Here is a 144,179-nt window from a genome sequence, read left to right as displayed (position 1 = left end):
AACTATATAATGAAAACAAATCAGGTGAGAAAAATATAGTGAAGATAAATCAAGAGAGGAGAATCAAATGAGAAAGAAAGAGAACAAATAAACAAGGGAGAGTAATGGAATGAAAAGGGAGGGAAAATGGCTACTGCATTGAGCCGTCAAGCTGGAGTGAAATCCACTACAAACTGTCAGCATTGTTTGAATGGGAAATATCAATGTTATATTATGAGGAATACTGACAGCGTTCCTCATGAATACGACCATCGCCTCTCATTCAAATGGTGACAGTTTGATATGAATCTCTCTCTCTCTCTCAAATAAGCAATTCGCCGGCGCTGTCGTTGGTTGACTGATTAATTGGCGGTTTTTATTTCCGAGCAACAAGAGTGGTCCAACATAAACTCTGTGAAATACCCTCGGATAAATTTAACTGCTTCAAATAGCGCTGCAATAGAAATGGCCGCATTTGATACGATCAAAGTTCAAATAAAAGTTTAACGGCTTCTTAAACTATGTTCCAATTGAGTTAAGAGTCATCAACTCCTTGAATTACACAAACCTAGCTTCATATATCACTTTATTATATTGGTTTACTTTGGAAATGGTTTATTGGTAACCTATAAATTGATCGACACAAACATAGCCTCATAGATCACTTTATACTAGTAATTCTGTGAACAGTAGACCTCACGCAGTATTCTCATCCACAAGTACCTGACTGAAACTATAGACCTTATGGAAATACAGCAATAGACTGACTTCTCCACACATCTGTGTAATCACTTGTCAGCTGATTTATAATGAATAATTCTATAGTCTGATTTTTACTCTAATATTGGCGTATGAAGGAGGCTCCTTTTTTCCTTTTATATTATCCTTGAAATGCAAAATTTCCAAAAACAAAGTATATACGACGACGCGCAATTAAATAAGGAACATACCTGTCAAATTTTATGAAAATCTATTACCGCGTTTCGCCTTAAATGTGCAACATATGAACATATAAACATTTGAACATTAAGAGAAATGCCAAACCGTCGACTTGAATCTTAGACCTCACTTCGCTCAGTCAATTATTGTATCCGGTTTTTTGAGTTATTATTTATAGCTAATGAATAATGATGTTGAACAACTAAGCTATTGGATGGTTTTGTCCTAGTAGCTTTTGACAATGAGTGATGATAAAATTATTATTGTGATGTGAAAAGCCTACAGTCAAATATATACTACTAATAATGAATCAACAATGAATGAAACGAGTGGAAGTTGACGCTAACACTCATATTTCTCAACCAGCAAGAAACTGGTTAAAGTTTTTCACCATTAGCAATCTCTAGTATACAAAGACATAAGACATGGAGAAGCAGAATACATACTAAAAATGGAGCCATTGGTAGTTGGCTGACCAATCAAGGTGAAAGGCTGTCGTTGGTCAAAACAAGACAGGCCCACCGTGAGCGGATCATTCGAGCTACAGGGAGGCATGAATGAAAAATGAATCTACTTCCAAACTGAGAGCAAAATAATCAAACATGGAGAAGCAGAATACATACTAAAAATGGAGCCATGCTATTGGTAGTTGGCTGACCAATCAATGTGAAAGGCTGTCATTGGTCAAAACAAGACACGCCCACCGTGAGCGGAGCATTCGAACTAAAGGGAGGCATGAATGAGAAATGTTTGAAAAATGAATCTACTTCCAGACTGAGAGCAAAATAATACCGTTTATTTTGAGAGAACATTTTTGAAGAACGTTAGTCCACAGAAAAAGCTTTGTCTATTTGATCTCACTTATCTATGGCTCTATTGTAATCAATTGGAGCTTCCAGCTGTCATTTTATTTACAGTTTGCAAATAGCATCCGTATCGATCGAAATAACCAACTATTTCATGATCACAGCCATGAAGCAGCAAACGCATTGATGCAATCTATATTTCAATGAGCAGCTTTGAAGTTGCAGCAAACAGACGAGTCTTTGAATAATTCACGAAATTGTAAATAAATAATCGAATAGCCTCTCTATTATTTGTTGTAATAACCATTATCAAGTAAATGATAAATTGAATAACCTACTTTTGTTTACATCCAGGGTTATATATAAGTCTACCGTTAGCTACAGAAATGCGTGTTATAGAAGAAGAATTGCTATGTTTTTTGTAATAAAAGTTCATTAAAGCAGAAATAACTCATGGTTTGCTTGTTGAGTTAACTCATAATAGACTCATGATAATCTGTAGTATTAGTCCAAGTATATAAGTTATACTTTAGTTTAGACCATATAAGTTAGTTTTTGAACAGTATACTTGTTCGATCAAATTATAGTCAAGTTATTGTGTCATCTACAGAGAACTCGTAGATTATTCAGTCTTTTTACTCATTTTATTAAATCATAGCTAACTTGTTCAATGAACTTAGTAATATCATAGTTAACTTCTTCAGTCAACTTGTAGATAACTAATAGTTAACTTGTCCAGATTTCTTAAAGTAAAACCATAGTAAAAAGGTAAACTGATTTCAGTGTTGTAAATAAATAATCAGCTAATGGTTAACTTGTTCAGTAAACTTACAATCAACTCCAAGTCATGTAACTCTTAGTTATATTTTAGTTTCTTAGTTATGTTAGTTGTTGTTAGTTATGTTTTATTTATTGTTCTGACATCAAAAACATTGTAAAAAGCTACAATGTTAGCTGATTACTATATTGTAACCCAATAGTCAACTCGTTCAATGAACTAGCAGTTAACACATCATAGTAAACTGATTACAACCAATATCCGAGATCAGAATCGACATCAAATGCTATTGAAGTCAATAATAAGACCACATTTATTTGAGAACGTGAAAAGCGGGATGCGTTTGATAAACTCCGCACCGAACGCTCATTAATCATTAGCGTGCAGTCATCCGAGCTGATCCGGATAAATGAAGAATAAATCTTTTCCAAGTGGAATTGATTTCATATCGGAATCTGACATACAGTTCAGCATTATCATAATACCACTGGTATTTTGAACCAATGATGTATTTGCTACTGAGCTTATGATGTACAACTTTTAATCTCCGTTAATTAATTTAATTATTATTGGTTCAATTGATAATTTACTGTTCATACCATATCATCAAAGTTTCAAAAGCTGTTCATGTGATTTATGTGGAGTGGAATGATATTTTATTGATTTTTAAGATATGAATAAGAATCAAGGGTATTACATAACATTCAATACAGGTTTATGAGAAGCATTGTACAGAGTAAATTGATATAATATTATTTTTCTATTTCCTGATTGAGATTGAGGTTTCCACCATTATTGAGCGAAAATCCTCTCGATTAACATGTTCTAAATACTAAATGAATAGCTTGCTTTGCTTATCTTAAAAATAAGTATTTCAACATCAAAAAGTGAATAGTTTTGAACTATTATAATCTGTTTTCGACGAAATTTAGTGAATCAGTTGAATAACTAAATTTATGAGTAATTAAATCATTGCGTTGAATAGAACATAATATGAAATAAAAATTCATTGCTGATGAGATTTCAATAAAGGAAAATAGAACATGATTTGAAGTGGAAATTACCATGCTGATTTTAAAATACAGTAATATGGATTTTTAATTGGTAAAAGCCAGATTAAACGTTATATGTGAACGTTAAACGTTATATGTATGCCTAACAATAAACGATAATATTGAATTCCATTACATTTTTCGGATAACAGAGAATCAAATTCATCTCATAATTCGATTACATTTTTCGGATAACAGAGAATCAAATTCGTCTCATCAATCCAAAAAGTTTCATCCAGACACAAACCTACATTAACTTTATCGAACGTATTTCACTGTCTGATGTCTCTTATCTCACGAATTCCATCAAAATCTGCTAAGCAACGATGAGCAAACAACATTAACCCAATTCTTACTCAAACTACACAAAAATGTTGCCAGATATTGAAAGATATGAATCGCAATCTAATCACGAGCTGCATGTTCAATAGTTATTGATATTCTAGACAATGAAGCTGAAAATCGAAGAAAAGTATGTAACATTTTAAAACAGACTTCAAACTCAAACTCAGTTCAATGGAAATCTCAATTCCTCGTCTTTTGCTGTCGAAGCTTTATCCATTCTTTCAACAACTGAATTGCACCAAGCTGCTTCAAACTGTAACAATGAACTTGTGCCTTCGCTTGTGCTGACAATAAACTTTTGCTGATCCCCTTTCAGGGTCAGCACAATGAAAAGAAGGATACGAATAATCAGAGGTTTCTCAAGTAATCACAAGGCAGTTCAATGCTTGATTCAATGATAATCAAAAGTAGTTGAAGATTTACAAATGAATCATATATGTGGTGAGGAGATCTTGAGTGGAATAAACTAGATGCCAACCAGCTTTAGAAATGTAGCTGTTGAATGTGGTCATCATAACATGAATCTCAAGAGTAGTATTAATTATTCTGAAATTTACATCAATAACAATTTATCAAATACGAACTCAAATTGTCAATCTTTCTATTTAACCATTTCTATGAATGAGGTCCAAGTAGATACTTTTTAAAGGAGGGCAGACTGCATTCATGAACAGATATGGCCCAAGCAACAAGCTAAGCTGAATTCGTGTGGGACTGAATTGATTGAGTATTGAGAGCCTATCCATGTATGAGGCGTTGACATTGTCGGGCATACCCGGTCGTGTGGCTATACTCTCTAGAGGTCTAAGGAGGTCTACGAGGCACGTTCAAGTGCAGTATTGAGAAACTACTTTTGAATAATATAGTTGGATAAGAAAGTACGTAATTAGAGGGACAGTATCAATCATAGGAATGTAAACATGTATCATCGAAACTTAGGACCCTGAACAATGTAAGGTCACTCTTTTCAATGTCTAAAAAACGAATCATTTCAACAAACAATCTAAATCACGTAATTATAACCGAGCTGAACTAATTGAAATAATTGAACAAATATAATTACAAACACATTCTTCCGTGGAAATCAAATAAGTTGATAAAAGAGTGAGAATCTTCAATCAACGTATAGAACCATAAATCCCCTTTTAATACCAATCTACAATCAAGCAATAAACTAGTAAATGCTGAGCTGAAAGTCTTAATGAATGGTGCTGCCTTGAAACATAATAAGTTTCCGAAATATCTTGGTATCACCCTGGACAGGACCCTCTCTGTTAATCAGCACCTAAGGAATGTAGCGGCCAAGTTGAAGACAAGAAACAACATCATTAGGAAACTATGTGGCACAACTTGGGGCAAATCTTCCTCAACTCTGAGGTGCTCTAGTCTGGGCCTGGTGTATGCTACTGCTGAGTACTGTGCATCTTCCTGGATCAACAGTTGTCACACTCACCTTGTAGATGTGCAACTGAATAATTCAATGCGAATAATTACAGGAGCCTTACGATCCACTCCAGTTTCCTGGCTCCCAGTGCTCAGCAGCATACCCCCACCTCCTCTTCTCTTCGCAGAGCACAAGCTCTCCTTAGGCTCTATGAAAGGATTTCGTCCAATCATCTTCGTCCAATCCATCAGGACATTCCGGATTTATATAGAAGGGAGCTGAAGTCCAGAAGGCCAGCGGTCAGGATGGCAGAGCAATTGAGAGATGAGAGGTTCTCTCTGAACAGAAGATGGAGAGAGGAGGTGCCCCCCGGAATACGGGAGAGCTATTTCTCATGCACTAGGCCTCCTGGTTTTGAGCTCCCCCGGCGCATCTGGGTGACACTCAACAGAACTCGAACCCAGCATGGGAGATGCAATGCTTCATTTTCAAATGGGGACTTGGAGACTCCCCAGTATGTGACTGTGGGGCGATGGAGCAGACAGTGCACCACATTATATTTGAGTGTGAGAGACGTGCCTACCTGGGCGAGGCTAACGACTTCACTGTAGCCAGTCCCCAGCCAATACAGTATATTTCATCCCTCAACGTGCACTTATAAAAGTGTGAAATTTTAAAAATTTGACAAAAAAAATGCCATAAGCTAAATAAATAACCAATCTACAACCAGAGAGTGTAGAATGTAAAATATTTAGAATTACATTACTCTATGGCCGAATCACGACTCAGAAGTTCCAAAATCAATGCAGCACAAAAAGTTCAAAGTATTTTTATTGACAAAGCATAAATCATGTGTTCATTCATTTGAAATTAAAGCCTGTAATCCATTCGTAACATCGGCACAGAAAAACGAACTGGTGTTATAAGTATTCCACGAAAGTATCACTTGTAATCCTCTTTATTTGTATTTTCCACAAGAATCATCAAAACAATGTGCTGTTTTCTTGTGAACGATGAAACAAAATTTATTATGCTAATTACTGAAACCATATATGTATTGAATGTGAATCACGAGAACAGGGGGCAATATTTTTATGCGAATTTCCAAAGTAGCATGTCGTTTCAATGTGTACGTATACACCAAACCTTATGTAAGCTTGTAAACCAATGTGAAGATTTAGTTTCATAACTGAATGTCTGAATCACTACTAGATCAATGTGAAGTATCTGTCATGACACTCAAAATAACAAGTCGTTTTCATGCGTACTTCACAACCAATATAACCCAGTTATTTTTTATGAAAATCACTGGTAGCCTACTATCGAAAATTCACCAAAACCACTAAATACCAGCCTTTTTATCTGAATCGAATAACCGAAGTGAAGGGTGCTTTTACATAGATCACCAGAGCAATGTTTGTATTTACAACAAAAACCCCCGCCTCTCAATGTGAATCACTGGGAAGATGTATAGTGTTTTCATATGAATCACCGCACCAATTTTCGGTATTTTTGTGTGAATCACTGGGACAGTGTGTGTGTGTGTGTGTGTGTGTGCAGTATTACGCAAGGGTACCACCCAAACAATGCTTGCAACATCAGATTCACTAAAACCTGCCAGCATTCCTTAAAGGTAACATGACTATTTCCCACTCGAATTATGTTGACAGTTTCAAACTATGAGTGCAACAACATTATATTCACTTCAAACTGTCAGCATTATTATTGAAGCTTATAAGTAAAGCTAAATAGGTAACTTCAATGCTTCCCATCAAACAAAGGATGATAGTTCAAAACAGTGGTTTCAACAAGATAAGATTAACTTCAAACTTTTAGGATTCCTATCCAAAGCTTCCAAACTGTTGACAATTTGAAATGAACATATCCTAACACTATAGTCAGCATTCCTCATAAACAATACCAAAGCTTCACATTGAACTAATCCTGACAGTTTTGAGTGAATTTCACAGTATAAAACCGGGCTAACCTTGTGGAGACGGCGGCTTCTAAAGGAGAATAACTGCGATACCACAGGTGAGAGACTCTGTAGAGCGGCTCTAGCAGTCTAGGTCAGTCCTCCAGTTCTGGAGACGGCACTAGAGCGCTCTAGGAGAGACCGGGACACCGTCAACGCCTCTATGGACCCCTATACAACGACTGAATCGGGGTTCACAGCCGCCGCCGTCCCCCCACCACTGCCTTCTGTATCGATCTGCCGCCCCCGAGGGGTGGGGGAGAACCACCCCCGAATACCTCCACAAACCACCCGCTACTACGCCACTTCGTCCGGGTCAGCGTTGTCTCAGATACAACTTTACTCTTCTGATTTGTTTTACTCACAATAGTGGGAATCACTCAAGACACTGTCAACATCAGTTAAATGTGAACATTGCTAGTATTCATGAGGAATGCTTATTATAGAATCTACTGTATTTATTTAATGTATTATTTTTAAGACTCAGTAATGTAATTTTGTGTGTACAGTTGCTGTAAAACTTAATTTTATCTTTTGTCGTACTGTATTCAATATTTGACTTTGCCTATTGTTCTAAGAATTTAACGGCAATAGAATCATATTTATTTATTTTTATATTGACATCCACTTCAAACTATCAGTGTTAGATTTTCACTTTTACTCTCCATTCTCTTAACTTTTGACATTGAATGAGTAGCATCGGTGTTATCATGGAGAAAAGAGTAAGCTACTTTTAGTAATATATGTAATTTATGATCTCTGGGGTTATTAATAACTAATAAGGAATGCCGAATGCTGAAAGTTTGGAATGAATCTCATATACTGTTGCACGCATTCTTTCGTATCGTCAGCATTATTTGGATGAGAAGCTATCATATTATTATTATTAGAAATGCTGACAGCTTTAAGTGAATCTCACTATAGTTGACAGGAGAAGGCGAGGGTGGGGGTCAAGAAAAGAGTTGTACTGTAGTAAAAATAGGGAGGTGGTGCTGAGATGAAGGTTGCAGTACAAATAGAGGGGTGTTGTGTTAAGATAGGAATGTTGTAAAAAAAGGGGATGTTGTGATGAGGAAATGTTGTGAAAGGGGTACAGTGAAAACAGGGGGGGGGTGTTGAGAAGGAGGTTGTTTAGAAGTGAGTTTTGAGAAAGGGGGGAGGGGAGGTGTTATGGAAGGGGAGACTGTCTTAACGCTTCAGGCATAAGCCACTTCACACAGTGTAACCACCGCTTGATAGTAGTCACATTCATTTCAAACAGTCAGCATTGGTTCAATGGGGAGCATTGACGTTATCTATAAGGAAAGCTGATAGTGAAGGCAGTGGATATCATGTTGTTACAAACTGTCATCATTGTGTCAATGGGGAGCACTGATGCTATCTATGGGGGATGCTGGCCGGTGGAAATGAATTTCCCTAATGTAAGTTTGGTAAGAACGAAAGTGATCGTTTGACGAGGTGATTTTTCGGGTAGTTGATTTTGATAGGATTCAGCTGAATAGAGGTGGCGGGGTCTTCTTTATAAGGTTAAGACGAGGCAGGTCATTGACAATTCTATCACTTTTAGCAACATATTTATATAATGAGACACTCTAAATTTCTACTAGATTCGTATGGCTTTTGTTGATGGGAAGTCCGTGGCGAGAAGATCCCCACCTCGCCTGAATATATATATTATCAGGCTTCTCATCGTCAATGGGCCTTACTACTATCATAAAGGGAGCAGATAGAAAAAGTAGAGTAGAACAGATTATTTATTTAATCTGTGCTACTATCATACTTGAGCCGGGACCAACAGTTCAACGTGCGGAATCGATAACACGGGAGTGATATAGCTAAAACTTTTGGTGATTAGTTTGGACCCGGATCTCTGGGCTGCTACGTAAGCACTCATTCCACTGGACCATGGATCATTCCTACCTGGAGAGTATCTAAATTTACAATTCAACACTTCAATAAATGTCTTATTTTTATAACAACTTATAAAAATTAATGAGAAGTTTTCCATTTTAAGAATCACTTGAAATCGGGAAGCGAGTAAGGGCGGGTAGCCGTCTAGTTGTCACCCCGACTACTTGACACTGGTCATTTTGGCCATAGGCGACTACTTGTACCCTCCTAAAAATATGCCATTGCCGTCAAGTTGTCCCCCCGACTACTTGTCACCTACTGGACCAAAGGTGCCAACTAGTCATGACCGTGAACGACACCTTGACACCTCCAGGGTGTCCCTCCCGACTAGTTGTCATCTTAGAAAGGGGACAAGTAGACGGGGATGGCTCACGTCTACATGACACCTTGCACGCTGGCGTCAAGTTTTCACCCCGACTACTTGTCACCTACAGAGCACCAGTTGGCACAACTTACACCCCTGCGGCGTAGGGAGGAGGGATCAAGCAATTTTTATTACTGTTATGATGTAGAATTGAATTCTTAGCACTTTTGGTTCAGTAACATTTTCCCGACAAACGCACGGTTCGGGAGATATTCATTGTCTTTGCTATTTTTTAGGACAAATTTTTTCAAGTTGATTGAAAACAGAAAAAAATGAATAATGAGCACTTTTGTTGATTGAACCACATGTAGAATACAATTCTAAACACATTTTGTTCAGTTATATTTTCCCGTCAGACGAGTAAATTGAGCCTAATGCTAGGACAGTAAAATTTTCATTCACCAATGATATGGCAGATGAAGCTATCAGTCTGGTTATCAACTGAGGTATTTCATAAAGTCTGGTAATTAATACGAGGATAAATAATTATTTATATACACTTTCACTCAGATTGCAATCAGACCATAAGAAGGCCAATGAAAATCTTGAAGTTGTGTCTGTGTCTTCTACATTCACAGACACTGTTCAAACAAATTTTATGAGTATGATTATTAAGAAGAGTAGCGTGCTGCCATATCTATCACTGCAAATATTGAAGGAAAGAAGTTAAATTCTCGAATTCCTGGACATATTATAGTAAATAAGTGGCAATTAGAGTAAATATGAGATAGAAATTGAGGCTCACTCACAAAGACATGATGTTGAAAATATCTTATTATATCAAAATTAGGAATCCTAATGCCTTTTCATATAAACTTGATAGTTTGGCTTTATTTTCCAACTTTCAAATGAAGAGCCAGCCGGAATGGTGATTTCTTGTGGAGCGGAGTCGAGAGGATAGGTTGTCGTGACCGTAGACGAATACTTGTACCCCCGTAAAAATATAGGATTGCCGTCAAGTTGTCACCCCGACTACTTGACACCTACTGGACCGGAGGTGTCAACTAGTCACGACCGTAAACGACAACTTGACACCTCGCACCCTCACGACAGGGTGTCCCCCCGACTAGTTGTCACCTCCTCAAAAAAGAGACAACTAGACGGGTATGGCTCACGTCTACTTGTCCCCTAAAAACCGGTTTTAAAAGGGGACAAGTAGTCGGGGTGGCATCTAGTCGCGTATCCGTAAAGGCCAGACCATATTAAGCGTTTTCAGACAGCCTTTTTAGTAGACGGCAGGGCAGGAAGCTCTCCGATTGGTTGATTGGGTTGTCGCCTGAAAAACCCTTGAAAGCCCGCTTAATGTGGTCTGGCCGAAGAACAATTTGAAAATATATTTTCCAAATTTCAAACATTAAATACTAACTAAAAAACATATTCCTTTTTTCATCAATCAAATAAATAAAAGAAAATTTTCCCAACAATTACCTGGAAGATGGATGAACATTGAACAACAATCAACTCCCATACAAACCTTAATCGTGACCTTTATCCTGGCCTCATTAATCTTAGGCTAACCTAAATTTAGACCTTAATCTCAGCTCACTTCGCTCCATATTGCAAGCAACAATGAGACGTGTCACGACATTTGAATGGCGATGTCTGAGGGGTTTCATCCCCCCCCCCTCCACCCCACAACACAAACCCCCCACCATCATCAACTAATAACCCCTCAAATGAACAACATCCTCTCGCCACAGAAACCCTTCAATAATCAAAGACAATTAGAGCCCGGTTAGGGTATCACTGAATGGTATCGATTGTCTTGAGGGAGATTAGCGTTCATATGGAGGATTGACATGATTAGCAGCTTGGATTACATGTACTGTGCGGATATGGATTTGATCAGACTTCAAGCTTAAAGTCTAATTCAACATTGAATCAGTTCCTGGTGGTATAAAACCCCACCTACAACAGTACGTTTACAGTGTATAATTATAATAATCATCAACCATAAACGATTTTGCCATAAGTATGTTATCAGGTACAATTTAGTCAGATAGTCTAGTAATCAACATCATCTTAATTATCATTCCTCTCTTTTACTATGTATAGATATAGGACAGTATGTGAACATCACTATAGAAAATCGGGTGAAAATTCACAAATGACAAAGTAAATATAAAATGTGGCATAAAGTTATTCTAAGGATGTGAGTAAATTTGAGATTTTATGATGCACAGAACTTCTTGAAAAGCGAAGGAAATTCGCTCTTGAAACGAGCGTGATTAAGAGAGGAATAATCTGAAATGAAAAAAAAAATGAATCATACAGATAGTTTTTCATTATTCAAGATACTTTTGAATGAATATGAAAAAGAATTAATAAAATCATATTTGAATGTTTACTAACGGCATAAATGAATGATTATTGAATAATTAAAGCATAGACTTTTAGATCGATCTATCATATAGATCAGTCAATCATATACGTTCCATTTTATTTCCGGGTCATATACCACAATTTTATTCCATATTCTATCAACAAATAAAGTGGATATCATTGCCAACGATAAACACCTTATCAATATTATCTGGAATTTTTGGTGTTACTAAAAACAAAAATCCTCAGTTTCATTTTTTCTGAGTTTATACTCACATGCAACCACTAGCTCTCAAGAAGAAAGAACTGCGTCTGTAAACAAAACAAGTTTATTAGAATATAGAAATTTGTACAGTATAATAAAATTCAAAACCATATTAAGTTATATTCCATAAATGAATTGATACCTTCTCAGTAGTGGGTTTTGAGAGAGCGCCTATCCAATAGAAATCGAGAGGTTGGCCTCCCCCCTCCACCCCCCCAGCCCCAGTCGGCCATTTTGGCCCCGCCCCCAGCCAATAGGAATCAAGGGGCGTGGCCACGCCCCCCTCCACCCCCCCTGCCCTAGTCAGCCATTTTGGCCCCGCCCCCCTCCACCCCCCCTGCCCTAGTCAGCCATTTTGCTCCACCCCCCCAGCCCCTCGGCCATTTTGTCCCCGCCCCCAGCCAATAGGAAGCAAGGGCGTGTTCAAAATGGCGTTGTGCCCCACCACCCCAACCAATAGGAAGAGGCCATTGTAGCAGGTGTCCATCTCCCTACCCAGCATGGGGTGTTCAAAATGGCGTCCCCCTTCCCCACCACCCCAACCAATGGAAGCAGGTGTCCCCAACGGTTCCCCAGCGGCGGCGGCGGCCATCTTTGTTGTAGCAGGTGTTAACTGACATCTGCTGCCCCAGTTAACACCTGCTTAATTGCATATTAAAATATCCCCACATTTAAAATCTTTAAAATCTCTCAAACTACACTACTATCTATTTCCCAGTCATATTTTTTTCTTTTTTTCCTGCATCAATGAGACGTGTCACGACATTTGAATGGCGATGTCTGAGGGGTTTCATCCCCCCTCCACCCCACAACACAAACCTTCCCCCTACCATCATCAACTAATAACCCCTCAAATGAACAACATCCTCTCGCCACAGAAACCCTTCAATAATCAAAGACAATTAGAGCCCGGTTAGGGTATCACTGAATGGTATCGATTGTCTTCAGGAAGATTAGTGTTCATTGGAGGATTGACATGATTAGCAGCTTGGATTACATGTACTGTGCAGATATGGATTGGATCAGACTTCAAGCTTAAGTCTAATTCAACATTGAATCAATTCCTGGTGGTATAAAACCCCACCTACAACAGTACGTTTACAGTGTATAATTATAATAATCATCAACCATAAACGATTTTGCCTTAAGTACGTTATCAGGTACAATTTAGTCAGATAGTCTAGTAATCAACATCATCTTCATTATCATTCCTCTCTTTTACTATGCATAAATATAGGACAGTATGTGAGCATCACTATAGAAAATCGGGTGAAAATTCACAATTGACTAAGTAAATATAAAATGGGGCATAAAGTTATTGTAAGGATGTGAGTAAATTTGAGATTTTATGATGCACAGAACTTCTTGAAAAGCGAAGGAAATTCACTCTTGAAACGAGCGTGATTATGAGAGGAATAATCTGAAATGAAAAGAAAAAACATGAATCATACAGATAGTTTTTCATCATTCAAGATACTTTTCAATGAATATAAAAGAATTAATAAAATCAGATTTGAATGTTTACTAACGGCACAAATGAATGATTATTGAATAATTAAAGCATATACTTTTAGATCGATCTATCATATAGATCAGTCAATCATATACGTTCCATTTTATTTCCGGGTCATATACCACAATTTTTTCCCATATTCTATCAACAAAAAAAGTGGATATCATTGCCAACGATAAACACCTTTGAATATTATCTGGAATTTTTGGTGTTACTGAAAACAAAAAAATGCTCAGTTTCATTTTTTCTGAGTTTATACTCACATGCAACCACTAGCTCTCAAGAAGCAAGAACTGCGTCTGTAAAATAAAACAAGTTTATTAGAATATAGAAATTTGTACAGTATCATACAATTCAAAAACATAGTAAGTTATATTCCATAAACGAATGTGATACATTCTCCTGAAGTTTCCATTTTCTAACTACAGTAAGTATATATTTCTTCAAGCAGAATTCCATAATGTCTCAAAATAACTTCAGTAAATAGGTAAGCTGACTACTATACATCCAACTACAACTTCTTCTATTAATAAATATTTGCAAATTACAATTCATTCAGTTTCTTAGAAGCAAGTGGAACCTTTGCTCTTTGACCCAATAATTGAAAAGGTCAGACGGACGAATAAACTTGACCGTCAATCGAAAAGTTCTCCGACTCTCTCCCGCTCTCTCCCTCTCCCTCACACTGTCTCATCTCATTCCTTCATTCCTTCTCTTATTCGCTCTCTCGATCACTCTAATCTCTCTTTCCCTCCTATTACCTTCTCTCCATCAGTTTGCTGCTACTGACACAGTAATTTATCGGTCGACTCTTTCATTCAAGTGTCATCATGACGTCAGTCAGGGGAGTCAAGCCACTTGATTCGTCAGCCATCCACAGCGTCGGGAATAAAAATGATATCAGCCATTATCACACTTGTTATCATCAAGCTAGCCAGTCTCCGGTGGAGTAATGGATTCAAGAGGTCTACCAGCAGGTTTATAATTCTCACATCCTTCCAATTTCTTAAAAACTCATTAGGTTTTTGTTGACGTGAATAATCAAATCAAATCAAGTTTTATTCAATGATATCACTTACATGAGATAATAATAATCATGTAATAATAATCATCATTATCCCGTTGGAATAGTATCTGCTTGGAGACAATTCCGCTTACAATCAGTTATAAATTGAACATCGAAACCATGGTCCTGTACCAAATAAAACTGTGTAGAATTTGACAACATATTATGTGTGTTTTTATTTCATTAATAAATACATGAATAATAAATAAATAAATAGATAATGTATGCTATTAAACATGTGAGCTGAACGAAAAATTAGCAAAGTGAATCAGGCACGAAGAAACTTGAAGGAAAAACAGCAGGATCAAATGAAACAAATCCAGCGTCTTATCTGGCACTCAACTTGTTGAAACGAAATCTTTGCGGTGACTTTTTAAATTGGGCCAATTCTAACCTCAATCAGAGGTCATCCGAAGCGAACCGCGTCGCTTTTGGCCACTAAATTGACTCAATTCACTTCTCTAGCAGAGCTGGAAGCTTCCAATTAACTAATGACAGATGGAGAGATAGAACCAATCTATATCTTCACTTCCTTCAAAGCCTTTATATCTATGTTTAGCAACTACAACTTAAAGCCCTTGTTTATTATACATACCAGTTATATCTGTTTATATTCACTGTACAGCTTGATACATATACATAACAACTACTACTTAATGCCCCTGTATTAGATACATTGCAGTTATAACTATTTATATTCACTGTACAGATTTATATCCAAGCACAGCGACAGCTATTTAAGCCCTCATACATAGTACATAGAAATTATATCTACTTATATATTATTCACTGTAAAGATTTATGTCTATATAGAGCAACTACTATTTAAGCCCTGTTACATAGTGCATTAGCATTTATATCTATTTTAACCGTCTATATAGCTGCTCATCTCATCATTCAAATCACAACCCAAATCTAGTGTGGCTGATTCAATTAACGCGTCAAGTTTATTCAGAGCAGTCCTGATATGAATGCAAAAATAGTGACTTATTAGAGTTGGTTTGAAGAGATTCTTGGTACAGAGTATATTATAATTTTTATGTTTGACAGCGATTCAAACAAGGACAGTTTTGTTTATTTATTGAAAACGTTGGATATCTATTAATCTAATATATATTTATTTTACAGGAATTAGGAAAGATTAATTCATAATCTGTTGAGAAAGCGGATTTGAAGGTTTTCCCAGGTTTCCTCTGGTGATATCTATTTGTAATTTGAAAAACAAATCGCCTTGCACACGATGATGAGCCATACTGAGTAATTCAAGCAGTTTATGCTAGTATACAGAGATTGAGCCTAAATAACCTTACCTAAATAACTCAGGAATTGCATTTATGGTTATATTAATAATATTATACTTTAGACTTCAGACTTAAACCACCAAGATTGGCTTCCAGATCTGGGTAAGCTAGTTACAGGAACGACCTATTAGATCAGCTAGCCTGCCTACTTACATCCTGTAAACTCTACATTGCTCTCACCAAGTAAATCATGCTCACTCACTTTATACAGTTCCTACTCACACAAAAATAGTCCTCCAACAAATTCCCAGTTCTGGATAGGCCGAGAAGCGCAAGTTGACTACGCCTATCAACTAGCATCGTGTAAACCCGACATTACTGCAAGCAAGCAAGCAACTCTGGTACAATTTACTTGTGCTGCAACAAATCTCCAGCTCTCTAATGACTACTTAAATAACTCATAACTCGTCAGACTCCGTTGCACTGTAACAACTCATTTCGGTGTGAGAGTTAAGCATCGTCTACTTAATAAATAATAGATGAGGGTGAAAGTACACACGTATACAGCCCCACACTACGAACCAACACCCTTCCAGCTGCTGTATAATAGTATATCTATGTATATAAGCTACCAGAACAGTGAGGATCGATTCTGGGGCTGCTTTTGGGGTGGTTTTTAGGGGCAGGGGGGGATTTGAAAGGGCACGTCTCGGGGGGCACTGGTGAAGGGGGGAGGGGGCAAGCCCCGACCGAGGCTATCCCGGGTGTGGTGTACTATGGTGAGATTCAATACTAACTGTCAGCATTGGTTGAATGAGGATCATTGATGTTATTCATTGGGAATGCTGACAGTTTTAGGTGAATCTTACAACAGAAGCGAGGTGAAGTCCCTTTTTTCAAGAGCACTGCACCCACTATTCAACATTCTTTTCCTCTTCCAAATCCTTATTTATCTTCAGTTTATCCTCTTTCCCTGCAAACCAGTTTGCATCTTCTTTCTTCTTCTACTTCTTGTTTCTCTTCTCACCATTCTTCTATAAATTCTCAACTTTTTTATTAGTCATCATCTCCTTGTCGATCGAAATTGTCTCCTTTCACTCTCGAGTTTTCACCACATTTTTGAGGAATTCACCTCTCATATTTTCCCTTCCCTATCGTCACACATCTATTACTTTCCCCATCACTAGTACACTTCCTATTTCCCTTTCATATTCTTTCCTTTTCTAAGCCTGTCTGCCTGTCTCTATTCTATCACATCATTTCTTGTTCCTTTTTTACGAGCCTGCGCTTTTACACAAAACAGTTTCCATCCAATATCCTTTTTTACTTCAACTTCATTTCGTTCTACCATAGATAAAGGATAAGCATAAGGCTTACATTTTCAATTATGTACTTCTATCTCCCTCTCTACTATTATATTTTTCAGTCTTTACCCCCCCCCCCTACACCCATTACCTTCGGTATCCTTCTTATCATTTGAATTTTTCATGCATTTATTTCAGTTTCACATTTTTCTCAACATATTTATCCTCCTACCTTACCCCTCTTTGTCCCATGAATTTTACACTTTCTTATTTTCAAAATAGTTCATTCCCTTTCTCTTTTTCTTCAACACATCGTACAGCTCAAATTGGGAATTCTCAAAAGACAATGTTTATCACAACATAATTTTCCAAACCCCCTTTTCCCAAGCTTACTAAAATATTCTCAATAATTATTATTAAACTAAAATCTAAATTAAATTATGTAAATCACCCCTATTTGAAAAGCCCCTCCATATTACAGTTTACCCCGTTGTCAATATTTGCACTTCGGGGTGATTTACAGCATTTAATTAGGACTTTCGTTTAATAATTATTATTAATTCATTAGCATTTGAATAAATGCAATATCTCAATGATTTCCATCTGAAAACTATTCTCTCTCCTTCCCTACCTAACGTTTCATCCACCTTCCACTTTAAACTTCTTACAAATTCATCTTTTTCCTTTCCTTCATCATCCCAAACTTCCTCCACATCCTTTTGTACCAAACCCTATACTTCTCTCTATCCTTTTTCATCGATCTTCACTTTACAAACTCTGTTCCATTCCTCATACTCCATGGTTCTCCTCCTCTAAGCTCTATGAAAATGTCCTCTCCAATCTCTCCCACAATCCGTCATCATAGCCTCCAACACCTTCCCTTCCTCACTGAAGTTATATTCACTCCACAATGTCAGCATTCTTAATGAATAATAACAATGCTTATTATTTATCTGATGTTGCCAGTTTAAAGTGAAACTCACTATAGTCAGCATTCTTTCTTCGGCATTCATCCTCCGCTTCCCATTCGACAAATGCTGACAGATTGGAATGAATATCACTCGACCACCACTACCTTCCCCAACCTGCATTCAAGTTATGACTCTTGCACAATAGAAGAAGATGCAATTCACCGTCTAGTCATTAAGTCTTTTATCCTCTTTCATAACATTTCAAACTCTTCTCTTTCCCATCGTCACTGTCTCTCTCCTTCAGTTTCATCTTTCTGGAGATTCTCTTTTTCACATTTTATATCAACTCAAACCTTGTTTCTTTCATATATTTACTCTCTCTTCTCTACTTCATTTATGTCTCTCTTCTTCATCATCTTCCTCTCTTTCCCTTTCTCTCTCTCCCTTCCCCTTCATGTCATTTAACGCAAATTAGTGTATAAGCAAGTATATATTGTAAGATACAATATTGAATAAACGACTCTAATCTAATCTAATCCAATCTTCAGCATCATTATCTCTCACTCCCTATATCCTTCAACTGTTCTCCTTTTCTCTATTTCTTTTCTACCTCACGTTTCTCGCAATTTTTCTTCCATCATTACTGTTCTCATGGAATTCTTCTTATATCTCTCTCACGTCTCTCCCAAATCTTCTCCTCTCAGTACTCCACCTCTCTCACTTATCTCACTCTTCAGGACACACCTTTTACTCCATTATCTCACAATTTCCCAACAACGTCTCTTAAGAGAGACCTAGCTAAATTTTTGTCATTTTAATTTTTCTACTCTCTTACTTTTTCCCTCACAATTGTGTTTCCCCTACCACTCTCCATCTCTCATTCTTTGTCCACTATTTTTTTCTCAGTCTTCTATTTCCTTTTCTCTTTCTCTTCCACTAGCCTCACTACCCAACGACCTACCGCTCTTCTTCCTCATTCTTCATCCTCAATGATTCTTCTATCTCCCTTTTCCTCCCACAATCCTCCTTGTATCCCTCTCTCACTCACTCTGTCTTCTGTTTCTCTCTTCTCTGTCTATCTATCTCTCTTTAACCTCTCATCACCGCGCCCTTTCCATTACCTAAATTCTCTCTCACTATCTACTGTATGCAGTAACGTCACAGTCGTTTTTAATATTACACATCATTAAAGCATCGTTAAACTCGTCCTTCTTTCTGCATTGTTGAGAAAGAACCATCAAACTGCAGACTGAATCAGATACGAGCTTTTGAATACTAATTGCAGATTCATGTAGCTTACTGATGAAATTTCAAGTTGATAATGATTTGAATGAATCATAATGAATGCACTTATCCGGAGTTCAAAATATTTCTTTTAGTTTCACGAGTGAGGCCAGTAGGCTCGATAGCAGTTTAATTGTAGTCCTAGTTCAAACCATCAAGCTGAACCAATTGAAACACATTACAATAAATGCGACCTTACATCGATTAATTCCTGGATTAATTTGAGCTTAGTTTGAACTGCTATCGAGCATACACGCCTGAACATATTATGTAGTAGATTTCAATTCATTTCCAATTCATGATAATAAAATATGAAATTCATCCTACGAATTGAAATTCAATATAATGATTGACGTTCCACGACTTGACGGACTTCAGAATCTAATTCAATTCCAGTGAATCATTTTGGTTGATTGGATTCAATAGAATTTGATAATATTCATGTATGTGGTGAAGCTGGAATTGAATTGATATCAATTGCATGCACTTTATAAGGTTAATTGAACAAGAGAGTGACTAGTTCTCTCACAGTTTTTACGCTACAAGGTGTAACAAACGAGAATTTCATCAGAGAAAAAACGTTTTCAAATGTTTGGTAATCGGCATCAAGTCATCTCTAGTTGGATACCCCATCCTAAGAATTAGTAGCGCAGTAATAATAGGTCTAGGTTGAGCTGTTAAATTGTTCTTACTAAGTTGCAATGCATTTTTTAAATAATATTCCTAATGAGTTTTCTCCAATCATGCGACTAAACCTGCAATGTAGTCAATCTTCCTAGGTCGGTGCATACAAATATAGTGGTAGAGTCCATACAGAAAATGGTCGTCGACTATCGAACAGAATCGAACTCATCTCATCAACTCATATCAATATCGAATTGATCTTGCAGATGCAACTGGTTGAAAATATACCATACAATTAAATTTGGCCATTTTGAAGCCACATTTATGCATTATTTGAAGTATGAGAAAAGTGTTTCAAATTCAAAACAAATAACGACGCCTAACGACAGTTAAATTGCAGTTCAAACTTGGTAAACTCATTCATAATTCTAGACAACACAACGGGTGGTGAGAGAAGATTGTTTTTCCAGCCCGTGGAAGATTCTACTGGAAATGGGTCAATGGAACATATATTACAAAAAATACAGTCACAACTACAAAGTAGTTTGGCTACTTGTTAAGTGGAAGCCCACAATTGGACTTCAGCCAGACTCCAGAGACTGAGAGGAAACTCAACACAATAAATAAAGACTTTCCCTTCCTTGACCTGGAATCTAGAAAAAGACTATCTTATTCACTCGCTGACTGGAAGAAGCTTCAATAAGCTTTGGACTCTCGTGTAATTCCCAAACATATTCTTCTAAATGGTTCAGATGGTTTCATGGGAAAGATTAACGAATGACAAATCTATATAATAAGAGAGAGTAGGGATGTGCTTGTTCGCATCAAAACATGTCAAATTGTGGATTGCATACCGGAAAAACGGGAATGATTTAGATCTCCAAATTTTTCGCATAGATTCTAAAAATATCAATCTCGTGCACCTCGAAGCCCAAATTTCAATTTTCCTTCTAGATTTTTCAGAATTAATGTATAAATTCCTTTCATGGGACATGAAGTTTCATGTGGCATACATTGTTCATTGTTGTTTTAAAATGTGTTTGTTTATAAGGAGGTTATAACGTTGTTACAAGACATCAGATTTAGAGCTCAGTCATGGTCTAGCGGTAAGTTCTCGACTTTGGAGCGAATGTTCCTCGGTTCGAATCCCGGTTCAATCAAATTTTTTTGTACTTGATTTTTTCCCTTAAAACGTATTATTATAAATTATTCTTTGATGGAAGTTGTTCGTGTCGGATACTTATATCGTGAGGACCTTAAGTGTTCCAAATTTCAAGTCATTCCGTTAATTGGGAGATGAGATATCGTGTACACAGACGCACATACACTCATACACACACACACACACACACACACACCACACACACACACACACACACACCACACACACACACACACCACACACACACACACCAATACCAATACCCAAAAACCACTTTTTTGGACTCAGGGGACCTTGAAACGTATAGAAATTTAGAAATTTGGGTACCTTAATTTTTTCGGAAAGCAATGCTTTCCTTACCTATGGTAATAGGGCAAGGAAAGTAAAAATCGAGCCTCAAATTTTGACATTCAATAACTTTTTGTGTCAACCGAATTTGATGATTTTTTTAGTTGTGTTTGTTATGTTCTTCAAGACCAGGTTTATGGTCTATCAAATTTATAATCCGACTTCAGGACACGTTCCTTCAAAGTTTACATTTATTTAATCCTTATGGGAGAAGATTTGTGAGCTAGCCACACACAGAAATAAAAATCAGCTGTTATAATCATTGCGTCATCCAACAGCCGTCGGTAGATAGTAGACCTTAGACCAGTTATAGAACTATAACACTGGTCTATGTAATAGACAAGAGTATGTGCTGCTCCATAACTGCCCATGTATTTTATTCTAAACGCCCCGACTAAAAACAAAATGACTGTTCTGTGTCTAACCATCCAGCAGTGCGGCCTCAGGTTAAAGACATTGCTTTGTTTTGAAAAATTGTGCTGTCTTCGGTGTTTAGAATTAATTGATTTATAGTAAATTATTTATTTTGCAGTTGGAAAATCATCCATTAAAATTAATAATTTGTATAATATGAATAATAGCATCCAAAGTTACAAACTGTACAATAAGCTGAACTAAGCTAAAACATTAGTGTTTTCATAATGACTGTTCTGTGTGTAACCATCCAGCAGTGCGGCCTCAGGTTAAAGACATTGCTTTGTTTTGAATAATTGTGCTGTCTTCGGTGTTTAGAATTAATTGATTTCTAGTAAATTATTTATTTTGCAGTTAATTATTTATTTCAATTAATTTAATCGAATTTCGGATTGATTATTGTTTTTCGGCTTTATATCAACATTGTGAAATTCAAAATCAATTTTATATCTGTGTTATCTTCCTCGGATGGTGCGGAAACTTTGGCAGAAATCAAAATTTGAACTTAACCTAATTGTTTGGACTATTTTTAATATGTGAAAATCCAGGAACTGAAGAAGTTTTGGGCAATTGCCTGTTTTTCTTTCCTAATTATAGTATGTGTATCACCTTGAATAAATAAATAAATAAATAAATAAATAATAATATTATGCATAATAATACAAAAATAATTGATTGGAGTAAATAAAAGCGTTTGTTTCCTTTTGATAGCATGTTTGAAGTTTAGTAGGCCTAGATAATGGTATGGGAAATATTCTTGGACGGTGCTTCTTGAAAGTTGCCGCATCGCGCCTCCTCAGATGTGCATCCAGCTAATGTTTGTCATGAGATGCATTAACTATTTGGCGGTACGAAGTTCGCCAGGCCAGCTAGTAGTTTAATAAAGTTGTCATATGAAAGTTCCTATTGGACGATTGAGAGTACCCTAAGTGGCCTACGTAGAAAATGACAATAGTTTGAAATAGTACTCCTATACAAATTTATATTGAGACGATTCACACACCAGTTAGTGAAGACAAGACAAGACATGATCAGACACGTTTAGTCACAATACTTCACATTGTTGCTTATGACGCAACTCACACTGGTTAGTCATTGAAATTAGACAAGTCTTCATAAGCAACAATGTGAAGTATTGTGACTAAACGTGTCCGATCATGTCGTCTTATCTTCTGGTGTGTGCCTGCCTAGCCTTAGGGTAAATACGTTAGACACACCTCTCACTGAGATGGATACGGATACGTATCTGTTATGAAGAAGCATGTTTCAACTTATTTGGTTTTCGATTTTTGGAGGTTGATTTTTAGGAGGTAACTATGATTGATGATGTGTAACCCTCTGGAATTTTGTTGACATATGGAGTTTCTATGTATTTTAATGATTACTTGAAAGATTTTGATTCTTTTAAAAGGCGATGAATTTAAAAGGTGATGAAGAAGATAGAGGAGATTTGTTGGACATTTTATAATTATTCTGAAAGGAAATCATTTTGTTCTCGTTATGCCTGGTTATTGGGAAAATTAAACATATCAACCCAACTCGATAAAGCTTGGAGACGAATGAATGAATAAGAGTGAAAATCTCCATAGTAAGAAACAAATTCCTTCTCGATTTTGAATTGTAGAAATGAAGTTCTTGTAGAAGTTCCAAACTAGATAGAACAAGAAATTGAAAAATGCTAGAGATCACAACAATCTTTATACAACAATTGTTTCAAAAAGTTTTAAAGTTAATATAAACAGATGTTTCAAGACCAACAAATGGAAGTCATAGAGTTCTCGATCTAAATTACTTCTTATTTCCCATCAAGAATTCTTTTATGAAATGAACAAGAATGAAAAAAGAAGGCTTGAAAGTAGAGTGCATTTAAGAAGGAATGGGAACAGCAAAAGTTTTCAACTGAATTCGAATGTATTCTCAATGTGAATTCAAATAGAATACATGCCGTACATATTGAAAACCCGTTAAACGAAGTATTTTTCTCTTGAACCAGCCAAAAAAAATGTATATGACATCAATATCTTACTTTTCCATGTTTTGTAGAACAGAGAAATGAAAATCATAAAGGATCTGAATGACTGTAGGAAAAATGTCTTTTTCCCAACTGAACAAAGAACATGTGCACAAAAATAAACTTTTCTATTTCAGGAGACAGAAAAACCGAGAGACATCCCGATATGAATAAGTTGTAAACGAATTAGCTTTCTAAATTGAACGTGAGAACAGGAAGAGGCCACTTTCAATTTTCGTTCAACAAAAACAGCCATGGAGAGCATTGACAGTGCACTGTGAAGGTGAGGGGTGGGGGACGAACCAGTACTATGAATAGCTATTGATTTCCAGTGCAAACTTGCAAACTTTAGTGCCGGGGGAGAATCGGGAGGATGAGAAGGAGAATGGGAGATTCAGGGAAAGAGAGGAGAGAGAAGATGGAGAGAAGAAAATTAGGAGAATTGTGGAAAGCGGAAGTGAATCCGAGAGACACAATGGTAATGGAATGGAAGAGGGAGAAAGAGGAAAATTATTGGAAAGGGAAGTTGATAAGGGGAAGATGAAAATGGTGGAGAAGGAGTGAGAGAAAGGGGAAGTACATGAGGTAAAGAGGAAGATGATTGGAAGAGAGAGAGAGGAAGAGAAAGAGTGCGATCAGGGTTTAGCAGGGTGAAAAGACGACACGCAAATCAGCGCGCTGAAAATTTTACTGGAAACATGAAAAATCATTCGTGCTAAGAAGTTTGATGTCAGTCACCCCTTCTGGATAGATCACGATTTTATTGGTTCATCGATATATGAATCGGAAACTATTGATATGATCAGTTTTTCGGCCAATGAGTAATAAAAACAATAATCAGTGGAAATGTGGAAGATTATTTGAGTTATAGAACACGCGAAGAGATTAGATCAAGGTGTCATTATTGTAGCCTTCACAATATTATATTCACCTGAAGGAAACCTGAACAATTTTGGCATATTCAGGTGGTAATTGTGCACCTCGGTCAATATCTTGATGTGACAATAGGTTTTTCATATATTCTCAGACTACAAAAATGAATTGAAATGGAGAAGAGTCAACTCAGTAGTTTGTAAAGCATGTTTACAATCATTACAAACACAATGAGTACACAATTTTTGTCAATGAGTGCCATCAAAATTTTTACACTAACAATAAGAACATGTACAGTTTTAACAGTTCCTTTACAATGTGTAGGATTTACAACTTGTTCCTTTATAATTTGTATCTTAAAAATTTGTATACCTTTGCAATGTGTAACCTCTACAATTTGTATCATTACAATGTGTAGCCTATCACAATGAATATCTCCTCTATGTGCACAATTACAATAACACCTCTAACTTATGTGTCTACCTTCACACCAATGCAGAGTAACACTTAACAGTGTGATCTTCTTCGGCAATGTCTACCTTAACAATGTTGACGTTAACACCAATGCAGTTTCACAGGTCCTTTATCAAGGCATTGCACAATGCGGTGTAAACAACGCCAACTGATCGAAACGTTTCTGAGCGCCTGACTGACTGTTTGTTGGTTTTGCGGTATTTGGAGCATCACTCTCTGTAATTAATCACTTCTATGGCGAGATTCACCATCAACTGTCAGCATTCCTTTTAGATAGCATTAATGCTTCCCATTCAATCGATGCTGACAGTTTGGAATGGATCTCATTTCTAGTCCTTCTCTGTCTCCTAGTTCCCTGTCTGCTGTCTCTCTCTCACCACTACGTTTTTGCGGGGTTTCATCAACAGAGATCGAATAACTTCAATCAGCTAATCATACGTGATGAGCATTGTTCTGTCCCGGGATTGAGATTCGTCCAACCAAATATAATAGGGATAGATGGTCTGTAGAGATCGATGAAGAGTTTTCATGAATGAAAATGTATTAGATGATAATATATTAGATTGTCCAACTTCATTGTCTTTGGAGCAATGACTACGGTATTGTACTCTGGTCCAATGTGTGAACAATTCGATACCAAGCAATAATAGGCCTATGCTATTTCGGAGTAGCAAAAACTCATCCTGCTTTCCAATGAATTTTTGCTGAGAACAAATAGAAAACCAATGGTCCTTAAGGAGTGTTAATTGGGATAGAATAACATTGATTATTACCACCCAATATTTGGGCCATGTAATGAGAGGTGAAAAGTATGAGCTGTTGAGACTTATATTGCAAGGAAGGATCATGGGAAAGAGGAGTGTGGGGAGAAGAAGGATATCCTGGCTGCTTAATTTAAGAGAATGGTATGGCTGCAACTCAAGGGAACTATTCAAGGCTGCAATCAATAAAGTTAAAATTGCCGTGATGATTTCCAACCTCCGATAAGAGAAGGAACCAGAAGAAGAAGAACATTGATTCTTATGGGAGTGTTTACTCATGGGCCAGAGATAGAATAACATTTAGTCTTATGGGAGTGTTCACTCATGGGCAAGAAATAGAATAAAATTATTGGTTCTTATGGGAGTGTTCACTCAAGGGCCATAGATGAAATAGCATTGGTTCTTATGCGAGTATGCACACATTGGGCGAAAAATAAAATACCAGCATTGGTTTCATTAATGTGACTGATCACAAATCGAGTAGAAATAAAATAGCATCGGTTCATGTTGGAGTGGTCACACATTGAGCAGAAATAGAACGGCTGTGGGAGCAGACTCCCACATATCAGTATCACTGCAAGTGTCCGGTTTAGTGAAAACATTCTTCCCATGAGTCCAAATGAGGCTATTCCCATTCAGCCCGGCCGAGCGAGTATGAAGAATCCCATTAGAATTCATGGGAAGAATATTTCCATTCATGTTGTACCGGACACTTACACTTGGTGCTGTTTTTGTAACAATATATGTTCCGGTACACAATGTTCCCCCCGGACTTTGAACGAATAGGCTTGATTCCAAATAAAATGGGAGAGCAAGATGAAAATTACAATAATTGGGAAAGGTGGAGAGAAAAAGGAGAATCAGGAATGAAATAGTGAGACGTTTGAAGAGAAATAATGGATCGAGTGAAGAGGATAAAGAGGAAGAAAGTTAAGAGAGCAGCACTATGATGATGATTGGGAAAAGGGGAGGAAGGGAGATAGAAGGACGAGTAGCAGAAGAAGGAATGATGAGATGTTTGAAGAGAGATGGGAGATACAATAAGCGCGGGATATAGTAATATACAAGAGGAAGCTTATTGAGGTAGGATGAGAAAGAGAAGCTGGAGTGAGGTGAAAGAGGTGATTAGAATGAGGAGGAAGGAGAGTAGAAGTAGGAGTAGAGGAGTGAGAAGAAGAGAAGTAGGAGTACAAAAGGAGGAATAGGAGATAGAATTATGAGACGCTTGAAGGAAAATGGAGGATTGTAGAAAAGGTACAAGAGGAAGAGGATTGAGGTAGGAGGTGGATGTAGGAAAGTGGTAGGAAGAGGAGGGAGGTTTGGAAGAGCAAAGAGGAAGGTGTGGAGGAGGTAAACGAGAAGGAGGGAGAGAAAGAAGAGGAGGAGGAGGAGGAGGAGGAGGAGAAAAAGAGGTGATGGAGGAAGTAGAAGAGGAGATGGAAAAGGAGGAGGAGGAGGAGGTGAAGGAGGAGGAGGTGGTGGTGGAGGAGGAGGAAGAGTTGGTGGAGGAGGTAGAAGAGGAGATGGAAAAGGAGGAGGAGGAGGAGGAGGAGGTGGTGGAGGAAGTCCAGGAGAAGAAGAGGGTCTGGACGCCTGTGAGCAGACTCTTATCGATCGCGACAGCAGTGCACAGCTCTGTATATCTGGGACACGAACAGAACAGTCCTTCGGTGGTCCCTTGGTGCTGCACACTGTCACAACACATTGGTCAGACAAGAATGGACAGATGATAACGAAGAACAGGAGGGAAATAAGCAGCGGTAACAGTGAGAGAAGAAAAACATTGGTTCTTATGGGAGTGTTCACTCAGGGGCCAGTGATAGAAGAACATTGGTTCTTATGGGAGTGTTCACTCAAGGGCCAGAGATAGAATAACATTGGTTCTTATGGGAGTGTTCACTCATGGGCCAGAGATAGAATAACATTATTGGTTCTTATGGGAGTGTTCACTCAGGGGCCATAGATGAAATAGCATTGGTTCTTATGCGAGGTCGCACACATTGGGCGAAAAATAAAATACCAGCAATGGTTTCATTAATGTGACTGATCACAAATCGAGTAGAAATAGAATACCATCGGTTTATGTTGGAGTGGTCACACATTGAGCAGACTCCCACATATCAGTATCACTGCAAGTGCCCGGTTTAGTGAAAACATTCTTCCCATGAGTCCAAATGAGGCTATTCCCATTCAGCCCGGCCGAGCGAGTATGAAGAATCCCATTAGAATTCATGGGAAGAATATTTCCATTCATGTTGTACCGGACACTTACACTTAGTGCTGTTTTTGTAACAATATATGTTCCGGTACACAATGTTCCCCCGGACTTTGAACGAATAGGCTTGATTCCAAATAAAATGGGAGAGCAACATGAAAAATAACAATAATTGAGAAAGGTGGAGAGAAAAAGGAGAATCAGGAATGAAATAGTGAGACGTTTGAAGAGAAATAATGGATCGAGTGAAGAGGATAAAGAGGAAGAAAGTTAAGAGAGCAGCACTATGATGATGATTGGGAAAAGGGGAGGAAGGGAGATAGAAGGACGAGTAGCAGAAGAAGGAATGATGAGATGTTTGAAGAGAGATGGGAGATACAATAAGCGCGGGATATAGTCTTAATATACAAGAGGAAGCTTATTGAGGTAGGATGAGAAAGAGAAGCTGGAGTGAGGTGAAAGAGGTGATTAGAATGAGGAGGAAGGAGAGTAGAAGTAGAAGTAGAGGAGTGAGAAGAAGAGAAGTGGGAGTACAAAAGGAGGAATAGGAGATAGAATTATGAGACGCTTGAAGGAAAATGGAGGATTGTAGAAAAGGTACAAGAGGAAGAGGATTGAGGTAGGAGGTGGATGTAGGAAAGTGGTAGGAAGAGGAGGGAGGTTTGGAAGAGCAAGGAGGAAGGTGTGGAGGAGGTAAACGAGAAGGAGGGAGAGAAAGAAGAGGAGGAGGAGGAGGAGGAGGAGGAGAAAAAGAGGTGATGGAGGAAGTAGAAGAGGAGATGGAAGAGGAGGAGGAGGTGAAGGAGGAGGAGGTGGTGGTGGAGGAGGAGGAAGAGTTGGTGGAGGAGGTAGAAGAGGAGATGGAAAAGGAGGAGGAGGAGGAGGAGGAGGTGGTGGAGGAAGTCCAGGAGAAGAAGAGGGTCTGGACGCCTGTGAGCAGACTCTTATCGATCGCGACAGCAGTGCACAGCTCTGTATATCTGGGACACGAACAGAACAGTCCTTCGGTGGTCCCTTGGTGCTGCACACACAACGTCACAACACATTGGTCAGACAAGAATGGACAGATGATAACGAAGAACAGGAGGGAAATAAGCAGCGGTAACAGTGAGAGAAGAAAAACAAGGAAGGAAAGGAAAAGCCGAGAAATGGAAATAGAAGAGAAGATTATGATGATAGAGGTGTAGGGGGAGAGGGAGATTGAAGTTGAAGGAGAAGGTGAAAAAAGAATAGAAGAGAAGATTATGATGATAGAGATGTAGGGGGAGAGGGAGATTGACGTACAAGGAGAAGTTGAAAAAAGAGAAGAAGAAATGGAAGAGGAGAAGGGGAGGATGATAATGGGGAAAGATAGAATGAAAAGGAAGAGTAGGAAAATGAAGAGGAGGAGGTGGGAAATAAAGATAAGAGGAGAAGGGGATGAAAAATAAAAAGGAGATGGAGGAGGAGGAGGAGGAGGAGGAGGAGGAGAAGTATGAGAAAAAGGAAGAGAAGTGGTAAGAGGAAATGAAATAAATGAAGACAAGAGAAGAGAGGACAGCGGAAAGAACAAGTTGAGGAATGAATACAGAACAAGAAAATGAAATTAGAGGATCATGCACAAGAAGATAGTAAACAAGAGAATGGAATGATCTTGGGACAATAAAATAAAGACAATAGGGACAAGAGTAGAGAGAAAAATAGAGAAAAAACAGTCCTTTATTCTGTGACAACGAAGCTAGGACACCACACTTTTATATGTTTGGTCTATTGGTTTTTGTAAATTGATGATTGTAATTGTGATTGTATTGGTGATTGTAAATTGAAAATTTTCTATGGATTCCTTGACTGAATTCAACAAGAATTAGGTTTGATAGAGGAATGGTTGAGTCTGAAGTTAGCTTGATAGCTTCATTAGTGATAGCTTAGATCAGATAAGATAAGTTCATGATATTCCTATGTTTGAAAGTTGACTGCTTGAACAAGCTTCACTGACTGAAAGAGAGCTTCAGAAACAAGGTGGTTCGGAACACGCCTAAAACTTTAGGTCATTTCATCTATGTTCATCATCCCTCCTTTCACCATTACAAAAGTCCTGGGCTGAATTATGCATCCCCCTTATATAGAAAAATATGACGACAAAGAAAACTAATGATGATTCAAGGAATATGAGTGTTAGTAGATGGGTGAGGAAAGGAAATGTAGATAACTCTTCAAGGAAAGAGAATTAAGAAGAATGAAATACAATGGATGATGAAAAAAGAGAAGAAATAATGAGAAGCAGGAAAAGATGATAGCCTACATGACATTATAAGCAGCAAAAGATTAAAATATGTACATGAAATCATAAGCAGAAGGGAAAATCATAAAAATATGAAGGAAATTAGAAAATTAGTTACAGAGGAAAGAAAAGTGTTAAGCCACAGAAGAAGGAAAAGTTATTTTCTTTCATTTGTGGTTAAGCCTTCAAATATTGTAGAATGTTAACAATAGAATACATAAGTTAATCAGAAATTTATTACAGTGTAGTGTTTCGAAAAACTAGTATTGAGTGAATTAATGAATTAATTTATTTTAATAAATAGCAGAGTGACATTAATAAAGAGCAAAGTGAAGAGAAACAGTATGTGAATGAATAGATCGACCACTAACAAACAAGGACGGATAAAATTCCAAGTCTAGCAACAAAAAAAGAATTAAATTAATGAAAACTAAAAGGATGAAATTAAATTCAAGTCCAGTCAACTGCCAGCATTTCAACAGCAACTGAGAGCTTGAGCATAGAAGCAATCTAGAAAGCAGTAAAAATTAAAAGCGTCTGTTTTTGTCAGAAAGCCCATCTCCATGAGACGGAAAACTGCACTCAGCGGTCTGGCAAATTGAAAAACAGCAGAGTTTTCACCAAATGGAAATTGTGTTTCAAGTGGAAACAAGGACCATATATACTGAAATAGTAACTATGGATACTGTTCATGTGATTATTTTCTGCATTCGAAGTAGGCTTAACGAGTTGTTTCAAAAAATTTAGATGTCCTATTATGTAGAGGAGAAGCTGTATTGAATTCTCTTCTCTTCAATGGAATAATTTTTCGCCTAAAAATAAATAAATTATCACTCGGCAGACACAAGTTATTATAAATTTGATAATAGTTCTAAATTAGAAGAATAACTTACATTTCACTCACTCAAATTCCCAAACAATTTTTACTGCAAAAGTTTCACAAGTTCCAATAAAATAGAGAATGGTAAACCAGTATTGGCAGAACGATTAATCATTAATTGAGTCAATTGGAGGAGAGGAGAAAGCTTCAATAATTTTGCAGCGGAATTCAATTCCACTCTTCAATGACAACGCCGGATATTGAATGACATTGACAACAACAATAGGCATACCTGCTTGTCAATCAATTGGTAGCCACAGAGGAAGGACTTGCAACTGATCGTCATTTGTTCTTCAATTTTGTAGCATGGATACTTGAATGAATAGATACTAGTGACTCCCTGGGTTAAAGAACTCGCTCGAGAGCTGTTATATTGTAATCTTTGAGACCCGCAACTTTTAACTATACACATTTGATGAGAATTTTGAAAACAGCTAAATATTTCTCTCACAAGATAGATTTGACATTAGGTTTCATTGGGGATCCTATTTAAAATGAAAAATTACTCTTCAAAATATTAATCTGTCGCTTAAACATCTTTGACCCACATATGAATCTAATTCTTTTTACTTTCCTTGCCCTATTACCATAGGTAAGGAAAGTATTGCTTTCCGAAAAAAATTAAGGTATTTCTATACGTTTCAAGGTCCCCTGAGTCCAAAAAACTGGTTTTTGGGTATTGGTCTGTATGTGTGTGTGTGTGTATGAGTGTATGTGCGTCTGTTTACACGATATCTCATCTCCCAATTAACGGAATGACTTGAAATTTGGAACTTAAGGTCCTTTCACTATAAGGATCCGACACGAACAATTTCGATCAAATGCAATTCAAGATGGCGGCTAAAATGGCGAAAATCTTGTCAAAAACAGGGTTTTTCGTGATTTTCTCGGAAACGGCTCCAACGATTTTGATCAAATTCATACTTAAAATAGTCATCGATAAGCTCTATCAACTGCCACAAGTCCCATATCTGTAAAAATTTCAGGAGCTCCGCCCCATCAATGCAGATAGATTCCCAATTATCAGGCTTCAGATACAATTGAAACAAAAAAAAATCAAGTGGAGTAGATTGAGCATGAAAATCTCTACAATTAATGTTCAGTAACATTTTCACCTGAAATTGAAAATAAGCTTCAAATTCGAGAGAATGTGATTATTCAATTGCAAATTATTGTTGATTCTATTGAATCATTCACTATGAAGAGATAGCAGACCTCATGTGTGTCTCCAGCGTTATTGCCCTGTCACCAGCTGGCTCAAATCTTTGAATAGTAGACTTGAGATGCGCGGTAACAGGTGATCAATTTTCATAACGGCAAGGAAAGTTGTGTGAGTGCGCCACACCAGATTTTTTTTATGATGAGAAGGTGGTCATGTGATACATAATTTCGATAAAGAGTTCCAAGAGAAAATAGATGGCGAAAACCGCACATTAATATAAATCAACCCGTATCATTTTGTTGATATAAAGGGGTATCATGTGTCAGCGCGTATGATAGCTCCCAAATAGCCTCGGCTGATGTAATGAATGAATGGAAAAACTGTAGTAATTGCATGCAATAAATTATTCAGCTGATTAAATGATAAATCATAACAATTTTTTCTTATGCATTCTCAATGTTATTTTTATATCCTGAAAAAGGACGATGGAGTGAGTCAATTTTTTTGTACAACGAACTTGACCTGTAAAAAGGTTCGAAGAATAAGTGTTCAAAATTTGAAGCTGATTGATCAATTCTTTCTAAAGTTATTGTAGAACATACATACTGACTGACAACGCATTTGGTTTCAGTAAGTCAAAAGTGAGAATTCGCTAACGCTCGTTCAAATAATTTACAATATCACAACTATGGAAGATATTGGGAATATTTTGTTATGATATTCCATGTTTTTTTATAACTTCGGTTGCCCAACCTAGTCATTGTTATTCAATAAGAATACAGAAGATTACTGAACTATCTTCATCTTAATACATCACGTGCCAAAATTGCACTGGTTCTAAATAATCGATCAGTTCTTTCAGCAGTTTGTAGTGCTTAATATTGTAGGTACTGCTTGATTTATAATCAAATATATATAATACAACTTCGAATTGTTAATTGATGAACTTGGTTATCTCCTAGTTTCTGGAAGTTATAGTGTTAAATTGGAGCTGTTGATTAAAAAAAAGAAAGTCACTAATTTCACATCCTGTGAAATAAGTTAGTCACAATCATCTCCAAATCTACAAATTGATTAATACATTCAGCCAGAATTCATTTCTTCTTAAAAAGGTGATTTAAATTTTTACTTTCAAATACCAATACTAAAATAATATACTATGTTCAAACGCATTAGAATTTTTACTCTGAAGCAGTGGGTGATAATTTGGTAAAGTGAAATATTGTAATATTATAACTCTAAATGTGTTAAAATGTGAAGTACAATCATACTGGTAACCTCTTTTGGACTAAATTGCAATCAAAATTCGGGAATGGAATAGGAAGGGCTAGAAGCCCTTAATAAAATAGAATAATTAAAAAATCCTTTCGGAAAAATTTCATCAGTAAAATTGGACATTTTCTATGTATAGAGTTTTCAATTTTGAATGTGTAATCATCATTGACTGCTTAGTAATGTACATCAGATTAGTTGAAGCCACAAAGGAGTTCAACTCATTAAATTGAATGATAGAGTTGATTGGAGTGATACATAAAGCAGTTAGTAGTTATCAATATGGATTAAACAACTGGGAATACGTACCCAATAACAGATTTGGATTACCTGTATTGAATACAGGATTAATGTATTAGATCAGTCATTAATACATTGTTAAGCTAGTAGAAAAACTTTTGAAATTGCAATCTTTAAATAAATGACTACCTACTTTCTGCGGTTGCAGACTGTTGAAAAAATAATTAGTGTTGATGAATGAAAATATTTATATATAGTTATTATTACATTGATTGAACAACTGTAAGTACATTTCGAATAATAGATCTGAATCACGTGTATAGGATACAGGATTGATATATTATGTTGGATCCGTACCTATAACAGATTCATTGAAAAATGTAATTAATTATTCATGTATAATTGAGACTATTTACAGGAAAATATGTTAATTTCGAATAAATGATACTGAATTGTGGTGATAGGGTGTGGATGATACTCGTATTTTACAACAGTAGACTAGCAAGTTATTCTTCACTTTGATTTTAAATTATATGTTCTGAAACGTAAGTTATGTCATTTGAAATAATAATAAATAGGCCTAGTACCTATAAATAGTAGACATAATATCAGAACTTTTTTCTTGTACAATAATTATTCTTTTCTCAGTCAATCATTTAATATTGAGAATAATTTCTAGTCAGATTTTAGTTATAAAGTCAGCATCTCATAAAGATAGGTTAGCTAAATTTGTCTGTCAAAGCAGGTAGCTCTATACATTTCTAGCCCCGCAACGTTGTCAAAATTTTTGTAGACTTTGTAGAGATGTGGTGAACTACCAATATAACTAATTGTCAATAGGCCTATATGCCAAATTGTATGTAGACTTTCTAGAAATGTGATGAACAACCAATATATCTCATCTCAATCATAAAAATGTATTATTAGATCAAAGAAAAATATAATTTCTTCACAGTAAAATATAGACCTGAAGATCGAATTTTTTTTTCAATTATACTATCTTTATTTGTAAAGTGGAAAAAGCGAATTAAATTGATCATCATATTAACAAGAATAAACAATTTAGGCCTATATCAAATTAGATTTGCCTTGATGTTTTGAATCACAGATAGGAGATAGCGTATCTACTACAATAGACGGTGGAGAAGTGAAAGAGGCATCAATGCTGCCCTATAGCCTAATTCCCACTTTCACTTTATAATATGAATTCCACTAAGTTTATAAATGTATTCCACTCTGTCATGATTTGTCACTCTGTCCTATTACAATATACAGGTAGCATTTCATTATTTCTAACACTATATTAATAAAACCCAACAACTAGAGGATTCAAAACCGGAAAGTAACGAGCATTAATGAAATCTGCATAAATAACCAACATGAATTCAACAAACAATATATTGTTTCCTTAGGCAGATCCCCATAAAGATAGAAAAATAAAATTACTGAATAACAGAGGAAATTTGCATGATTCATTTACCAGGCAAAAGTATTACTAGATTCATATTCCAAGAATATTGAGCGTGACTCAATCCAGTTAGATAGGATCAAGTTTAGGGTTTTACAGGAATTTAGTACTGTACGTTACACTGAGTTTTATTTCTTAAAGATTTACAATTCAAAAATAAATAATTACACTTGCATAAATCAAAGATAATTGTTAAGAATATTTGATACGATACTATTCAAAGCTCTAAAGATGTTCAGATTTAGAAAGAGAAGCCCCATATTATTGATCAGAGAAAGCTGAAGGTAGGTAAATGTAGTAAACAGAGGAGCTGGTTAACGTTATCGTTAGTTTGTTATATGAGAATTCAAATTTAAATTTAATTGACTCCACTTGGAGAATTTTCAAATCAAAATTTAATTTTAACGAATTACAAAACGACAGTTTAAAACAAGAACGTTGTCACTAATTGTCAATGAACTGGATTTCTCTTCAACTCACCTCAATAAAGTTGTGAAAGGATGTTTGAAGATATTCACTTGTAGTATTAATTAGTAATTTATTTGTGTTGAACCACTCACTGTTAGTTATTTAAAATTAATTGGTATTAAAATTGCTTCAACACGATAAATCCGAAACGCACAGACACAAGTCAGACTGGCAGACGAAACATATCCTTTGATTTTACAGCACGGAAATGATCAGCTGTTCATGGCCGATTCGTTTACCTTTTATTAAATTTAATTGAAACTGTCGGATATGGAAGATTGGATTTTAAATTGAAACAATGTAATAAGTTATTTTTTGATTCATCATTTTTATATTGTTATTCAGAATGAAAAAAATGCTTTGATTCCTCCACTAATGTTGTAACGTTGGTACCCACTATAAAGAACAGCCGCTCAGGTACCGCGAAAGGCGCAGTATTCAAATTAATCAACCGTGCATCAATAAAATAATACATTTTAACAAGAATAAAACAGCTATACAATTCAAATTTATAATGGGCTTCTGTCATTATCGTTTGATGTAGGTTAGGTTTCATCCAGCTATGTTTGAAATTTGAATTGACTAACAAAAAACTACACTCCTATAGAGTAAAGCCACGGTAAAGCTCAAAAATATGGGCTTATCTTTAGTGTTTTGAAATAGCCGATGGCGTATGGGCTATGGACAGTATTTTTATGTTTCGTGGAGGGGAGGGGTTCAAAGGTGAAATATTAGATATTCAAATAATCCTTATGTTGAGCAACTACACAAAGAGCCTGATAATATTATTTGCCAAATTCAATAGATTTTTGATATCAAATGATAGAGAACCACCTTATAAACGTCCCACCATCTATTCAGTGATGTAAAATTTCCTGACAGAGGCCCACCGTATGAGCAAAGTGAGTTCCTATTATGAAAAAAGCCACGAGTCGTTGTTCATTTGTGGGTTATTGCTCAATCTGTTCGATTGGTTCAAAGAAGATGTGTTGAAAATATTATTTCAAGTTGATTGATGAGAGGTTTTGAAAATTATCGTCGAACAAACCCACTGCAAGGACAACTCAACTCTCTAGTCTCCAGTAAGAGCTCGCTACACTCGTTCAATTTTCTTATGTTTTGAACAGTCAAGCTCTCTTCATAATAATAAAGCCATGTTCTTCATAGAGTCATGTTACTGTCTTTCATATTGGAATGTATTTATTATTCTAGTTAACTTTTAGTAGACAATCATAGTTGTAGTGGGAAAATTTACTTAGAGCAATAACACAAGTAAGTAGCTCAAGACTTTCAATATCATAAGAAACAAAATTACTCAGTTTACTCATTCGCAACTCACCATTCCTCTGAATTTACAAATCATGATCAAATTACATTATGTTGGACATGTCCTTAATTTATTATATTTAGGCCAACAGACTGATCAATATACAAATCAAGATGTCAAGATAGGGAGTTCATGACATATGATATATGTTGGCTTTGTAATAATTTGCCAAAATTGTAGTACCTAGTAAACGTCAACAGAAATATTGCAATTATAATTTTTCTCATTGTTTCATCAGGAAAGATATTAAATGCTTGTTACAGTTCTACACTTTTCTCCCTTCTTGAGTATTCAAAAATTTCTTGAAATCGTACAGTTTATCTATCAATTGTTGAGTTTCATCCTCGGATGGCATATACTTCTGCACAAATGTTTTACCCTCTGGATATTTCTCAAAAAGGTATTCAGCCTGAAAAAGTAATACAATCAAACAATTCGTATTGAAACAAAAAATGTTTTTATTATCAAAACATTCAAATGATTAACGGTTAATTATTATGCTCAGCATGGAAATATGTTTAAAGCTATACATTATAAAATAGTCATATTCCTCCACTGATGATGGGAGGAGGAATTAATGGAACTGAAGAGGTTTGAATGGAAAGTAACCGTAGTTGCACTAAAACATTGTTAAATCAATCACAACTATCTAACTCATTATGGAATCTTGCATTGTTCCAGATGTCTTCATTGCTTCAAACTGAGCTTTTTGAACGATTTTGTAGAAGTTTCTATGATCTTCATTATTTGTAAAAATGTATTCTGCCTGTAAAATATGAATCGGTCATAATTTCCAATGCAAGTGTTCGTAGATAAACAGTAAAAATCAAGAATCCATATTTCACATAGATAATAACATAAAAATACAGAGCTTCTTAGCTGAGATAGTTTTTAATAATTTTGGATGAAACCAGAAGCAACATAATTATATTACCCTTCTATTTTGTTAGGGCAACTCTTGAATATCAGGAAATAAAAATCTGAGTACCCTATTTTTAAAAAATGTTTATTCAATTTTTTGAAAAACATTTTAATTTCTAAATCGCTTTATTTAAAAAGAGGGTATTTAGATTTTTATTTCTTTGCAATAATATTATTACGGTATCTTCGAACATCATATCCCTATTTCACTCCATACATTGCAATTTTACAATATTTAATTTCAATATTAACTTTGTTCTTCATCTAGTGCAATTTATAAATGTGTACTTTTTGAAGCAATTTTTTCATCGTTTGCAATATTCACGGTACCCATTCATTGTGAGTGAAATAATATCAAATCGTCTTGACCTAAGTAATTGATTACTTAAATTTATTACAGGTACCGGTAAACCGGGGTGACTGTTCCAATTTTGGGGAGTTGAGATTTTAAAACGATGACAATCAATAATTGAGTTTAAAAAAATCTCTCGTAATATTTTTTTGGCTGTGGGATCAACAGTTTAAAAATTCAAGGATCATCTCCAGAGCAGCGTTGCTTTTTACCTTGTCATGGTAACCAGGGTCTGTTATTTTCCACAAACAGGTAGCCTATGATCCATGTACATATCGATCACAGAGATTACAAAATCCCGGTTCGAACTCATGACAACACAACAACACAAGAACAAAACAACAATCAAAACAAGAGCAAAACAGCAATCTATCCTTCCAAGTCAACGGTCTGACACGCACTGAGACGGGACAACCCACAGGTTTCCACATTCACGGTCGTTCCGTCGTTCCAGCATGCCATCGAGATTCCCCATTCACGAGGAGTTGGAGTGACGTAGGTTTGGCGTGGCGCGATGGATTTTCAACCGGTTGGAATTCCATCGAGCCTCGTCGCTCCACCAAAATACGAGCGCGATTCACCATTCACGTCGTTCCAATGGCACGCTACCGTGCCATTTGGCTTGTTGGAACGCTCGTCAGTGGCCAGCTTAATGAAACGATAACGAGAGGCTTACTATCGAAAAACACACTTCGTTAAGGAATCCGAAGTGTTTTTCGATAGTATTCATTCGTTTCAGCAACTATCGAAACAATCGTTAGGCAAAAACTATCGAAGTGTTCGATAGTAACACTTCACAATCGCCCATCACTAGTTTGAATTCGTTTGATGTAGGTTAGGTTTCATCCAGCTATGTTTGAAATTTGAATTGACTAACAAAAAACTACACTCCTATAGAGTAAAGCCAAGGTAAAGCTCAAAAATATGGGCTTATCTTTAGTGTTTTTGAAATGGCCGATGGCATATGGGCTATGGACAGTATTTTTATGTTTTGTGGAGGAGAGGGGTTCAAAGGTGAAATATTAGATATTCAACTAATCCTTATGTTGAGCAACTATACAAAGAGCCTGATAATAGTATTTGCCAAATTCAATAGATTTTTTATATCAAATGATAGAGAACCACCTTATAAACGTCCCACCATCTATTCAGTGATGTAAAATTTCCTGACAGAGCCCCACCGTATGAGCAAAGTGAGTTCCTATTATGACAAAAGCCACGAGTCGTTGTTAATTTGTGGGTTATTGCTCAATCTGTTCGATTGGTTCAAAGAAGATGTGTTGAAAATATTATTTCAAGTTGATTGATGAGAGGTTTTGGAAATTATCGTCGAACAAACCCACTGCAAGGACAACTCAACTCTCTAGTCATCAGTAAGAGCTCGCTACACTCGTTCAATTTTCATATGTTTTGAACAGTCAAGTTCTCTTCATAATAATAAAGCCATGTTCTTCATAGAGTCATGTCACTGTCTTCCATATCAGAATGTATTTATTATTCTAGTTAACTTTTAGTAGACAATCATAGTTGTAGTGGGAAAATTCACTTAGAGCAATAATACAAGTATAGGTAACTGAAGACTTTCAATATCATAAGAAACAAAATTACTCAGTTTACTCATTCGCAGCTCACCATTCCTCTGAATTTACAAATCATGATCAAATTACATTATGTTGGACATGTCCTTAATTTATTATATTTAGGCCAACAGACTGGTCAATATACAAATCAAGATGTCAAGATAGGGAGTTCATGACACATGATATATGTTGGCTTTGTAATAATTTGCCAAAATTGTAGTACCTAGTAAACGTCAACAGAAATATTGCAATTATAATTTTTCTCATTGTTTCATCAGGAAAGATAAATTCTTGTTACAGTTCTACACTTTTCTCCCTTCTTGAGTATTCAAAAATTTCTTGAAATCGTACAGTTTATCTATCAATTGTTGAGTTTCATCCTCGGATGGCATATACTTCTGCACAAATGTTTTACCCTCTGGATATTTCTCAAAAAGGTATTCAGCCTGAAAAAGTAATACAATCAAACAATTCGTATTGAAACAAAAAATGCTTTTATTATCAAAACATTCAAATGATTACCGGTTAATTATTATGCTCAGCATGAAAATATGTTTAAAGCTATACATTATAAAATAGTCATATTCCTCTACTAATGATGGGACGAGGAATTATTGGAACTGAAGAGGTTTGAATGGAAAGTAACCGTAGTTGCACTAAAACATTGTTAAATCAATCACAACTATCTAACTCATTATGGAATCTTGCATTGTTCCAGATGTCTTCATTGCTTCAAACTGAGCTTTTTGAACGATTTTGTAGAAGTTTCTATGATCTTCATTATTTGTAAAAATGTATTCTGCCTGTAAAATATGAATCGGTCATAATTTCCAATGCAAGTGTTCGTAGATAAACAGTAAAAATCAAGAATCCATATTTCACATAGATAATAACATAAAAATACAGAGCTTCTTAGCTGAGATAGTTTTTAATAATTATTTTGGATGAAACCAGGAGCAATTATATCACCCTTCTATTTTGTTAGGGCAACTCTTGAATATCAGGAAATAAAAATCTGAGTACCCTATTTTTAAAAAATGTTTACTTTATTCAATTTTTTGAAAAACATTTTAATTTCTAAATCGCTTTATTTTAAAAAGAGGGTAATTAGATTTTTATTTCTTTGCAATAATATTATTACGGTATCTTCGAACATCATATCCCTATTTCACTCCATACATTGCAATTTTACAATATTTAATTTCAATATTAACTTTGTTCTTCATCTAGTGCAATTTATAAATGTGTACTTTTTGAAGCAATTTTTTCATCGTTTGCAATATTCACGGTACCCATTCATTGTGAGTGAAATAATATCAAATCGTCTTGACCTAAGTAATTGATTACTTAAATTTATTACAGGTACCGGTAAACCGGGGTGACTGTTCCAATTTTGGGGAGTTGAGATTTTAAAACGATGACAATCAATAATTGAGTTTAAAAAAATCTCTCGTAATATTTTTTTGGATTCTGCAATGTTTGAAGAGTATTTTTCATTATAAAAAGTTCATATATCGCCCCACTTCAACAAAGATATATTTTTTGAAATTAAGAGACAATGTCAACCAGGGGTTGGGGTGACTTTGTCTCACTTTGAAAAATATATGGAAAAATGTTCATTTTCAAGAGTTAGACAAAGTAAAACCAACTATTAACCTTAAAAATGAATAATGACATTGAAAACAAATGAAATCTACTTCAAAAAATTACAAATTATTTTTTGAAAATATTTCAGTTTCTGCTGCATAGGCCTAAAGATCTTTTTTACCGTCGAGGCATATGTTGGCTCCAGCTGCAGAATCAGCTAAAATGAATATTAAGATCGTATTAATCTCAAGCAAGGTCAATATTTTGTTTTAGGTAGAATACATTATATTTTGAATTGTATTTGCATCATATCCTGTATATCACAATTTTTATACTGGCGGACAAAGTCATCCCAAGTTTAACCTAGAAGTGACCTCGTTGTATTTAACTAGTAATAGAACCCTAACCAGTTCAACTATGGGTATTATATACATACCAATTGAAATATAATAAGAAGGCCAAAATAATATGTAAGCTTACTCACCGATATCATAAGTCTTTTAGAAATAAGTTTTCTAATAGGAAGTTTTCCGACAAACGAAATCACAAGATGAAACAAGTAGTTTGGTTCTATGTCGATAATTCAACTTGTTGGAATGTAACTTAATATTCTAATCCAGCAAGTTGATACTCTAGTATATTTTTGTTCTATGCTCTGTAACAACAGCTGTTATTATTCTTATTCTTTGTTTTTTCTAATAATGTTTGAGCTGGACAGTGTCTCTTCCATTAATATGGCATTATATTAAATTGAGTATGTGTTATAATACAAATAATGTTTGATCCACAATAAATACATATGATTGCATCTACGTTTAATTTCTTCCACAACCTCAACACAACTAATATACAAGAACTAATCGACAAGATATCGATTGTAGAACCTCGATAATGATCAGGGCTACGGCAATCTATGTTAAACATCAATTTCGGATAACAGAGATCGGAGATAAACTGATTTGAATATTTTTCCCCAAGACAAATAAACCAAAGACAAAGTCACCCCGGTCGACGGTTCTGGATTTGATTAGTAAACTCATGTTCATGTTTTAATTCTTGTTGTTTAAACTCTACTTTGGTGGTTGAGAAAATACATTTGAAGAATAAATTCAAGTTCCAATAATAATCGTGTGTGAGAATTTTAAGTAAAAATTAGTGACTTACTAAATAATCAATTGGATCGTTGGGTTTCACTCTTGCAACCTCTATCAGTCCTTTAGTCAGAGTGGGAAGTACAAACTTCATGAGGTAATGTCTGGCAGGCAAACTTTCTTTGATGAGTATTTCTTCCTCTTCTTCTTTCATTCTATCCACATCAGCAGCCTTCAAGAAATAGAAAAGTTCATCTCTAAATAATATTAATTTTAAATTTTATTGAATGTTTAATATACTGTACCTACTTTAATATATAATCATGTACTTGATTACTCTTGGTTCCATCCATTCATACTGTGCAGACTATTGCTTGACCTGATCAATGAATAAATTCAACAAGAATGCATTATTTTAAAATATGATTAAACGTATAACTTAAAATATGTATAATTGTTTGATGCAATTCTCTTATTTTCCAATGATATCGTATAGCTACCGTGTGCATTAATTATACTTTTAAAATAGATGTGATTCCTTAAAAGTCAAGAAGGAGTTTTTCTTCCTATAGAATAGTAAGCCAAGGTGTTTTTCATACTGAGATGCAATAAAGAAGATTGATGAACTTACTGCAATCTTGTAGGATGAAGTATAAATGATGAAAATGTTGATCCTGGTTTATGTAACCCAATTCAAGTCCAAATTACACATTTCTCAACAATCAATACTTACCCATCTCTCCAATTTCTCTCTGATCAAATCATCTTTGAGTTTTTTAAATTCGTGATCTTTGGCTTGTTTTATTTCCTCTCTTTGTTTTAGCTGTGCTTCTCTGCTTGCTTTTAGTAATTGTTCTAGAGTTTCTGATTCTAGAGAATGAAAAATATTAGCTTGTTTAAAACCACTTCGCTTATATGGGCTACTTGATTCAAATAAAAAAAGTTTAAAGTTTTTAATAAAAGGGTAATAAACGTTTTTATATTGTTTTTATTAGCTTGTTTAAGTTTGATAACAATCAGAATCGCATATTTTTAATAAACTATCATCGTATTGTGTAGAATTATTTATGTTTTATAAGAATTATTAATGTTCTAATATTAACTGAAATTATTAGGTACCGTAAAAATTATAAAACTCCTCTTTTATATCTATATGAGATGATGAATGTAGTTTTATAATTGTTCCTATTGGATTATATATTCATTAGGCACACAATATCAACTGCATAGAAAATAATTGCAACAATAATTTAAAGTAATAAGACACATATAATTTCAATTTTGAGTTCTATGAGCAATAACAAGTCAGATGATGCTGTAGATAAAATGATGGATTATCTTATAAGGTCTCTTCTCATAAAATTCACTAAGATGTGTGAAATTGAAAGTAGAACACTGATTTGAATATATAGTGGAACTCCATTCAAATTTATATAGTTGTAAAGAGATTGCCTTTAATAGCTTATAAAATAATTTTGAATATTCACAAATCAATCCCAAATTAATTCTGGTATCATGCCGACCAAAGAATATGTTGAGGATTTAGACTTCAGCATGATATCATTTTTCAACTATGTTATACAATATTGGAATGAATGAACTAATATTATGTTCACCGTAGTTTGCAGTTTTCCCAATCAATGTCATCAATTTTCTAGTAACCACACACATATTGGGTGTTATGTCATTCTCTATATTCAAGATATGAGGATAGATCTCCAGTTCATCAAAGAACAGTAGAATGCCGTTATCAGCATTCATTTCCCTGTGGAAAAAATCATAAAATGAGTTCTTAGGAGAATCAATTCGAATAAAGTCAGTAATTTTGATTATTAAGAGTTTAGTTCAGAAAGGCAATTGGAGTTGAAAGACCAGCAGATCAATTTCCTTGTATTGGAAATTCTATTTATTTACGATACAAATGACAAATGATGTAATAATATTGGTAGATAAAATAATATGGTAATCATTTTGCTTTTTTTCTTCCGAATTTTTAGGTGCTGTGTCCAAGATTACATTTTTAGAAAGTTATAATTTATTTTAAATTCTGTAGTGGCTATAGAACTGTGTCATGCCTGAACTGGCCAACCTGTATGTTGAAACTTGTTGTACTATGTCTTTTTCTGAGAGTTCTTGGTTTTCATCTTCAGAATTTCTGAGTAGAGTCTGATAAAGAAAATCATCACTCGCTTCCAAGCAGAAAACCTCATCTGTGAAAATAATACATTTTATGAAAAATTATTTTTTTTAAATGGAAAGAGACAACTAATCTTACGATATTTGCGAGAATCATTCAAGAATTGAGTTTTATTGTTTTATAAAATTCAATGAAAATTATTAAAATCATGATTGATCGTGAAATATGAATAATCAATATCTTTTCACTTATTCTTCTTATTTTAATAAAAACTTCATTTTTGAGTTTGAGAGTAGCCTACAATAAATGCAGCTTCTGCTAAATTCTTGCTGATTTGAGTGAAAATTCTAGAATGATGATCAAAAGATTATGAAAAAGTGGGTTATGAGACAATATAATTATTCTTAATTTAAAAAATAAAAATATGAAGTAATTGAGCTCGTATTCCTTGAAACTTTCCAATTATTACACTACTATTGAAGATGCCTTGAAATATACGCTCTCACTGTATATTATTATAAACCTACTAGCAGAGAAAACTTCTATAATTCTATGAAAAACTTCTATGCTGTATCCTGTGCTACAATAGGTACTCTAAAAATACACTACGACTGTATTGAAGCCGGCCATGTTGGAAATAACCGTGTATTATGCTGATACTCACTGGGAACCGTTTTCTTGTTGAATTTTCTCTTTGGTACATCATCAATATCAAAGTCTTCCAAAGAACCCGAATTCCCCTCTTCATCATCTTCTTTCTCCTCAGATTCATCATCCTCATCGCCTTCCTCTTCATCTTCTTCTGAATCTCCACTTTGTGGACTACTGAATAGAATCTTAGTTTGTTTGAGCGTTTCTGGGAATCCATCCAGGACATATCCCTGGTTTTGACAAGCTGTTGTCAGAAGAATTTCCTTCATGATTCTGAAATCATGCAGTTGAAATGAAGTTTGACCATTAGTTATAATCTATAATGTGGTTAATTATTCATATTGTAAGTATTTCACTATTGCTCTTTCAACTCTATCACGTCAATATATGTAGGCCTAATATAAAATGAATATTGTTTTTAGTGGATTGGCCTATAGCCTACATCAATACATCATCTTAGCATCCAAAAAACAACAACACATCATAACTTATAGCACACAAAATAATACATACAGTTATACAATAATTTATAGCAAAAAACAGCACAACACGATACAATACAACACATAAAACACAATAGAATAGAATGCAATTAGTTCAATCGAACTCCATACAACATAAAATGAAATTCAAAACATAGGCTATACAATAATAAATATGATAAACAATACTCTGAAAAAGCATACTGCTGTGCTATACATATTCATGAAGATAAATAAAAATACCAATTTCAGTACACTTTTTGAATTATTTTATCACAACTTGGACATTCATGCCATTTTCAAGTAAACATGTTAAGATGTTATTTTATTGTGATAAGATAATTCAAAAAGGGTCCTGAGAATTGTATTTCTATCTATATTACAAGTAGCCCTAATAAACAGAAAAGAGACATATTCATGGAGATTATCGAATGTTTCAGCCTTTCATATTGATCGTCTCTGATAATAAGTTTATAAATATAGATACGACAATGACAAATTTTGACCAATTACTTAGCCTCTTATAAATTAATGTTAAGCTCATTTTTTAATGTTCTTGGCTCATGACTTCACAAAAAAATGTCGAAAAATATTATTTTTACTTCTATTTTGAAAATTCATGAAGTATCTTGAGGTTTGCATGGTTCTCTCCAGAATTGCCAATTTATATTGCCTACAATATGTTTCTTGTGATTGTCAATGCACTTCAAGGCCTATAGAGAAGGTTTTTGATATTGTATCATGTAGTTTTCTATGCTTTTGTAAAAAGGAATAAATTTCATCACGGTATTTCATTATTTTATATTCTCAATACCTGATGAACTTTTTTCATTGAAACCAGCCTATGACATAAAAACAAACTCACTTGGCTAATTTATCACCATCCAGTTGACCATTGTTCAAAGCTAGACTATCATTTATTGCAGCAAGTTTGCTCTTGGCTTTTTGTAGCATTTCTTCTTCCTCCTCTTCATCCACCTCTTTGTCTATTGATTCTTCTTCGTTCTCAACAGATTCGTCTTCCTCTTCTTGTGTCACTTCATTATCGACTGATTTCTTAACTTCTCTCTCCAATCTTGAAAGTTCGATTTCGTTTATTGTGGCTTGCTGTGAACGGAAACAACAATAAACCATTGAAATGTTATGCATGGATTCAGTACCGTACATAAAAATTTGCTAAAATTGAATGATAAAAGAGACTCTCATGTAGTTGGGACATTGGCGAACGAAAACTGCTGGTTTGAAATTTCTTTTAAAACCTGTTATTATCTTAAACTTATATTTCGAAGATGCCAGCTTTCTAATTATTGAAAAAAATATATTGACTGCATTTTATTTTTTTCTGTTGTTCACCCACCCAGACTATGTATAAAGGAGACGTACATTTATACTATAATTGGATGAATCACAATGGAGTTTCAGTGAATAAAAAATGGTAAAAATATTATTATAAATTATTTGATGGGACTGGAATACAACAACAATCAGCTCAACTCATTGATTAAGACAGTGTTTTAATCTGATTGGAGCTATTTTATGATTACAGTAGGCCTTAATATAACTAGCATGAGAGATTCATTTTTAATGCATTCTAATATATATTAGAAAATAAGAGAATGGATAATCATTTAGGGCACGCCACACCAAGCTCGCTACCGCGGCGGTAGCGAAGTTTTTAAAATCGCTAGCCATGTATTCAGGTTGCTTGCGCCACACCGAGCTCGCTACCGCGGCGTAGTACGGCGCACTACCACCTACGACCGCCTGCTAGGCGATTCAACAAAATTCGCTGAGAGGTAGTACGGCGGACAAAGCGAGCTCAGTGTGGCGCGCTCAACCTGAATACATGGCAGGCGCGAAGAGGTAGCGCATGCGCACCTCTCCTCCTTGCAACACAACGCAACTTACGTCTCACCCCCCACTACTAGACTCACTACTCGGAGACTACCGCTAGCGACGTTTTTCGGTGTGGCGTGCTCAGCCGAGAAACTACCACCAGCGGTACTACCTCGGCGGTACTGGCGATCTTGTGTGGCGAGTCCTTTATACTAATATTGTTTATTATGATTTGTGATTATGTTAATTATAAATAATGGTATGAATTAGATGAAGTAAATATAATGTGATGCCTGCGGTTATAATACAGTATTGTGATGCAAGATGGATTGATTTATTCTGATTGGGTGTTTTGTTTTGATATAGTGAAATAATAACTTACCAAAAGCCGTGTCCACACTGAACAAATATTCTACAAACATTTTTGTTGAAAAAGTTTTGGCAAATGTTATTACGTTTGACAAACAATGTTTTCCCGTGGCCAGTGTGGACGCGTCACCAAACAAAATATTTGTAAGTGGGAAGAACATGTTTTATGTTTTACAGCTGTGAACACTGACAATGTTTGGAAAAACAGTTATTTTTTTGTTTGACAAACAATGATTGTCCAAACTTTTAAAATGTTTGTCCCTGAGCTCCTCAACAAACATGTTTGCCGAACATGTATGTCGAACATTTGTTCAGTGTGGACACGGCTTGAGAAATCCTGTAGGGTAATAATGTTATAATAATTCCAATATAACTTTAGAATAATGAATGCTATGTATATTCATAGAAAGTTCAGATAAATTTTAAGGAATTTGTGATAAAGTTAATCAATTTTCAAAAACTTACCAATTTTTGTTTGTACATTTCCACCGCTGTTTCAGCGCTCAAGTAATTAATTTTGTAGTAATTGCTCAGAGCCCTACAAACCTTCGTTCTTCCGCAGCCCGGTGGGCCTAACACCAATAATTTTATTGCCTGAAAAATACATTAGCATCAGAATTGAAAATAAATAATAATTATCATAGATACAGCCTCCCCGTCTTTCAGAGGAGACGATATCCATCGATCCCGACTACCTAAAAAGTAATCGTCATCTTTCATCATCATCCCTCTCACTCATTACCCACGCACAAGCCTAAGAGCTTATGTGGGCATCACCCTCAGTATTATTAATCATTGAATGAATGTAATGAGTCCAGGCCTACATGAAAATTAGTATTTTAATTTTTTTTTTATTCAGAAAACTAATTAATTAGTACATGATTTAGTTTTAAAATTTCAATACCAAATTCTATAAGTTGATGACTGTAGGTTTTTCAATGTGAAAATTTGTTCAAACATCTAGAATCAGCAAGGATGAACGAAACTTTGAGGAGATATATTTTTATTCATGACACAACAGATCGTATAGAAATTACCCAACTTACTGGTAGCCTATTATTTTTATATAAAAGAAGAACTTACAAAATATTTATGAAATTTACTTCTAATCTACTCTTGATAAATGAAAAGTACAATACCTACTGAAAGAATAGATTACTCACTTTCAAGCCCCTACACTTCTTGAAAGTTTCAACCTCTGTTTTGATAGCGTCAATAAAACCGGTTGGATATTTGAATTCGATTGAAATCTCTTTGTCATCACCTACTAACGCAGATTCAACGTTCAATTTGGTCAGTAATTTTTCATAGGCTTCTTGCTGCAGGAAATTAATAGAATAGACTGTGATGACTAAATTGATTTCAGATAGAGAATGATTTGTTATAGCTACCGTATGCATTGGATACAGTTTAAAACATACTTTTCTTGAAATATTAAAAATTCATCTTGTCTATTAATATCATAGCATAAACTAACTTCACTACCTACATCATGATCAAAATTCATCCCTAGTTACTCGATGATTATAGTCAATAGAATAATGATTGATCAAGTAATACCGTACGTCATCAATATTATTTATGAAATAGTCCTATAATTATTATTGTAGAAGTAGAAACTAAAAAATATTGTTATAGCCTAGGCTTGAACATTGACTACAAAAATGTAGGTAGCTCTGAAAGAATTTAATTGGCATATTTTTCATATAATATTGAATAGATGAATAGACTAGTAAACATAGATAAGTATATTGCAATGAGTAAACAATACAATTCCAATTATTATTTTGTGTTGCAATAATTCTGTATCGTATATGGTTAGTAGATCATTTATCTATTAGAATTATATTGTGTCTTGCAAACAATATATAATGCTAAACACATACCGTACAATACATTACAATTTTGATTTTTCTCATTATCAATCGAAAAAAGAGAACCAATATCATGCTTAAAGAGATACACTGTCTATACTCACAGATATTTCAGAAATTCTAAATACTAAATCTTCAGTTACTCGTTTTATTTTACTTGATCCAAGTGTACTGCTCACTGCCTGAGAACAAGAGAGTATAAATATTTTTCACGAATGGAGATGAAAATGAAAATTAAGAAAGTTTATGACTATATACAATAGCGAAAAAAATCAGGCTTAAGCATAAAAAAGCAAATACGGAATCTTGGATGAGGAATCATTCTTATTCCATTATCAGGAATAGAAGATAAAATTACTCAAGATGAGAAACTATGTATGGGATATTGGATTATATGTTTTGAATGATAAGCTATTCAAATATACCAATGTTTTCTATAATCAAAACTCACCTTAGTTATTTCTTTTAGAGTTGGAGCCACACTTTCAACAGCAAATACAAATTTACTGATTCGATTATTATGCATCAAGAAATGAATTATTCTGGAAAAAGTAGATATTTATGAAAATTTTGAAGCACGTGCTCGAATTTATGATTGTGAATTCATTGCATTAGTAATTAGTTAATATTATAAATAGAATGATATTTTGGTTCTTTTAGCTATGCTATTTCACATCTAAGAATATCTTGCACATTTCAACCTGTTATTCTCCTTGCACTATCATTGATGTTACACTATTTTTGTTCTTGTATGATCGAATAATTGTATTAGAAAGAACGTGGACCGCAGGACGCGGAACGCCTCACCGCTGTGTGTGCACTGTACACACACTCTTATTGAATGGAGTGCCACATCGCCTCGCTCCCATGTGCGCCACTCTCTGTTCAATGTGTATTGGTATCAGATACCTGTGGATCTTGCTATTAATACAGTCATACCGTATTAGAATATTTACCTAATATTCTCTCTTCAGATACACAACTCAAGAATCAATTAGCGTCCTGGAGTTGGACAAAAATTGGCAATCTCAGCTAAACTGATTGAATTTGAATTGAAAATATCCTTAGATTCAGAAGAAGGGTAGGGGTAGACATTATTACACAGAATGAGATAAAAAACTTGAAATTATGAATTAATTTGGCCTTCTATTCTTTCTTGTATAAGCGAATATAATGATTCAAAAGCAATAAGCGTTATTACTTAGAAATAAATCTGGTGTGGTGCACTCACACAACTTTCCTTGCTCATTGAACTATAAGCCTCATTATCAAACGAGAATAATTTAGGGGGATAACAAAATGACGATTGACGGCAACATATTTGCAACAACGATCAGACTACTGTATATGTGTATATACAATAAATTGTTTTCAGAGTACTTTTTCCTTTATGTAAATTGTGAAATTAGATGATTTTTTTGAAATTCGTCAAAACAGCTGTTCTACAGATGAAATATCTTGACTAAGACTGTGTTCTTTTTATAAACTGCTCTATCTACCGTACCCACGGTATATGGAAGAAGAAAAAGTAAAAAACCGTGTACCTACCTATCTCATGCACGAGAAGGAGGTTACAAAGTCCATTTCTCAAGGATTGGGTGGACCCCCCATTAGTACCCCAGGAGAAAGATTCATTGCTGTTGATAGAGCTAATAAATAACTATACAGGGTATGGATTTGAAAAAAATCATTAGAGCCGTTTTTGAGAAAATCGTAAAAAAACATGGTTTTTTAGTAACTGTCATTTTTCTCAAGAATATTACGGAGCTCCTGCAATTTTCTCAGAAATGAGACTCATGTCAGTTGATAGGGCTTATAAATAGCTATCCATGGTAAAAATTTGAAGAAAATCGTTAGAGCCGTTTCCGAGAAAACCGTAAAAAACATGGCTTTTTAGTCATTATCCGCCATTTTTCTCAAAAATATTACGGAGCTCCTGGAATTTTCCCAAAAATGAGACTCATGCCAGTTGATAGGCTTATGAATGGCTATCCATGGTATAAATTTGAAGAAAATCGTTGGAGCCGTTTTCGAGAAAACCGTGAAAAACATGGTTTTTTAGTCATTTTCCGCCATTTTTCTCAAGAATATCACGGAGCTCCTGAAATTTTCTCTGAAATGAGACTTATGCCAGTTGATAGGGCTTATAAATAGCTATCCATGATATAAATTTGAAGAAAATCGTTAGAGCCATTTTCGAGACAAACGTGAAAAACATGGTTTTTTAGTAATTATCCGCCATTTTTTCCGCCATCTTGAATTGAATTTTATTGAATTTCTTATTGTCGGGTCCTCATGGTATAAGGACCTTAAGTTTAAAATTTCAAGTCGATCGGTTAATTAGGAATGGAGTTATCGTGTTCACAGACATACACACATACACACACACACACAACACACACACACACACACACACACACACACACACAACACACACACACACACACACACATACACACACACAGACCAATACCCAAAAATCATGTTTTTGGACTCAGGGGACCTTGAAACGTATAGAAAACTTGAAATTGGGTACCTTAATTTTTTTTGGAAAGCAATACTTCCTTACCTATGGTAGTAGGGCAAGGAAAGTAAAAAACGTTATTTATAATTAGAGTCCTATCACAATGAAGGTGCTCTCATGGATCATCACCTAACTATATATATATATTTTTTTAATTAATTTAAAATCTAAAATGTGTCCAACACCATACTCACTTTGTGAGGTCATCAATATGAATCAAAGGTATGGGATTGATCCCCTACCAAAAACTGGCAAACTTCCTTCATCCAACCAGGCTGACTTGAACAGATAATGAAGAGTGCTCTGCTCATACCCGTATATTACTCCGGCAGAAATAATGACAGCATTGAATTTTCCTTGCATCTGGGAACAAAACACTCTTTTCATATCCTTCCAATCTGTGTAAGCTCTACATTTCGCAATAGAATTTTGAATGAATAACTTTTATTCTTCGAATTATACTTTTCAGTTTTCCTGCATTGTCTTGTGTTATTTGCTATTGAAATATTAAGGAAACTGATCATATGATATTTGTAAGTTTATCATGAATGAATGAATAGGTAGTCCCACTTGATTCAGTATTGAAATATTAAGGAAACTGATCATATGATATTTGTAAGTTTATCATGAATGAATGAATAGGTAGTCCCACTTGATTCAGTACTGAAATATTAAGGAAACTGATCATATGATATTTGTAAGTTTATCATGAATGAATGAATAGGTAGTCCCACTTGATTCAGTATTGAAATATTAAGGAAACTGATCATATGATATTTGTAAGTTTATCATGAATGAATGAATAGGTAGTCCCACTTGATTCAGTATTGAAATATTAAGGAAACTGATCATATGATATTTGTAAGTTTATCATGAATGAATGAATGAATGAATAGGTAGTCCCACTTGTATCTATCATATTCATTCGAATATCTGTCACCGCAAAATAATAATTCATTTTCACACTTGAAAATGGCATGAATACCGAACTTATATAAAAATTTACGATTTAACAAAGGTTACTACAGTGATTTTCTATAATAGGCTACATTATCATATTTTCGATTCTCATACTATAAATCATAATATCTCCTCGTAGCTTGGTTTTATATAAAAGTGGAGAAGAATATAAATTAAAAAGACAGTATAGGCCTACAAACCCTTTTAGCAGCTGCAAGGACTTCTCTTTCCAAGTTGTAATGGTCGAGATAGTTTGGATGATACCTCCGCTTTGTGAACATTTCTCAGACAGCGGTTCATCCGGCTCTTCCTATTAATACAGTCATACCGTATTAGAATATTTACCTAATATTTCTCTCTTCAGATACAAGAATCAATTAGCGTCCTGGAGTTGGACAAAAATTGGCAATCTCAGCTAAACTGATTGAATTTGAATTGAAAATATCCTTTGATTCAGAAGAAGAGGGTGGGGTGGACATTATTACACAGAATGAGGTAAAAAACTTGAAATTATGAATAAATTTGGCCTTCTATTCTTTCTTGTATAAGCGAATATAATGATTCAAAAGCAATAAGCGTTATTACTTAGAAAAATACGTTATTTATAATCAGAGTCCTATCACAATGAAGGTGCTCTCATGAATCATCACCTAACTATTATTATTTTTTATTAATTTTAAATCTAAAATGTGTCCAACACCATACTCACTTTGTGAGATCATCAATATGAATCAAAGGAATGGGATTTGATCCCCTACCAAAAACTGGCAAACTTCCTTCATCCAACCAGGCTGACTTGAACAGATAATGAAGAGTGCTCTGCTCATACCCGTATATTACTCCGGCAGAAATAATTACAGCATTGAATTTTCCTTGCATCTGGGAACAAAACACTCTTTTCATATCCTACCAATCTGTGTAAGCTCTACATTTCGCAATAAAACTTTGAAGGAATAACTTTTATTCTTCGAATTATACTTTTCAGTTCTCCTGCATTGTCTTGTGTTATTTGTTATTGAAATATTGAGGAAACTGATAATATAATATTTGTACGTTTATTATGAATGAATGGATAGGTAGGCCCACTTGTATCCATTATATTCATACGAATATCTGTCACCGCAAAATAATAATTCATTTTCACACTTGAAAATGGCATGAATACCGAACTTATATAAAAATTTACGATTTAATAAAGGTTACTATAGTGATTTTCTATAATAGGCTATATTATCATATTTTCAATTCTCATACTGTAAATCATATCTCCTCGTAGCTTGGTTTTATATAGAAGTGGAGAAGAATATAAATTAAAAAGACAGTATAGGCCTACAAACCCTTTTAGCAGCTGCAAGGACTTCTCTTTCCAAGTTGTAATGGTCGAGATAGTTTGGATGATACCTCCGCTTTGTGAACATTTTCTCAGTCAGCGGTTCATCCGGCTCTTCCTACAAGCACAACAATCGTATTAAACTATAAAAATTATAAAAATAATTATCAAAATAGCATACAAAATATAAAAAAATATGGATAGTAAGCTGATTTCGGATATTTTCTTTGATATGAAGAATATTTGATTATTTATTTCATGACTTTGAAGTATCCACACTTATATTAGATTTCTGATGGAAATTTACAAAAAATAATTTGAATAATAAATTATTCAATATTCGTTCAAGGGAATAAATATGATTGCAAATATTTATAAGTATAAATATGAATACGGTACAGTATTTGAAGAAGATCAATCTAAAAGCAGCATCCAATATATATCATTTACATAGCCTACGGATGAAATAAATTGAATTTTTCGATCATAATAATTGCAAGTTAATATGAAACAGAGTTTTTAAATATTTTTTCAAATTGATAGATATTGTGACTATAGATGGTATTGATTTTATTGTCTTAATAATAGGCAAGTTAGGAGTTAGGAGTTGATAGGCAGCTGAAATGGGAAAATGACTCCAAAAGTTGTATTTTTATGACAGAAAATAAGTTTGCCAAGCATGCTTCGGCAGTCCATCAGAATGTTATTGTAAAACTACTGGAATCGTTCTGATTGATTCATTATGAAATAATTATGTATTCACGATTTCTATTTATTCCATCTTATTCTATTGAATATTTATCTATTAGGTCGAATATTATTTTGTCTGAAAACTAAATCACTCACAGGATCAAGTGGTGGCGTCTCTGACCAAGTCATTAGTGTTGATATCAAGATAAACGTTACAGTGTCACTCATCTCTTCAAATTTCTTTGGAGACCATTCCTTAATACTTTGCAGTCGGCTCATGATTACTAAAAAATCGAAAAAAAATAGTTCAAGAAATAATCAATGTTGAATGTTGAATTTAACACTGTTTAAAAAAGTCTGTATTTCCAGTAGACACTAACTGCTTGCTTAAATAAAATTGATAATATTTCATTCTATTTATAAGATAGAATTATCATACCCTTTGAAATAAATAAATAATAGAATAAAAATACAAATTATAACTAGTACTAGTTCAAATGCTCACACCATCGTCAGGTTTTAAAAATAAATATCAAATAAATTAAAATTTTATTCATTTTTAAAGCTATTTTTATTTATTTATTCTTTGTCCAAACTTAGATTCTCCCTCATGTAAACACCGTTAACTTCCATTGCTATTTGAAGTGAAACAATTAAATTTAACCAATATATCAATGGAAAATCTACAACTAGTTGGTCAGATATCAAGAGTATGATAAATAAAGAAATCTAGAAAATGACAAAGTTTCCATTTTTTTCTTTTGAAATGTTTTAATAATAATTTCATGATGAGTAAAATCATTTGAGACTTGGAACTTTACAAAAAATGTTTATTATTGAAATTCCGAAGAGGGACGAGGTTTAGCTAAGTCGTCTCCCAATCATTGTGAATGATTTGAGTTTGTTCAATAAATAAATAAAAAATACAAATTTTCGAGCTCAAAGGTCTAGAATCATTGCTTCTCTCAATCAAAGTTGTGTATGATTTGTGACTGTTAATAAAATGAAGAATAAATGGATGAATGAATATTATCATAGAGAAGAGATAGCATACATCAAGAGAAGATACTATAAAAATATATGGGAATTCTCGTGTCAAATATAATTAGGAATAAAATATTATAATTGTTTATCTATATATAATTGCAATCCTACCATTCAGAATAGACCTGGCTACTTCCACTTCTCCGTGACAGTCTGAGATATCAATAATAAAAACTCCACATTTTGATACGGTATCTTTGAACTCCTTTCTGTCTGACTCATCCTTATTTACAACCTCTAGAACGTTTGGTAAAGATGTTACTGCTTCCTTGAAAATGAATTGGGTTTCGTGAAAAAATATACATTGATGCAATATTGCTCTTTATTCTTTCGTTGAAACATATATCTAATGACAAACACTATAATCGCAAACTGATAATAATTTAAGAAATTTGTGGGAAATATTTTTTAAACACTTTAAATTAAATATACGGTAACACAGTTAATATAATAATTTGCAAGTTTTATGGGGGGGGATTTTTACATTCCCAAATTGAATCAATTCTGAATAAAATAGGTTTAACAAATTCTAAAGCATTCTTTCATTGGTAATTAAAAAAAGGTTTACTGAAATAATTCCCTCATTCAGTATCATGCTCAAACCTTGATTTTTCAACACTTGAGTTTTCATTATTTTTCCAGTCAATGATAAACACATATTTTGGTTCAACTTTTGATGGAACTAATAATTCATTTATTGATTAATATTACAGATTTTCTTATTACATTTGAGTTTAAACATATTAAATATTTGAAGCTTACTCATTCCATTTGTCCTCAAGTACTTTTATGAGAAATGTTATGCTGTTCCACAATCAATAAAATCTGTTTGTCCAAAAACAAAGATCTATTATGAGTTTATTATAATAAGAATTCAATTAATTCAGAACTAGCTTACTAAACTTTTTCATATTAATATTTGAGGCTCACTCATTCTATTCGTCCTTTTATTAAAACTGTTATGCTGTTCCAAAATTGATAAAACTTGTTTTTCAAAAACAGAGAACTATCATCAGTTTATCATAATAAGAATTCAATTACGGTAATTTAGAGCTTACTAAACGTTTTTATATTAAACCTTTAATTCTGGTTCTAAGGGGAAAAATCCGTTGGCCTATTATTTAAGATCACATTTTTATTTTTCTAACAAAATTCCTACAATTCTCCACTATAGAATTTTGAAATCTACCTTGAAACCTCTTTAGATCCTTTTTAATTATTTCTCCTATCCAGCACTTCCGCCAATTGATTCAAAACATTCTTCCTAGCTTGCAAAGCAACTAAATCGCTTCTGTTGCCTTCTCCACAGCAACACATATTTGTTGGCGCATTACACTCATTGGCGGCTTTCAAATCGTCCGCCAATTTCACAAACTCATCGTGTAACCACTCAACGATGTCTGCATCGTTATCCTTTTTGTCCACTTCCTGACTTGTCCCTGGTTCTCCTTCTTTTTCTTCCTCTTCTTTTTCCTTCTTCTTCACTACATTATTTTCTGGTTTTTTCATCAACCCAAATCTTTCTGCTAATCCGTACAGCAGGTTTAGTATATCAAGAATCAGATCATCCAAACATGGCCCAAAAAACGTGTTGTATGAAATGGGGATGAGTTTGATAGATGAGGAGGCCTCCTGCTTACTTTTAGCCGCAGTACATTGACAGTCACAATTCTTGTTTGTTTGTGTAGGTGAGGCGGTAGTTTCCTCAGTATTCTCAGTTTCATCATCCCCCACATTTGGATCTCCGGACACTTCTGTTGCATTTGAAGACATTTTTTGTCAAAAATTTAGAGCAAAATTCTAGGTGGAATTTAAAACCCAATACTTCTAACAAGAGTAAAGCTGGAACTAGTAAAAAATCTGTGACTGTTGTTCAGGGTAAAAATACTTTGAAGATAAATCATTCGGAAGTTGAAAAGAATTCAACTCCTGGAAAGGAAGATAATTCTGGAGCCCAAGACGCGAAGAAGATAAGATATTTTTAAGATATTTAATTCAATGAACCTTTCTAGCTATTTAATTTAGAACTCTAAACACATCCAGAAGAACTAAGAAATTTCATCCAATTCAAACATTGAATTACCATAAACTCAATTTCAATGTAATTTTTGATAATGTCTAAAAAAGCATAGATTTTTTTCATACTGAGAAGGTCTACTTATACTTGAAAATAATAATTATTTTGAATTCCCAAATTTGTTGGCTATGTTGTTATTTATAACTTAATCAGAAGTATGACGATCTGAACAGGTGATGAAATAACACAGGTCACAAGTTACTCATCAAATTATCTTTCCGCTTTAAATTCAATCATTGCTACCACGTGATTGGTAACAACAGAGGAAACTGAGATATGAAAAGGTATAAGTTCTACTGAAATAATAGCAAGATCTCCTTCATAAATTATTGTGAATACAATCACTTCCTCGTTCAATTTCCAAAAAAGTTAATTGTATACTAATCATTAAAAACAATAAAATCTAGAACTCCAATCACATCAATAAATAAATACCAAGCCAAACTGAGAAGAGTCTTCAATATGAGATTATTATAAATTATTCTAGTATTTTATTCTAGGCTCCAAGTAGCCTACTTGTAAAAGTCTATGAAATTTCAATTTTCAAATTTTTTTATTTCTTTACTGTAAATGAGGAAAACTTTAAACTCATCATTATACACATATAGGCTATAATAAATGCTTTTGTACCTGAATATTTCATACATTAGTAACTCAATATCGAGTCTAGTCATGAAGTTTTCAGTAGGCTATACAATATTTTAGTTAGGCTGAATAAATTATGGTGGAATAATGCTTTTTGGTATTAATTGAGCACTTGAATATACCTATTATTATTTTTAGCACATAACAGAAGTCATTTTAAAGTTTGTAATATAAATTAAAACAGAAGACACAAGACATAAATAGATTAAAAACACAAGCCGCGTTTACATCAAAGTTATTAACAAAATGTCAATAACTTAATCCTTATAGATTCTATTAGATTAAACGGAACTTGACAAATTTATATGATCATCATGTGTATGATAAGTTAAGTTCAATCTAATGGAACCTATAAGGATTAAGTTATTAACATTTTGTTAATAACTTTGGTGTAAACGCAGCTTTAGAAACTCACATTAGAAAAGGTAATTTTCGGAGGTTTCTTAGTGTTTTCAATCGTTTTATGTCTTGTGTCTCCTGTTTTAATCATTATTATTATTCTGATATATCATCGATTCATATTGGGACACTGAGCTTTGCTCCGGAGTAAAAAACATAAAAAGCATAAAAGCATAGTTTATAATATTCATTTATTGATACTAGAACACAATTGAATAATTATCAACTCATACTTACTTTATTTACTGGATCCTTCAAAGTAGCAATGAACTTCAATTCATCACCAAATGGCTGCTTGATCTTTTTCTTATCCGCTTCTATTGTTTTTTTAGAAATATCATCATTTTCATTACCATCAATCTTATCAATACCGTTCTCCTTCCGCTTCAATTTCGAAAATTTACTCTCCAAAAACGCCAAGCGCTCAGCGTCTGTCTCAAATTGTAACAGCTCAGCATATTCCAATGTTGTCAGTTTTCCAACATCATACATGGAATACAATGCGTCCATGTATTCGTACTCATTGAAAGGGTCATTCATATCTTCCAAATGTTCAATTTGGTAGGGTAGAGAGCTTTTGAGGCTTGATCTCTTCTCTTGTTGTTCTGCTTCTTGTTCTTTATTGTCTGGTGGTAAATTTTCTTCAAAGTCTTCTCCAGTCATTGAAGATATGATCGATCTTTGCAAACTGTCCTCGTTATCAATTTTAAATTGATCTGCGTATGTTTCTTCTAACTTTGGTAGTAACTGAAATGTGAATTGAAAATTTTGCAAAAATGAATGAGTTGATAGAATAATAATTGAAGTTATGTGATTCAAATGAAAGCAACTGGAATGTGAATCAATTCATCATACTGAGAAAAAAAATAAAATTTGTATTATAGAGTAGAATAGAATCGCTACCTTTATTTTTTACATAGGAGAGGGGTTAAGGCGCAGCCGGCCCTTTCTTACACATACATTATGGTGATATAACTGATGAGAACAATAGAAATATGGATGGAATTGATACCGTATCACTTTTGAAAAAAGACAATAAACTGTACAAATCATAAAAATTATTTCCAATATCAATCAACAAGACTATTTTGATACAATAAACTATAAGGCTGTGTTTGAAAAAAATGTTTCATTAGAAGTTTCCCAGCTAATTTACTACAATAGATTTGATTCATTTGTTATTGGTTGTTAGGCATTCAATATGATTGTGTTTGGCTAATTGCTTATAAATAGCGCTGTATTTCCGGAATAGCATTGTAGATTTTGGAAAACCTCTATCTCTTCTCATCTATCTAGATAACAAGCCATATTAGAAAACAAGACCAATTAGTATTTTTAGCATTTATTTAAATAGGTCCATAAAAGGGATCAAAAGGGTCTATAAAAGGGAAAGGGAATTGAACATCAGCAGTCTGATTTTGTCAAATTTGATTAAACTGGCAGAATTTCTATTTAATTTTCATCACTTTTTTGCTATCAAAATTTTACTATAATATCACTTTTTTGATAGCAAAAAAGTGATATAATAATAAGCAGTTTATGATGGAAAACAACATTGGAGAATTCAATTTGTATTTCAATTCATACATAATTAAGTGCGATTCATATATTTTTTATGAAAATGCCCACATATCTTGCTATTGAGCTCTGTGCATGATAGATGGTAGGAAGGGACGAGTACCGTACATACAATTCTAGGTGGGTTCAATCACAGGGAATAGTTTGAAATTTAAGCTTTCTCTTGTTAATGAACCATCTTTAGTGAAATGTAACTTTATGTTTTTTAAGGATTTTTTTTTAGAAAAAATAGGCCTAAACTTTCTGCTGAACAAAGAAAACTGACTTCTTTATAAGCTAATTTATTATAGAATTTAGAGATGAGCTTAATGTTCAGTTCATCAGTTCAACTAGTTTTTTAGATAACTAGAAATAACATTTGAAAACAGCTACGGTACAGTACTCGGATAATAAGATGATTAGTTTCTATTGATTAACTACTGTTCCACTTAAGCAATAAATTTGTCTCAACTTTCATCTATCACGAGATACTATTATAAGATCCATTAAACCTACAGATACACTATATTGCATACTTGAATGATAAGTTGAATGTTTTTCAAGGTAGAACTCACTAATTTCTTTACTATTTCTAAGCTTGAAGACGTACCTGAGCTATGTATTTTCCATTATAGCTATCAATGTTGTTGATGAATACCAAGTTCTGCACAAACAACATTTCCTTCGTAGCGGCCTCCCTGTTTCCATCGCCATCATCATCATCTTCATTATTCCTGCGGTACTTGAAATACTCGTCCAAATCAATAACTGTATTGATACTGGTATCTTGTGCATAAAAATCGTGCAGGAAAAAATCACGGTCTGAGTCTAACGGAGTTTTTAAAATGTTTCCAGGCAAATCACCTTCCATATTTTTATGTTTTCAGTCAATTTTGTTGATGATAGTTTGCTGATAATACAATTTATTCAATTCAATACTGTTCCTAACCAATTGAAAAAATAATGATTTTCTGAGAGTGGAGTTGAGAACCACATTGAATGATATGCAAAATGTTTTGTTTATATCAAACTAGGCCTAAAGCTGTGAGTTCACATGTTAATAAATCATCATATGAATTTATAATAATATTTATCATCATTAGAAAAAAACTATTTAAAGAGGAGATTACTTGAAGAATATTGTAGAGGAAAAGGAAGGTGAGCTATGTTTTAATGCTTTTAATCAAGAAGGAGCAAAAAATAAAAATTTGCCTGAAATAAATTATTTTGACACTGACGAAGAGAAGATAACGGGAGGTATTAAGTGATAGTTCTTTATGCTTGTATTGAAATCTGTAAGAAATTCTACAAGAAAGATTATTCAGAGTATAGTACGGTAATACACTATTTTTTTGAAAATTATTTTCATAGAAATCTTTAGAAAGTTGACTCAATCTTTTATTAGAGAAGGTTTAGCTTAAAAACACATAATGAGAAAGGGTACCTTCTTTGACTATCTTTGAGTGTATGTAGTGTCAGTCTAAAAAAATTTACTTTTCAAATCTAGAAAAAATGACAACGTATTTCATAAGATAACTTCTATCAAACTTGGTGAATTATAGTAGAATGAGTACGAGCTCTATGCTCTTGAAAGTTTAAACCTTCTTATAAGATTACAATCACATTTGGTTTGAACTTTCAGAGAAAAACATTCATATGTTTCAGAATTTCGACTGAGTCACTGTCGATGTTGTAGAACGGTTCCATAATGAAATAAAAACAGACATATATTGTCAAATTCTACCGTTTCGTTCGGTACAGGACCATGGTTTCCTGACCACACAGGTTAAGCTGACCTGAAAATGTAATCATGATCCTGTACCAAACAAAACTGTATAATTTGACAAATATATAATTATGTCTGTTTGTATTTTATTTTGTTTCAGAATTTATTAAAACTTAACACTTTTTCAATCTTCTATCTTACTCTATTCTCTTCTATCATCTTCTATAATCTGTAGCCTAATGATCAAAATGCAATGGTTGAATAAAAATAACTCTTGCAACGAAAATATATTTTAAGTTTATTTGAAAAAGTCTAACATTGTTCATTTAACAAAAGTTTAAAACTTTGTCAACTCAGCGCTTTAAAACAACTAATTACATTGATCATCGTTTCGATACCCTATTTTATGAGTATAGATAATCTTAATTATTGTCTATTTTTGACATCGAATAATATATATTAATTTCTGCTGTACAATATTAATAAGTATATTTAATATGACATTCAAGATACCGTTGTATATGACTCATGGCAATACGAAAATTACAAATTTCCAATGGATCATTAATTACAAAATTACCCTTGTAATGTGCTCATTCAAGTGAAATCTACAGCTAATGACTAAATCTAAACTAAAAATCAGAATAACTAACTCTTATAAAAATAATACATCTATTATTTATCATTGTTATAGTATGAAATAATTTTCTAGACAGTCAACTAATATTCAATCTATTTTCAAAGACTCTCCGTTTACAATTAGGGAGAGCTCTATTATCCCAGTTACATCACATTCATTCCACTATTTATTTCGTGGTAAATTTGTTCGTTTTATTTGATTTCCATAGATAAAATCAAATTAATCTATAATGATGAACTTCTCGACTACCAAAAACATTACAATAATAAATTATTATGAAGTAGGAAGAATATTCCGAGTAATTAGCTATTGACAGTTCCAATATTTGAGATTTAAGTACTTTTTGGTTCAAAACTCAATTAGTAAAGCTTCTATTCAATAATCACTCAAATTTTCTCTAACAAGCTGAAGTCTCTTAATACATTCAATACAAGTCATTCATTCGCCGTTTTCGGTATTCATCAATCAAATTTAACCACTTTATCAAGAATAAATAACTTTTAAATCACAAAAATTGTTGAATCACAACAATAATATTATTATCGCCACATCCAATGCAACTATTTCTACTATCTAGAATTCTTGAAACTGAAGAGCTTTGGAACATGTTTCTTGTATTACTGATAAATGATCATGGAAGAAGGCTTCGTTGTAAATTCAATACCAAAGTAAAAAAATATAAAAACGTTATTAGAAAATGTAAAGAAAACGCTGAAACCGTTGTTTGGAACAATTTTATAAAAAATTAAAAATATTTTGAGTCGAAAGAACACCTCATATTTTTGAAAAGCATGTAATTTGAAACTGCCTTTGATGACGACATGACAAATAATTCTTTTGGAGAATCAATTCATTACTCTTCACTGTTCTCCCATTTCCTGCTCTCTCAGCTTCTGCTCCGTTATTGTATCTTTTCCCATATTCTTCTTTACTTCTTCACTTGGCTCCATTCTTCACTTCTTAACATAAATATTCTGCACCTCTCAGTAATTTCCAAATGAGTATACATTTTCCAAATTCTTGAACAGATATAGATTAACTTCATTTCGACTCTTTTAAACGTGGGTTATCGATTGTGAAAATGGATTCTTTGAAAAAATATAATGAGCACCCTTTTGATATAGAGTCCCCTCTAAAGAGATTGATGTAATATGAAATCTTCCCTTTAAAGATCAATTTTCTTTTCAAAGAATCTGGAAGCTGGAGCTTCTTCTCGAATATTGGAGGTGAGATTCACTGTCAGCATTGCCTATAAATAGCGTCAATGCTTTTCATTCTACCAATGCTGACAGTTTGAAGTGACGCTCGGCCATTATTCGCCATTCTTTTCATCGAAATTATTCATTGATAAACTGAGACGCGGAGGTAATTAAAGAGGAGATTTTTTCGCCAGGAATTTCGAAGAACAGCCATGAATGAAAATCTTTTTTTGAGAGAAGAAAATGATGAAATCAATATCACAGCTTGCTGTGCTTGTTCGAGCTAGAATATTCTTTTATTATGAAAGAGAATATTTTGTGTTTGAACAATTTATAAGAAATAAAAATATTTTGAGTCGAAAGAACACCTCATATTTTTGAAAAGCATGTAATTTGAAACTGCCTTTGATGACGACATGACAAATAATTCTTTTGGAGAATCAATTCATTACTCTTCACTGTTCTCCCATTTCCTGCTCTCTCAGCTTCTGCTCCGTTATTGTATCTTTTCCCATATTCTTCTTTACTTCTTCACTTGGCTCCATTCTTCACTTCTTAACATAAATATTCTGCACCTCTCAGTAATTTCCAAATGAGTATACATTTTCCAAATTCTTGAACAGATATAGATTAACTTCATTTCGACTCTTTTAAACGTGGGTTATCGATTCTGAAAATGGATTCTTTGAAAAAAATATAATGAGCACCCTTTTGATATAGAGTCCCCTCTAAAGAGATTGATGTAATATGAAATCTTCCCTTTAAAGATCAATTTTCTTTTCAAAGAATCTGGAAGCTGGAGCTTCTTCTCGAATATTGGAGGTGAGATTCACTGTCAGCTTCGCCTATAAATAGCGTCAATGCTTTTCATTCTACCAATGCTGACAGTTTGAAGTGATGCTCGGCCATTATTCGCCATTCTTTTCATCGGAATTATTCATTGATAAACTGAGACGCGGAGGTAATTAAAGAGGAGATTTTTTCGCCAGGAATTTCGAAGAACAGCCATGAATGAAAATCTTTTTTTGAGAGAAGAAAATGATCAAATCAATATCACAGCTTGCTTGATTCAGCTTGCTTGCTTGCATTTTGTCCTAGCTAGAATATTCTTTTATTATGAAAGAGAATATTTTGTGTTTGAACAATTTTTCTATATTTCCAATTGTGGCTGCAAATTTCCAACTAAAGTTGACTTCGTTCAAATCAACTAGGGAAATATGAATCAAATATGCATTCTCTATTTAATTCCATCTGTAAAATATGAATAAAACCACAGTATTCAACTAGAAATTAATAGCTCTAATTGAAATAATATTAGTCAATATTCATTGGAATTGAAAGAACAACTTTTTGAAATTGCATTTTCGTTATAATTCTATGCCTTCAATTTTCTCAGATCCTAGTCTCTTAAAATGGAATTTATTATTCTTTCAAATTACTTATTGAAGACTTCAGATAATGCTATAACAACAAAAATACAATATCATCATATTTGATAAACATTTTTTTTTAAATCGGTGTGGAAGTTAATTTCAATCTGAAACGAATCCTATTTCTCCAATAAGATTCGTATCCAGAAAGACTTCTTTGGTTAACATCTAATTCAGCATTCCAGTAACGAACTTAAAAGTTGAAATCAAATTGGAAACTCCAAATCCACTCATCTTTCAATCTTTGATATTTGATAAAGCCATAAGCATCATGTTGTGGACGCTTGGAAAATCTATGGAACTGCCAGCAGCTAATCTTTCTTATCTCTGATTACTGATTGCTGGTTACTGATCTCATTACTACCTACCTCAATTGATATATGAAACGATAAGCTGATCAGAAATCATTTATGCAAAAATCACTTCAAAATGAGAGAAATTATAGAGTTATCAGTGATCACTGATGGTAAAATTGAGAAAACAGTCAAAACTTATCAGTGATAACTCAATTATGACGATGCTCATTCATGGACTACACACATATCACTCAGTTATGGAAATAATAGACTGATCTCTGAACAGTCAATATTGTTTCAAAAATTAGTTCAGTGGTCACTAATGATTACCAATCAAGGTTCATTTCAGTGGCGACTTTTGGTCACTTATCATCGATTATTCCGTGATCTAGATGATGAGCTTATCAGTGATCACCTAGAAACTCAACTAGATAATTCAACTCAAAAGATAATTCAACTAGGTATAGAAATTATTCACTGATTAGGCTACTGACAAAAATCAATGATGGAACAGATGACATACTTAACACTGATCATCTCATGCTAGTAACCACTGATCAAAGATGGTCTAATCACTGATTAGTGGTGACTGATCACCGATTAACACTCGATCACCGTTCAGGCACACAGTCAGTCAGTCACCCCATTGATACAAAACAGCTACACTTTCATCATTCTCATCTACAGTTCACACCAATGGTTCAACCCTTCTTCAGACTTTTGATAATAATAGAGTTGTGGCAGGGGGAGGGGGGAGGCGGCCCTCATGCGTTGGTCCCCCCGATGGCCCCCCCATCTTCCTCGATCTGCTTCAGTCGTCTGATGACCTGAGCGTGTTCCTCCAGCAGACGGGCGAATTCGTTTTTGCGGCTCTCGGCTTCTACCTGAAAAATAGAATGGAATCGATCATTTCTCAAGAATTATTAAATGGATCTTTTTTAAGTTTCGAATAAGTGTTCAAATAAGTGTTTCCTTCTTTTGTGCAATTATACTCTGAATGGAAAAAGTTGAAACTTGGATAGAATATCCCCTTTACCAAATTATGCAAAATAGCAACCTTCTCATGCAAGCCCATATATGACTGGATATATAGAATCCGACAACATAGTCGATGCATGGTTGTCTTATTGTATATTATTCAGTAATCATTTAGTCATGTGGAACAATTTGCAATTTGGCAACAGGGATATTTTGTCCAAGACTTGTTCTATTCAGAGTAAAGTAATATCGTCCTCATTCATTATAGCATACTCAAAACTTACTCATAGTGGGATATATTTATCTATTGTACATGTGTATGCATTTATTGGATTAATGATGACTTATCTCGAAAAGTTCTTTTGCGTTCTAAATGTTGGTGAATTTCAAATGACATCAAAATAGCCAAATCGTTGGAAGAGACTCTTAATTGCCATAAAATCTCTCTTTTGTCCATCCTTTACAGAGATTTGGTTTCAGGGCTTGGAAGTTCAATGAAATTCTCCTAAGAGCTGACCATTAATTATTTACCTTACTGTTTGTATGAAAAATATTCGTCCCTAAACATGATAGATTGTATTGTAACAGAAAAAAGACCCATCGCACCGGATGAGAATAGTAGGGCAAGTTAAATTTTGATATTTGATTCTTGTTGATTCTTGAGATCAAATTTCATCATTTTGGTTTTTTCTTTAAACATTAGGGATCTTATTACATTAGGACCTCAAGTTAAGTCGCCAGTGGGACACCAAGTGTCCAAGCTAGTCGCGGGGCATTATTTCTTATGGCGCTGATTACACCAGATAATATGCATGCTGGTGCACTCGAATCTCTGGTTCGACCACCGCTGGGAAACCAGCATTGATGTCCTAGTCTACTCCACAACAAAGAGAACTTTTACTAATAATAATATTCAGATTGTTTTATTCAAAGCTTCACACATGAAATAAATGTGTCCCACTGGCGAACTAACTACGCTGGTGTCCAAAAATGTGATAAGAGTCTAAGCTGCTCATCAATATTAGTGTTGATACTTTTTCAAAAGGGGTTTCGAAGTTTACCTTGATTTGTTTTATCCTGGCATCACTCTGTTCTTTGCTGAACGGCCTGTAGTCGAGCGAGGAGTCTGTCAGCAGTTTATGCAGAGCGTCTTGTGACTCGCTATCATCTTGACAGCTTCTGGCGTCCACGTCATCAACTATCAAACTGAAACACAAACAAAATTCTAAGATAAATAACAAGTATAAAACAAATTCCACAATAATAATTGGGGAATAATTGAGGGAAAGGCGAATTCAAACAGAAACTCGTTTCCCCTATAACAAAAAGGCATAAAATAATGTAATGAAAAGATTTATATTCTCAGAAAACAATCATATTTGAATACAATAGAGCTTGGATCAATACATACAATAATTTTTCAATAAAACTCCTCTCCAGGAAACTAGTATAGTCGATTTCCACCCTATTATCGAAAACCATCCAATCCCACATTATTCTGTCTTGAAACGGAAAGCTCTTGGACAATAGTTCATAAGGAGCTACACTAGCACAATATTCACAATTAATATTGCTTCAAGTATTTTATTACCGAATACAAAGATAATTATTGCAATTTAAACAAATAAAAATTTCTCTCTTGGAGTGTTTGAGTTGGAAATGTGTTAGGCCTATGTTCTTTCAGTTGAGTCACATATTTGTCTCATTTCCTTTGAAATCCTTCTACACAGATCTGAACTTGAAAGTTCAGTTATCTATAAAATAATTAAGGGGAAGAATTGGCTTATACGTAAAAGAGAATTCACGAATCATCATCGTCTGAACTACTGGACTGATTAACTAGAAAATCTCAATTTTTGAACTTTCCATGTATTATAGATTCTTGATCTACCGAGAATGGTTATAGGCCTATTTTAAATTCTTCAAGATTACAGTACGTCAAGTTTTTTAATTAGACCCTTGCGGGGCAAGGAGGTTACCTACTATAAACACTATAAACCTAGTAAAATAAATATTTCATAGTAAAATAAATGAGATCCTTCTGGTTTGGGTCTTCTCAAACCTGTGTAAAGCTGTATCTGCATCAATTACAAAATCGTTCATGAATATAACGTGAGTAATGAATTCTGAATGTTACAATAGTATTTATTCATTTTGACCAATTTTGTTCAACTCATGTTTTGAATAAGCCTACTGTTGATAAATTGTTTGAATAGTTCACATTACTCAGATGTCAAGAAGGATGAAAGCTTTGGAAGCAAGTGACTTAATTTCAATACCCATACAAGATGATTTGGTAAATCGAATGTGACTTGATCCACTACCTCCGTAAACATAGGTTTTCGGAGGTAGTGCTTGATCCCAATTCTTATACGAGATAACTATTCAATAATATGAAGCATCATCAAGTTGTAGAATTAGATTACAGGATATTGGTGGATGTTCATTTCAATATAATAGTTTCATATAATTCGCCTGCATATAATACTGTCAAGAGAAAATGTTTAGTCTACCTTCAAGCTCAGCAGTTAATAATATTTATCACAGCTTCCAATTGTACATGCTATGAACAACATTATACACTTTGTAAGTCCAACACATTAATGCAGTACTCTAATTCAACAGTCCCAGAAACACTATTTATAAAGAAAAGATAGAGTGATATGGAAACAACACAAACTAGAAAGTTCTCATAAATCCGACTATTCCCATTTCGCCAAAAATTAACAGCTAGGGAGAAGTAAGATGTTTGTAGACAAGTGATTAATTTTGATTTGCCTTTTCGAAGTTGAGTTTGCATTGAAATGAGTTGTGAGAATAATGGAGAACTAGAAATCAACTGACAGCGGTGACAGCTTAAGTGAACGCCGAGAAATGATCTGTCTGGGCCACGAAAAAAGAATAAAAAAGCGCTTAGCGTTTTGAGCGTGTGCTTTCAATTAGCTACATGTTTTGAATAAGGAATCAGTCGGATAAAGAGCGGAAGACTTGTTTGAAAAGCGTATACTGAGCTGAGTTTGTTTGCATGCGTAAGTTGTTCAGTGAATTTTAACATTAAGTTTCATGTGTGATGTGATTTGGAAAATGAGATTTCTGAAAATTTAATTGTATTTCAGATACTGTAGTAGGTGTAGTAATAAAATAATTCATCAATCTATTTTCATGAAAGTTTAATTTAGAGAAACTAGCATTAAGAATAAACATATATTACTTCACCAAATTATATGACAAGAGCAAGAGGCTCCAACGATGAATACATGAGAAGGATAAAATTACAGAATTTTCTTATGCTGAGTAGTATCAAGCATGATTGATTTTAATCCAGGATTGGTACAGTACTGAGTTGAAATATTTATAATAAAATTTCTAACATTTCAATTCAGAACTTTGATTGTTCATTGAAAACAGATCCTGGCTGGCACAACCCTGCTCAATAAAAATTATTTTCAAAGAACCTGCTTGTTATGATATGAACAGTTCATGACTGTAAAAGCTTTAGTCAGTGAAGCTAACTTTGAACATCTAGTGGATTGAATCAATTACTTATTTGAAAAATGTACATTTTAGATCCAACCAAAGGTTATTCACATTGATTTTCAATGTTATCTATGTAATCACTAGTATGGGATGTTCAAACTCTTATAGAAGAAATAAAATACTTCCAAGTCTATTAAATGAATTTTATTTCATTGTACCAGTTGAGATTTTCAAATAATAATTTTGTTAAGTCTCCCTCTAATCAATGCTAATCTATTCTACTACTTCATACTATGATAAATAATTATTGTATTATTCGAATACTGAATATTGAATGCTACGGATTCACGTTAACATCTAAGATTCCAGGGTGTTCTGTTACATTAGTAAGGAAACTTGAAACTCATAACAACTTATTACTTTTGCTAATATCAGAGGTGAACTGTTATACTCTTTAACAAAGAGAAAATTGTGCGTGCCCCTTCAAAGAAGTGTTTAGACAACAAGGTGAACACTAGCTGTCTGTAGGTCAAGATCAAGTTGAGGGGCTCCGTAGGGTGGGAGAGAGAGAATGTTGAGTAAGGTCAGTGACAATGAAGGTCATTCACCCCTTTCACTTTCAGTTCAATGGTCGAACGCCACACAATTCGACCTTGAAGTCAGCTGATTTGTATTGTTACGTCAAACCATAGAGAAACAATAGCATAAGTAGATATCCAATGGTATAGGGCGTTCATGTCGCAACTTTTACTGTTATCTTAAGCCTATAGTCCACGTAATTCTTTCCTGTGAAGCTTCATGACGCTGGTAGTCTCTTATATTGTGCCGTTCATACACTCTTACCCGATCAAAACAGTAAAAATTGACAACAATCGACAGTAATCGGCTTGAGATAACAGTAAAAGTTGCGACATGAACGCCCTATACCATTGGATATCTACTTACGTTATTGTTTCTCTATGGTCAAACTGTCCTGCAGAGTGACAGAGCATGACGTGACGATTTTCTTGACTGTCAAAAACTGATGGACGGTCATAAAATGGGGTAATATACGTTCATAGAAGGGAGTATTTCATCATTATTTCGTACTATGAAAAATGATGTAGTATTCTGGTTTGATACAGTTGAAATAAAGCAGGGCAGCATGTATTTCCCACGTTTCTGGACAATTTTAATACATTCCCATGTGTATTGTATGAAAAGTAACATCCAAATAACAGGAAGTGGAGGATAAAAGGTAACATTTTAATAAAGGAAGTGGAGGATAATCTATCAATCTTGCCTCCTTTTCAATTCCTAGGTTCTGGAATACGTGTAAATTCATTCCAGTCATAATAACAATATTATTATAATACCAGTCCAGTTAAAGTAGTGGAAACTCCCTAATATTACTGAGGGATGATGCACTTCTCTGTGATGACTACATTATTGAATTGGGGGTTTTTCATCATTATTTCGTACTATGAAAAATGATATAGTATTCTGGTTTTATACAGTTGAAATAAAGCAGGGCAGCAGGTATTTCGCACGTTTCTGGACAATTTCAATACATTCCCATGTGTATTGTATGAAAAGTAACATCCAAATAACAGGAAGTGGAGGATAAAAAGTAACATTTTAATAGAAGTTCATGTATATTATTTTTCAAGATAACAGTATGCATCTAGAAAATTACAGTTCTGATAATCTAATAAACTTTCCTCACACTCAATTTTGAGTCAAATAGCCTCTTTCACCAGCACGATTGCATTTGAAGATAGTAAGCAATATGAGGTGTACCTCTATTTTATAGCCTCATTCAGCTCCTAGTACGAATTTAATGTCATCATAACTCAATATAGCCACTTGGAAAAAATACTAGGTACGTGATGGAAGGATATGAGATGTATCCAAGGGACGTTTTATCACTGTTGTGAACTTTCCATGTATTAAAATTATGCTGTGTTTGAACTGCATTTTCTGACGGATGATAAGACTAGGCGCACACCACTTAGTCAAGACAAGACAAGACATGATCAGACACGTTTAGTCACAATACTTCACATAGTTGCTTGTGACTCACACTGATTAATCATTGAAATTATACATGTCTTCATAAGCAGCTATGTGAAGAATTGTGATTAAACGTGTCTGATCATGTCTTGTCTTGACTAACTGGTGTGCGCCTAACCTAAGGGTTAGTGCTTTTTATGAAGTGAATTTTTGATCAATAGAGATTGTAAGACATCATTATAATTTATAACTTCATTATAATTTACCACTTGTATCGTTTATACTTGGATAATTTATATTATTTAGTAGCATCAAATAAATACTCAATAGTGAAATTTTCGTATCCAATTTGAAATTGATTGAACTTCAATTGAAATTTTGAAAATGGAAGGATTTCCAATGCTAGAATTATATTGAATTGAATTTGAATGTCGTCTGAATAAGCAGTTTCTGTTCAATCGAATGTATTCGAATAATTCTCCACCAGAACCTCCGATGTAAACTGTTCAAGTACGCGTACTATTCTCATCGAATTCTCGAGCAAAAAATACTGTTACATCTAATGAAACTGTAAGAATGTCGCCAATAATCGGGAATAGGTCGAATGTAGTTCATTTCGAGTTGGAAATATCGACGTGGGACCACTTTCTTGTGAGCTTCACTATGAACTACCAGCATTTGGTGAATGGGAAGCATTCATGCCATTTTCAAGGAAACAACTCTTGGAAGGATTCTTCTTATTCAAGGATACAATTGATGCTGACAGTTTAATGTGACTTGCACTATATATGGAAGCAGCAGAAAAGAGTCAACTTGATCGCTACTTGTTTCCTTCTGACATCAGATTCAATTAAGTGGAACAGTGTGGAAAATGTGATGTTGTTTGTCAGAAAGTAGAGTGAGGTCTTCATAACTCAATATAGCCACTTGGAAAAAATACTAGGTACGTGATGGAAGGATATGAGATGTATCCAAGGGACGTTTTATCACTGTTGTGAACTTTCTATGTATTAAAATTATGCTGTGTTTGAACTGCATTTTCTGACGGATGATAAGACTAGGCGCACACCACTTAGTCAAGACAAGACAAGACATGATCAGACACGTTTAGTCACAATACTTCACATAGCTGCTTGTGACTCACACTGATTAATAATTGAAATTAGACATGTCTTCATAAGCAACTATGTGAAGTATTGTGACTAAACGTGTCTGATCATGTCTTGTCTTGACTAACTGGTGTGCGCCTAAACCTAAGGGTTAGTGCTGTTTATGAAGTAAATTTTTGATCAATAGAGATTTTAAGACACTATTCTTTATTATAATTTATCACTTGTATCGTTTATACTTGGATAATTTATAATTAGTAGCATCAAATAAATACTCAATCGTGAAATTTTCGTCTCCAATTTGAAATTCATTGAACTTCAATTGAAATTTGAAAATAGAAGGATATTCAATGCTAGAATTATATTGAATTGAATTTGAATGTCGTCTGAATAACCAATTTCTGTTCAATCGAATGTATTCGAATAATTCTCCACCAGAACCTCCGATGTAAACTGTTCAAGTACGCGTACTATTCTCATCGAATTCTCGAGCAAAAAATACTGTTACATCTAATGAAACTGTAAGAATGTCGCCAATAATCGGGAAATGGGTCGAATGTAGTTCATTTCGAGTTGGAAATATCGACGTGGGACCACTTTCTTGTGAGCTTCACTATGAACTACCAGCATTTGGTGAATGGGAAGCATTCATGCCATTTTCAAGGAAACAACTCTTGGAAGGATTCTTCTTATTCAAGGATACAATTGATGCTGACAGTTTAATGTGACTTGCACTATATATGGAAGCAGCAGAAAAGAGTCAACTTGATCGCTACTTGTTTCCTTCTGACATCAGATTCAATTAAGTGGAACAGTGTGGAAAATGTGATGTTGTTTGTCAGAAAGTAGAGTGAGGTCTTTGGAAAATTATTGGGCAACAAGAAATTGGATCAGGAGTGTGGAAGATAGAGAAAATGTGAGGAGGGAGTGACATGAAGAGTGAACAAAAGAGGAAAAATATTGAATAGTGGAGATGGAGGAGAGATCGATTGTTTGATTGATTTATTTATTTAATTTCCTTTGCCAGGTCTGGAGAAACCTATGGCAAACTTCAAATAGAATGGAAGAGGATGGCATAGAATGAAATAGACATGGTGGAGAAAAACATACTGGAAAAATAAGAAAGAAAACTGGAAAGTAAAAAACTTGAGAAAGAGATTCAGGGAAATCATGACTCAAGAAAGAGGTAGAGGAGCAGATGATATAGAAAGATATTTGATATTTATTCAATAGATCTTTCATTGCCATGTCTGACAAGACTCATGGCAAACACTGGTAATAATAAACCAAATAATAACACTTCTATGATAAAAGAATAATTACAAGGGGGAGAAAAGAAAAGCAGTGAGGAAAGGAAATCAGCGAAGAAGAGAAAAAAGAGGGAGGATGTACAGAGATGGAAATGGAATGGAGAAGAAGCTGGCCGATGTTCTAGAAGGAAAGAAGAACGAAGATGAACAGAGATGAAAATGGAACAGAAAAGAGACTGGCCGATTTTCTCATCTGTTTTGTTGCCTTGGTAAAGCTGGAGTAACAGGGAAAACCGTGGTGAGATTCACTTCATACTGACTGCATTCATTATAGCACAGAATTAATAATAGGAGTTTAATTAATTATAGGAGTTTTCTCTGATTATAGGTAACAGCAGAGCTCTCCATTGAACTTTTGCTGACAGTTCGGAGAGAAGAATATTATTATTTCGTCATGATTATGTCAAAAGGTGCGTACAGACTTTCGCTCTGCTCCGCAACCGAACGTCACTCGAGCAGAGCGATTGATGATCGACCGGGGAGCAAGAGTGGAACGCGAGAAGAGCTAACATCTCCCGTAACGTTCATGATCGGTGCGACTGTAGAGCGGGCGCGGGGCGATTGGGGCGCGATGGCGGAACGAGGGCGGTGCGTGCGCGGAGCGGGTTGGAGGCGCGTATATCTGTACGCAGAATAAAAATAATATTCGTATGGCTTTTATTGGTGGGGAGTCCCTGGAGGAAGTTCCAACTCGCCTGAATATATCATTGAAACCGTCGATGGGCCTTACGACTGTCATACTTCAGCCGGGACCGACAATATAACGTGCCCATCCGATAACATGGGAGTGACCCGTTTTTTGAATAATTCAACAGTAGCAAGAGGACAATAATTACTAGCAAATTTTAATAGAATCAATTGAATTTATTTCTAATTTTGAATAGAAAAGAATATAAATCAATAGGAAATGAGACAGAATGAATTGTGAATCTGACTATAAAGAAAAGAATGGAATCAATAGAACAAATTCAATTGAATAGGTGAATTCGATAGAAGAAATAGAGTAGAGGAAATAAATAAGTATATGTACAATGAATAGAATACATGAAACGAATTTGATGATTGAGATAGATTGGATAAGTAGAATGAATAGAGTGAATAGCACTGATTGGATAAATGAATGGATAGAATAAATATTGGATAAAATAATGAATCATCTCAAGCTATAATAAAATATGAATCATTTTCTGAATGAATGAGTGACATGAAAGATATAATTTTCGGAATGAATGAATGAACTTCAGACATGAAAGATATAGCCGACTAATATTATTATTTTATCAGTCCAGGATTTGGTCTTTCAAATACATTTATACAATATATTATCATCATGAATTTGCTCATTTACTTGAATTAGTTGAGAATAATATCTGTGAAGTTGCAGGCAGAACTGCGAATTCAGCGATATTCGAAGACCAGCACCGTTTACTATTGTTGAAATGGAATCGATTTCGATGCAGCGAATTAGGGAAGCGGCCTCAACAACTCAATTCAAATATAATTCCTGATGGAAATGAAGCCTGAGAGTTGTACAAAGGCTCTCTCACTCTCTCCCCACTTTTCTCACTTTCCTCACACTCTTTCTCCGTCCATCACACACTCTCGAAATATTTCTCTCTCAAATCACAAGCCTTCTCTTAAATCATTCCACACACTTTTAAACTCATCGTACTTCTTTCTCTTAAACTCTCTCTCTCTCTCTCTCTTTTCTCATATTAGCTCTAATTCCCTCTTTCTGTCTCTGATACTCTGTTATTATCTCTTGTTCTCTCTTGCTCTCTCTCACCCTTCCTTAAACTCTCTTTCTCTTATTGTCTCTCTCTATATTATTCTGTTACTCTTTCTTATTTCTCTAATTCTCCCTCTCTTATTATGCCTTTCATCCCCTATATTATCTTACTCTCATTTCTTTTACTCTTTCTCTATTATCCTCTTTTATCATCTCTCATTCCTTTTCTCTCATTCTTTCCAGTTTAGTCCTCTCATTCTCCCTCATTCTCTTTTATTATCTTTCATTCTCTTTCTCTTCTTTTTTACAATTTAGACCTCCAATTCTTCCTTATCTTCTCTCTCTCTCTCTTTCTTTACTATTCTCTTGCTCATTTCACTCTTTAATGTAACATACATAAATAAATAAATCTAATCTAATCAAATCTATTCCACATAAACACACTCTCTCTCTCTTTTTGGTAGAGTTAGTAGGAAGAATATTTTGAATATTGTAATCTACATAAATGAAGTACTCAATCAATCAATCAATCACATTGTCTTCATTACATTTTCACTCACTCTCACTCATCGTGAGTTCTTCAGAAAAATGCAGCGCTACAGAATCTCCCTCTCTTGATTCTTTCTCAAACCAATAATTCTTGCTCTTTCTCTCTTCCACTCTCTCACTTTCAGTTATCGTGCATTCTGATGACAAAAGCAGCACTTAAGAGTCTCTTCCCCCTCCTTGGTCCCTCAAACAACCAATAACAAAGCAAGTCAATTTACTTGCTGATTCATAATAAATTTGCTCAAATATTTGCTCTCCGGCTGCTGTCAACTTCAATCTGATGACTGGATTAAAGAGAAAAAATAGCGCCGGATTTCGGATTTCAATGGATGTGCGCGCATTCCCGTTTGCAATTTCGCCGACAAGAGTCTTTTGGATGGTACTGGGGCGCGATGGCGGAACGAGGGCGGTGCGTGCGCGGAGCGGGTTGGAGGCGCGTATATCTGTACGCAGAATAAAAAATATTCGTATGGCTTTTATTGGTGGGGAGTCCCTGGAGGAAGTTCCAACTCGCCTGAATATATCATTTAAGCCGTCGATGAGCCTTACGACTGTCATACTTCTGCCGGGACCGACAATATAACGTGCCCATCCGATAACATGGGAGTGACCCGTTTTTTGAATAATTCAACAGTAGCAAGAGGACAATAATTACTAGCAAATTTTAATAGAATCAATTGAATTTATTTCTAATTTTGAATATAAAAGAATATAAATCAATAGGAAATGAGACAGAATGAATTGTGAATGTGACCATAAAGAACAGAATGTAATCAATAGAACAAATTCAATTGAATAGGTGATTTCGATAGAAGGAATAGAGTAGAGGAAATAAATAAGTATATGTACAATGAATAGAATACATGAACGAATTTGATGATTGAGATAGATTGGATAAGTAGAATGAATAGAGTGAATAGCACTGATTGGATAAATGAATGGATAGAATAAATATTGGATAAAATAATGAATCATCTCAAGCTATAATAAATATGAATCATTTTCTGAATGAATGAGTGACATGAAAGATATAATTTTCGGAATGAATGAATGAACTTCAGACATGAAAGATATAGCCGACTATTATTATTATTTTATCAGTCCAGGATTTGGTCTTTCAAATACATTTATACAATATATTATCATCATGAATTTGCTCATTAACTTGAATTAGTTGAGAATAATATCTGTGAAGTTGCAGGCAGAACTGCGAATTCAGCGATATTCGAAGACCAGCACCGTTTACTATTGTTGAAATGGAATCGATTTCGATGCAGCGAATTAGGGAAGCGGCCTCAACAACTCAATTCAAATATAATTCCTGATGGAAATGAAGCCTGAGAGTTGTACAAAGGCTCTCTCACTCTCTCCCCACTTTTCTCACTTTCCTCACACTCTTTCTCCGTCCATCACACACTCTCGAAATATTTCTCTCTCAAATCACAAGCCTTCTCTTAAATCATTCCACACACTTTTAAACTCATCGTACTTCTTTCTCTTAAACTCTCTCTCTCTCTCTCTCTTTTCTCATATTAGCTCTAATTCCCTCTTTCTGTCTCTGATACTCTGTTATTATCTCTTGTTCTCTCTTGCTCTCTCTCACCCTTCCTTAAACTCTCTTTCTCTTATTGTCTCTCTCTATATTATTCTGTTACTCTTTCTTATTTCTCTAATTCTCCCTCTCTTATTATGCCTTTCATCCCCTATATTATCTTACTCTCATTTCTTTTACTCTTTCTCTATTATCCTCTTTTATCATCTCTCATTCTCTTTCTCTCATTCTTTCCAGTTTAGTCCTCTCATTCTCCCTCATTCTCTTTTATTATCTTTCATTCTCTTTCTCTTCTTTTTACAATTTAGACCTCCAATTCTTCCTTATCTTCTCTCTCTCTCTCTTTCTTTACTATTCTCTTGCTCATTTCACTCTTTAATGTAACATACATAAATAAATAAATCTAATCTAATCAAATCTATTCCACATAAACACACTCTCTCTCTCTTTTTGGTAGAGTTAGTAGGAAGAATATTTTGAATATTGTAATCTACATAAATGAAGTACTCAATCAATCAATCAATCACATTGTCTCCAATACATTTTCACTCACTCTCTCACTCATCGTGAGTTCTTCAGAAAAATGCAGCGCTACAGAATCTCCCTCTCTTGATTCTCTCTTAAACCAATAATTCCCGCTCTTTCTCTCTTCCACTTTCTCACTTTCAGTTATCGTGCATTCTGATGACAAAAGCAGCACTTAAGAGTCTCTTCCCCCTCCTTGGTCCCTCAAACAACCAATAACAAAGCAAGTCAATTTACTTGCTGATTCATAATAAATTTGCTCAAATATTTGCTCTCCGGCTGCTGTCAACTTCAATCTGATGACTGGATTAAAGAGAAAAAATAGCGCCGGATTTCGGATTTCAATGGATGTGCGCGCATTCCCGTTTGCAATTTCGCCGACAAGAGTCATTTGGATGGTACTGGAGGGTTCTATTGGGAATGTTGTTCCTATAGAGCCCCATAACATGGGAGATAGAGAATAGGGTGTACAGAGGAGTTGTAAGAGACGGAATGATAGAGGATTTTATTATGACTGACATCAAAATTCGACTGAGTCACTGTCAATGTTGTAGAACCGTTCCATAATGGAATAAAAAAACACATATATTGTCGAATTCTACCGTTTTATTAGGTCCTGTACCAAATAAAACAGTGGAATTTGACAATATATGTGTGTTTTTATTACTTTCCTTGCCCTATTACCATAGGTAAGGAAAGTATTGCTTTCTCAAAAAAATTAAGGTACCCCAATTTCATGTTTTCTATACGTTTCAAGGTCCCCTGAGTCCAAAAACATGATTTTTGGGTGTTGGTCTGTGTGTGTGTCTGTGAACACGATATCTCCATTCCTAATTAACCAATTGACTTGAAATTTTAAATTTAAGGTCCTTATACCATGAGGATCCGACAATAAGAAATTCAATAAAATTCAATTCAAAATGGCGGAAAAAATGGCGGATAATGGCTAAAAAACCATGTTTTTCCTGGTTTTCTCGAAAACGGCTCTAACGATTTTCTTCAAATTTATACCTTAGATAGCTACTTATAAGCCCTATCAACTGGCATGAGCCTCATTTCTGGGAAAATTGCAGGAGCTCCGTAATATCCCTGAGAAGAATGAATTTTGTTAAATTTCTATCGCGATTTTCTCAAAAATGACTTGACCGATTTTTTTCAAATTCATACCCTGTATAGTTACATATCAGCTCTATTAACTGGCATAAGTCTCCTCTCTAAAAAACTAACAGGGGGTCCACCCCATCCTTGAGAAATTTACTTTGTAACCTCCTTATCGTGCGTGAGGTAGGTGGGTAGAGGAGTTTATTCAAAGAACACATGTCGATATTTTATATGTAGAACAGCTGCTTTGACAACTTTTAAAAAATCCTCAAATTTCATAATTCAAACAAAGGAAAATGTACTCTGAACACAATAACAATAGTATAATATTGTAGTTTTAATTATTTAGCTGTTAATCGGCATAATGTTATTCCCTAAATTATCCTCGTTAATGAGGCTTATAGATCAATGAGCAAGGAAAGTTGTGTGAGTGTACCACACCAGATTTTTTCATTATAACTGACTTTTCAATAATCAAAAACATTTATTTTTATTCTTTATAAGCAATAACAATAGAGAAATTCCTCACATAGGGTATGGATATAGTGGCATTACTTGTATAAGTAGTATCATAAGGAAAGGTGAAGCATCGGCTCAATATTCACTCATCCCATTTTCCATACCCATACATTCACGGATGAAAGGATGAATGCACAGCAGAGGGAAAAGGGCTTATACTAATTAATCCGAGGGTATTTACTAAGGTATGTACTTTGTCTCTGTTACATGTAAACATTTCCTAGACTTCTCTAAGTTGGGTATGAGTACATTTCTATTGATTAAAAGTTATAGATATTATGGTTTCCCTATAGCAGTCTGGAATGAGTAGACCAGAATATTGGTGAATACAGACTTCAGACTCTCAGCATGGGTTGGATAAGAAGCATTGATGTAACATTTACGGAATAGTGACAGTTTGAAGTGGATTAAGATGAACCACCAGCTTTACCCCCCAATAATAGAAACATTATTTTGTCATCATTGGTTGAACGGTTAGTATTGATGTAATATATAAGAAATTCTGACAGTTTAAAGCGAATCTAGATTAGCCACCAGCTTTACCCAATAATATCAGGAACATTATTGTCATCATTGTTTGCATGGGAAGCATTGATGTTACATATAAGGAATGCTGACAGATCGGAGTGAATCTAGATTGGCCACCAGCTTCACCCCTATAACCTCAGGAAGATTGAAGACAGACCAGGGACCAACAACGCTAATCTCAGACACAAGGCAGACATTATTTACAGACGCGCATGCGCGGATCATGCGTTTCTGTCATCCATCATCGGCTTTATCTTTTGGTCATTCTATCGCTCCATCACCCGCTGACGCCCTCCTAGCTCCTAGCCGCCAACAGTAAATTGCCGTTTTACATATTCATAAAGCGCTGTTTGGCTATTCTGCTCGCTGTATTATACAGTCTACTCGGTAAACATTCTTCTGTGATAAGCTACAAAAGTACAGACGGCAGACAGGATGCTTCTCTCTTTCAGGTTGTTTTCCAGCCGCTGTTTGATTGAGTTCAGTATTAATCTCTGGAGTACCCGCGGTTTCACTCTATTCTCAATGTTTAGTTACTCTAGTATGAACTACTGTATCAACCTCAATATAGCGACCTCAGTTTTCTCTCCATCATTAACTGCAGTTCAAACCTCATTATTTACCTCAGAAGAAACCGCACTTCAAACCCAAGTATTTACCTCAGAATAAACATCATTATCAACCTCTAGAGTAACCTGTGTATTCTAGGTTTTATATGCTACTTAATGATATCAACTACGGTATTAACGTATTAACCTCAGTACTTACTTCAGTATTGGGTATTCAGTATTATCTTTAGTATCAATAAACCTCAGTATTTACCTCATTATATACCCCAGTATTAGTTTTTGACTAACCTCAGTATTACTTCAGTATCAACTACGACATTATCCTCAGTACTAACTTTAGTATCAACTGCAGTATGAAACTCAGGATTAACCTCAGTATAACCTGAGATATAACACTAGAGCAATTTTTAAGTTTGACTTCTCAACGTGAACTTGCTTTTTTAATGTTCTGTTTTTTCTCTGTGTTTATTCATTTAGAAAGGGGAATAGTCCTTCAAAGGAAATAAATTTACATCCTGGACTAGCCTCACAGCACATAATGGAGAAGCTATAATAGCATCATCATGCAACATTAGAGTTATCTCGAGCATTTTAGCTACAATTTGGTTTTTAAAAATGACATAGGCGGCGCACGATAGTAAATAGTATACTATTGCTCATGTTCTTGTTTGCTAGGAATAGAAAACTCTCAGATGAAAATATAAAGTCAGTCAACTCAGTTTGTACTTGAGAGTAAACAATTTTCTCCAGACCAAACAGATTCTTCAAATTAAATCAGAAACTGTTTCCTGTTGAAATTCTTCTGGAACAAATCAAAAAGACATTTCCAGTGAATGTCAAGGATTAACAGATTGTAGTGAGGTGAATTCTTTCTTGTAAGAATTGTAGAGAAAGAAAGTTTTTGTGGAAAATGCAATCTGGCAGATGATTGATTGTGGGGCGGTGAGTTGTAGGTGTGAGTGACATCCAGACCACTGACCACGTTGCTTCTTGGTTTCATTTCTATACCACCCTCACTTTCTCTCTCTCTCTCTCTCTCAAACTCTTCCACTCATCTTCACCTATTCTCTATTTCCACTTCCGGTACCGCTGTCTTGACATAACAAACGAAAGAAATATTTTTGGCCAAGCTCATATCATGACACTGTGAGTGATGGTTGGTTGCATTTACAGTTTATACAGGGGAAAGGAGAATGAGAGGAGGGGAAGATGGAAGGAATTGAGAGTATGAAAGAGGAATAGTTAGAGTGGGTAGAGTAAGAGAGGGTGAGAGTGTGATGGAAAAAGAAAGACTGAGAGATGAAGAGATAAAAAGAGATAGGTGAAGAAATAGTAAGAAGTGGTATTAGAAATTTTAATGGTAGTAAAGAGGAGGAGAGGTGTAGGAGAAAGTGATGTGACGAAAAAAAGGAAGAAGGATAACGAAAGGCTAGAGAAAATGATGGGACAGAACAGAGGGAAGAATAGAAAAATGTAGAAAAAATATACGATGTGACGATTTAAAAAATATTTTTCAGAGCTTACGTTGTCATCACTAACAAGCACTGTGGCGAATATTGATTATGATGATGGAGAGACTTATGCATTTTTCACTCGGAACATGAAAGAAGATGTGGGAAAATAGAATGAAGGAAGAGGGAAAGAGTGAGTGAGAGAGAGAAGGAAAATGAAAGAACAGGAGAGCGATTACTAAGGAAAACAATATTATAAAAATAATAATAGTACTGTATATTTATATGAATGGAGAAATATTCATATAGTCATGTTTAGGAATTCAGGAAATTGAAGTTGAAACATGAATAGAAAGACCAATTAGTAGACTGATAAAGGAAAGGAGATCGAAAATATGGAGAACATCAGGATAAGGAAAAATAAGAAGTAAAAAAATAGAAAGAAAATATCAAGAAACCCAATGCAAAAATAACTGAGACTAGAATTTATCAGTTATGTAAATATGATAAATGATTGGAAGAGGAGGAATAAGAGGTAAGGTAGAAAAAATACAAAAATAATGGTATTGAGAATAAAATAGACAAGGAGAAAGAGAGCCTACAAAATCAGAAAGCCGTTACATGTGTGAGATGGAGATAGGAGACAGATTATCAGCGAAGTTTCGGTAGTGGCGAGGTATTTGAAGGGCTAATCCCTCCAGGGATCTGCTGATTCATGCATTTTTCCGCCTCTTTGTGTCGTTCTAAATCGATGAGCGCGCGTCTCGTTAACAGGCGCGTTTTTCGCCCACACGATCGTGATGTTGTTGATGATGATGTGATGATGATATTGAGAAGAATGAGGATGAGAAGGAAGAGGAGGAGGAGGTTTAAGAGGTGGAGGAGAAGTTGGTTGCTAAGGGTTGAGGAGAAGTATGATGATGATGATGGTGATGATGATGTCATATCATCGACATGATTTGTTTTCGAGGAAGTGAATTCATTTTTTACATCGTGTGACACGATATCATGATGGCAGTAGTAAGAGACTCGTGAAGTGAAGCTGGTTACATCCACATTTCTTGTAACTGCTTTTCTTCTCAATCGAACGAGCGTTAGCGAGCTCTCACTTTTGACTCACTAGAGCCTAAATTTGTTGTCCGTCTGTTTGTATGTTCTACAAATACTTTAGAAAGAATTGATCAATCAGCTTCAAATTTTGAACACATATTCTTCTAACCTTTCTACAGGTCAAGTTTGTTGGACAACAAAATTGACGTTCTACGTCCTTTATCAGGATACAAAAATAACATCGAAAGTGCATAAGGAAAAATGAAGCTGGATCCATATGACGGATTCAGGATGGCGGACAAAAGTTTTGAAGTGACAGGAAGTATATTTTTTCCAATATTGGAATAGGATGCCCATGGAACCTACTGTCACATTTATCATACTTGTAAAAGAGATATTCAGTTGTTCCATAATGATTCTCACCAACTCTGTATAATTACAAGTTGCGGATTTCAAAGATCAATACAACAGTTCATTAGCGAGTTCTTCAACCCAGGGGGTCGCTAGTAATATCAATGTTGACAATTTGAAGTGAATCTTGTTAATACTTGTTGAATGCCAATCTATCTAAATAGGAAAGATATCGATAAATTTGTGAATGGAGGGATTTTCCGTCTATGAATTGTCATAGAAATACTGTATCACCAATTTAATTTTTATTTGCTTTTTCGAATACTAGTTTTATCGCTTTTTGATACATTGATCCTTGATGTAATTCGAATTAGGACTCACGACTTGACAATTCTCCACTTGGAGCCAGTAAAGTATTGTGTTCCAATAAAGAAGAGAAAATCCACATTTTTTCTGTCCTGGACGCAAATATTGAAGTTGGAATGTTGATTAGTTCAATATTGATGATTTACAGTACTTTACAGTACTTGTTGAGACGAATTGTTGACTTTACAGTACTCCACTCTTGGAGACAGTGTAGTAGTGTGTTAAGATAGAGAAGGGGAAATCCACCTTATTTCATCTGGACGCTAATTTTGAAGAGAGATTGTTGATGAAAAGCGTCAAGTCTCTTATTAAATTAATTTCTCCCTAAACCAATCTCGAAATCGCTTCCATCTTTCAAGGATTGATAGGAAATTCATGAAATTCGCTCTAAATTGTCGTTCATAGCTACTCATCGTTATGAATTGAGCTGGTGGAAGTCTCACATTGAATTAGGCTGGAGGAGGTGAACCAACAACAATTTCTGAGGTAGAAATGTATTGGGAATGAGAACAAACTTTAAGTGCTACAAATTCATCAAAATATTTGATTGTTTCCAACAGTTCTAATATACTTTGGTTGAAGGTTAAACAATGGATGTATACAGCTAGTTTCAATTACATTATTATAGAGATTGTAAGTGGAAACAATCCTATTAGGTCACGCATCTAAAGTAAATAATTAACCCCAAAATGTTCAACTCATACTTGACTAGACGTGAAATATAATTGCAGTAGCCGTTATCGTATATAATAAAGTACCCACTCGACGCTTTTTCATTAGAGCTGCCTTGATAATCACTTAAAGTGAGTGGTAGAAGATCTATGCAAACAATTAGAAGTATTCAATGAGGTAAGTAGACTAATATTGAAAAAATACGCAAATAATCAAGTAGGCCTATGTTTGACTAGACTCAAAACTCAGAATTGAACCTTATATCTCTGAGCTTAAATACTAGCACTGAAAATATTAATTCGGTTCATTTCCAATGTGTTCTTGTCAGTCGGAAACATTTTTTGAGAAAGGAAACGAACTGAGAGAAGATGTAGGAATCAAAAAATTAGAATATTAAATAGAAAGAAAGACAAAAGAGAATAAAAAAAGAAGCAGGAGAAATATAAAGTAGATGGGGAGAAAACATATCAGATAAGATTAAATAGGATTCGAGTGAGGAAGAAGAAAAATGTTAAAAATATTGAAAAGATGGAAAAAGATCCAAAGAAAAAGAGATTGTGGAAGAAGGTTTGTGAGGAAACAAGGGAAATAATAATAACATGAGTAAGGTTACAGACGATATGTCTTTTGTATATGTTTCATTAATGTTCATATATGTTTTCTATATGTCTTATTGAAAATTTTAAGAATAGGTGATTTGGGAAGAACGAAGATATAGAGGGACCTGGAGGGTCCCTGCATCACAGCTACTCACCTCATTGAATACTTCTAATTGTTTGCATAGATCTTGTACCACTCACTTTGAGTGATTATCAAGGCAGCTCTAATGAGGGATGTAGAGGGATGATATGAAGACTTTGAAAAGGTTTAGGAGAACAATATTGATTATTACTCTGGTGAAAGAAGAACACGCTAATGAAAGAGAAGGAGTAAGGAAGCATAGAGAAAGAAGGAAAAGGAAAATGATAGAGAAATGAGATGACGAAAATGCGAAAAGGGAAGGAGAAAAGGTGGACGATCTGAGGATGGAGAAGGTTGTAGAAAAAGTAGGGACAAAGGAAATAACGAAAACAATAACTCGAAAAAAGCGAAGAACCGACAAAAATTTCAGTTTCCTTATTGAAAAATTGGAGCTTCCTCAAGCAATAAGAAATGTTCCCGCTATTTTTCCACAGCAAATACAGAAGGGTTTCTTTTTGACCCCATTTTCTCAAGTTACAGATCGATTATTTGATAATGTTACAAGCACATTTTCATTGTTACGCAACTGATAGAAAAAGGGTAGGAGAATACGAAGAGCAAAATCAGGAGAAAAATGGAAGGGGAAAAAGAAAAAAGGAAAGCACTGATTGTTCCATTGTTCGGAACACGCGCTTGCAAAACAATGTTCTTGCACTTCCTCTCTTCGCACTTCCGGAATTCTAGTGAAATGTAATTAGAGTTGGCATTCAATTGAATTGGGATAACTACAAACATTAAACAAACAATTCACATATCAATTTGAGTGGATTGTTAATTGTTACTCACACCTTTGGGAGAAGAACTTTTCAGCTTACTTTTGATTACTAATTACCGGTCAAAGGTTTACAAAAACAAAACATAAAAAATGTTTGGATAGAGACCATAGAAAAGCCTATCAGTCATATTTTTATTGGTACAACAGAAATGACGTCAAGCTATGAATGTCTCTATCATTTCTGAACCTAACTGTTATTATTTGTAAGGTGTCTGAAATTTAATTCTGCAGTGACTTAAATTTGAAGCAGTATAGATCTACAGAATCTTCACTTTAATTGATACATTAAATTTCACAATCTCAAGTTTGGTATTTGTATCTTTAAAGAGTCATGAAGAGCATGCATTATTATTATTATTGTCATAAAATCTCCATGAGTCTCTAGTGGTATTATTTCGATATAAAATTTACTATATTTGTATATTAACAGTTGATTTAATATTCTGTAGTTAATTAGAAAAATATGATAAATTCAAAATTGTAGTAGATACATTTTTTTAATTGTGTGCGAATCATATAAGTTATGTAAGTAACATCACCTTCAGACTGTGTATTACAAATCAAGGTTTGAAGCAGTTTTGGGCAAATGCCTGTTGTTTTTACCTGGATTGTATTTGTGAATGAATAAATAAATGAATATTTATAGCATCACATAAATAAATTACAAGCCTGATAAAATAGTCATTATCTATGATAATGCAGTATCAACACAGAAATCTCTTACTTCAGAAATCACATAACTTTAACATTCACAAAAAAAAATTGTGACAGAAAATGCTCCCTCACCTTTGGCTGTATCATTATTCCAATCGAAAATTCAATCAACTGATTATTGGAATTATTTCATCGTTTACTGGACTTTAGATTGAAGTTTAGTTTAGTGAGAGCTTGTTTCATACACAATGAATACACGATTTTTAAAGTTTACTGAAACTAGCCCAACTTTTGGTAAGAATTTTGGTATGCTACCATCTATTCATGAAATTAGAAATTTCAATTCTCAAGAGAACATTCGATTCAGAGCTCATCAATTTTTAACTCTCATTTCTCTAGACATTCCTGACCTTATCTACAAATCCAATTGTAGTGATGGGGGTTTCAAGTTCTAAACTCCCACTATCTCATTTCACTATGTGCCTTTTGTTTTATCTTCTTTTATCCTCCACTGTTTCCAAATCCAAATCCGGAATCGGGTTCAATGTATTCAGAGAGTGGTTGTCGTCATTCTTGCACGAAAGCTGAGGAATTCGTTTTGCGTCACTAAGTTTGTCGATATTGTGATATTCACTTTGAACTGTCAGCATTACTTGTGAATAGCACCAATGATTCGCATTCAACTAATGCTGACAGATTGTAGTGAATGTCACTCTAATCCCACTACGTTTATTGATAGCACCTATATTATTGAGCATTATTTGAGCAGAAATAGAAATAATGGAACATTTTGTGGTAGCGGCTCATTTGAATTAAACAATTATAAGCGCCACCTTTGGGGCAGTTGTGACCTTCACAACGTTCAGGGAAAAGTGATTGCAGCAGTTAATCGTGAGGGAAATATTTAGAATTGTTTATTTGAATGGATTTCATTGGGGAATTGATTTCTGGTATTGGAAAATCACCGCATAGATTCTAAAAAATCACTTGGAAACAATGCTTGAAGATATAAGGTATATTGTAAGTAAAGACCTTATTTCCAAGGGAAATAAGTCCTCCAATACCTTATTTCCATTGGAAGTAGGTATAGGAAAATCACCATAGCATAGTATAAAACAATTTGAATGGAAATATAAAACTCAGTACCCTTTTAAATTATTTTATCACAACATGTTTCGGACATTAATGCCATTTTGACTTTGTGATAACATAATTAAAATTACTAGTGAGATTTATATTTTTATTCATATCAAAAGTAACCCTAGACTACAAAGACTACAAAACAATTGTATAAGTTTTCTCTGGCCATACATTCTAAAAACTCACAGTCAAATTCCTTTGAACCATGGAAGCTGTTCTTTTTAATCGTTTTGCTTTATGAGCTAGAATTTAAATATCCAGAATTTCTGAATATTGGCTACTAAAATTGTTGAACGCTATTATTCAAATTGATCAATTTAAGGTTGATTGGAGAGCGAATCATAATGACACTAGGATATTTAGGGCCTACAATATCCAATAGAATACCATTAGAAATCAAAGGAGAGGAAAATTTCAATAGCTTCAAAAGAAAAATTAGACATTTATTATTCAGTATTGGGATACAAAGTAGTGAGGAACTAATAGTAAGTAGGATTTAGATTTAAGTAGTATTCTTTTTAAATAAGGTAATTTATAGGTAGAAAATTAGTACCTCGGTTTAGTATTATTGTACTAGGTGATGCTTAAGGTAATAGATATCGTTTTAGATTTTTTTGAATTTTTGTATTATTTGTTGTAGCATTAATTTGTATTAATTTGATGATAACCTCGACACATATATTATATAGTGAGGTATCATCTTGTAAACCTTGAATATGATTATGTTATTGAAAATGTATGAAAAATATATGTAATGTTCCTGAATTTATGAATAAACTCCTCTGGATGTGTCGTCCAACATCCAGAGAAATTATTATTATTAATTATAATGTTCATCGAATATGTCAATGTGTGAGAGTGTGAGTCTTTCATGAATTTCACTATTAATAATAATACGATATGTAAATTTATTTGTTGATTTGATGAATACTGAGAAAAGCTGACAGGCTTAGTCCAAAAACGAATATTCTGGTGCGAAAAGTCTTCAATAAATTAAATTTAAGATATTCTCAATGAAGTTAAACTCGAAACACGTACACTCTACATATAATCGTACAAAATTCCTCAATCATAATATTGATAATTAAATTGAAATTTACTGTTTTATTTTGAGAGTAAATCTGTTGTAACGAAAACAATTATGAATGTCAAGTACTGAATCTGCTACTAGTATCATTGAATAATGAGCACTTCAAAAAGCAATTGAAATTGGATTCTATTATTCAAGTGGGTTTGATTACAAATATTGATGATCTTGAAATGATTGATTGATTAGACCTAATTACTATGAGCAATTCGCAAATTAGGAGAAAAAAATGATTAGTTCAACTAGGTCAATTACTGCAAAAATGTAGGCTAATGAGACTATTTGGAGTGGGCAATTGGTTTCACTTCCGATTGAAAATGCTTATCCTAAGTGTCTAAGGATATTTGAAGAAGATTGCTCTGAAAAGATACAAAAGTAACACCCATGTAGGTTACTACATCACAGCTACTCACCTCATTGAATACTTCTAATTGTTTGCATAGATCTTGTACCACTCTGAGTGATTATCAAGGCAGCTCTAATGAGGATGTAGAGGGATGATATGAAGACTTTGAAAAGGTTTAGGAGAACAATATTGATTATTACTCTGGTGAAAGAAGAACACGCTAATGAAAGAGAAGGAGTAAGGAAGCATAGAGAAAGAAGGAAAAGGAAAATGATAGAGAAATGAGATGACGAGAATGCGAAAAGGGAAGGAGAAAAGGTGGACGATCTGAGGATGGAGAAGGTTGTAGAAAAAGTAGGGACAAAGGAAATAACGAAAACAATAACTCGAAAAAAGCGAAGAACCGACAAAAATTTCAGTTTCCTTATTGAAAAATTGGAGCTTCCTCAAGCAATAAGAAATGTTCCCGCTATTTTTCCACAGCAAATACAGAAGGGTTTCTTTTTGACCCCATTTTCTCAAGTTACAGATCGATTATTTGATAATGTTACAAGCACATTTTCATTGTTACGCAACTGATAGAGAAAGGGTAGGAGAATACGAAGAGCAAAATCAGGAGAAAAATGGAAGGGGAAAAAGAAAAAAGGAAAGCACTGATTGTTCCATTGTTCGGAGCACGCGCTTGCAAAACAATGTTCTTGCACTTCCTCTCTTCGCACTTCCGGAATTCTAGTGAAATGTAATTAGAGTTGGCATTCAATTGAATTGGGATAACTACAAACATTAAACAAACAATTCACATATCAATTTGAGTGGATTGTTAATTGTTACTCACACCTTTGGGAGAAGAACTTTTCAGCTTACTTTTGATTACTAATTACCGGTCAAAGGTTTACAAAAACAAAACATAAAAAATGTTTGGATAGAGACCATAGAAAAGCCTATCAGTCATATTTTTATTGGTACAACAGAAATGACGTCAAGCTATGAATGTCTCTATCATTTCTGAACCTAACTGTTATTATTTGTAAGGTGTCTGAAATTTAATTCTGCAGTGACTTAAATTTGAAGCAGTATAGATCTACAGAATCTTCACTTTAATTGATACATTAAATTTCACAATCTCAAGTTTGGTATTTGTATCTTTAAAGAGTCATGAAGAGCATGCATTATTATTATTGTCATAAAATCTCCATAAGTCTTTAGTGGTATTATTTCGATATAAAATTTACTATATTTGTATATTAACAGTTGATTTAATATTCTGTAGTTAATTAGCAAAATCTGATAAATTCAAAATTGTAGTAGATACATTCTTTTGGACTTGGAATTGTGTGCGGATTAAGTAATCATTTAAGTTATGTAAGTAACATCACCTTCAGACTGTGTATTACAAATCAAGGTTTGAAGCAGTTTTGGGCAAATGCCTGTTGTTTTTACCTGGATTGTATTTGCGAATGAATAAATAAATGAATATTTATAGCATCACATACATAAATTACAAGCCTGATAAAATAGTCATTATCTATGATAATGCAGTATCAACACAGAAATCTCTTACTTCAGAAATCACATAACTTTAACATTCACAAAAAAAAAAAAAAATTGTGTCAGAAAATGCTCCCTCACCTTTGGCTATATCATTATTCCAAGTTTATTGAAAATTCAATCAACTGATTATTGGAATCATTTCATCGTTTACTGGACTTTAGATTGAAGTTTAGTTTAGTGAGAGCTTGTTTCATACACAATGAATACACGATTTTTAAAGTTTACTGAAACTAGCCCAACTTTTGGTAAGAATTTTGGTAAGCTACCATCTATTCATGAAATTAGAAATTTCAATTCTCAAGAGAACATTCGATTCAGACCTCATCAATTTTTAACTCTCATTTCTCTAGACATTCCTGACCTTATCAACAAATCCAATTGTAGTGATGGGGGTTTCAAGTTCTAAACTCCCACTATCTCATTTCACTATGTGCCTTTTGTTTTATCTTCTTTTATCCTCCACTGTTTCCAAATCCAAATCCGGAATCGGGTTCAATGTATTCAGAGAGTGGTTGTCGTCATTCTTGCACGAAAGCTGAGGAATTCGTTTTGCGTCACTAAGTTTGTCGATATTGTGATATTCACTTTGAACTGTCAGCATTACTTGTGAATAGCACCAATGATTCGCATTCAACTAATGCTGACAGATTGTAGTGAATGTCACTCTAATCCCACTACGTTTATTGATAGCACCTATATTATTGAGCATTATTTGAGCAGAAATAGAAATAATGGAACATTTTGTGGTAGCGGTTCATTTGAATTAAACAATTATAAGCGCCACCTTTGGGGCAGTTGTGACCTTCACAACGTTCAGGGAAAAGTGATTGCAGCAGGTAATCGTGAGGGAAATATTTAGAATTGTTTATTTGAATGGATTTCATTGGGGAATTGATTTCTGGTATTGGAAAATCACCGCATAGATTCTAAAAAATCACTTGGAAACAATGCTTGAAGATATAAGGTATATTGTAAGTAAAGACCTTATTTCCAAGGGAAATAAGTCCTCCAATACCTTATTTCCATTGGAAGTAGGGTATAGGAAAATCACCATAGCATAGTATAAAACAATTTGAATGAAAATATAAAACTCAGTACCCTTTTAAATTATTTTATCACAACATGTTTCGGACATTAATGCCATTTTGACTTTGTGATAACATAATTAAAAGTACTAGTGAGATTTATATTTTTATTCATATCAAAAGTAACCCTAGACTACAAAGACTACAAAACAATTGTATAAGTTTTCTCTGGCCATACATTCTAAAAACTCACAGTCAAATTCCTTTGAACCATGGAAGCTGTTCTTTTTAATCATTATGCTTTATGAGCTAGAATTGAAATATCCAGAATTTCTGAATATTGGCTACTAATATTGTTGATCGCTATTATTCAAATTGATCAATTTAAGGTTGATTGGAGAGCGAATCATAATGACACTAGGATATTTAGGGCCTACAATATCCAATAGAATACCATTAGAAATCAAAGGAGAGGAAAATTTCAATAGCTTCAAAAGAAAAATTAGACATTTATTATTCAGTATTGGGATACAAAGTAGTGAGGAACTAATAGTAAGTAGGATTTAGATTTAAGTAGTATTCTTTTTAAATAAGGTAATTTATAGGTAGAAAATTAGTACCTCGGTTTAGTATTATTGTATTAGGTGATGCTTAAGGTAATAGATATCGTTTTAGATTTTTTTGAATTTTTGTATTATTTGTTGTAGCATTAATTTGTATTAATTTGATGATAACCTCGACACATATATTATATAGTGAGGTATCATCTTGTAAACCTTGAATATGATTATGTTATTGAAAATGTATGAAAAATAATATGTAATGTTCCTGAATTTATGAATAAACTCCTCTGGATGTGTCGTCCAACATCCAGAGAAATTATTATTATTAATTATAATGTTCATCAAATATGTCGATGTGTGAGTCTTTCATGAATTTCACTATCAATAATAATACGATGTGTATATTTATTTGTTGATTTGATGAATACTGAGAAAGGCTAACAGGCTTAGTCCAAAAACGAATATTCTGGTGCGAAAAGTCTTCAATAAATTGAATTCAAGATATTCTCAATGAAGTTGAACTCGAAACACGTACATTCTACATATAATCGTACAAAAGTTCTCAATCATAATATTGATAATTAAATTGAAATTTACTGCTTTATTTTGAGAGTAAATCTGTTGTAACGAAAACAATTATGAATGTCAAGTACTGAATCTGCTACTAGTATCATTGAATAATGAGCACTTCAAAAAGCAATTGAAATTGGATTCTATTATTCAAGTGGGGTTTGATTACATATTGATGATCTTGAAATGATTGATTGATTAGACCTAATTACTATGAGCAATTCGCAAATTAGGAGAAAAAAATGATTAGTTCAACTAGGTCAATTACTGCAAAAATGTAGGCTAATGAGACTATTTGGAGTGGGCAATTGATTTCACTTCCGATTGAAAATGCTTATCCTAAGTGTCTAAGGATATTTGAAGAAGATTGCTCTGAAAAGATACAAAAGTAACACCCATGTAGGTTACTACATTTTCAAGTAGACATAACAAGGCTTTTTCAATAAGACCAATGTTTTGCATGGAAAATCATAATTACATCATTCTTGAACTTGCAATTTGCCAATACATTTTCAATTTTTTATCAGATTACTTCCAAATCAGTTCCTTTTCTTCCGGAAATGAAGTGATTTAGTTTATTGGAAGATACTTTTTCCGATATTGAACTCTCATATCTATTGATTTGAATTATAATTATTTGTTTCTGTTCTCTTATTATCTCTGTATCTTCTGTATTGTATTCGTATTTGCAACGACAAGATTAAGTGGTGGAGTGGACAATACTGTCCAAGCTTCGACACGTCATCGAATAAAAAAGTCATTCTACTCTATTCTGAAAAGTAGAGCAATAAAACTTTCCATAGCATTACTTGCTTTTTTTTTCTTTCAACTCAAATTTTAGAGTTGGGAAAATGAAAATTGAAAGGAATGAGGAATTGTTCTGTAACACTCTAAACAATTCGAAATAATCTTTACTTCATAAGTGCCTGCAGACTAGCTTGCAGACTAGCAGTGCACTCATATAAAATATTGTTTTCTTCGCTTAAATCAAGATCAGTTTCAATCAAAATGATTCTCTATTGCATTCAATTCTACTTTGTTTTGTTTTTCTTCTTCTTCTTCTTCTTCTTCTTCTACCTCTTGAAGAAGAGAGAGAATGTGCGTTTCAGATACTATTGAATTGAGCTCAATAAACTTACTTATCAACCTACTTTATCTAGTTCAAGATTAACGCAAAAAACCCCGTTTAAAATATTATGCTGCTCTCATATTTCTCTCTAAATATGCTGCTCTCGATAGAGTTCAAATCAAATCGTCTGACAAACCGTCGTATTCACTGTAGTCAACTATTTCTGAATAAGACAATTGCGAACATAAAATACAATATCTTAAATGATACACAGTCGAATAACTTAGTTCTACATTTTTATGATTAAGAAAAATATGTTCCGATATTTCTATGACGTGTCTAGCCCAGAACCAGTCCATATATTTCTACAGTCTACTACCACAAATCAATAAATTGGTGGAAAACCTTTTTCCCCTGGCTACGCCCATTTCAATAGAGCAAAACTTCTGTGAAAAGAGCAAAAAGTTGGACCAGAACGAACTTTTCCCCTGCCCATTTTTTGTTGTCACTCTTTTCGGTTCGATCAAGTTATAAAGCAATTTCCGGGGCTGCTCTGAATTTTTCGAATGCTAATGAATACTGTATTATAGGAAAGTTTATGGAAAATGAGAGAATATCGAATCATCGAATGTTAAGAATAATACTGTACCAGGGAGAGAAGTTGATAAGAGAAGAGAGAAAAGGAAATATATGAAGAATGAGAAAGAAGTGGAGAATTATTAGATGGGAAGTTAGTTGAATATTGTTCAGAATTCCAAGTATCTCAATTGTTGAGAGAAAATAATAGAGAATGAAAAATACGTGAGAAATTGGAAATCAGTGAATGGAAATGAATAGCTCAGAGTTTTCGAGGAACTCGATGATTGGAAAAATTGTGAAAAAAGAGGTAAATGGTTATCGCAAAATGTTTTGAAGCTTTCTTGGAATCACTCAATTTTTTTCTATAGTAAGACCAACTAAGGGTATTGTTGGGGAAGGAGAGCTTCATATATTCGAAATATCGAAGCTCATTCAGAAAGAAGCTTGAAATTCTTGATTATTCGAATGCTAAAAAAAGTAGTTCAAATCTAAATGAATTTTCTTAAAAATTTAAAAAATGAAAAATGAGTGATAATAACAGAATTTTCCAATTTCTATACAGAGTATTATAATTTGCTGGTGATGGCTTTTTTCATGAACTAAAGGATATTGCTTATTTAATAAATAAGCTGAGGTTCTCTTCACATAAGCATTATCAATAAATAAGATATAAATATAATCGAAATAACTCTTGAATGAGAAAATATATTATGATAAGAATTATTAATCATTCCAGAATCCTAGTTTGTGTATGAACTTCTTGAAATTGGCAATAAGTGTTCTTCAGTTTATGAAGAAAGGAACATCGTAGGATTATCAGCAATAATTATCACACGATCTGTATAGTATACAGATGTTGTGAAATCTGGATTTAAATTCATAGTGATAAATTATTTATCAATATAAATTTCAATTTTCTCTCAATACAACCATCATTTTGGAAATTTCGTGTTGGTTTGTTAATTTCTTATTTGATTTGATTTGAATGTGGAGCAACAATGATAAAAGGCCATGAATTTCCATTTCTTATTCATATTTCCAATATTTGTTATTTTTATCTTCAAATTTACCCTTAGGTACCGAACTCCCTATAAAATAGCGATTGTTCCACCATATAGCGATTGGAAACATAGGAGTTGATAGCAATTAAAAGCAAATTTTTCCCAGTCAAAGTCAGTGAGTCACAACCATCCAATCACTTTTTTCGTGGAGATCCAAAAACATCATATCGCTAGCAATTCTCTGCCGTGGACAATCATCTCTAAAACAGTCAGCATTACTTACAAATAACACGAACACTTCCCATTCAACCGTTGCTGACAGTTTGAAATGAATCTGCTCATAGTAACCAACAGTAATTGTTTACACGGGTTCCGAAAATATTATCGATAAAAAAACAGACTCCAAAAATGGGGTGTAAAAACACACGCTCGTTGCGTGCGCTATAGAGTAGTGGCAAGAGGTGGAATTCCAGAATTTCAACGACGCGTTGGTTTATTGAAGTGAAGTGGATAATTGAATGGTGAGGAGGAGTAGGAGGGGTAAAGGGGAGGAGGAGGAGGAGGAGGAGAAGAAAAAACAGTGACGGAAGAGAAGAAAAACAAGAAACAGAGCAGAAGCGACTGTTCGTAGCCTATCAAGCAAACCTCACCACCATTCCACGTGGCAACTAAAATAGCTTCTCCAGATTCTTCTCCTGTTATCAAGAAAAGCTACTCTTTCAACCTCCCCCCCCCACCGTAACCATCCTTTCCCCTCCCGCGAATAGTGGTGAGAGGGGAAGCAACATCTCCCACGAGCCCAACAGTGATTGCCAAGCTGAAAAAACTGACAAAAAATAAAATTATCGACACTTCGGCAATACGCCTGATGATTCTGTTAAAGCTTCACTTTTCACGTGAACAGAATCAATTCTATATTTAGCCTACTTTTGATTGGATTCGAATCTATTTTCTGGGACGAAAATAAGTGCAGTTGTCGGACAGTTTGGACAGTGGTGATGATTTTGATTTGGCACATGATTTTAATCAATTTGAGAAATAGAAACCCAGTTTTGATGTATTACGGTGATGGAATTGGCTTAAGTACTGATTGTTTGTCATCAAATGAAAAATTCTCAGGTACGAAAAGGACCAGAGAGAATATAACTAAATTCTTATTTTATTCTCTCTGAATAGAACCCAATATTGGTTGCTGGCTCAAATAATAGAACCGAAAAAATAATATAATAATCATGCTGATTTGTTAGTTTTTCTCGTCATAATATCCCTCGTAGTTCAAGAGTAGCTTTTTTAAACACTTCAAATCCTCAAATCAGACAAATAATTAAGGATAATCTAAAAATATGAAATATCTTTACTTTATGTTCGTGGTTTAAAAAGTGATGAAATAAACTCACATCCGAACCTGATTGATTCAATGATGTTTTATCAAATCCTATTCTACTTTATAGTAGAGATTGTTGTAGTTTTTTAGAATGCTCCTTCCATGGATAGAGAGGTACAAACTTCAAATTATGTTCAATTTATATTTATAATACTTTGTAATGATTCTGATGCAACCCAAACCGGTGGATAACCAGAATGTTGGTTATATCAACCAACTATTTTTGATGCCTGTGGTACTTTTCTTGAAATTGTATAATTCTGAATGATTTAATAAATGCAACCAAATTATGTTCGATGCAGTCAATATACTGTATTTCCTTTAATATGGATTAATTAGGATTGGAAACGATACAAGTATTAACTCTCAGTACAAGTTAGTATATGTATAATCATATTAACTATAAATAAAAATTAGAAATCAAATCTAATTAAAAGTACCCTTTTAAAATTGTTCAATCACGACATGTTTCTAACTGTGTGACAACTTAACAATATATGTAAGCAGTTAAAAATAACAAAACATTGGAAAAGACAAGATGGGCGAATTGGACGAAGATTCAATATTTCTTTGTGTCATACACAAATCTATCAAGCAAGATGAGGCACCCATATTCAATTGTGTAGCAAGTCAATGATATTTCCAAAAGAATAAATAGTACTCAAAGAATAAGATTCTTCTGAAAATACTTCCAGTGCTTCAAATTTTTATATTAAATGGTCACCCTTCCAATTTAGTCGAAGTTAGCCACTACCTCCGTAAACAAAGCCGTAGTGCATTCGTGTGACGTCAGCACAGGTAGTGCTCCTACACCAATCAAAACACTATCTGATATAGATCAGCTGCATTCAACGAATTTTCATTGGTGTAGGAGCACTACCTGTGCGACGTCATACGAATGAACTACGGCTTTGTTTACGTAGGTAGTGAGTTGGCTCCAGATTGATTTTAATTGGAGAATTGAAGCAGCAGGGTGATTCACTTAAAACTGACAGGATTCCTGATGAATAACATCAACACTCTCCCTTCAAACATTGATGTTGGAAGAACCTATAGTATTATTCACTTGGATCAGCCAAAATTCCTCATCAACAACGTCAATACTTCCCCCCCACTCAACCAATGCTCAAATTCCACTATAGTCAATGTACTGTATTGAGAGTAATATTGCTGTGGCGACCTCTTGCGTCCGTTCTGGAAATCAAACAGTTGTTTCAGCAGGAAATTGACATTTTTGCGGATAACCTTTCTTTCCTATAGAGAGACTCCTTTCAATCTTACAGCGTTCCTTGCAAATAGCACCAACGCTTCCCGTTTAACCAATGGTGACAGTTTAATCTGACTGAACTGCCGACACAGTTGTCCAGTTCTCTAGCCTATAATGAGCCCACAATAATGTGATTTACTTGAAACGGTCAGCATTGATTGCATGGAAAGCATTAGTGTTATTCCATGAGGAATGCTGTCAGATTGAAAAAAATTCCTCCACAGCCAGTTATAAGCTCCTATAGTGAAAGAAATTTCAAATTGTCAGCATTGATTGTATGGGATACGTTTTGATGTTATATATTAGCAATGCTGACAGATCTGAGTGAATCTTAATAGAGTCTATTGGAGCAGGGAAAATAAGTTGTTTGGGGTAGCGGCTTCAGTCAAGTCTTAAGTTTCACGAGTCATGCGTCGTGAGTCAAGTCTAATAACACAGAACGGTTATAGGATATAACTATAGTCAGGTCCACGTTATAATGGCAGTGAAGAAAGATAGGAGATAAACGTTGCCAATTCTCTCCATTTTGCCACTGACTGTACACAGCTGTTACTCAATTCATCACATTAAATTAATTCCAATAATAATTATCATTTCCTTGATAAAATAATCAATTTAATGTCAAATTAATCAAGAAAATATATTTTTTCATAATTGTATTCAAAAATTTGCTTCCATAACTGAGATCAGATTTTTATTTTTATACTAACCTGATATGGCAGCTAATTTAAAAAGCTGTGATACACCGATCTGAATTTCAAAACAACAGAAATTGAGTTATTTTTGTAGGAATTCTATTCCAATTTCTTTCTAAAATAATAGAAAAATAGAAATTCTATCTAAAAATATGTAATTTCAATGGATTAATTTTGAAATAGCTTTTCAATCTCATGTATACCGGTACGAGTAGGTATAACCTATACGGGTAGGCTAACTGAAGCATGGATGAAGTCTAGGATAGTTGATTATCAACTTTTTAAATGTCATTTCAGATATTTTAATTTGTGTCTCTCATACGGTAATGTTTAAAAATTATTTCATCGTTTCAAAAATACATTTTAAATCAATTATTCGACTTGTGTACTCAAGTATTTTGATAGAATGAAGAAAAAAAATGGCGGCTGAGAATTTTTTGTTCAGTTTTGTACAGTCACTGTCAAAAGTAAATATAAAATATTCTGGCAAATTGACAACATTGCAAAGCGAGAGAGAGATAGTGCTATCTGTTTTGTTTTAAGATAGAAAAGGACAGCAACAGAATTGTCAATCGTACACTGCCATTATAAGGTGGACCTCACTATAGTACCCTTGTAACCAAACAATCAACCCTATTAAATCACTTTATCAGAACACAAACCAGATTTTGGGTGCATAGCACAAGTAAGTAGACTGAAGTTTTTGACTATAAAATATCAAAAAAAAATCATGAAGTGAAGATACAAATCATCTCAGTATATTGAGGGGGGCTAAAAAGACAGATGATTTCGAATATTGAATGACTGAGGATGAATCGAAATTAAGCCTTAAGCCTTAAACCTTGAAATAAGAAAGGAACCTTCCATTAATGAAATAATGGAACCTTCCGCAAAGTTATATCAATCCTATTTCAAAATGTATACTATCCCATAAGATTGAGTTCCCAAAATAATGCTTACGGATATCAACGATATCGTCAAGTCATGCTCGATAAGAACTCATTTTCATTATTTGGCTTTCGTTTTTAATTAATAGACTCCATTAATTGATTACTAGAAGCTGTTTCATGTGAAATCTTGATTTCGGAAATAGCTCCGGAAGGATATCACGAAATTAAAATAAATCATGCAGGATAATAGTTTTGCTTGTGAGAAATTTGAATGATGTTCTACTATTGGGAAATTCCATTATTTTCAAATTCCAAGAGGTTCTGTCACTGAAACAAGAGAAAATCACTATAAGAAATCTTGGAAAATTCCATTATTTTCAAATCCCTAAAAGTTTCATCACTGAAAAAAGAGCGAATCACTGTAAGAAAATCTCCAATCAAGCAATGATTGATCGATTTATGTAATTTCAAACTGGAGAATGAATGACAAGAGTTGGAAAAATCTTTTGAATGTACTCTCAACTACAATCCATCATCTAGAATACTTATTTCTAAGTTCATAAAATAAATAATAATGACTATTGGAGTTCAGAGTGTTACTGGAGTGTGAGTTCACAAGTTACTCCATGAATCCTCCCGACTCTCGACTCACAAATTGACTCCAGTCATGACTCTTGTCTACACAGTCAGGACTCACCGCCTTATTTCCGTTGTAACACATTTTACTCCCAGCTTCCGTCTAATTGCTCGTCTTCTGTCTTTTCTCTCTACTTCACTTATCTTTCCTTCTCTTTTTAACGCTCTTCTCTTCTCACTTGATTGATTTGTTGCAATGCTTATTTGCGGTCGTAAAGGTGACATAAAAATACCGGCGAACGTCTGTGTCCTGTAACAAGTTCAATTGACTCTTGAAGGCTGCCTTTCTACTACTAACCTATTTTCAACTATTTTATTCCACCACTTTTTTCTTCGCTACCAGTTTTAGTAGTATAGTATACTAATGAACTGTTTCATGTACTTTGTAGGTACTATGCTCTCTAAACTACAATGTACTCTCGACCATACAAAGTACCAAATACACAAAGACCAGAGGCAAAAATACACAAGACCAGGTACAAAAGTACCAAATACACAAAGACCAGAGGCAAAAACACAACGGTATTTATAAATATTTATAATTGACCGAACGAAGTGAGGTTTAAGATTCAAGTCGACGGTTTTCTCTTAATGTTTAAATGTTTATATGTTTATATATTTATATGTTGCGCATTTACGGCGAAACGCGGTAATAGATTTTCATGAAATTTGACAGGTATGTTCCTTTTTAAATTGCGCGTCGTCGTATATACAAGGTTTTTGGAAATTTTGCATTTCAAGGATAATATAAAAGGAAAAAGCCAATATTAGAGTAAAAATCAGACTATAGAATATTATTCATCATAAATCAGCTGACAAGTGATTACACAGATGTGTGGAGAAGCCAGTCTATTACTGTATTTGTATAAGGTCTATAGTTTCAATCAAAGACATTAAAGAGGTATGCATCTTTAAGCTGGGTTTACACCAAAGTTATAACTTAATCCTTATAGATTCTATTAGATTGAACGGAAGTTGACAAACACATTTGTTCATCATGTTTATGATAAGTTATTTTTAATCTAATATAATCTAAAAGGATTGAGTTATTAACATTTTTTAAATAAATTTGGTCTAATCGCAGCTTTAAGGTATTTGGTTTCTGTTCTGAACAAAGCTCAGGCTAGAGCTACCAGAGGACTGTAATTCACTAATTAAATAATCAAATACAAACAAGGGGCAAAATTTAATCTTCAATTTGAGCCAGGTTATTTGTACAGTTAAACTCTGCATTAATGAACAATAAAAAAGAGCAAAAACTCACCAAATTTATTCCAATCTTGACTACTTGCCCTTCGAAGCCTTTATTGGGTGTTTTGGTCAGGTTCAGGGTGGGACAAAATCTGGGAATAGACAGGTTATTGCTTACGGGCTGCCTTCTCGTTGATTCTGCGTTCAACTTGCAGGTTATACACTGTGTTTCGAACAAAGCTCAAACTGGATTCTTTATAAATTCAAATCTGATTCAAATTAATTCAATTCAATACTATTTACGCTGTTATATTCATAATTCACACACACAACACTCAAACAATTTACAAGAAATTTCCGATCGAAAATTACATGACAGACAAACACAAATTTGTTCTTGCAAAAAAACGGGCCGACAGAACAAGACAGACAAGACTTACAAAAACATCCACAATGCCAAACAGCAGGACGGTCTGCGCCGGCGCAAACACAAGCCTGCTATTGGCAGAACTACAGTCTGCCATTCTGGCGCTACAATTCGAGTTCTCTGGCCAGAACAGTTTCAATATTTTGTTTTGCAGTCATGGTATTATTATGCGTGTCCATCAGTATCAATATTCTCACATTCGAAAAAACTAATTTAATAGGTGAATAAAAATAAACAAATGAACTAAATAATGCTCGAGAAATTATAACATTTCTGATTCTAAAAAATTAATTTTCATCAGATAGAAAGATCATCACAGAACTGGATGAATTATATCATATGGAATACAAATTCAAACGTGAACTGAGTTTGTTAACATTTAAAACAGTTGACATCTGGTACTTGTGGATGAGAATACTGCGTGAGGTCTACTGTTCACAGAACTACTAGTGATATGCTATAGATATAAATATATATTCGACAATTTAACAGTATTTTCCTATATGACCAAACACTTAGTAATATCGTAGTATTATAGTTTGATCCAGTATCTACTACCATTACACATAGCCCATACTCAATGATAATCAATTGAGATATGGAATAAGTTTGCAATCGTTTGTTTTTAAGCTTTTAAAAATGTTGAAAAAATTAAATTGTGAAAAATTTGATGAATTTTCATCGTCAGAGCAGGTTGTAAAATTGTGAAACTGTTTGATTAATTTTCATGATGTGACTTGTTATTCGTTACGGGATTTGTAATTGTAATAAATAAATATGCGGTTGAGAAGCTGTAAAGCTGCGTACACATATACGCGCCTCCAACCCGCACCGAGCACGCCCCGCCCTCGTCCGCCCTCGTTCCTCCATCGCACCGCATTCGCTCCGCCCCCGCTCTGCAGTCGCACCAATCATGAACGTTACGGAAGATGTTAGCTCTTCTCGCGTTCCCCGGTTGAACCACTCTTGCTCCCCGGTCGATCATCAATCACTCTGCTGGAGTGACGTTCGGTTGCGGAGCAGATCGAAAGTCTGTACGCACCTTAACAGTTAATGCCTCATCATAACCGATATGTGATGTGAAGGAAAATACTAATCTGAATCAGGCACGGCCCTAGGGACTATGCCGCCCTGGGCGAGATCGGCAACTGCCGCCCCCCCCCCGCAAGTATCCCGTCTTTAATTGTTAATCCCGGGTTCCACCCCTCCTTGAGCGATCGCCTAACACTGGTTACACATTGGGCGGTTTCTGCCGGGGCGGTGATTTCGCCGTCGCCGCCGTTCGAGCAGTAGTCTATGGACTTGAATGGAAGCTTACACACTGGGCGGCAGAAACGCCGCGCGGCTATATTGCCGTTGGCGGCAGCTGTGCAGTCGTCCACTGCCACTGCGGCTGGCGGTGTTTTTGCCGCTCTTGTCTATACAGTGGCGTACGTGACCAATAGGGGCGTTAACACATTTGGCGGTTGTCTACCGTCGCCTCTGATCAGTCGTCTTTCCCAGTTGCTCCAAGTCAGAGGTCTTTGAAAATCAGCCTTTTAATTTGTGTCTTGTTGTAAAGTTTGTAAGTTTTTTATAACATTTATTTATTGATTTAAGTGTTTGTGGTTGACGAGTTTGAGAAAATGAGTAATTTAATAGACAATGAGTTGTTAATATCATTTGTAGAACAGAGGCCAGTTTTGTGGGACAAAACCCTCGACATATTTAAGGATCGAGATGCAACAAGGAATGCGTGGAAGGAAGTGTGTATGGAGATTAGGGGGGGATTTTGAAACTCTGGATGACAAGGAAAATACTTCAATATGTTGTATATCGCTGTCGATTTAATAAAAACGTTCATTTCAATGAATCCAAGCAAGGCGATTTCTCTACTGTCTTCTTTTCCTTCGATTGTACAACAAAAGTGGTAAAAGTTGTTGCCTTTCCATTTTAATTTAATAATATATACTTTTGAAAAATGTGCAAAATACAATTATCTGAACACTCATGAAACAGAGAAATCACAACACATTTGCGATGAAGAACTACAAGAATTATTTTCGCTACTGATCATATGTGTGATGGTAATTTTTCCGCTCGATGTTTGGCGGTATTTTTTCCGCTAAATGTGTAAGCTCGACTTTTTTTCGAGGCGGCGACGGCTGTTTCGCCGCCGCGGCAGAAACCGCCCAGTATGTAACCAACGTTACTATTGTGTCTACTTTGTGATGCGACACCACAGAGTCTCAGTAAACTCTAAAAAATTATGTTTAACAATATTTATTGACATTTAAACAAATATTTGAATATTGGGGAACAGTAAAGTCCAGTCAATAATATAGACATAAAAATGGGGGTTTGCTTGCAATAATTTACATCGTAGTTCTGATTTTTAATATTTTATTTGGATACATGAGAGTGGTTCAGAACCAAATTCTTCATGTAAAATTCCCTTTGGCTAATACAGAGTGGCCCAAAAAGTTCGTATTTTAGGTTCATTATCCAGTTTTCAGCTATTTCCTGCAGAATCAGTGATCGGACAGAAAAATTTGCTCCTGCCTTTTTTAAGATCATAAAATTCTGAATGAAATGAGATCATTCGGAACTCTCTACCTCCAATGAGTACTGTTTATGATTTTTCAAATATGAGTGATATTTTAAGAAAAAAAATCAATTTTTATCATATTTAGTATTTGATCAACAATATATCGATTACAATCTAGATGTAAAATTCAAAATCCCTCTGGGCGTAATTTTGTACTCTAAAATCTGAGAATAGGTAGAGCGCTCTATCTCATATAGATTTCCAGGTACACTTGACAACAATGCTCATTGTATTGTGAAAAACACCTCATTTTTAGCTTCAACCATCATCACCATCATCTATATTGTCCTCACAGTGATATTTCGTACAATGATATAAGCTCATGAGATTATGTTCTATGAGAATCACCCGTTAGTTGCACTTCATTCCAGTATTTCTTAGAGGAGAGGCGCACGAGGACACAATCAAGGATCGCTCAAGGATCAAGCTATCAAAATGAAAAAGTTTTCTTGGGAAACATTTTTTTTTCAATCATTACTTTCTGAGACATGAGCGCCTAAAGTTTAAATTTTTGGGGCAGATCATATCAAATTCGGTACGAGATGAATCCATAAAATTCAAAGGATAAATTCTTCATGGTATTTTTGATCTAATAAAACAAAAATTTTCTGAAAATATCAATTTTTGAGAAAGTTATTCAATCTACTAAAAACGACCAAAAATAGTGTTTATTTGAGTTTTTTTGTAAATTGAATAACTTTTTCAAAAATTGATATTATCAGAAAATGTTTCAAAATGTTCTTGTTTTATTCAATCAACAATACCATGAAGAATTTATCTCATACCGAATTTGAAATGTCCTGTCCCAAAAATTTAAACTTCAGGCGTTCATATCTCAAAAAGTAATGATTGGAAGAAAATGTTTTCCTAAGAAAACTTTTTCATTTTGATATATACCGGTACAAATCGAAAAACTTTGAAAAATATCACCAGTACAAGAAAGTTTATTTTTAGCCTTTGCACAGCCTTAAGACGTAGACTGCAACATAGTATTAGGCCTACTTAACTTGCTAAGTAATTAGAACTACAATTTCTACAAGTTTGTTTAACACACCTGTTTAATAAGTAGAACTCGTCTGACCTTTGCATGGGGAAATTCCTTCACCAATTCTTCAAGATCTGGGGACTGAACTATTTTATGTTCGCTAGACCACTCAGACGTTCCTGGGACATTGTTGATCTTAGAAAAGTCTTCATTAGCTCGAGGTTGAAAAGCTTCTTATATAATTTTACCATTCACATTTGATATTATGAATTTATTATTTATTTTTATTTTAAAATTTTCTGTTCCTTTAAATTTGCCGCCCTCAAAACCTGCCGCCCTGGGCGGCCGCCCGGTCCGCCCACCCTGGGGCCGGGCCTGATCTGAATAATCAGCAACGAAAAAGAAAAAATACTGAGCTGCATCAACTGAGATGAATTATCATCTCATGACCAGTTTGATCTAGGTACCTTATGACCAGTTTGATCCAAGTTCATCATGCTCACTACAAATGAATTTTTCAGCATCGGTATCATTCCTATAATTGCAACAATCAGTAGATTCCTATAGTTACAACAATCATTACAATCCAATGAGCTGATACTAACACTGAGAGTTCACTAAGTTCCATCTAGCATCTTGAGTTAGGTATGAAGAGCAGAGTAGAGGGAGAAAGCTAAGAAGAAGGAGCGAGGAGTAGAAGGAGATAGAGTTGCAAGGAGATGAATGAGCGTCCAATCCAGAGATAGTCAAAAACAGACACTGAACAGAGACTGCTACTCTATACATTACTATTATACATTGTTTCAGTGGTTATAATAATGGTCGGTCAGAGTCTGAGGTCTAGCATTTCAAAGCGGCAGAGATTAGTGGGATTACCTTCGTCCTTCTCCATTCTTCTTCTTCTTCTTCTTCTTCTTCTTCTCTTCTTCTTCTTCTTCTTCTCTTCTTCTTCTTCTTCTTCTTCTTCTTCTTCTTCTTCTTCTTCTTATTCTTCTTCTTCTTCTTCTCTTCTTCTTCTTCTTCTTCTTCTTCTCTCTTCTTCTCTTCTTCTTCTTCTTTCTTCTTCTTCTTCTTCTTCTTCTTCTTCTTCTTCTTCTTCTTCTTCGTCTTCTTCTTTCTTCTTCTTCTTCTTCTTCTTCTTCTTCTTCTTCTTTCTTCTTCTTCTTCTTCTTCTTCTTCTTCTTCTTCTTCTCTTCTTCTTCTTCTTCTTCTTCTTCTTCTTCTTCTTCTTCTTCTTCTTCTTCTTCTTCTTCTTCTTCTTCTTCTTCTTCTTCTTCTTCTCTTCTTCTACTTCTTTTTCTTTTTCTTCGTCGTGTTTTTCTTCTTCCACCATTCTTTCTATCTTAACACATGTTTTTTTCTTCCTGTGCTTGAACACACAGAACACAAAGATCTTACTTTCATTTTCCTCTGTTCTTCTGATTTTCCTTTTCTCGTCAACTTTATCTTCTTTCACCTTTCTTCTTTCTCAACATAGTATCATACTTTACTCTGACCTCGTGCTTGTAAAAACGCAACATTCTTATTTTGACTTTTTTCTGTTTTCTATTCTTTTTTCTTGTTTTCTATTCAATATTTTACTGTAATATTTTTCTTTCCTCCTCCACACCCTCCTTCTTCTCCGCCTCCTTTTCTCCCTCCACCTCCTCCTCCTCATCATCATCCTCTTCCAACTTCTACCCTGCTCCTCCTTCTACCTCCTGAAGTTACCATGTGAGAACCTATTCTCTCTATAACAATGGTGTGCAATTATTCAAACCGCACATTCAGCCTCTTTTGTCGATTTATAGACGGTGAAACGCATCCTTGCTCCTGGCTCCTGGCTCCTTGCGCCAACCTCCTGGCTCCTCATTCACTTGTAACCTAGCTACACCATTCTCTGCTTAAATGCTACGTTATTATTTGTCTGTAAAACTCCACCTCAATCTGAATTCAATAGCAATTTCATCAACCATCACACATTTAATAATAACTGTAGCAATTCTTGAACTCCTTAATAAATTAGTGTATTTATCTAACCTAATTAATATCAGATGGATATTAATATTTATTCATATTCCACTAGAATTCCCTCGAGTATTTGTCACTATGACAAAAACGATATCAATATCTACAATTTCACTATTATCTTTTAATTTTCTAATTGTTATCACTTCATTCCATATTATAACTTATTGCATTTACGTTTCCACTGTCATCTAATAAATTAAAAATAATTAATAATATCAAATCTTGTGAATCGATCTGAGCTTCAACGGACTAAGCACGAGAGCTAACTTTAATAGGATTGAGTTATATCGATATATGAGTTCTGTGTTGTCGTGGTCAAATGGATGCTGATGAAAATTTTATTACAATTAATAGGACTTGATGCAATTGGCTGTTGAATTCCTATAAACATCTTTGAAGTTTTAAAAAATGATTCAAGTGGAATACTTGAATTTATTAATTTGAAATTGTAATCTGTGAAGTATCAATGCTGCCCTCAATGAGGAATAGAATTGAAATAATAATTTGAAGGCACAATGTCTTTTTTGTAATCACTTCTTTCATTTGAAATTATAGTAATCGAAATGATAGAGATTTTAAGATCTGGCTAATATTGTCAATAACTTCGATTTATTTATTTTGAACTCTAGTAATAGAAAATTCATTTAATTTTCGATTCGATTATACTAATGTAATAATTGCATCGACAAATTTGATAATCATTCACCCTATTATTCAAGATTCAGAAATATATTACTTGAATCCATTTTATCATCATCCAATCCCTATAAATTCCTATCCGACTATTAACACCTAACTCTTATTCCTAACACAACATACGAGAAGGTAGCCAATACCATCTATCGGTGAACTTGGAAACTAACATGAAGAATTCGTATTGTCCTGCTTGCTTGTGATTGGTTGGGGGAGCCTACTGAGAGACGACCAATCAGCGATTCCGATATTAATTTTATGGCAATTTCACTGTTTACTCCCACCTTTCTTCTAAGGCTCCATCAACATCTCCATCTTCATCATAGCTATTATAATCTTATAATCATTATCATGAATATTATCATCATTACCATCATCATTACCATCATCATAATCATCTCAATGATCATCATAATCATAATATTCATCTTCATTATCATCATAATTAGCATCATCTTAGTCATGTTTCACTCAAGTCGAGATCTCCATGGATTTCCAACTTATAACGCATCTCAAAATATTATGCAGGCGGATTGAAGATTGGAAATACATCTTGTCACCAACAGATAACCTGGATTGAAAAGGGGTATGATTGATATAATGAGATTTATTCCAAACTGCCAGCATATCTCATAAATTACATCTGTCAACCTATGCTGACACTTTGAATTGAATCTCACTACAGAGTGTTTCACTCTCAACCTCCCATCAATGAATCATCTTATCCTAAAGCATCTTCTTTCATTCTCGTCTTTTTGTCTCGATCAATTTATTCTTGTCCTGGAGTGATCCGTGGTCTAGTGGATAGAGTGCTTGCGTAGCAGCATAGAGATCCCGGGTTCGAACCCACTCACAACCAAAAGTTTTTTAACCAGATCACTCCCGTGTTATCGGATGGGCACGTTAAACTGTCGGTCCCGGCTTAAGTATGACAGTCGTAAGGCCCATTGACGGCTCAAATTATATATTCAGGCGGTGGGACCTTCCCGCAAGGGACTCCCCACCAACAAAAGCCATACGAATTTACTTTATTTACTTTATTCTTGTCCTTCTATTCAACTTTTTAAGTTTTGAATAGTCACATTATCCGTTTGGTTCTCGTAGAATTGATCACAGTTGAAATTCAACCGGCTTTTGCGCAGCCAGGCCTTATATTTATTACTATAAAAAAAATCATGTATGTATTTCTTTCTCTCTCTGTCTGTGAATGCATAATATTTTTCCAATGTCTAAAGTGAGTGAAATAAGTTTCAGTCAATACTCATTTGTTATAATATGGGACTACTACTTTTATTGAAATAATGATAACATAAAAAACTCTGTTATATTAATTTATTAGTCTGAGGTTTTGCGTGTTCAATATTTTGAGTTATGTGTTTGTTGTATGTTTTGACTATTCCTTTACAAAATATTTCGAACAATCAGACGAACATACCTAATACCCACCACTTAAACAAGTAAAACAACCCTACTCTAGATCTACATGACTCTCAACCTCTACTTCCAGGAAACTTGGGAATGGGGTGTGAGGTGAGAGGGAATGTGTTGGAAGGAGATGATGTGTGATGGAATGATTTGTAAGGGAATAAGGTGCAAGGGAATGAGGAATGAGGGAGGTAGCCAATATGTGTCACAATACAGATTGTGCAAACAGCAAGATGTTTGTGGTCTGTCACACTGACTGATTAATGATCGATTTCTAGGGTCGAATGTCGAATCGTTGACAAAACCAATCAGTCCTACACCTTCGAGTCCTTGACTTCGGTAACTGCTAGATGAGAGAACCTTGATTACAAATGTATAAATTGAGTGACAGTGAACGTTTGCTCAAACTCTCTGAGTACCTGGTGTTCCATGAACGAGTAATGAGTAGCCTGAAATTTATATTCGCCGATTCACCACTGCTAATTAAGATATTATCAAAGCTTAAACTCTCTTAGTAGTCTAACCATGAACGAATAATGAGTAACCTGGAATATGAAGTTCAATTTCCTGATTTCTTACTGGTATTAAATATTGCAAACTGTCTTAAAACCCTGGTAAAGATTGCTTCTCTCATCTAAAGGTGCGTACAGATATACGCGCCGCAAACATGAGCAATTCACTTTTAATCAGCTGACTATATCTGTATTTTTACAGAAACGGTAAGATACAGATATAAAAAGCTTTGGCATCAGCTGATTAAAAGTGAATTGCTCATGTTCGCGGCGCGTAAATCTGTACGCACTTTAACAGTTACCAAAGTCAAGGACTCGAAGGTGTAGGACTGATTGGTTTTGTCAACGATTCGACACTCGACGCTAGGAATCGATCATCAATCAGTTAGGGTGGCAGACCACAAACATTATATTATCAAGATAATTTCTTATTGCTATTACTGCAGTTCAAAATTCAGTCCGCTCCAAAAACTGTCCATGAAGTTCGTTTCACTTAGAAATTCAATTGATATCAAGTTATTAAGAATGATGGGATCATTCAAAATGTCATCATTGTTTGAATAGGAAGCAATTATTTTATCCATAAGGAAGGCTGACAGTTTTAAGTGAAACTCTATTTAAAGAATGGCCTGCACATTGTAAGATAAGCATGGAACAATGGAATGAAGTCTATAAATAGAAGGATTATTCAATTCAGATGGAAACGGACGGAAGCAAAGATAACCTGGAGACTGTGTGGGAAACAAGTTTGCTCTATAGTGAGATTCACTTTAAACTGTCAGCGACCCTCAGGATGATTCCCAATGCTGACAGTTCGAAGTGAGTATCTCTGTAGAACAAAGAGTAGGTACCAACCAAGCTGGAGAAACTGGATTGCAAGATCAGGACTTGCGATTCCAGGCTTGAGAATTATTAATTTCTACTACTGTAGTTCCTCGTGGTCACTTTGAAAATCTCGGTAAGAATTATTCTCACAGCTGAGAATCCTTGCTTAGCCTCATGAGGGTTGAATCGATACATTTCGATACCTGATTGGAATTGATGGGGGTTTACAGATAATTGAGAGTCAATTGAACAGTGTGAGTTTAATCCGAGTTTGTGATTCAAAAGTTGGTGGGGATGTTTGTTATTAGTCTCAATCATATTTTGAGATTTTTGAGGACTTTGGTGCCTTCCTTTTTCTCTTCTAGTTTCTCATTGATGATCTTTCTCCTTTCTCTTCTTCTTTTATCTGCCTTCGTTCTTCTTTTCCTATCTCTTGTTTTATTCCTTGTTTTAATCTTACTTTCTTTCAACATCCATTAACATAATATTTTTTTAGTTCTTATCTCACTTGAGTTATAATCTTATCATTTATTATTTAGCGTATGGCAGATACACAACAAATATAATATCTCATGAGTCTCAAATCCTAGATATACACTGTATATTTCCAAATTCTTCAAGATGTTGTGTAGTTTTCGGTCAGAAGAACATAAGTTTGTCTGACCGCCATTATTTGCTAGTCCATTTAGCGTTACTCAATGTGCACCATGGAGGCGAACTAGCGTTACACATATTTATGTTAAAAACTAAATGCTGGAACAATTTTGAGGTTAAATTTTAAATTTTTAAAGAAAAAATCATTTTCAAAATCATCTTCACTATTACAAATGTCCAAAATTGGTTCAAATTGTAATTTATCACATAAAAACAATCCAAATATCTTATTAATATTCATCTCATAGTAGTCAAAATTTTATCTGTCTATCACTCTCACTGTTTCCTCCCATTGTTATCAGTGCATCAACATCTAACACAATATTATCAACTATGTGTTATCTATATTGTCTGCTAGCAGGTAACGTGTGTTCCGCAAGGGCCTAATTAAAAACTTGACAAACTGAAAACTTGACCTATTGGAATCATGAAGAATTTGAAATGGGCCTATAATCATCCTCCGTAAATTGAGAATCTATATGCAAAATTCCAAGTTGATCAGTCCAGGAGTTAAGACATGATTTTGCGTCATTCGTGAATATCCTATCTCGTACGGGTATAAGCCGATTATTTCCTTTATTATATTATAGATATATGAATGAAAGACAAGACGTGATGTATCTTGACAAAAGTAACATTTTGTCTCTACAACCTATTCTGGTAATATCATAAGTCTGCTAACGGATAATTCGGGTGATTACTCGAGAAACTTCCGCGTTAGATTTCAACAAAAAAGGGGTTTAGTGAATTTTTAATGATGTGTGGGAGACACTCCTTTCCATTGAGCAGAAAAGTTTTTCTCGTAGACTGCACTTATAAAATATCCATGACTCAGAGATGAGGACGATTTCCAGTCGGAATACTGACTATTTTGTGTTTTGTGAACTGAGGAGGAGAAGTAGGAGGAGGAGGAGGAGGAGGAGGTGGAGGAGCAGGTGGATGAGGAGGAGGAGGAGGAGGAGGAGGAAAAAGAGGACATGAGGGAAGAGGTGATGTTCTGTTGTACGGCACGCGATGGATGTAGCTTGCAGCTTTTAAAACAGAATTCGTCAGCGTTCTCATGAAAAGTGAAAACTTACTGCTAGCCACAAATTTAGGGTCCCCTGATGGTGGAATCTCTCATTTCGTGCTTCAAAGTTTACAGAGAATGAGAGTGAAAAAGGATAGATGAAGAAAATATGAAGAGAAATGTGACTTATGATAATTGGGAATATACTCGGGAAAAACTATGAATACTTTCACAGCTTACTATAGATAGATAAGATATTATCTAAAGTAAGCCATGATACTTTGCATACGTATAGGGAGAAGTGAGTCTCAAGTTAACAAATAGCGGAGCACCAAATTGATCAACAAATACGAATTCTCGTATTTTTTTCCGTATGAAAAAACTTTTCAGCTGAGTTAATGTAACTGATGACTGAATATAAAATTAAAAACAAAATCATGAGAGCTGATTTCAGTTATTAAAAATAACTGAAAAATATTACTCATAATATTTGGGAATAGATTTCGGAAAAACAATGAATACTTTACATACGTATGGGGTGAGACTCAAGTTATGAGCAGCGGAGTAGTAAATGGATCTAAAAATAAAAATATTTTTCTCCTTATTCAAGTTTTTGGTAGCTAGGATAACGTAACTGATAACTGAATAGAAAATGAAAAAATTGTGAGCGCTGGTTTCAGTTTTCGTATTATTTTAAGTTTACGGTAGGTAGGAAAACTCAACTAGAATAAAAATAGCATCCTCCGCTGGTTTCTAACTTATTTATTCTCAGGCCGGAGACATTACAAGATGCATTCTGGCAATCAAATATAGATTAGTGTGCTATCCTGCGTTTTCCAACTCATTTCCTAGCGTTGTGTTAGTGCCGTGTTGCTCACGCGTAAGTGACAAGACTTGTCGGGTTTAGTTAATTTGGTTAATGTCACTGTCACTTAATGTCACTAGGTGGCGTCGCTCCACGCATGCGCGTAGGTGTGGTTTGTGGGAGTAATGTGGCAACCGCGCGAAAATAGAGACGTACAACCTGTGACAGCTTGAACCGTTAGGTTTTGGGATGAGGCACTTGTTACAGCGCACAATACGTTGAACAAGAACAGAAAAACTGCTCCTGATTATATAATTCATGACTTTACCAAAATGACTGATCATCAGCCTAAGAATTGAAGTACATTTGCAAAAATAAGTTTCAAAACATTTCAATGCAGACAATCATTAATATTCATTTTTCGTATTTTGCAATTTTTGATTATTGCATATTTCAATTGTGGAAATGGATGTGACAATTCATTGTAGAAGACAGTGATTTGTATATCTATTTGTCTTTCGTGAGCCGATTGCACAATCAGAGAAGGCTTCTTTTCGAAAAAACCTTTTCTGATTGGTTCTCATGAAATTAATCACGATTAAAATTTAACCGGCTATTGGGCAACCGGGCCTAAATATTCTTAGTGAATATTCATTTGTTAGAACACATAGTGCAAAGCAACTTCTCATTCTACTTTCTTAAAATTTGCCACCTCGAACCTGATTAGTTCAGTCCAAGCAAAGCTCTGTCAAGAAAGAAAGTTGCGATACCAATCGTTTCAATTATCTCACACTTTTGATGCACTTACTTCATTTTTCTATCAGAATACTACAAACTGTTTTCGATTCTTCCTCTGCTGTGAATGATGGTTTAATGAGACCTTGGTCTTTTGCTTGGGTGATAAAAGAGAAGGAGAAGATGTATGCTCACAAGTATTAGTATCTCTTTCTCCAAAGAACAGATAACTTATTCAATGATACTCATACAACTAAAGCCAGTTAAACACACATTAATTTTTGGACGTACGATTTTTTTCCGATCTTATAAATTCCATTGGATTAGACAGAACTTGACAAACATTATCTGTTTGACATAATAGAATTTGTAAGGACGGCAAAAAATCGTACGTCCAAAAATCAATGTGTGTATAACTAGCTCAATACCCAGTTTTAGTGGAACACGATCGAAGCATAGCCTACACCCTTTCGATAGGAGAACTTCATCCACAAAATATTCAAACCACTTGTGTGAGTGGATAGTTGAATACGAGTATATGAGACAACTTGAAAACCATAACAGAACAAGGCAAGTGGAGCTAGAAATACGTCGTCGGAAGACTTAGCCGTCGGATCCCCCAATGCCAAAACTACGCTAGGCCGGTGTGAAATATTGATTATTGATTATGTTTTTATTATGTTAAGACTTATGGAAGACTTAGCCGTCGTATCTCCCAATGCCAAAACTACGCTAGGCCGGTGTGAAATATTGATTATTGATTTTTGATTATGTTATTATTGATTGAGTTTAGGAGATTTCACGCTACGCTTGGTGTATGATTACTCGGAATTCTATCAAAAACAGCTTCAAGAGATGGATGAATTATTTCGCGGATCCCAGAGAGGAATTTCTCCACTTTATCCATCCTCATCAAATTATCTTAATAATTAAGTTGCCTACAATGTATCAAGAATGTCTGTGACCGTTCGTACCTTCTCTAGATGATTTCTTCAATATTTCAACGCACAATATTCTCATTAACTCCTGTCTCTCAAACTCGCCTGTTAAATTCCATTAAGGTATTCAGTCAGGAATTTTTGGATTGTGCATCGAATGCCTCATTATGAATGATTTACTCTGAACAGCACTGTAGCGTACTACTTCATTATTCATAGCCGATGATTTAAAATCGATGTTTTCAATAATCTTTTACTACTTTATATCATTATCATTATTCATTTAATAGATTTTCCTTTCAAAAACTGAGAATATAATCTTATTGTGTATTTTGACCATGGGAATAAATTTTAATTTGAATTTTTTACTGATTTTTGTAATACTTTCTACTGTAATTCAAAAATAATTTATTTTATCTCTTTTCTGTAGTAATAATTTATTTTACTTCTGTCTTCAACATCTGTTACATTCTTCTCTTTCCTACCCTATTTTACTCCACTTCTTGAATTCTCTTCCATCTTGTAATTTTGATTTTTCATCAGCTCCTTATTTAACATACCTATTTACTGCTTTTTCGTTATCTCCTCTTTCATCGTAGTCATCTTTTTCGTTTTACTTCCTCATTTCCACTTTCATCATCCTTCCTTCTCATCCTCGCTTTTCTCCAGTTCTTCACCTATATCTCCTGTTTATCCATTACGGTTTCACACATTCTCACTCATCCTCTCTTCCATCACCCTTCTTCCCCCATCCTCATCCTCATTCTCAGTTTCTTTCACTCATCAACTTATTTCTTCTTCTTCCCTTTTCCTTCCTCACACAATTCTTTTTCTGTCTTCAATGTTCATGTTTCTACCTAGGTATTTCTTATTGTGATAATTTATTTTCCGTATTTGAACTTTTACTACTTCTGAGATTTTCTGCATATTTCTCTTTCCACTCATACATCTTCTCCTTCTTCCTCACCACATCCTTGGCCCTCTCCTCCTCCTCCTCCTCCTCCTTCTCCTTCACCTTCTCCTTCTTCTTCTTCTTCTTCTCTTCTTCTTCTTCTTCTCCTCCTCCTCCTCCCCCTCCTCCTCCTCCTTCTCCTCCTCCTCCTCCTCCTCCTCCTCCTCCTCCTCCTCCTCCTCCATCTCTTCCTCCTCCTCCTTCTCACCTTCATTGAACTCTACTTCTTACTCACCTCCAGTTCCCATCTCTCTCCCTTTTTCTTGACCATCTTCCTTTACCTTCACCAACTTATTCAGTTTTTCCCCTTCAACTATCCTTTCTCCTTCCTCCTCCTCTCACTCCTCTCCTATCTCCACTTATCTACCCGGTAAACGTATGTGGTCTGCTTCTGTTTCAGCCTCATTATTTCGCCTGCTATCCAGTCGAAGCATGCAAAACGCTCCGAGAATAAACAAGTAGCCGCAGAAATAGTAGCTGGTGCTCTCATGAAATTCAAATCCTCCATTGTTTTCAACAATTTTTATACCACATTGTCACGTTAGAGGCCCCCCGGGTTTATGGTGTGCAATTTTCTACCACACCGGTCTCTTAAGTACAGTTCAAATTCAGTTCTTATAGTCAGCATTGGTATGATGAGAAGCATCTATGATTTATATATAGGCCTACAGTTCTATAGTGTGATTCACTGAAGACTATGAGTATCGTTCGAATAGAAAGCGTCGATGTTACATATAAAAAATTTCAAGAAAAGTACTTTTTCGCCACACTGCACAGAAAGCAGCTGTTTTCCAGTCCCTACGTAGATCTGAAAGACATTGTTTGCAGACGACTCTTGTCTGACGTCAGAACAGGTTTCTTTCCGGCCTAGGCCGGAAAGAGTACCCTTTCCAGCCGCTAACATGGAACTAAGAAAGGTGATCAAAAACAGCTGATCAAAAAACTTTTCATTATTTGTTTTTATTATTCAATAATTAAAACATTCATAATAATATCATCTTATTGACATTTGAAAGAATAAAAAAGTATAAACTCAACCTTACCATCTTGTGCTACTCTATCTCTAGCATTTGTAGCTATTTCCCTTTCCCTGTTTTGAGCCAATTTACTAAAAAATCGTTACCGGTATTTGTTTTTTTGACTGTTTTTAAACCAGAGGATTGCAAACGGCTTTCAATCAGCTCTGCCAATCTATTACAAAAGATTACTTTGCCAGATCGATTTAGATGCAACCCATGATTAGTGAAGTTATGTCTTTTCAGCCTTTCATTTAGAAAACAAATCCCCAGTTGTTTAGAATTCTTATTTTTTAGGCTGTTGATTGTATTATGGATTGATTTGTTTGTCGAATTGATTGCTTCATTTAATTCTGGCCTATCAAACCTATTAGGAATAGTACTTATTATTAAGTTTGTTTTTTTGCTGAGTGGCACAATTTCCTTGATTTTTTCTGTTACTATAGTTAATATAGCTGTTAATATAGTTGTTCTGTTACTATAATTAATATAGCTTTCTATTATAATAAAAACGTACTAGGTTAATAAGATAATAATTTTTTGCTCACAAAGGGAAAGGTTTGAACACTTGAAATTTTAGGTCCAAACATGAACATTTTTAAAACTTTTTTTTATTTAAACTTTGAAAAGATGAATCCAAATATGAAATCAGAAAATCAACTATGAATATGGATTTAACTCTGACCATTTTCACTTCTATTTCCTCATTATTGTTATGTTATCTGTCTCTTTACACTCTCTCTCGCTTTCATGTATTGTAACATACATAAATAAAGAAATCTAATCTAATCTAATCTCTGACGGATGTGAATTCAGTAGGCTTTTTGAGGTCCGCTGAAGTGCAGTTCCATTATCAGATCTTTCAACGCCACTTAAAAGTAATTGTGCTTTATTTGCAGTTTATTTCTAATATATATTATATGTTTTACTTTTCTCCTTCATCTCTTCTCCCTGTCCCCTTATTTTCCTCTATTCTCTCTTAACTCCTGGATAGAGCTTTCTGCTATCTTATAATTATAACACTCTTTCATTTTCCAATTATCTATTAATTTTTCTTCTTCTTAATTGCATTGATACTATTTTGTTCATGATACTATCGTTTATTTTGTTTAATTATCTAGATATATATTTAGTAATGCTGTTTCTGTGCAATGGGTCTGTCGAGACCTAGCACACTGTCCATAAAATCAATCAATCTCTCTCTCTCTTTCTCACACAGACACACACCAACTCTTAATTTATTCACACAGCGTAGCAGTAGATAGAGAATTGAACCTCTATACTTAATACTGTAAAGCCTCAACCAGCTCCCAATAAGTACGGTATAGAACTTTTTACATTTTGTGTGATATACCTAGTATTTAAAATACTATGACAATTCATTGATTGAAAAAGGTTGTCATACTCGATATTATCCTGTAAAAATAGAGACAAAAAAATGTGATTCAATTTAAGATTCCTCAATAAAATTTCACACAAATAGACAAAAATAATATAAAAATAAGTTGATTTTAATTGAATAAGAAATTGAAATATGTTTATTCTACATCTAATAACAATTGTTGGGAAACACTGGTATTATTATTTTTCGCCCCACTTGGATGTAATGAGCTGGTTTTCGTGCGTCATATGGTGGCCGAAAATGACTGTTTTCTGACCGGGCCGGTAAAATTTTTACGGCCCTAGGGCTGTAAAATAACCTTGAAGTCAGCTGATTCTGATTTGATGTGAACGTGTTTACAAAATGGTTTATGAAACGGAATCAGTTTATTCTTCTAGAAATTGAATAAAGTATTTTGTAATAAGATACTATAATTTTGTTTGGATGAATGAAATACAAATAAGATATTATAAACTATTCATATTCAATTTTCAGAGTATAAGAGAATCCGACCTCTAACCTCATAGTACTGCGTTTGCCACGAAACCTGGTGGATAATTTTGAAACTACTTGGGCAATTCCATTCATTCCATTGGTGCTGAACGTTTTTACAAATAGTTTATTATGAAACGGAATTAGTTTATGCTTCTAGAATTGAATAAAATATTCTGCAAGATACTATCATTTTATTTGGATGAATGAAATACAAATAATTTATTATAAACTATTCAGGTTCGATTTTCAGAGTAGGATAGGAATTCTAACCTCAACTTCCGCAGTTGATAACAAGCATTGTTGACATCCAGATTGTCCAAATTTCAAGTGCGCTAAAACAGCTGATCAAAAAACTTCTCATTTTGTGTTCATTATTCAACAATCAAAACATTCATAATAACATAATCTTATTTCCATTTGAAAGAATAAGAAAGTATAAACTAAACCTCCCACATTAAAACATAATTGACCATAATCTTTTAGGTTATTTAGACAAATTGAAATCTACCCAAACCCAGCTTAAGTACTGCGTTTACCACTAAACCTGGTGGATAATTTTGTAACTACTTAAAACTATTAAAACAACCTATTTTTTCAGACATGTTATTCATTATCAAAATTTGGGAACAGAATAGTTTTGGGCCATGCCTGTTGTTCTTTCCCCATCATATTTATATGATTTGTAATTGTATCCACTGAAAATGGGAAAAATAAAGATTCTTGGACAATTTCCTGATATTCAGATTACCGTACCACAGATTTGCTAGAGCTATGACTTTTCAGTTTTGTGCCTAATAAACAATTATTCTCATAGATATATATTGTTTTTTTTAGTGTGGCGAAAAATAGCGTTAGCACCACGGGCAAAAATGTGTTTCCGACTCTCAGTCTTTTCTAGTCCTCGGCCTACGGCCTCGGACTTAAAACCCGATTTCGAGCCGGAAAAGTATCATTTTCGACCCTAGGTGCGAAATATACTATTACAGTACTAGTACTTTCTTGCTATATGTTCAACCAAATTCTTCATAGAAATAGAATTCTTCATTTAATAACATTAAAGAGCTCACAGAGTTTTTATTTTCGACTATTTTAGAGTCCCCGCAAACCGTTTCACTAATTCGAGGGCGATGAATCCGAATCTGAGATAAAAATTTTGCTATCTCAATTTTTAGGCGATTTAGATTTTTTGTAACTGCACACGCCCGGCCGGGAAAGTCTACACACTCACGGATTTCGCCCGAGCCGAGCCGCGCCAGTAGCCCTGAACGGATTTGGCTCGGCCCGGCTCCACAAAGTAGAAGTAAAAGCTGCTATAAGAATGAAAGGAAAACTTGGAATGGTGAAATAATACATCATTTCAAAGAGAATTCAATGCTCTACAAACCTACGATAAGCATCAGTCTCTAAGGTGCATTGTTGGAGAGTTATATGCCCTGAAAAAGCAAAACATTGGATAAAAACCTGTTATTTTAACAATTACACACATTCAAGAGCGAATATCTCGGGAACTGTTGGGTATATCACAAAATTCCACTGAACAAAAAGTGTAGTGAAATTAGCAAGCCCTATTTTCGAATAGTTAATTATGTCGATTGAATGCATTGTTCTCTAGATATGAGCGTCGAAGCAAAACGCTGAATAATGCAACTTTTAAACCACCCTCATCCCCTTAGCACTTGTGTTAGGAATGGGGACTTTTGATATGTTCTCCTCCTAACTAGTCTCAACAAAGCTGCAAAGTCAAAAATTTTGTTTAAAACATTCCCTCCAAATTCCTTTGTCAATTGGTCTATTGTTGCAAAAATGGAGATTTCACACTCAACACTAAAGCTGCTGCAAAAGGTGTGTAGGGAAATTCGTAAATGTGTGAAATTATACATCAAATTGAAAAGGATTCAATGCTCTACAAGCTCATAATCAGCATAGATTTTTCCCATCGATTTTTAAAAAGTTATAAGAACAAAAATAGAAAAAAATTGATGGCAAACGGTTTTTTTTAAATGTCACACCTTCTATATCTCGAGAACTAGAGGAGATATGGAAAAAGTTGTAGGATAAATATTGTAGGAAATTATGTAAGCTTTAATTTGTTATATGACAGTAAAGTCCGTAGGATACATAGTTTTTGAGTTTTATGCGAGAAACCAAGAAATGGTACCTTCCAACCACCCCCACCCCCTTAGCACAGTGGGTAGGGGTGGGGACTTGTGATATGTTTACCTCCTTACTAAACAGAACTGCGGGGTCAAAAATTGTCTTCCCAACTTTTCCCTCTATAACCTTTCCTTGACTGGACTAATAATAATTGGAATAATAATAATTTGACGTAGGCCTAACAATATTTGACCTTCCTGTTAGTGTGAAGAACCTACAGGGTTTTGCTTTCAAAAACCGAGTTTCCGGTTTCATAAAAACTTAGAAGTCCTCTAATACAGGAACAGCTGATTTTATCGGCTATATTGAGCATGTAATTGGAATGGTACTCTATATGCTACTATTATTCACTCGTAATACAGGCAAATGTCTTGTAAATTGTTTTACAGGGAAAATTGTTTATGAAACACAAACTTCTAAATTTTATTTGTAATACAGGAACTTTTCCTGTATTACAGGACTTGTAACTTCTATGAAACAGGTCCCTGTATTACGTGACTTTTAAGTTTTATGAAACAGGGTCCAGTGGGACCTGTTTCACAAAAGGTACTGTACAAGTCTTGTTGCCAACCATGGTTTTGGAGAACAGCTGATTACAAAGCGTTTCACAAAAGCAGCATTGTAAACTTGTAGTTACAATGAATTTCTACAAGTTTTCAAGTGATTTTGTCTGTTACACAACGATTTTTATTGTAGCCAACAATTTTTGTCAATATTACTTGATCGTGACTAAGAAATTTTTATCAAAGTGGAAAGCTATAAAAAGATTTTACAAGTGATCATTACAATTATTTGAAATATTCAATTATTATTTCTAATATTAAAAAATGCCATATATCCCTCTATAATTCATTATATTGGAAATATATGCATTAGAAAATTAAATTCAATAAATCCCCCAAATATGCATTAATGTGTTACCTTATAGGTTATGTGTACTATAGTATATACAGGGTGGGTGAAAAGTCCGAGAGCGGCTTAATATCTCATACACAAAGGTAATTTGATGGTGGGTGTGATTGGGGATTCTACTCAAATTGAAAATACTACTTTAATATAACTTTAAAAATCTGGTCCGCCATCTTAGATCCGCCATGTTGAATGCAACTTTATTTTTTCAGCACAAAGACAAACTGAAACTTTTGAAACTGAAGAATGTTTTTAAGAAAAAAACTCATGAACATGAAACAAATTACTTTGGAAAAATCTTGATTGTTCTTCTTTTGGAGCAATGCAAAAAGCCGATGGAAAATAAGTGTATTTCACAAAATTTGATTTCTAATTGGAATGCATATTAAATATTGTCGAAAAAAATCATTTAGAATAACTACCAGATTCATCTTTTCACAGCTCTCTCTCAACACTCATCACTCTACTTCTCCTCCACTTATCTCTCTCCATCAAGCTATGGTATATAAGTGTATAAGCCAGTATATATTGTTGTAATCTACATGAATAAAGTACTCAATCAATCAATCATCTTCTTCTCCTGAGTCTATGTCCCATTTCTCTTGGGGTCGGCCCTCCTAATCCTTTTCCGCCATTCCGGGCGTTGTTGAGTCAGTTCAGGCTCTAAATCCGTCGTCCTCATATCCTTGGAAATGGTACCCATCCAGGTTGTCGGCGGTCTACCAGGGCGTCTCCTAGGCTGTTCAATTTTCATGACGAGTCTGGTCATGTGATCCTCACCGCGTCTCATAACGTGCCCGTACCAGCGCAAGCGATTTTCCCGTAGCTTATCAGTTATATTAGCAACTTTAAATGTTCCTCTTACAACTTACCTAACTTTGTCTTTCAGGGTTACACCTCCTGACCACCGGAGCATCTTCATCTCTGTAACATGAATTTGTTGTTCATCTGACTTTCGCATAGCCCAACATTCAGATCCATACATTAAAACTGGCCTGATTGCTCTCTTATAATTATATGTTTCCTTTGACCTCGATGGGCATTTTTGCATCGCAGATGACTCCCGTCAATGATCGCCATTTCAGCCATGCAGCTGCTATCCGGTCCTTGATGTCTCTGTCAACGGAGGCTGTACATGCAAGAGTAGATCCTAAGTATTTGAAGTGGTCAACTTGTTTTAAAGGAGTGCCATCAAGCTGAGGTTGTGCCACGCTGATGTTAGATGTTCTGATTCCTGAGAAGTTACAGTGCATGTATTCTGTTTTAGTACGACTTACTCTCAGCCCTCGACTTTCTAATACTGTGCACCATGCTGTTAAATCTATTTGAACCTGTTGTGAAGTTTCTGCTACAAGGACTATGTCATCTGCATATAGAAGCGACCAAGGGGCTGGCTTTTGAAGGTGTGCGGTAACGTAGTTCATGACTATGTTGAACAACAGTGGACTGAGAGTGGATCCCTGGTGCACCCCGACCTTGACTTCAAATTCCGGACCAACACCAGCAGGGCTGAGGACTCTAGTCTTGATGTCATGATACATGTCCTTGAGGATTTCGATGTATTGTTCAGGAACCAGTTGTGCCCGTAGTGCCTGCCATATAAGCTCTCTCGGAACACGGTCGAACGCTTTCTCAAGATCTATGAAGACCAGATGAAGGTCCTTCTTTAGTGCTTTGTATTTTTCCATCAACATTTTTATGGTGTGTATAGCATCTATTGTGCCTACCCCACTAGTGAAGCCACATTAATTCTACACATTGAGTGTAACTGTGGTTAATTCTTTGAGTCTTTCCACAAGCACACTTTCCCAGATCTTAAGTGCATGTGATGTTAGCTTAATTGCACGGTAATTGCCACAGTCTGCCACATCACCCTTGTTCTTGTAAAAAGGCACTAAGTTGCTCTGCCTCCATCCATCAGGCATTTTACCCTTTGTAAGTATGAGGTTGAAGAGGTTTGTTAGCCACACTGTACTTGACTCGCTGCATATTTTGAAGAGTTCTGCAGGTACTTCATCAGGTCCTGTTGCTTTGCTATTTTTCATTTTGCGAAGGGCAGCTTTCACTTCATCCAGTGCAACTGCTCTTATAGGGCCCTGCACCAAAGGTAGGCTAGGTAGTGGCTCTCGTGGGAACTCTTCATTTAATAGGTGGTTGTAATACTCAAGCCATCTTTCATTGATATCGTTATCTGAAGTTAACAGTGTTCCTGTGGAGTTTCTCACATACTTATTCTGTTTTATATCCTTATTCTGTTTATTTCTGAGTTTTGCAATTCTGAAAATTTCCTGGTCTGTACCTGCTTTTTCCAATCTATTGTACATATCCTCTCTAGCTGCTGCCCGCAAGCATGCAACAATCCTTTTAGTCAGCTTCTTAGCAGCAACATATTTTTGGCGATGTGACTCTTCTTTTGATGTTTGCCAGGTTTTGAAACTCAACTTCTTTTCTCGCAGAAATGGTTTTACATCTTCAATCCACCAGTTGGGGTCTTTCCCATATTTCAGAATACCCTTGCTAATACCTAGTACTTCTTTGGCTGTATCTGTTCTGTGCTTTTGGAAATCTTTCCATACAATGTTTACATCTTTTCCTGCTGTGTTACACGTTTCCAAAAGCCCTGCAACTTTTGATGCCAGAGCTCTTCCTTGAGGCTTTTGAAGATTAAACCATTTTATCCTTGGCTCAACTTTCTTCCTGAAACAGTTTTTCCACTGCGGTAACTTTAAACATGCCACCAACAGTCGGTGTTGTGTAGTGAGAGGTTCACCTGGGATAATCTTACAGTCTTTAAAGTATTTTCGCATTGGGCTATCACACAGGATGTAGTCGATTTGAGATGCATTTGCACCACTCTTGTAGGTGATAAGGTGTTCATCTTTCTTCTTGAAGCATGTGTTAACTATTGGCATGTCAAAAATTTCGGCAATCTCCAGAATATCCTGCCCCTGCATGTTTGCTGTACCATACCCATAGTTACCATGTACCACACATCCTTCTGGGGCCTGCCTACCTACATGGCCATTCAAATCGCCTGCCATGATTTTGTTTTCTGAAATAGGTATACCCTGGAGAATATCTTGTAGTTCCTGCCAGTAGCACCCTTTTTCTTCACTTGTGCATCCTGTCTGAGGAGCATACGTTGAAATGATATTTAAGCAAGGTTGCCTGTCCAGTGCAAGTTTGATGGTCATAATTCTATCACTATGTCTCTCCACAGATATAATGCGTTGTTTCAGCTGCTTGTCTAGGACAATGCCAACTCCATTTCGTTTGTTTGTTGTACCGTGGTATATAAGCTGGTATCCCATTCCAATGTCCCTGGATTTGGACCCCTTTCATTTCAGTTCCTGGATGCAGCATATATTAATATTGCGTCTATGTAATACTTCTGCCAATTCAATCAATCAATCATCATCTTTCATTATATTTTTCTTTTGAACAATTTCTTAAAACCCCTGTTTTCGAATTCAGAAGCTCTGTATTCCTTCCCGGAAATGTATAGAAAAGAACACATATCATCTTCATCCTCTGTTCCTTCCTTTCTTCATCAACTTTTTCTTTCAAATTCTTTCCTTTCTCTCACTTCCTATTTCTCCTCCTCCTACTTTCTCTCATCTCTCGAATTCACCTTCTCTCTTGTTCCTCCCAAAATCAAGAAACCCCTCTCAATAGAACCTTCCTTCAACCTCTTTTATTCAAATTAAGAAGTTGATTCTCATCCATTTCTACAATAAGTCCACGCATCTATACAGTCGTCTCTATACAGATTCACGACTTCTGCATCTGATAACAAACATATCCAATCAGCACCAAACTAAGCAGTCACGTTGACCTTTCAGTAATAATTGTAACAGTTTTGTTACCACGAGTGTCCCGGTTCGGATGTCAAATTGTCACGAATAATTCAAGCATCCCAATTCTATTCAATACCTGTTTATTCATAATATAATACTTGCTCTTACTTTGTCGTTTTATCACTCACTCACTGTCATTTACTAACTCTCTCTCTCTTTCCTCTCTCTCTCTCTCTCCTCTCTCTCTCTCTCTCTCAATATGATCACAAACTTAGATGTATTTTGAGGCACTGTCAGGCGTCACAAATTCCAGCTTGATTTTATTTACATCAGGCTGGATTATTCTTGAGGAATATGTAACTCGTGCATTGAAGCCTATAGAGTTGAGTCGAGTGATTTGTTGTTTTTGTCGTATTGGTTTAAACATATCAAAGCAATATTATTGGTAAATTTTATTAGCATGTCTTCAGCAATAATGTAATGTTCAATTAGGTCTAGTCCATTGTTCATCTATTTCAAAATAAAACACATGATAAAATTTAATAAGGTAAAATTTTATTACAACAGATCAATTACTGACAAACAACTGGATTTCAAACTATCAATGAGCTATTAACCACATTATAAACCTAATCAGAAGCTGCTATCCAACCCTTTGGTGGTTGTCTAACAGATGAATAGTCATGATATTTTCCCCAAATAGATACGTCGTTTGGTATCACTTTCTCACTTTCATCAAATTTAACTCCTCTTTGATAATTGTATTTAAATGCGTGAGCAAGAAGGCCCATAACGGCAGCGTAATTCAAAGCTGTACTGAGTTTTCCCTTAAACAAACCATATGATAAACCGCCGACAACTCCTCCGATAACGTAGTTGAGTGGGTCATCTTTTTGTCTAATGTTTGTAGACATCGATATAACACCAGTGCCAATTGCAGTGGCTCCTACAAAAGGGGCAGTTACAGATAATACCTTTGCTGCAGTCTGGAGATATCCTTTTGGTGCATCAATAAGAACGACATCGACGGTGCTCTTGAATAGCCCAAACATTAGTGCGTAGCGACTTGTAAAAGCAATTTTTCTTATGGTGTCTTCTCCATCTGGATGCTCGAAGTACGAAAATGACATTTTTAATGTAACTATATATTTGCTATTATTATAAAAACAATTTGACCTTACAAATAACCTATAAAGTAAAAACACAGAAAGATGGATGACTACTTGTCTGCAGTTTGGTCAGTTACGACCTTGAATGGATGAGCATATGATTGGTGGTCAACAAACAGCTGACTGATTGAGTATTTGTACCATTTGTAGGGAAAAACTGGTTTTAAATTTTTTCTACACTAAAAATTGCATAAAAATGAACATTTTAATATCGATTCCTCTTAGAAATCTATTTCATCATTGAGAAGTTTGGGTTTTCAATCGCTAGCATAGCAAAGTTCCAGTATAATAGAGTTGCTGAACCTGATCAATATGAACTTTTGGCGCCCAATGCAATATGCAAGAATGCAAGTGGGCTTGTGTGCTACTAACCTAAAAACTATCAATAACTTATAAAAATGCAGACATTTTGGATTGTTATTATTGGTTTTTATAAAAATCAAGTCGAAACTACCTTTTGAAAATTGAAATGGTGTTTCTACATATCAAAATGATTGGTTATCTTGTTTTGTGTTGAATGTTGTTTAACTAAGTTATCAGTGTCTTGAAATGCATGGATTTTGTTTAGAACATGTTTTAAATTTTACATTATAAAATTGTTTTAAAATCACTCCATTTTTTCAAAGTAAATTTGAACTTCTGCAAGTTTTAGTTTCAAGTTTTGAATATGGGAGATACTTTTGTGAGTTCATTGAGACTCCTTTTACAACAAACTAGATATGAGGATATTGACTCTGTTGACTTCAATTATTATAAAGAGACAACTCTCGAAAATGATTGTATTAGTTCAATCTTTGGATTTCTCTCTTCTGAAATGACAGTAGACAGTTTGATTAAAAAGGAACATTTCGAAAAGTAAGTAAGTTTTAAAGTTATCTCCTTTTTCCAATTTGACTAAACTTCTACACTAGACTAAAAACAGTAAATAAGTTATGTGTTGTGATGTCACTAATTTAGCTGACTATATGGTTAAGTGATCATATAAATACCATACAATATCTTCTCACATACAATCAATTTATTGAAGGAATGTGTATAAATGCAACTTATACCTATAACTGTTGCTATGGCAACCACATCTGATAGCCATTACCCTACATAATATTATTCCTTAATTTCCTTTTTTCCATTTACTATCAATAATTGTTATGTGCTATTATCATTGATGAATAAAAATAAATGAAATAATAACTTGAATCTCACCATATTCTTCCTCTTTGATGAATATTAGATTATATCCAGGGATTAGATAATGTTGTTGGCTGAAATCACCATCAGTTGGAGAGCATGCAGTGCTGCACTCTGGTACTGGCTCTTGGCTGTTATCATTCTCCTGCTTAATTAACTCTAACCATCTGCAATATTGATATCACAAACAATGGGAAGATAAACGATTATTGTTACACCTCATGTGAAAGTCATAAATATTGATACTGTAAGGCTCAACTCACACTTGACTTAGGTCGAGAAGAGACTCAACTCTAGTCAATAGCATGTGTTTCCAAAAATGATGACGTCGCGGAGACTAGAATCGACAAGTCAGAGTGTCACCATTTGGAAACAAATTTTTATCATATTATCTAATACCATATAATACATATTTATCATATCATCCAATGGGGTAAGTTATGTGTCGGGATGCCACCAATTTTCTGACCATATGGTCACGCTACCATAATATACATAGGCTACAATACCAATAGCCTACATTGGTACATACCATATATTTATATCACCAAGTAAAGATAGATAATCCTTCTAATTAGTCTGTGGTCAGGTGGATTTTTTTGTCGCCGTGAAATTTAGGCGCCTTCTTCTAATGTCTCTCTTAAACTCTCAATGTTGAAATATCCTTCAGTTGTGGGTGTTTTTCAATCTGTAAGCGTTCTTGGTTCACTTTGATCCTAGAACCACTCCAAATTTTTCTATCTCTTTGTTTTTGTCTTTATCTGCTCTTTCCAATCAAATAAAATAAGTTTTTTGTATTCTTGAAAATTTTAGTCAAGTATTGATTATTTAGACTAGTGTTTTTGTTCATGGCGCATATCAATAAATTAAAAACTTTTTATTTTACAAGAAGAAGAAGAAAAATATTTATCATTGACAACAAAAAAATATTTGTAACCTCTGAAGCTTCAAGACGCCGTGGTGCCAATAGACTATTAAGCGGTTTGAGCTGCTTCATTAGATACGCCGTTAGAGTCGTCGCTAAGGAATTGCACCTGCCAAGCTGCACGAGTCGACACAGCTTGACAGGCAGGAAGATCTCTGATTGGCTTATTGGGTTGGTGGATCGAGAGGAAGAGCCATGCTCTCCATCCGCCAATATTTGTCTTGTCCTTTGAGGTCTCGCTGGTGAATGATCACTGTGTTGATCAAGCAACACATTTTCTGTTGAGATAGACTTTTTCAATTAATTGCACTATTCCTAGATCTTTACGAGCTTTTTTTATTTTATTTTGTTGGCAGTTGTTCATAGATAACTTCTAGATATTTAATGTTAATTGTTCAGCCCTCATATTTCCTCCCTCAAGTTGTACGGTACATTTCCTCCCTTGTACTGTTGTACTGTAATTTATTGTAATTTTTATCTTCCAGCATTGCTCTCACTTATTTCTTCACAGAGAGATTATTGAAACCAATCGTGAAATAATTGGTGAATCAGACTAATCAAGAACTTGAACCGTTCACAATCTTCAAGTTGCCAAAATTATCAAAGCCAAATAAAAACGTTATAGACCTTAATTTTATATAAAAACGTTATAGAAAGACCTTAATTCTATATCAAAGCCACGAATGTGATAGTTATGGAAAGACCTCAATCTCATTGAAATATCTACTTGGTACCCTTTTCGGTTGTCACATGATAATAATTACTAGTAGGCAGGAATAGCATGAGCTGTGAGATGCGCGAGAGGAGAGATAATGGAGTGAGAGTGGGGAGGCCACTCGAAACTAAGAGAGGGGAGGTGGCTGGAGCTTGTTGAGACGGAAAGGCTCACTGTCGCCTTTCCTACTGCTTATGCTATTAGGCATAGGTGCACCGGAGCGATGTGCACCGTACGGAGGTCAAGTTGAGACTGAGTCAAATGCTTCCCCCACCACTAAAATTCTCTCTCGGGCTACGGCGCATCTTGAACTTAGAGCTCATGCTATTCCTGACGGGAATAGTATGAATAGTATACGGGAATAGTATACTACAGTATTGTATCTTCGGTGAATTGAAACCAATGTAGAGAACAGAAGAGTTCATAAAGCAATGAGCAAGCGATATGATTGATAGATTGATGGATTGATGACCAATCAAGGGGAACGACTACCATTGGCTTAAACCAGCTACTTCAACAATTAGTTGTGTTTTCAAAAGTCACCTGAATGGCGTTCATACAACAGAAATCACAATGCAAGTCAATAAATAGAAATAAGTAACTAATAAGAGGATTGAAGTGCAAAAAACTAAGATGGGAGTGAAACAGGGAAACCAATGAATGGAATGAAATTTACCACAAAGACGATACTATTATTATTACTCTTTTTATTATTTGGCAATCGTTATTTTCAGCCAAGTTTTTGAATGCAAATTGTTGTTTCTCTTTCGGGAAGCACAGGAAACGCGTCTGTCATCTCTCGTCTAGTCTACCTACTCTATTGAGTGTGATCTTTCTCTCGTTATCGGGTGTCTTTCATTTCCTTTCAGGTTGAGTTGCCATCACGATAAGGAGATATCTGCAGTTGCAATCTTGTTGACACCGTAACATCTCCATTACAATACAGTACAACATGATCTATAGTCGTTTGTCAGTGACATTCCATCTTGTTAAACGTACAACCATTGTCGCAAGTCAAGTTAAAAAAAAGCTTATTGGAAAGTCCACTAACAAAGGCGAAAGATAGAAAAGATACTCAAATTTTCTTCTAGAGTACGTTGGTGTTACAGTTAATATTTTCAAATGTCTCACAAAAGTGTTGTGAAACGTATGAACCTGGTTCCACTCAGTTATTCGACAATAGTGAGAATCACTTCAAACCTTCAGCATGAGTTGAAAGTGGAGTGGAAATTAGTTTTATTATTTATGAGGAATATTAACAGTTTGAAGCAATGTACCTAGAACACATTCTGTATTCCAAGTACCTTGGTTTGAAGTGAATTACACTTCAGGTAAAGTGATCCAAAATAGAGTTTATAGAAGTCACAATTTCCTCTGATTTTAACCGTGATTTTCCTCCTTCATCATCCCGTCAATAGGAGAAGTGTCCTTTTTGGAAATGCCACTAATAGGATAATGATTGTTTGGTACCTTCTACCATATTCTGTAAAGCCGTGTCCACACTGAACAAATGTTCGACATACATAATCGGCAAACATGTTTGTTGAGGAGCTCAGGGACAAACATTTTAAAAAGTTTGGACAATCATTGTTTGTCAAACAAAAAATGAATGTTTTTCCAAACATTTTCAGAGTTGACAACTGTAAAACAGCTGTAAAACATAAAACCTGTTCTTCCCACTTAAGGTAGGCACACACAGATCGTCATCGGACGGATCGAACGATTAGATTCTTTTGTTGCATTGTTTTCAATAATTGGATACCAATCCGCATCGTCCTAGGCATGCGCACTCCAATTGAAAACAATGCATCAAATTTTTGTTAGGTGACGCGTCACACTGGCCACGAGCAAACATTGTTTGTCAAACATAATAAAATGTGTCCAAAATTTCCAACAAACATGTTTGTCGAACATTTGTTCAGTGTGAACAAGGCATAAGGAAGGCTTCTCAATTCAATTGTAGAATACAGTATCTGCATTACCAACAAACATCATTCTTGCTGATTTCATTAAATCAATAATCTGTCGTCTACGTGAGGTGCAATATAATTTTGAGTGGGAAATTCACATCTTTTCACTTGACGTGATTATGTTCGAAAGAAACCCAAAATGTTGTTCTGCCATTACCTGAAGTGATAGGGCTTCTTCCTAACTGAATGAAATCATTTCCAAGAACTGAGAGTCAAGTTTTCAATTAAACTTGAATCCCATACTTGAAGATGGAATCCTCCAACTATCAAATCCTTTATAATACGTCAGTACTTCAATCATTCACTGCTTTTAACTTCTTCTAATTAATCTATCAATTCTATAAAGAGGGAACAAGGAAATCAGAATCGAACAAGCACGTTTTATGAGATTCCCGCCCAACAATATTAAATCGGATTATTGAAACAGGAGTTACATATTTCGAGGTTTCGAGTTGGCGGTTGGAGCAGCCATCGCTAACAATAGGAGTGGAAAAGTTTTGTTTGTCAATATAATACGGTTGGCTGAGATGTATCCACTGGGATGAACGAACGTTGAAGAGATGTAAGACGCGGCGAAAGAGGAGAAGCAAGAGTTAGAGGAGGAGGTGGATGATGAGGAGTAGGAGGTGGAGGAGCAGCACCAGGGGGAGAAGAAGTAAGAGAAGGAGGAGGAGTATAGGAGGTACAGTCAGAGGAGGAGGAGGAGAATGAGGAGGAGGAGGTGGAGCTGAAGAAGGAGAGGGAGAAGAAGAAGAAGAAGAAGAAGAAGAAGAAGGAGAAGAAGAAGAAGAAGAACAAGAAGAACAAGAAGAAGATTCAGTGGTGAAGATAAGACTTGAAGAAACAGACGCATAAGTACGAGAAACGTGAATGTTTTCACCGAAATGTGACCCTAATCTTTTCACTGCTCTCTCAAATGTTCATAGATAGTAGTGGAGTTCTCCTTTTCTTCTTCTATGCTACTTCTTCTCTTTCCTGTTCACTTTCTTCTTCGCTATTTGCGTTCTCCTTCTCACTCAGTAAAATGAGTCATTCTTCCTTGATCGGTTATTTCATCTTATCTTCCACTCTCTCATCCACAGGTTTCCTTGATTTCCTTCCACCTGAGCTTTTTCAACTCATCTCGATTTCCATCTATGATTTTCTTCATCGTGTTGCATTTTCTGCCTCTTTTGCTCCCTCTACCTCCTGTTTCTTTTCCTGACTGTGATGCTCAATTTGTCCTATTTTGTCACCTGTCTCATCTTATCTTTGTTTTCTTCCTGGTCAAATTCTATTTTTCAATTCCTTTTATCAATCAACTCTTCAATTTTTACTGTATCTACTAAAATACTTTGTTTTCTCTACTCTTACCTCCTCATTTTGCTAAATTGACTGCTTTCAATAATTCTTCTTTCACATGCCAATCTCCGTATCATCATCTAATCTATCTTCTCATTCTGCTAATTTAACTCTTTCTGATGCTTCTTCATGTTAATTTTTATTCAACACTTTCTTATTGTTTCAATTAGGTACTTCTTAGCTCATTTACCCGCAATTGCTTACCATTTGCCGGTGTTATTTATCAGAATAATTTTCGGTCCGATTCCTCACTTGCTTAATCAATAACCGATTTTTTAATTCATTCTTTATTCTTCATTCTCTATGGATTCATACAATAAGTACATTATACAAAATGATACGGAAGAAAAAATAAGGTAACCTTTTGTGCTATTCCTCTCCCAAATTTAGATAAAGTTATACATAGTTCGAAATAGGTCAAGTCTTGTAGTTGTTCACTCCACAAAATTTTCAGTCCACAAAATCAAATTTTCAGTCAAATTTTAGTTTCACAAAGCAGATTTTCAAATTTATTCTCTTCTTATTCTGCTTCCTATCCTCAATATTCTCCAAAATATGGATTATCGATTGATTATTCTCTCTCCCTCTCTTTTCTTTATTCTATGACAGCCGTTGCAATTTTAATGTCTTTCCGTTTCTCTTCTTTCTGAATTATGCCTCTATCTTCACCAGAATATCATCTTTTATTCCCTGGAATTCATCACCATTATCCGTCTCTTCTCTAACATCTTCCTCTGAATGTGCAGTTGTGAACCCTTCCTCTCATTCTTCTGCTGAATAATTCTCTTTTATTAGTACTCTTCATCATAATTATGTTCTTTTTCGACTTCCTTCCAAATGTTTATGAAGGATGATTGTGTTATCCATGGATGCCCGTTCATTCACTATTACAAACATTTCTATCAAACTATCAACTGTTTCCTTTATGAGAAACTTTGTAGATTTATATAAAGTTGCGTCACCCTCATCTATAGTAATACATTTACCCAATCCTTATCCACAGCAATACATTATATTGCTATGTCTTTATCAAGTTGGTGGCAATATAAACTTGGAGCTTTCCAAGTTCTATGTGTTTTATTTCTCCTAAAACTTTGAAAAGTTACAACTTTCCGGCCATAACCGGAAGAAATTCATAACGCGGAGGAATATTGGTGGCAAGTAACTTATGAATGAATTGTCTTTCGTTCTTATGTCTTGAAGTGGGTCCATTCTTTCTCACTCGATACAATGTTGATTGTAAATTGTAACTTTTGAACAAAATATTCGCCAAGATTCCGCCAATTTGATTGTTCTGAAGAAAACTAGTGGATGTTCTTTGTAATTCAATTAATTAATATGGATGATAATTATTTATATGAGATCAGTTCAATGAGTATTTGAATTGTCGATTGAAAGAGATGTCACCTGGTTTCCCAGTCTGATCTAATTTTAGGCATCCTTTCCTCGAATACACGATATCAATATTATTCGTATTTCTCTTTCAGTATGGAAACCAACATATTCCAATTGGATATAAATCTGTTTGACGACTATCATTCACCAACCCTTCTCCATTGGGCATCAAATTAATAAAATTATTTATCTACCTTGAAGTAGGCCTATCTAAAGGTAATTCAATTTTTGAATGCAGAATCGTGGTAGTCTAATGAATATTCAAATTACAATTATATCTATCATATCTTCTCCTATTTCCTTTTATTTTATCCTCATTTTAATCTCTAATTTTCCTTATTGGTGAATATTTTATTTTCGATAGGCATTATGAGATCATCATCAGATTAGCAACATAATCAGCCTATATTGATAAGCTCTGATGAATGTCACATATTCACGCTATCTCACATATTCTTGCGCATATAAATCCATCAATATTTGAAGAAAAACGAAAATGAAACAGGAATTTGGATCATTTATGACTTCTCTATTGATTCCATCGCACAAATACTGTTTTCACAATGGGTTGCATCCGTGGTCCAAAGCACGGTAGTTAGAAGAAGATCTTCTTCAATATACCGTGGTCCAAAGTGCTGCTCCCCCATGCCAAACACACTTATTACATACAACTTGCAGTAATAGCCATCAATTCAAATCACTAACGAATAGAAATCATCGGTTAGATCTAACCTCAAAAACAAACGCACATTCTGCCACTTGAACTGTTAGCCTCGAACCCGGGACCTTCAACTCCCATTATTATTCGTAAAACGCGTCGATGTTTTTCCTACTTCTCTTCCTCTTCCTCCTTCTCCTCAGACCCGCAGCTCCTCCTCACCTCAGATTGATGCCTCATTTAGTGGCCTGATTGATTGAGGGGCAAAGTGAGGAGTTATTTTCGTCTGTGAGGCGCTTCGTTGAGTTTTATTGAGGTAGTCTGGATAATTTCCACTTCTTTGAGTAGCTTCTTTCAATCTGATCTGTGTGCCTATTCTGAGAATGCAGCAGCTCTTGGCAGGCTGCTTTTCGTTGGTCGATCAAGTTCAAAGCAATCGCTCCCAGCAATCAGTGCAGTCAAGCAGCAAAAATATAATTTGCGAATTTCTATTCGATAATATCAGTTCGCTCACGAAAATATCTAGTCTGTTATTTCTGGTGTTTTTAATGGTGTGCAGAATTTTGATGAACTAAATTTGGAAGTTCATTGATGGGCTTTTGATGATAATTATTTATTTCTGAATGTTCCAGGACTCAAGGTCTACGATGACTGATTTCTATTTCAATTAGCCGAATAGTTTCGTGGGGGAAAATAGGTAGGAGCAGACCACACAGTACACTCATCACAAACACTATTCAATATATTTTAATTTTCACATGAGAATATTGCTCATCTAATACTATTATTCCAAAAACCGGGTTTTCAGAAATGTTTCCGTGAATTGATGATTTTTATTTTCGAACCACAGGAGTAGTGACTTTCGACCGTGATCACACATAACATTTCGGCCGATTAAAAATGGGTTTCCGAGGATTTTCCTCAATTGAGTTGAGGTGAGTTCGGATTCCTAAAAGTACCCAACGATTCTATGAAGGACTTTGAAGATTATTTCATAAAGCAACCTATAAAAGGTTAAGAATCGGGTGAGCTCTCTTATTATGCAAAGAGGCCATTGACTAAAATGTAAGAAATTTCAGCTTATTTTTACTATTTTCTCCATAATCCATAATCACAAGCTGATTCTGATTTAATTTTTCGCACAAATCACTGAACTGTAAACGTAAATTCACTTTTGGTTCAGAACACCACTGATTATAATTTGCAATCTCTCAATAATAATTAAGGCACAAGTGTTATCTGATCACTCCCGTGTTATCGGTGGACACGTTAAACTGTCGGTCCCGGCTGAAGTATGACAGTCGTAAGGCCCATTGACGGCTTAAATTATATATTCAGGCGGTGGGACCTTCCCGCAAGGGACTCCCCACCAACAAAAGCCATACGAATTTACTTTTTTTTTTAAGGCACAAGTTCCCACACGGAATGTTACAACTAAGAACACAGTTTTGGTTAGTCTAGCATCGATTCTCAATAATTACACATTTTCAATGGATTGCAAGGTGATTCATACAATACAATAAAATGTTATCAATGCATTATTATAGAATTGAGAAACACAACTTCAACTGTGAAAACAAATATATCTCCGCCACATTTCAAAATTGGGAGTAAACAAACCATGCGACTTGTCAGTCTTTCAGTACAACGAAGCAGACCACTTGAAACAATGTCGAGTAGTGTTAGTAGCACAGGCCAGTATGCAATATTCAGATTGCAACTAGGCCACTGGAAAGACCCTTCTAATGCATCGTCTCCCCCTAACCACCCCTCTCCAACAACCCTCACACACCCCCCACATGTGTCTAACTGCCACCAGCAGACATACTGTGACTGATATGAAGCACCTAAATTACTGCTCATTGCTCATAGGTTGTAGTGCAGTAGTTGATGGTTCAGTTTGTAGATAGTCTGTTCATGTAGTATATGTGACTTTTTCTTGTTCAGCTGAGCCTGAGACTGATGCTCATATGAGATCCATAATGGAATCATCATGATAGATGAATCGAACAGTATTTTCTGGTAGATCCCAAACCACCGGGATACGATTTTAAACTCTATAAAAATCGTTATGGACATCAAACTCACTTAGGCCCATATGTATCATCTCGATTCAAATGGAGATCAACTGTTGGTTTGAACTCGGAATGTGGTATAAGCTTTGCGCCTATGCCTTCATTTGATCGTAGATTAGCAACGTAGATGATGCATATGGTCAGGTTCTAGGACACTCATTGAGTCTATATTGTTGTATGGGTATAATGGTCTTTGTCTCTATGAGATTCAATAAGTTTGGGAGGCTTAATGGATCAAAAACTTATCATAAATGTTTATTGTTGATTCTATCAGAATTTGGAAATTGAATACACTCCAACCTCTAGAGAGTAATTAAAAAAATATAATTTGTCTTGCCGTATTTTATCTCCCAAAATATCATTGAAAATTTCAAGCTTCCCCCAAATATAAGATACTTCAAACAGTTCATTATTATTCCGACCTTCACTTATCGAAACACTTGAATATATAGATCAAAGGATGACGGAAGATTATCTAGAACAGTTGAGCATTAAAATCCTATTCTGAGTCCCATGATATATCCCACTTGTAATAATAATTCACATGAAATTGCGTTTAAAATTTCCCATTCATCTTGCTGACGTGTATTAGTGTAAATTTGCATCGATGGAGTCTGGAATTAAATTTGAATTTGGTTGCTGCTGACGCAAACGGCTAATAATAAAATTTGGTGGCCGAAATTAATAAATATTCGTGATGGTGTAAATACGTCAGCTCTGTCCCGCTAGAATTTTTTTCACTGGTGAGCCCTCAGCATAGCTTGAATGTGTGTGAAGCATTGGTGTTATTCTTAAGAATTGCTGACAGTTTAAGATGAATCTCAATCTGAAAAGTTCACGCTCAAATAATTCCTGACAAACTGAATGATTGAAATGAGTGCTGATAACTGGAGTTAAGTGTAGAATGGATGGTTTGTTTGCAGTTTGTGTGTGTGGATGAGTGATATATGTGGCAAGGCATTTAAAACAGTTTATGCTAGTAAGATGTGACGCGAAGTTGCAGGAGAAACGAAATGCAGAAGAAACAAAGAATTGAAAATATTGTTATTCTCAGCTGATGTCATTCCTCACAATTCATATTATAATCTCATTCCTCATAAATAATTTTATAATTGAATGATTTTTCTATGGATAGGACGAAGGATATTGCACTATTGAAACACTTATCTGGTTTTCATTCAATTCATAATATGACGAACCAATTCAATGATACCATTAATTTATTTTAATAAATAAATAGGATTTTGCAGGCCGGCTATAATGAAATGTCTCACGGCTGCATGAGTGAAACTTTTTGAGTAGCTTCTCATAAGTATAACTGGAGTGAGATACATGTTTTAAAGCCAGCACCTGATTAGCATTGGTTTGCTATTCTTGTCTGTTAAAAGACAAAGCAGATAGCTCTATCCTTCACCAACCCCGCACAGGTGCCAAATATTTTGTAGGCTATGAATAAATATAATATAATATAATATAATATAATATCATATAATATAATATAATATAATATAATATATTTTTTAAATTTTCATAGCAAGTGGTTGAAGGCTAATAAGCTATTCTATTTTGGCTTAAATTGATAAGAATATTGTTTGTGAAGGTAAATCCAATTGGTTGAGTCGCCACTCGCAGGTCGCGGTGGAGATCACAGTTCCTGATGGACCAAGGAGCGTCTATACAACTTCTGAGTACTTTATAATATAATATGTATAATGAACCACCAGGATATTTAATTTTATTTATCCTTCTCCAACCTCGCACAGGTGCCAAATCTTGTGTAGGTTGTGAATAAATATAATATGTAAAATGAACCACTAGGCTATCTGATCTTAATTACGAAGAATTATTACTGAATCATGTGAAGATATATTTTCTTGGATATTTGAGATGAAGTTGATGATTAATAACAAGAGTAAACTAGTCATATTATATCAGATAGACCGGTATAACTTGAATCACAGCTACAGTATATAGAAGGTGGCGGATAAAGGAAATTTGCAGCTAAGCCATCCTAACATTTCCACTGACTTTCTAAAGTGGATCACACTATAGTAATAATATATTACTGTATATGAACTGGGATGAATCTACACAAGATCCTTACTCATATAGCTCTCTTCTGCAAGTCTCAGACATCCAATTACTTGCGATGATATGAAATGGGGCTTCCTCATCATTTTCCAATTCAATCAATTGGAAAATCACCAAATGCGTTCCATACGCTACTGAGTGGGTGACAAACATACATGTGACGCAGCATGTATCACAACATGTATGTGTATGCAACACATCGTCGAAGAGAGAGTCATTAGTATGGATACATAGGATACTCTCTTCCTCATCATCTTCTTCTGCATTTCTCCAACATCCTTCTTCCTCTTCTATCTTCTAATAAACAGTATCATCTTTCATATCTGCCTTTCATTATGATCACCCCCTTCACGCATTCTACATTAATCCCGTTTTTATTTCAACCAATATTTGTTCACCTCATCTTGTTATTTTTCATTCTTTTCTTCTGTTCCCTCTTACATCTGTCATCCCCATGTCTCGATTACATTGCTTTTACTTTCTTGCTTTATTACCTTCTTTCCCCTCACTTCACTATTATCCATCTCTCTCATCCTTTATTCCTTTCACATACTCTTCCCCTCACGTTCAGTATTCCCACTTCTTCCCCCCTCTATCCTCCATCCATATCCTTAGATAGTTTCATAAGTTTGTCCCTCTCATCCTCCTCCTCCTCCTCCTCCTCCTCCTCTCCCTCCTCCTTCTTCATCTTCTCCTTTTTCTTCGTCTTTTCTCCTCCTCCTCCTCCTCCTCCTTCTTCTTCTTCTTCTTCTTTTTCTTTCTTAATCTCATTCTTCTCCAATTATCAATCCTCCAATTCCTCCTTTTTTTCTCTCCTTCTCCATCCCGTAATGTATTCCCCTCCCAGCCGTTCTTTTTAACACATAATCTTCACTAGAATCCACAACATATTCCTCTCTTACTCCCCGCTTCTTCCTCATTCGTCTCATAATCATTCCTATTCCTTCTCTCAATAACACATTCTCGCTTTCTCTCTCATTTCACCATTTCCATCCCTTCTCTTATTCACTATTCTCTCAATCACACATTCACTCTTTCTTTCTCATTCCACCATTTCCATATCTCTCCTCCACCACCTTGCGCCTTTATCATCACAGACACTACTAGAACCCTTCCCACGTTTCTTATTACTAGATATACGAGTAGGTATTCTCTTTGAACTGGCATCAATCCTTGTGGATAACATATGTGCTTCTCATTCAACAAATTCTGACAGATCCATGTGAATCTAATCATAGGAACGAGTCTACCGCAATCAGTGCCTAGTTTCCGCATGTATGACTTCACATTCCACGTTCATGCATGTTTGTGTGCATGCATGCAAGTAAAATGCATGTCGAGTGCTATTACTGCACTTCGCATATGTGTTAGTATCGCTCTGCCAGACTAGATAGACTAGACAGTCATTGCTGACTGTCAATGACTTATAAACAGTCATTACTGACAGTCAATGACTTATAAACAGTCATTACTGACAGTCAATGACTTATGGACGATCATTATTGACGTTGTGGTCACTCGTAGCGGTTACATAACTTGGGTCTCTTCAAAATCAATTTCGGCCAAATATTTGCTTTGCCATCCTCAACGTGAGATCCACCTCAATTTGTCAGCATTTCTTATTAATAACATCAGGGAACTCCATGAAACTAATTCTGACAGTTTAAAATCTTCTTTCTCCTCTTCTTCTTCCTTTCACGGAAATGAGTCTATTATTTGTTCAATAGCTAAATGCTAGTTCTTCTCGGCTGATTTTTTCATTGAAGTAGACTATGCTTTCTTAATCAAATTCTAATAAGATTTCTCTTATTGCCGTTTGCACAGATTCCAATTAACCGACGTAAAAATATGGCATCACACGAAGTCAACGAACAAACCAGACGTCAAGTTTTACTCAATGATACAAGATACATTTCAAACTCAGAAATTTGATTTTGCAAAATCGAAACAAACAAAAATAGCACATTTCAACAAACGGTATATCAATCCAATAATTTATTAGAACAATCATGAATAATGAGAAATTATCACATTTGATTGATAGCAGTTCCAAGAGTTTGATGTGCATTTGAATCTTGATTTCAAACTTCATTTTTCTATATCTTCTTAAAATGCATGAAATCAGGGCTACTTATTTCTATTATTTATAAAATAGAATTATAGAACCTTTTTCTAAAATAATGGATTAAGAATACATTGAAACTCCTAGTTCTGGTGTTCACGCCATCTCCAGGTTATAAAATAAATTTCAAATCAAAATCAAATGATTTTGAGTTCATATAGACTATAAATTGTATTCTTGATCTATTACTTTATTATTTTTAAAAAAGGGTACTATAAATCATTTGATTCTGATTTGAAGTTTATTCTATAACCTGAAGATGTGAACACAGAAACTAGTAATTTTTTTTATTTTCAAAATATAGGTACTATGATATTCCATTTCATTTTTCCAATCGAGTTCTGCAAAAGTTGTATTAATGAACCAAAAACATATCGTTAGTAAATCCTAACTTACATTAACTTTGAATTTAGTTCAACTGAAATTCACTTTGA

At 34.7% G+C, this 144,179-nt stretch overlaps 5 protein-coding genes across 14 annotated transcripts in view; all 5 read right to left on the bottom strand.

Moving 5' to 3' along the window:
• LOC111056971 (synaptosomal-associated protein 25) overlaps positions 1–36,276 on the bottom strand; it is a 99,283-nt gene extending 63,007 nt beyond the window's left edge. For 2 of the 8 annotated variants that reach the window (XM_039426026.1, XM_039426029.1), the window contains exons 1-2: positions 36,084–36,276; positions 13,897–13,932 (exon numbers count right to left, since the gene is read on the bottom strand). The gene's annotated coding sequence lies outside the window, so the exon portion shown is untranslated. Of the gene's footprint in view, positions 1–7,270; positions 7,445–12,131; positions 12,168–13,896; positions 13,933–36,083 lie in introns of those variants that run through there. The other 6 variants (XM_039426025.1, XM_039426028.1, XM_039426031.1 and 3 more) reach the window with 5 other exon arrangements.
• Positions 36,277–40,352: 4,076 nt separating this feature from the next.
• Positions 40,353–62,524, bottom strand: LOC111056976 (adenylate kinase 7). Of its 3 annotated transcripts, none has more exons than XM_039426022.1 (17): positions 62,115–62,524; positions 60,185–60,694; positions 56,938–57,094; positions 55,939–56,066; positions 55,100–55,210; positions 54,472–54,641; positions 50,730–50,820; positions 50,383–50,460; positions 49,568–49,723; positions 48,870–48,998; positions 47,065–47,306; positions 45,731–45,990; positions 45,019–45,139; positions 44,546–44,694; positions 43,663–43,799; positions 43,003–43,161; positions 40,353–40,697 (listed from the first exon to the last, which is right to left on the bottom strand). In XM_039426022.1, exons 1-17 carry the CDS (start codon positions 62,373–62,375, stop codon positions 40,554–40,556), a joined length of 3,003 nt encoding a protein of 1,000 aa, XP_039281956.1. In that variant the 5' UTR covers positions 62,376–62,524; the 3' UTR covers positions 40,353–40,553. The 3 variants fall into 3 exon arrangements, with proteins under 3 accessions (XP_039281956.1, XP_039281958.1, XP_039281957.1); XM_039426023.1 differs by lacking the exon at positions 40,353–40,697 and adding an exon at positions 40,865–41,054; XM_039426024.1 differs by lacking the exon at positions 49,568–49,723.
• Positions 62,525–66,479: 3,955 nt separating this feature from the next.
• LOC111050041 lies at positions 66,480–87,239 on the bottom strand. The gene is made up of 4 exons (XM_039426021.1): positions 87,188–87,239; positions 80,803–80,809; positions 68,835–68,985; positions 66,480–67,679 (listed from the first exon to the last, which is right to left on the bottom strand). Exons 1-4 carry the CDS (start codon positions 87,222–87,224, stop codon positions 67,560–67,562), a joined length of 315 nt encoding a protein of 104 aa, XP_039281955.1. The 5' UTR covers positions 87,225–87,239; the 3' UTR covers positions 66,480–67,559.
• A 38,811-nt stretch (positions 87,240–126,050) lies between these two features.
• On the bottom strand, positions 126,051–127,610 carry LOC111059954. Its single transcript, XM_022347581.2, has one exon. The coding sequence runs from the start codon at positions 127,608–127,610 to the stop codon at positions 126,051–126,053; it is 1,560 nt and encodes a 519-aa protein (XP_022203273.2).
• Positions 127,611–128,629: 1,019 nt separating this feature from the next.
• Positions 128,630–129,359, bottom strand: LOC111054856 (NADH dehydrogenase [ubiquinone] 1 alpha subcomplex subunit 11). Its single transcript, XM_022341970.2, has one exon. It carries the CDS (start codon positions 129,224–129,226, stop codon positions 128,726–128,728), a length of 501 nt encoding a protein of 166 aa, XP_022197662.1. The 5' UTR covers positions 129,227–129,359; the 3' UTR covers positions 128,630–128,725.
• Positions 129,360–144,179: the final 14,820 nt, after the last annotated feature.

Source organism: Nilaparvata lugens, chromosome 4, assembly GCF_014356525.2.
Source record: "Nilaparvata lugens isolate BPH chromosome 4, ASM1435652v1, whole genome shotgun sequence".
Taxonomy (NCBI): domain Eukaryota; kingdom Metazoa; phylum Arthropoda; class Insecta; order Hemiptera; family Delphacidae; genus Nilaparvata; species Nilaparvata lugens.
Note: the sequence above shows the minus strand (reverse complement) of the source record. Positions and strands in the feature narration are given on the sequence as shown.

Bases quoted from the DNA above. Each gene is read 5' to 3' on its own strand.
- LOC111056976 (XM_039426022.1), bottom strand. From the start codon at position 62,375: ATGGAAGGTGATTTGCCTGGAAACATTTTAAAAACTCCGTTAGACTCA. The intron at 50,461-50,729 runs GTGAGTTTTGAT...TCTTGTTCTCAG, and splicing joins CTCTAAAAGAAATAACTAAG to GCAGTGAGCAGTACACTTGG. The intron at 49,724-50,382 runs GTGAGTATAGAC...AATTTCCTGCAG, and splicing joins TTAGAATTTCTGAAATATCT to CAAGAAGCCTATGAAAAATT.
- LOC111050041 (XM_039426021.1), bottom strand. From the start codon at position 87,224: ATGTTATTATTATTTCCCTTGTTTCCTCACAAACCTT. The intron at 67,680-68,834 runs GTAAACTTCGAA...TCTATTTTTCAG, and splicing joins CCAGGATAAAACAAATCAAG to GTAGAAGCCGAGAGCCGCAA.
- LOC111059954 (XM_022347581.2), bottom strand. From the start codon at position 127,610: ATGGGATACCAGCTTATATACCACGGTACAACAAACAAACGAAATGGA.
- LOC111054856 (XM_022341970.2), bottom strand. From the start codon at position 129,226: ATGTCATTTTCGTACTTCGAGCATCCAGATGGAGAAGACACCATAAGA.